At 40.7% G+C, this 110,811-nt stretch overlaps 3 protein-coding genes across 7 annotated transcripts; 2 read left to right on the top strand and 1 right to left on the bottom strand.

The window, feature by feature from the left end:
• Positions 1 to 5,659: 5,659 nt before the first annotated feature.
• zgc:113176 (uncharacterized protein LOC554708 homolog) lies at positions 5,660 to 13,157 on the top strand. Of its 3 annotated transcripts, XR_005210073.1 has the most exons (12): positions 5,660 to 5,818; positions 7,024 to 7,067; positions 7,198 to 7,217; positions 7,333 to 7,466; positions 7,572 to 7,698; positions 8,030 to 8,196; positions 9,342 to 9,495; positions 9,606 to 9,692; positions 9,946 to 10,116; positions 11,377 to 11,439; positions 11,796 to 11,975; positions 12,161 to 13,157. XR_005210073.1 is itself a non-coding variant. In XM_037793424.1 (11 exons), exons 3-11 carry the CDS (start codon positions 7,205 to 7,207, stop codon positions 11,915 to 11,917), a joined length of 1,035 nt encoding a protein of 344 aa, XP_037649352.1. In that variant the 5' UTR covers positions 5,660 to 5,818; positions 7,024 to 7,067; positions 7,198 to 7,204; the 3' UTR covers positions 11,918 to 13,157. The 3 variants fall into 3 exon arrangements, 2 of the variants coding, with proteins under 2 accessions (XP_037649352.1, XP_037649351.1); XM_037793424.1 differs by having other exon boundaries at positions 9,609 to 9,692; positions 11,796 to 13,157; XM_037793423.1 differs by having other exon boundaries at positions 11,796 to 13,157.
• Positions 13,158 to 21,335: 8,178 nt separating this feature from the next.
• Positions 21,336 to 103,245, top strand: LOC119501947 (alpha-1,6-mannosylglycoprotein 6-beta-N-acetylglucosaminyltransferase B-like). Of its 3 annotated transcripts, XM_037792723.1 has the most exons (20): positions 21,336 to 21,447; positions 31,264 to 31,388; positions 38,201 to 38,516; positions 39,906 to 40,018; positions 50,282 to 50,426; positions 56,113 to 56,222; positions 57,753 to 57,826; positions 59,901 to 60,068; positions 61,970 to 62,134; positions 67,232 to 67,401; positions 81,920 to 82,051; positions 85,074 to 85,207; positions 86,215 to 86,345; positions 89,097 to 89,102; positions 91,181 to 91,336; positions 91,506 to 91,652; positions 91,773 to 91,889; positions 95,033 to 95,107; positions 100,596 to 100,861; positions 102,311 to 102,509. In XM_037792723.1, the coding sequence occupies exons 3-20, from the start codon at positions 38,449 to 38,451 to the stop codon at positions 102,507 to 102,509; spliced, it is 2,376 nt and encodes a 791-aa protein (XP_037648651.1). In that variant the 5' UTR covers positions 21,336 to 21,447; positions 31,264 to 31,388; positions 38,201 to 38,448. The 3 variants fall into 3 exon arrangements, with proteins under 3 accessions (XP_037648651.1, XP_037648652.1, XP_037648653.1); XM_037792724.1 differs by lacking the exons at positions 21,336 to 21,447; positions 31,264 to 31,388 and having other exon boundaries at positions 38,449 to 38,516; positions 102,311 to 103,245; XM_037792725.1 differs by lacking the exons at positions 21,336 to 21,447; positions 31,264 to 31,388; positions 38,201 to 38,516; positions 39,906 to 40,018 and adding an exon at positions 47,186 to 47,445 and having other exon boundaries at positions 102,311 to 103,245.
• On the bottom strand, positions 24,256 to 27,272 carry LOC119501949. Its single transcript, XM_037792726.1, has 4 exons — positions 27,146 to 27,272; positions 26,959 to 27,052; positions 25,064 to 25,384; positions 24,256 to 24,976 (listed from the first exon to the last, which is right to left on the bottom strand). The coding sequence occupies exons 1-4, from the start codon at positions 27,146 to 27,148 to the stop codon at positions 24,600 to 24,602; spliced, it is 795 nt and encodes a 264-aa protein (XP_037648654.1). The 5' UTR covers positions 27,149 to 27,272; the 3' UTR covers positions 24,256 to 24,599.
• Positions 103,246 to 110,811: the final 7,566 nt, after the last annotated feature.

Here is a 110,811-nt window from a genome sequence, read left to right as displayed (position 1 = left end):
CAAACCTCCTCCCTCCTAAGTTTGGCTGACAAGTCCTTTGACATTGTCCTTTGGCTCTGGAACATCATGTCCTGGATAAGAGAGAGGTGTGGTCGGTTGTGGTGGTGGGGGCAGGAACAACAGCAGCTAACTGTTGTCATTACACCTCGCTGCAGGAGAAGGTGTTCTCTCCGTTTGACGAAGCATTAGGTGTTTGGAGTTAAAAGGCTGTGTGGGTGTGAAGTTCATTATTCTAAATGGAGATATTAACCTGCCATTTAACACATTTATCTAATGTGTTTGGCATGAATCATCATATACATCATACATTGAATCAGCAACAATCAAAAGAGCCCTATTTCTTTTTCAGGGTCGACAAATATGTGACAAGACATCTGTGTTTAATGATGATTGGAGAGTGTGCATCAGAGGTCTGCAGCGCTGATCGACCACTAGAGAAGCCAAGGGAGGTGGGAGAGACACACGTACAAACACATATCTAATCAGAGCATCCCATGGTGACGCTAAAAATCATTTTGGACTGGATGTTCGAGGACTTTGTTATTCAACCGTGAAGGAGGGGAGGGCAGCTGGTGTGAGAGAGGCGTCATAAAGCAGCAGGTATTTATTTTAGGATTTGAGTGAAATGTCAGGTAGGTATGATGTACAGCATCCTTTCTCACCTGCACTCTGTTTTTTTCCAATCACTGTACCTGTGATACCTCTAATTAAAGCTTCATTTGGAGCTGAATGTTCGGTTTTTGATACATTTACACGCTTAAAATTACCAAAAGTGTGTTTGGCACGCCACCAACACACTTGACTGCAATCTGCGCCACGGGGGCCAGATTCACAAAAATAGAGCCCTCGGAGAAGCTACCCACATCCTCAAACACCGGTGCAGACGTTACATGCCCCGCTGTGCTCATTACTTCGAGGTTAAGAGTTCCCAATCCGGCTTTCAGTTGTCGTCCAAAGCATCAGGGAGCAGTCTGCAGCGAACATCTTTTTAATTTGAAACAGTGGTTTGCTGGTTTCTATCCGCAGGCTCTGTGCTTGGTTTTTAGTTTCCTTGGTGAAAGGTGTATTAAACTTATAAAACAAGACAAGGTCGGCCTCTCTTCACCTCGCTGACGCCTCCGACGTCATTATCTTTATAAATAAATGTTAAGCAGAGCACTGCTATCGCTCCCCCAATGATTGGACATTATTATGTTTGCTATTAAATGTTAGAGATGCAGACCCACAGGCAGCAAATATAACTGAATATCATATCAGAGTGACTCCAAGGTGAAAATGTGCAATTATATTCATAGAGTTTTTTTTTCCTCTGGATAAATTCCTTGGAGCGTGAAATCAGAGTTGCTGCTACTTATATGTATTACTTGACCCAGTTTAATATTTCAAACTGTTACACAACATAGAAGTTTACGCAGAAACTTTTTGCCCTCTGGTTTTTCATATTGCTTACCAGTATGTACAGTATACAGTATGTGCTCACTGCAGAGACTGATTGTGGGGTTGTGTCAGGTGAAGTCTGCTACTGGTGGAGCTGTCGCTGCCTTCTTGTTTCCAAGTAACACTTTTACAGATGACAAAACGTCAAACTACACCTGTCCAGCATTCTCACATCGCACACGATCACGGTGACAGATTTACCTCTCTAAATTTGCAGTAGTTTTTTGTAACAACGGGTCAAACGGGCTTCTCATTTCTAGCCGACAGCCGTGGATTTTGTTGGCTGAAATTACGACTGTCGCTGGCAGATTTTGCTGTACTGTCGCTAAATTAATGCGGATGCTAAAAGTCTATAAATTGGTTGAAAACTGTCACCAGCTAAGTTTTGAATGCTTCCAGGATGATTTGTTTTAAAACAAGAACCCTGTTAAAGGAACTTGAAATATGCACATGATGGCTACATACAAACGAGATGAAGGTCGGCGGTTCGACCCGCCGTTCCTCCAGTCCACATGTCGAAAGTGTCCTGATAACCTGAAATTGCTCCTGAAGGCTGTGCCATCGGTGTGTGAATGACTATTTGGATTAGATTAGATTAGTTTTACCATTTAATGTTCGTACTTTTAAACAAAACGTTTCACTTTTACAATAGAAAAGGATTAGAGGATGAAGACTAATCAATGGCTATGGCGAACTTAATATGATTTAAGAAAAAGTTGCTAGTATGTAAACTTTCGCCAACCAAATAGAAAGCAGAGCAAACTGGAATATATTAGTCTAGCCACGTGGCTCATTAACAGAGGATGCGATAACTAAGGGAGCCCTAAGCTGCGTGGCATACCAAGCAGTTCTTTCTCTGCCTTTTCATTTGCCCCACCATTCAAACAATAATGTCAAATTTAATTAGTATGATAAAGTTTAATAGAATTAAAAACCTAATTTTCATTGTACACCAGACTGAAATTAAATTACGTCCAGAGGTCCAGACGCTAGTTAAATTGCATTTAGTCTTGCATGTAGTTTATAATGAGAGTAATTCTGTTGAATCCATATATTTAACCTTTCCTTTTCCCTTTCATCCCTGTTAGAGGACACGCATGAAACAGCGTGAACAGCAAATGAAATCAGCATTGAATTAGCATAAAATAAGCTGCTGGGAAGAAAGCTGGAGGAGATAAACGTCTGCTGCTGTGACATATAGATGACCTACTCCTGCGTGTTTGTGTTCAGAGCTTATCAGTTCCCTCACAAATGCTTCACATCCACACAGAGAGAGAGTTTTGTAAGTATTGCGCTAAATTTTGGCGAAGAAAAACTGTCATGGCAATTTACAAAGGGGTCCCTTGACCTCTGACCTCAAGATATGTGAATGTAAATGGGTTCTATGAGTACCCACGAGTCTCCCCTTTACAGACATGCCCACTTTATGATAATCACATGCAGTTTGGGGCAAGTCATAGTCAAGTCAGCACACTGACACACTGACAGCTGTTGTTGCCTGTTGAGCTGCAGTTTGCCATGTTATGATTTGAACATCATTTTTCATGCTAAATGCAGTACCTGTGAGGGTTTCTGGACAATATTTGTCATTGTTTTGTGTTTTTAATTGTTTTCCAATAATACATATATACATACAATTGCATAAATCAAGCATATTTGTCCACTCTAATAAGAGTATTAAATACTTGACACATCTCCCTTTAAGGTACATTTTAAACAGATAGTAATTCATTAATTAGCGAAAAATTAAATAATTTAATCAATTGACAGCCCTAATTTAAATTCAAAAGGTTGTCTGGACACTAGCACTACTTTGTATGTGTTTTAGGGGGACATGTGCAGGTATGTGTGTCCCAGCACATCCATAGGTTTGTTGAAAATGAAAAAAAAGGACAGTTGTGCATCGTGTAGGCAAACTTTATATTTGTGATTGTCATAGTTCTGTAGTGTCTGTACTGAGAGATGCACCTGTCCTCCTCTCTGAGCTTCTTTATCTAAAACACTGAACAGGAAAAACGTGGTGATGAACACAGCCAATCTATTATTTCAAGCATAAAGGTATGCTTGAAAATACAGGTTTGTCTACCAAAAATGTTGGACAGTGAGAAGGAAAAGATTTCTACTTTCTTACACGTGATAATGTATAAAGTCCCTGTACCAGTCGTAAGATCCTTCAGTCTGTGGTGATTCCCTTTCAGAAAGGGAGCTCAAACATTATTGTGCACCTGCTCTCCGATATTCATGAATTATTTTTAGAGGTGATGTCAAAACATCAGTCATACATTCAGATGCTCACTGTGTATAGTAGCCTATAGGTGTAGGTAGGCTATTTGATATGCGTGGTCTGAAGCATGCATCGAATATAGTCTCATAGGGAAGAACATCCCTGTAGGGCTGGTTTAATGCACATTCTTCTCGTCATGAATCCAGCTTCAGCCGTATGGATTCGTGAAGATTCTGACGGCGTTCCACAAGAAGACACACAAAGAACCACCTGCTCTGTTAGGAAAATCATCATAAGGGAAGATAATTGGGTTGGTAGTGTATTTAGGTCACCCTTTGTTAAAGACTGCATTGATCAGTTGGCTGCAACTCTTGAGGATGTAAAAAGCTGTATTAATGAGGCAAGGCCAGCTCTCTCAAAGTGACTCTCGCTATTTGTGTCATTTTCTCATAAATGTGTTGTTTACGTTGAGCGTACACAAATAGATTTTCGAGTGGGAGGTGAACAAGTAACCTTTCTTTTCTTGTGAGCGCAGACTAATACAAAGACTGTATTGTATGACCCACATGTTTTTTTCTTTACACCGGGGTCTAAACAGGCTTGGTTTGGTGCATCATGCTGCAGACCAACCAATGTCATTCAATCACCACAAACATTTTGTTGAACAAATTTACTGTGGTCACACAGAAGTTGTAGTGCTGACAGCTTGACAGTCCAAGGAGACGGTTGAGAATATGCACTTTTTGTAGCAATGTTTCAAATGGTATCACCAAACTGACTGAAATCTTGAAATATTGCAATTTGTTTTTTATTTTATTTTTTTTATTTCTGCTTGGCTAAGGTGGAAAATGGAAAAATGTGACGAAGTGCAATGCAAACAGATTTAGCAAATAAATGATGATGTACAGGATGACCACATTTCTGGCACATGGACAAGACAGACAACAATCGAGTGTGAGTGCTGAATGTGAATCAAGTTTTATTTGTTTAACGTTAACAATTTGAGGGTTGGAAGTAACAAAAATGAATTGATAAAGATGGAGGTGATGAAAATGCATGTGAATTGAAACCATAAAAATGGATGAATGTACGATGGGGAAAATGATGAATCATGGCTCTGACTCACAACACAACACTATCAAAAACCGAGTCTAAATAAAGTAAACATCTACAATAATAAATCAAACAATACCTCTTATTATTAGAAAAACAACAACTAAACACTAACAACAAATAAATAGCTCACACACAGCTCATTCTAAGGTAACGAAAACACAACGATTCTTATTTTCAGGTGATGATCACTAAAGAAAAACATGCTTATATATTCCATTTCTACCAATATTCCCCTACACACTGTTCCTCTAAATACTTTTAATTAAACCGTGCATATGTGTTATCAGCCAGTCTCTTAATTTGTACATTGTTTTGTAATGTTGGATGAGACATGTGTCATCTTTAATAGTCACTTATTATGTAACATTGCAGTAAAATACAACATACACGTTACTGCAGCAGTAACATTAATCCAAAAACATCACAGGCTTATGTAATAGTAAAACAATGCACAATGAGTACTTTTAGATTTCATACTTTAAGTAAATATTGCTGATAAATTAAAAAAGAGAGAGAGAGAGACTCACACTCTGCCTTTTATTTACTCCTCTACTTCATGTTTTCATTTTTTATATATATATATGTAAATATATATATATATATACAGACGTAGGCAAAGTTGTTGGTAACGTTCCGTTAAAGAGAGAAAAACCCACAATGGTCACTGAAATAACTTGAAACTGACAAAAGTAATAATAAATAAAAATTTACTGAAAATTAACTAATGAAAATCAGATATTGTTTTTGAATTGTGGTTCAACAGAATCATTTTAAAAAACAAACTAATGAAACTGGCCTAGAGAGAGAGAGAGAGAGAGAGAGAGAGAGAGAGAGAGAGAGAGAGAGAGCAGGTTAAAACAGCAGTGACGTGTTTCCGCCTGTGGGAGGCAGCAGTGAACTAAACTGTATCGAGTCTACCGGAAACAGGAAGAAGAAGAAGAAGAAGAAGTCGAAGTCCAAGAGGAATCACAACCAGACAGTGGTTATACACAGTCTGAGCTCACATTCAAACAAACCTGCTGGATAACGTGGTATTTTCAGGTAAGACGAGTTAATATGAGAGCATTTAAACTGTGATTATTTAGCCAATAAGCGGAAACAATACAGGAAGTAGTTTAAAGGTGAGCTGATGTATCCTCTGTCTGCTGAGACGAGTGTTGACATCATGGTTGACATGAGATGAACCGGTTTACATCTGCACAATGTGATGCTGTTATTGACCTGTTTGTTGTGAGGTTTTCAGTGTTGTTAGGTTAATGTTATAGCAAACATACTAGCTAATTGGTAAAGTAGTAATAACTACTAGTTAAGTAATATAACCATTAATTGCACCCTGAGTTTCCCTTTAAATTTCCCCATTAGCTTCAAAGTTAGCCTGTAAACATTAGCCTGCTTCTTCCACACTGACTGTAAGACAATGTGTATGTTGTGTATCTGCTCTGTGGAGCTGTGTGAAGTCCCCTCCTGCTTCAAAAGCTCCACTATCATCCTGGTCCCCAAGAAACCCTCAGAAACCCTCAGAGAGACTGGTGTTGACCCACCTGATGGACATCACAGGACCCCTGCTGGACCCCTTCTAGTTTGCCTACAGGGCAAACAGGTTGTTTAATAGATCTGAGTGTAATGAGGAACCATATAACAGGGTAGAAGAAGTTATATCAGGCTGCTCCTCTACTAGCACACCTGTCACCTGTGAGTGTAAGCTAGACGCATACAATGACATTTACAGTAATGCAAAACACTGATGAAAGAAATACCTCAGCATGTTTACCCATATGATATCAGGACAGTGGTGGCTCTGTTGGGTGAGCAATGATGTAGGCTAACATAAATGTTAGGGCTGTCAATCGATTAAAATATTTAATCATACATTTTTTATCTGTTCAAAATGTACCTGAAAGGGAGATTTGTCAAGTATTTAATACTCCTATCAACATGGGAGTGGACAAATATGCTGCTTTATCCAAATGTATGTATATATTTATTACTGGGAATAAATTAACAACACAAAACAATGATACATTTTGTCCAGAAACCCTCACAGGTACTGCATTTAGCATGAAGAATATGCTCAAATCATAAAAAACTGCAGCCCAACAGGCAACAACAGCTGTCAGTGTGTCAGTGTGCTGACTTGACTATGACTTGCCCCAAACTGCATGTGATTATCATAAAGTGGGCATGTCTGTAAAGGGGAGACTCGTGGGTACCCATAGAACCTGACTTTTTTTTTTCTCTCTTTAAAGCTCCAATCCTCGGTTGTGTCCCAGTCAGTCCCAGGACTTCTGTGGTAAGTTTGTTTTATTACTTACCATGCTCTATGTCTATGTTGAACAATTCAAAATTAGGTTTTGGACCAAGAGCGAGTGGGCCCTTTCTCAAACATGTCTTGTTCAAGTTTCTCTCTGTTTATGTTTCAGGTTGAAGATGGCACAGAAAGGTAAGCCTTACTGTTGTCAATCTAGAAGCATTAGGCCAGTGTGTATGAGAAAGATGGCACTGTTTTTGTTTATCACTGATTTATTCCTAACTAGCGTTTTCTTTGTTTGTTGTAGAGAGAAGAACAGAGATTGGTGAGGAGCAGCGGGAAATTTTGAAATCCTTTTTTAGGGAGGGAATGATGCGTGTTGGTTCACCTTTAATACCAAGTGCTGCATCAGCTACTGGTTTGGAAACATGCGTCATAGAGGTGAGGTTTACTTTAGTGCTGCGCTATCAATGTGAAATAAAGACATCCTGCTGTACTGCTGGTACAAATTGGTGAAAAACCATATCATTATTTTCTCTCTTTCAGAACTGGATTGGAAACTACAAAAGGTCCTTTAAAGCTTCTTGTGAGCCTCGGCGCTCAAAACTGAAACTGCACACACGAGAGCTGACGCCATACAATCTTTTTTGTAGAGACCTGCTCAGAAACAAAGGTGAGAGACAATATTTAATTGAAGCTTTTAATTGTTATACTTGTTGTTGTATAGTGACCCTGTTTACATTAGGAGTTCACAAGTGTCGTGGAACTGATTTTCAGGATAGTATTTGACATGTACTCCACACACTGAAGTTGCATTTATCAATGTAAGACTGCTGTGTGTGTTGAAAAGAATCATGTAAATGACTTGACACATTATGTTGTTGTTACAGAGAAATGTGTGAACCAGTGTATTAGACAGCTTGTCTCTGTATGAATGTACTTAATGAAGAGATGCATACGCTAAAGTGTTAAGTTTTCTGTGCATCTATGTGTTTTTTTCTCAGGCACAATGAACGATATTAAGGGCAGGTGGTCCACTTTAGGGGACGACGAGAAGCAGGAATACTATGAAGAGGCAGCAGCACTGAGGGCGCAAGGGCAGGCAGAGGACCTTAGCCCTGAGATGAGGGAGCTCAAAATTAAAAGGCATCTGAAGCAGCTGAAGTTAGAGGTTTGGAAAGAAGCTTAATTTGCTAGTCATGTGTGGTGTTATCATTATTAGGGATGTCACGAGTACTGATACTTGGCTGACGAGTCAATGCCAAAATTCGGAAAATGTGACAGTACTTGTTTTTTTCTGCAGTAACGCCGGTACCGTAGGTATTCTGTCAGGGCTCCAGACTTAACAGCGTCCCATCGTCTCGGGAACCATAGAAAATTTCTCTGATAATGCTACATTGTGAACAACAAATCCGTGTCGAAATCAACAGCAGGAGAGCTAGTTAACGTTAGCTGTTGCAAAGTCACGCTTGGCTAAATCACGGAGCTAACGGCTGAGGTGCAGTGGTTGCATTGAGTGACAGTATGATGCATTCAAGCTCTATTTCGTAAAAAAAAAAGTATTTGGCGAAGGTAAATTCTAATAAATTCTATACATGTAATCCTGTAAAATGTATAGGGATTGATAAAAAATTTAAAAAAGTAAAAAAGGAGTGTATGTTGCAGTGAATGTGATTTATTGTTGTGTTTTTGTTTTTTACCGTGATACCAAATTGGGTATCAAGAATCGTGGAATCTCACTGCTATTGGTATCGACTACTACATTTCTGGTATCGTGACATCCCTAATCATTATAGTATCAGATGTAAGCATGATTGACAGCAATTGTGATGTTAGCCGAACATCGTGATAGACAGTCGGAGAGTTTATATTTAGATTCTTTCAGAATTTGAAATGAATTCATCCCAAGATAAATATTCCAGCTGTTTTGTTAACACGTAGGGAATACTAAATTAAGCACGTAATCCAAATGTCTGTAATGAGCAGTTATTAAGATTGTGAAGGCAAGCACAAGAGGTGTTTAATCGCAACAACATCTACTCTACATGAAAGAATGTGCACAGTAAGACCACATGTAGTCTGTAGTAGACGGGTCCAGTGTTTACAAGGCTGTCAGCATTAAATATTCTCCCATTGAAGAGATCGTCAAAGGCTTATAGCACCCCTCTCAAACTAAATTCCTACTGATTGGGCCAGTCTGTTCAGATCAAATGATGCATTAGTAGTCAGATATGGCTATGAGTCCAATTACTAGTGGAGTATTAGACCCCACAGCTAACTATTTGCTATTTTTGTGGTCCTCTAAATATTGTGCAGGTGTCCAAGCTCGAGGCTTTGGGTGTGGAAACGGCCATTTTCTCGTTCGACCGCCAAAAGCACTGCTCGAAGGCGTACAAACTGAGCAGCAAAGGAGCCGCCGACTTCCTTGACACAACGGACGCGGCGAACAACTTTGCACTACATTTCAGAGGTGATTACTGGTGTTATGAAAAAATCCACACAAATGGACCATAATATTACAAGCATATATAATACAGTTTTATGAAGTGAATTATTGTTTTCTGTTTGTTACATTTGCAGCAGGCTCCTCAGCCTCAACAGCCAGTCCCAAAGATCAAGTCGATGTACTGGTTAAAAAAGTGCAGGAACTATTCAACCAAAAATATAGTAAGCATATTTTCTAACTTTTTTTTTAGGACGATGTTAAAAAATGACTTATATCTTGATAACTTAATATGCCTCCATGGATCAGTGGCATTATTTTTTTAATTAATAAATGATTTATCTAATGTCCCCATCAACCATAACATTATGTCATGTTTACAGACTGAACACTGGCTGTTGACAGGAGGGGGAAGAATTGTTAAACAGTGTCAAATGGTGTAACGTGTGCATGCATGTGTGTACCTCTGTGTTTCAGGGGAGGCTGGAGGTACTGGAAGGCTCCCCTACCAGTCCCTGTTGAATCAAAGCATGATCATAAACGCTGCTGGACTGCCCAATGGCCTTACCCTCAGGAAACCATCCTTTTATGGAAGGAAACAATTAGAAGCCATTTTAGAAGACGCAGAGCACATTTCATTTGAAATAAGTAAGTGACATTCACGGGCGTGGGAAGCATTGCAAATGTGGGTGGGACAGTCTAACGGGGGTCTAGGGGTCGTCCTCCGAAGTATATTTAACAGAGTAGATGTCATTTCCTGTACTCTGGTGCCTTTTAACAGGTGATTTGATTTCTTTATCTGGCTACACTAGCATGAGAAAAATGATGGGTACATTTTGTAATTTCCTCCAGAGGAAGTGGTTGGCCCCAGATCACATATTTGAAGGTATTAAAAAAAGCTAAAAGTAGCCTACAGAAATTGATTTAATAACTAATTCAGAGCCAACTCATTGTTTATTTAAACTTGAGGATGTCAATTGCAATTTCTGAATTTCTTTAATGGTGTCAAATCAATGAGTAAAGTAAAGAGGACAACGGTAGTCAAAGTACCCCTATGTAACACTATGCACAGGCGAATGAGGTATAAACAAACTATATTTATTTAATAGAATATTTTCTATAAAATAACGATTTTTAAGGTTGTAGCAGGTAGCTCAGTTTTAAAGCTAGCGTAGATAGATAGAAAGATACTGGTATCATATGAAACTAGAAAAACTTAAGGAACCCATTGGTACCAACCACACACCCAAACATGCGCTAAATTTTGGTGAAGAAAAACTGTCATGGCCATATTCAAACAGGTCGCTTAAACTCTGACCTCAAGATATGTGAATATAAATGGGTTCTATGGGTACCCACGAGTCTCCCCTTTACAGACATGCCCACTTTATGATAATCACATGCAGTTTGGGGGCAAGTCATAGTCAAGTCAGCACACTGACACACTGACAGCTGTTGTTGCCTGTTGGGTTTGAGTTTGCCATGTTAGGATTTGAGCATATTTTGTATGCTAAATGCAGTACCTGTGAGGGTTTCTGGACAATATTTGTCATTGTTTTGTGTTGTTAATTGATTTCCTATAATAAATATATACATATATTTGCATAAAGCAGCGTATTTGCCCACTCCCATGTTGATAAGAGTATTAAATACTTGAAAAATCTCCTTTTAAGGTACATTTTAAACCGATAAAAAATTTATTAATTAATCGCAATTAACTATGGACAATCATGCGATTAATCACGATTCAATATTGTAATCGATTGACAGCCTTAAAGCCTGTAGGCTATGGCTGCAGCTTTATTTCTCAAAATAGTCAAATAAAACCTATACACGGTATACATTATTATGATGCAAATGATATGACCAAATCTTCACATTTGTGTCATAATGTCTTCAAATCAACAGACACAGCAGTTGGCATCCAGACGGAGTCGGAGGAAGAGATGTTTGAGGCCATGTGTGGAGATGGTACAGTATTTCTTCTTGTCATTGTAATACATTTTGAATGCCAATCGCTACAACTTTTTTTTGGCATTGCTTAAGTAAAACTTCTGTTCTGCCATTGACATTTAACACCAAAAGAAAATTACAAATGATATCTAAGTGACATTAAACAGCTTTTATAAGCTTGGTATTCTGATCATTTTACACTTTGAATTGTCTGTTGAGATTTTAGATGCCAATAATGTGTCTATTTCTGATCATTTACTATAACCATATACATGCTGACACATATTACACATATTATGTATTACAAATTTGTAGTTAAGAATTTAAATGTGTGTTAATAAAGGTGTTATTGTGTTTTGTTTGATGTAATTTAGATGCACAGCAAATGAAAGAAGAGTCCTCAGAAACAGACAGTGATGTAGCCGTGGTGTGGCATGTGGTCCCGTCATCTAGCTGTGAGGAAACATCTACCAATCTTCTTTATCGGAAGTGGTGACGCCTAAACTGGAATATGGATTCTCCCACCAGGGCTCTGCAGAGGGTGTTAACCTACGGTATAAGCAGCTGTCACTGAAAAACATTACTGTTTCATATAGATCTGCCACTTAAAAGCCAAGATGATACTTGAAATGGTTCACTAAGACAATATTTTGCACACAACTGTCTAATCCCAGATGGTTCCATGAAGGTTTGCTTTCATTTGTGATCATGAATGATGTGGTACGATGTTTCCCTCTAGGTTGACTGCTTTGGCCTGCCGGATAGGCTGAATTACACGGAAATGTCGGTGTATAAAATCATGCTCAAGACATCTGGACTTTTCCATTCGATGTAGCATAATGCTCCCAGTGCAGCCATAAAAACGGCATCTTGGGTTTGAACATTTCACTCAATATGAGTGTTGTTATGATATAGCTTCAATGAAGCGTTGGAGAGCAGATGCAGAATATATTATGTAACATTGTCTTACAGTGTGAAAAAAAGAGTAATTTTTACTGGCTAATTTTGAAGCTAATGGGGAAATTTAAGGAGAAATGCGATTAATTGTTTTATTACTTAACTAGAAATGATTTAGTTTACCAATTAGCCACGACAAAAGCTAATATGACATCACTGAAAACCTCAAAGCAGACACTTAAAAACATGCTAATTAGTAATGCTAACTGCTTAGCTACAATATAAGCAAACGTTTTTGCAAGCTAGCACAAGATCAGCACAGAAAGCATGTAATAATATCTAGCAATTCTATATCTTTTTTGTTTTGTTTTCACTTCTTGACTGAATAATCACAGTTTAAATGCTCTCATTTTAAATTGTCTTCCCTGAAAATACCATAAAAATGGAGGCCAACAGCTGCAAATAAACATGGAGATGAGAGGATATCACTTCTGCGATCCAAATTATTGAGTCATCGACAACTTATGCAACACGCTACCTTAGTGAATGTTGAGTAATATATCACATGGGGACGTATACTGAGAATTACTTGAGGTGTTTTCCATCTTGAAGCACATTCTGCCTCGTGCAAGATAAACGTATCCTCTCATGTATTGTTCTGAAGGCCGTTGGTTTGTGCCTCTCAAGACCTGCTTCAAGGTTAACTCATTATTCAAGCACCGTAGATATAACTTCAGGCATGCAACAACCTTGGTGAAATCTACAACACTGACATTTTTTTTTCCTATCTTATATCTTTTTTTTATTGTATTTTTAAATAAAAACAAATTAATAATTAACTTCCACCATCACTATATTAGTGATTCATCTTTGAATGCTGTTGTTGTTGTTGTTCATGTGTGAAATATATAAATGAAACAATAATTTGTTAAATTATTTAACAAATTATTTATTACACATGTTGTGAAAGGTATAGTGTGTAGGATTTGGCGGCATCTAGTGGTGTGGTTGCAGATTGCAACCAACTAAAAAAAGACTTTTAAACGTGAGCCGCTGAGTGCAAAACTGTGATAACGCCGCTGGCCTCACTCACTCAGAGGCCATCCTTACTATAATAACACTACTTTAGGAGCAATGGAAGTCAGACGGCAGCTGGAGGTACCACCGTTTTGCACTTTTGGGCTCACATAACTGCAGTATCATAAGCTTGTTAGAGAATTACAGTGGCCTTCAGGTAACATCAAAATGTGAAAAGCCCTCACTTGAGCCAGTGGGTCACGTCTAGAAGGTAATTCCTAAGCTGCGAAACTCTTGTGAGATGGTTAAGGTTATGCACTGACCTTGAATAGTTAAGGTTAGGGTAGGTCGTCTTGAGAGAGTTTTCGCACGTTTTCGTGACTTGGGGGGGGGGGGGGCGATTACCTTCTAGACATGACCGAGCCAGTGCTTGGCTGTTGCTACTGTAGAAACGTGGCGGACTCCACAAAGAAGATCTGCTCCCTATGTAGATATGAAGGGGGCTCATTCTAAGATAACGAAAACACAATGATTCTTATTTTCAGGTGATAACATACTGATGAAAACATTAGACCAACATTGCACATTGGTCCTTTAAACCTGCAGCAGTAGAGTTTTTTTCAAGTTTTTTCGGACTTCCTCTTCACCAGTCAATGAGTTCAAGCTGAACTCTCGCCTGATTTCCCAGTGTAGGTCCTAATGTTAGTGGGCTGCCAGCTGTAGACTGCAAACATACACAGGGAAGCACACACACTCCATCTTAACTTTACACACACACACACACACAAACACACTGCACTCTGTCCCTGAGGCGGAAGTGTGAAAACTCTTGAGTGTCATGAACCTCATCAAGAAGGCACAGTTGGTGGGTTTCTGTGTTTGTGTTACACGGCACATGAAGCGAGGCTTTGTTTGACTGTGTAATGCAGCGAGATAATGGATAGTAATGTGATCAGCCATGTCTGTCTACCAACAGGACGACTGTGGACTCCAGCGGACTCAGCACACCTGTTTTTTCTCGGATAGTGTTGCTCTGGCTGAAGCAGCAGTTTCATCTTTATTTATAGAAATATTAAGTGCATTACGGCAGTTGCTGATATTTTAATTATATGCATCGTTATATGCAGGTTATATGGTTATATGTAGGTCTATTATAGTCCTACTCAACAAGCAGACAGGTGTTGTGAAATGCAACAACCTTCTTGCAATAACCAGTCATGACGTGCCCATGAAGCTGTTTTATTATTATTAATTATTAATTAATTGATTAATTAGTTTATTTATTTATTTATTATTAAACATTGTGAACAAACAGTCATTCATCAGGTTGTTGATATTTTAACACAGTTCCAGTGTGTAAAATGGTAAATGTCAATCAAATGAATATGAAAAGTAAATAAATGAAATTAAATATTAGAAATAAGGTACGTAAAAATGGTAAACAATCAAACATGTCAATATAGCTTAATAAGGGGTTACAGAAAATAATTCTTTAATATACAAGATTTTACATTAACTTTTTTTGTCGTCAGTAAGGTTTATGTATTTATGTACAAATTTAATTCAACTAAAAAAATATTAAAGTTTGGAAAGGACTTAGAAAGTCTTGCCTTATGTGTGTGAAATTTGCCAACTGCAAGTAAAGGATTTATCTTGTAACTAAAGACTTATTATTATTATTACATTCAAATTTAGTGATAATGTCTTTAAACGTAATTTTTATAGAACGTCCAGTCTTGTTATAAACAAACTTCTCTATATCCCTCCAAAACACAAATGAGATTGCCCATAAAGCCGTTTGATCAAAGTTTACACTTGAATAGTTTGATCCCTGATATGTTTAATAATTGTTATTTTGTTCTTATTTGTCTTCTGTATCCTTGAATATGAAGTTTCACCTCAGTAGACCTTGAGATGAAATAAAGATTACAATTATTTTCATGGATGTAGAATTCTCTGTTTAGGTCGTCATTAGTTGTTACCATGGCAACATAGCCTATACGCCTCAGTGGGTCTGTACCACAAATATAGATAATCAACATATGTTTACACTACGCTACATTCAGTTAGAAATACTGTACTGTACAATCACCATTCCACCCAACTTAATAAAAATACATCCAAACCAAACGTGAAAGAGAACAACTGCCAGTAAAACATGAAAAAATGAACACCCAAACTGCAAAGAACACCTCAAACAGCAGTATTTAGAAAGAATATCATAATTATACAATGGAAATATATTGCTTTACACATACTTTTTCAACTCTCCAATTATGCCTTATTATGGAAATACAATGTAAATGTTGCAAAGTAATAGAGTGATGTGCTTCAAGACAAACAAATCACTGCATGAGTTGTAGACATTTATCCTAATTTAGTGTTTAGCTATTAGAAGTCATCTTCTTTATTACTTTTGCCGGTATTGCTACATCTTCCACATTGCTGCAGACCTTGTACAGTAGGTTAAGTGTTGTGGATGTATGTACTGTACTGTATGCGGCGACGGTGCTCAGTATCCATAGATAGAATAATGACGGGGGATCAGAGCGACGAGGAGGAGCCTGAACAACCACAGTTACATAAAATAATTGGAAGGTTGTATAACTGTTCGATGTTTGATGTTACATGTTTTTGATGGTGCTCCTGCGGCAGAGCTCCACTTTCTCTGTCAATTAAAAACATTTAGTTATTGGAGGTCACATTTCGTCTTCCCACGTACACGTCTATCACTGTGACTCGCATAAAACAGTGCTTATAATGGTTGTTAAATTTATTCAGGTAGGAGCTGAGGTGAAATGATGGATTTCTTTTGTTGAAATGGGGATACATTAAAAGAGGCAGGTGCATTAACAAGCGCAACAGGGTTTGAAAAAAAAGTTTCGCCGTGTCAAACATTGACATTATTGAAACAGGCGGTTTTCACTGCAGACATTTTGACCCCTTCAGAGTGAAGGCTAAAAGACGTACTATAGAATACAGTAGACATATCTGACCAGAAACTTATTAAAGCAGCAGTGGGTAGAAATGGAGCAAATATGATTAAAAGTTATTAGTAAAGTTATTTCACGGTCACTATATCCTGACTGTAGTGCATGAGACAGGTAATCTGAAAAAAAATCATGTGCCTCTGTGTCCTCCGATGCTCCATCAGACAACGCAAAGCCAATTTTAGACATGACGCAATTACATACAAAGTCAATGGAAAGACGGGGGTGGATGCAAATTTTCCCATGTGATGTGAATTGCAAAAATAAAAAGGAAAATATTTGAACTTGAGCTAAAAAATTGTGCGTATACCAGGGCTTTATGAAGCTGTTTCATAAATAGGCTATACAGAGACAGGGGGAAATGACAGAAAGAGCTGTAATCTCACACTCCACCACACACGGACAGTGCATCCTTTGCTACCTTGCTTACCACTAATGCACAGTACTGTGTATCGGCAAGAATCTGGCGATATGATAAGTATCATGATACAGAGGTTACGATTCAAAGTATTGCGATACTGTAAGTAAACGGATATATTGCAATTTTTTAATCTAAATTTAGGAAAACTGTCATAGTATAAAGAACACACCGCCATATGCATAAAATCTGAGTAAAAAAAGTTCTTTATCCTATCCCATTAATACAGTGGGATCTGCATTTATCACAATCCCTGTAACATCCAACATCATAGCACTACTTTGAGAGTGCACATACACTGAGAGGGCACATATCGTTGCAAATGTAATAGTATAGAATGAGTTCATCTTTGCATGTAAACTACTGATAAAGAATTCATACAGTGTTTGTGAGAATCGATGCAGTATCACAATACATAATATCGCGATACTCGATATTTTCGATATTTTCTTACCCCCATAGCTGGTACATTGGCTATTTCAAATAAACACAAATGGTCCAATTAATAATAAAATTAATGTGAATAATGTGAGGCAAAAAAAAATGCTGCTTTCTGTCTGAACAACATTTCATGAAAGGCACTTTGTGTCGAATTCAGGCCAAGGCAATTACAATTATTCATTATGTTCAGTATTAGCAACAGATGTATTCCACCATTATGTACTATTATTTTGGAGCCCGTGTTTCTTCATCACGGCTAAATTTTACCACAAATGTCAAGAGGAGGTTTTTTGAAAATGTACATTTAAGAAATAGGACAGCATTACATACAGCTGATAAACTAAAGCAGACATCTGCAGCAAAGATACAGAACAGAACAGAACAGAAGTCACGTCTCCGCCTGTAAACCTGTCTGCCTTTTTCTTTCCACTTCACGTTGCATGGCTTAACCAGTCTGTTAAAGGTTAGAAGAAGAAGAAGAAAAAGAAGATCCAACTTTCCTGGAACATTATATTTACACATAGGTGACAGCTCCACTTAAGGACATGGAGAAGTGTGTTATTCTGAGAATCCATTTCCACTCAAGTGACAATAAGGGTATGAGGAGGAGGAGCTGTGAACTCATGTCTGGGTTCATCCAGTCCTGTGACCATTATCATATCATCAAATCTTACCATTAGCAACACGTGCACCATTGAGCAACCTGTATTGTACATGTAGAGAATATGTGGCCAACAGTACAAAGGATGTAATAACAGCTGAACAATTTGTTGCACATAAGTACAAATAGTAGCTTCTGAGGATCTGAGAGGTTTGTGATCATGGGTCCTCTCACCATTTGCACTGTAGAAAGACTCTCAAAACTAAATATATCCTATGTATGTTTTACTGTAGAAAACTTATATTCTTTCTTATTCTTTTTCTCCTCCTCATTAGGACATGATCTGACACGAGTCTACTTGTTATCCAGGATTTGCGTCATTGTGTTTGTCAAGTTCTGCATGGATGCCTATAAACAGGAGGAGTTTCACATGGCTGAATTGTTAGTCACGTACAGAAGGAAACTGGCCAGGTGTTTGAGTGTGCGTGGGAGTGTTCTTGTATCTATCTAAAGTTTGAATTGTTCAGCTGCACTCTGTTTCCTGAATGAAAGTTAGCAGACAGATGACACATGTCTTGTTCAACGTGTTCTCATACAATGGTTCATATGATTTCTTACGAAAAAGTTGTTCCTCATTTTTTATGCGTTTTCCTACGAATGTCCAGCAACACATGTTGTTTCCACTCATTGCATGCATTCTGTCTTTTCAAAATAAACTTCCGTGTTCACAGGAAACAACTTAGTTAGGTTTAAAAAAAGATCAACTTTGTTAGGTTTAGAAAAAGATCGACTTGGTTAGGTTTAGGTAACAAAACTACTTAGTTAGGTTTAGAAAAAGATCGTGGTTTATGTACGCAAGTTACGTGACAAATAACTCAAAGTTGACTTCTGGTTTCACATGAGACACAAACATCGGTCTCCCGGGCGAAAGTCCAGCGTTTTTTGACCCACCCATCCACCCGACCTTGTCCCGATGCGATGTTTGTTGCTTTGTTGAATTGATTTTGTGGGATATATATGAATTACAGTGCATTACTTTTTTGTAGGCATAATTACAAACGCTGTATGAGAACAGCCTGCGCAGTTTGTTTCTTTTTCCCTCCTCTTCTGCCACGTTCTCCCATCCCCAGGCCCCTTGTATTGCCGTTTTTCTCCCATCCAGCAGATGTCCTCTGACTTTCCCCTCCTTTCCTCATCACCTAACTGCCACACCCATCTACACACCTACACATTCAGTCCCGACAAAACGTAGCAAAACTTTTAAGGTACACTGGCTCTTCTCAATTATCGATTATCATCTCCTCGCTCCTCGCTCCTCCGGCTTGTGACCCACAAGTCAATCTCAGCGCTCCATCTTGAAGGATGTCCCAATCCCTAAAATGCATCTTGAGGAGCGAGACACACCAGTGTATCCTTTTGCAGAAGTCTTTTTGGCAGCCGTGACGTATAAGAGGCGTGACAATGGACAGATGATACAGCTGTGCCCATGGCGTCTCTGAGGCAAGGATGTCTCATTTTGTTAAATCTCTGTTGCCTCGCCTCCTCTCACCTCGTGTCTCTTCTATATGAGCTAATTCTTTTATTATGAGTATTAGGCCTTTCTAATATGGTGGGGTTTATATACACGTCGCTGCTGACACACCCACCGAACGAGAGAAAACGTATACCTCAAAGCCCGTTGTACAATGTTACACATGTTGTCCAGGCCCGGTGTTACATCGAAATCTGTGACCATCGAAATCTGTGACTGCAGAGAAGCCAGCGACATATGAGGTCACTGTTTCTGATGGCTGTCGTCAGGAAATGTGACCCCACTGTTACCTGTATGTCATAAATACGTGACAGAAAACACACAAAACTAAATTATTCATTTTTAAAAATTATTTCAATATTTTTACTTTAAAGATATATTCACAAATCTCTAAAAGAAAAGCGAAAGATAGGCACAGTGGGGTCACATTTTGTGACGGTAGCCGTCAGAAATGGTGACCTCATGTTGCTGGCTCCTCTGCGGTCACAGATTTCAATGGTCACAGATTTTGACGTAACACCGGAAACCGTAGCAAAACGGTGCACACTGTTTTCAGATTGAACGTATCCCTGCTTCCACCTCACTCATCTGCTCTACCTGGCCTTCCCCACCCTCCTCCTCATCACCTGCATCACCCACCTGCTTCCCATTCCCTCTCGTTAGATCCTGCTCTACTTATACCAGCCCAGTGTCTTTGTTCTGTGCCAGTTTGTCATGTTTCAGCGCGGTTACCCGTCTGCCTGTTTCCTTGCCTGCTGGACCCTTATTGAACTGCACCAGTCTGCCTGTTTTCCTTCCTCTCCTAACCATGACATGTCTACTCTTAAGATCAAGGTAATGAAATAAGAATCAAATAAAAGACATTATCTTGTCATTAGTTGACAGAATTGTTATTAATAATACTTCCCTAGTTCCACAAAGTGCTCCGTATGAAACCCCAAACCCTTTATGTTTTCCAGAAACTCAGTGCAGCCTGACCACTGAACTATGAAACACACGACAAAGCAAATGCAACAGCTAAATAATACCCAGACATGTACGTGTTTAAATTCCCTGTTTGACAAGGAATGGGATTGCTCCTCGAACCGGAGTGCCTTTCGAAGCCAAGCATATCTAATTGCTGGTCTTTCACCTCAATTTCCTGCACCGACAGAAGAAAATCAACAAATTAGAGAAAAATCAATATATTGTCTTTACGTAAGGCAGCTTCATTTCACCATGGCAACAGTGTTTTAATCTAGACGGGAGAACATCAGCTCAATCCTGTTGTCTCTGCAGACCCAAAGGTTGAGGTGCAGCGAAGCCTGGAAACAGCTTGAGGATGTTATGGAGAGATAATTTATTTAGATAATAGATGCATTGTTATGCTTCAGTTTGTGGATGAAAGTGTTTTGCAAACACACACACCTACACATGGCTCTTGTAATTAACATTATTTCTGACACACCAGGAGATGAACAAATTTCTCCACTTGAAAAAAAGACAAACTGTAATTTGCATATAAACTTCACTGATTAGATATATATATATTTTTTTATTATTTTACATAACAGTGGGTGAATGTTAACTGTTGCAATTAAGATATAGCCACAATTTTCTATACAAAACATTATGCTCACAACAACATATGACTATTGTTGCTGTTATGAAAGGCAAAGTACATACACATATATACACATATTTGGTTTCTCAACAAGAACGTGAATAAGCATATTTCCCAAAATGTCAAAGTATTCCTTTATGTGTTAATAATGGTACTCTTATATTAATTCATAAACTGTATGTGCATTTCCACATGTAGACATATATAGTATGTATTGTATGAGTCCCCTATTTACATACTAGGCCTGAATGATTTCAGGTTATGGATTTTGTGAGAGTACTGGCTCAAGCACTATTGATCTGACATAAATCCAATCTTGTTGTCGTTCTACTGGAGCACATAATTCAGTCTCTCCTTTGTGTTCTGTCCTTAGTAACTAATCTGCAGTGTGTATCTGCTCTCCACAGGGTCTCCTGAGGTCAGCTTATCTTTACTCGTGCTCCGGCAGCTTGCCTTACCAAATCAAAGCCCCACATGGTGATGGATGTCTTTTGTCTTTCTGACTCTGAGGAGCAGCAGCAGCAGCAGGTTAGGGAAGAGCATTCACCTCTACTGCACTGATGCATTCGGCTTTTACTTTCTTCAGTTTGAGCCTCGAAGTTAATCTGAAGTTTCTCTTAATGGCTTTGCTCGTGTTTGTGTAAGCGTCTCTACTGCAATGAATAGCACACGTGAGAGGAAGTAATTGCGCAACACAATACCTGGACATGTCCTCGCCTGCTCTCTCGGCTCACTTACTGTGGCAATCTTATCTCTGAGGTCTCTTTCTTCCTGCTGAATAATGTTTTGACACTCATGCAATGAGTGAATTTATGGTAGGCTGATATCAGTTTTACAAAAGAAGAAATTCATACCAATACATGCACAGAAAACACAGTTTGCTTTTCACCATCCAACGGAACAAAAACCTGGGTGTAGTTTGAAACTTGCACCAGCGAGCAGAGATATTTTCAACAAACACTGAGGCTGAAATACAGAAGCACATTCAACAGGCTGTGAAAGCTGTGTTCCCTTTTATTAGACCTTTGTTAAAAACCCAAACTACACCAAACACCAAACTTAAACAGAACCAAATTCTGTGGTGCAAAGCACAGAATTTACATCGATCAGCCGTAACATTAAGACCACTGACAGGTTGAAGTGAATAACATTGATTATCTTGTTACAATGGCAGCTGGCAGTGGGTGGGATATATTAGGCAGTAAGTGAACATTTTGAACTTTGACCTTTGTGTTGGAAGCAGAAAAAAAATGGGCAAGCGTAAGGATGTGAGCGATTTTAACAAGGGCCAAATTGTGATGGCTAGACGACTGGGTCAGAGCATCTCCAAAACTGCAGCTCTATACGTCTAAACTCGTATAACCTAACAACCTTTTCCACAGACAGTCACATCACAGATGAGCAAACACATTCGGTTGGAGCAGCACGCGTTCACCCATTTACAACCGAAGAAATTTAGCTTTGAGGAACACCCTGTACAAATCCTACAAAGAGAGGATGTACGATTTGAACAAGATGTAAAGGAAGAAAAGTTCCCTTTACATGGCATATTATCACAAAGTTTCCCTAGATGAAATTCATTACATTTCACACTTTTATGTCGCATAACTACAAAGCAGTTTTTAAAAAAAGATAAAATCCTCAGTACACAATATCCACTACATTTTGTCTAGACTTGGCAAGATTTGCATCATCAGTAGCTGTGTTTCAGATTAGTGTCTACACATCTTAAAATCATCACAATGAAAGGCATAGTTACCAGAGTAAAGCAGTTGTAAAAAAAAAAGAAGGAATTTCATAGCATATTTGGCCTTATGTGTCCCTAATCTATTCTTTGTAATTTTATTTTATTTTATTTTAATTACCCTTCAGGTAACTGTGTCGTTCACATGTATCATGTCTGCTTTACGGATCTTTTTAGACAAATTGTGCGCACATTTCCTCTCCTTTAGTGTTCATCATCAGCATTTACAATATACAAGAGGTGTGTAAAAGCAGAAAATCAACAGTCATTATTCTTACATGGAAAGACTGCCCCCTTCTGGCCATCAGGATGAAGTGAAGGTTTTAAAGAAGTAATTTCCTTACAACTACCAGTAAAACAAGACTGAGCAGGATATTTGCAAAAATGTGCACGACAGCAGTTTTCTCAAGAACTGTACATTGTTTACTCAGTCAAAGTCCTCGGGCACAGTCCTCTGTCATTTATGATAACAGTGAATGAGCATCATCTCCCTAATCAAGCAAGTTGGGACGTTTGTTTTTCAAGGATCTGTGCCATGTGCGTCAGATTTTCACTCAAACCAGACAGTAAATCGTCTGCCTCCCTCCTCTCCAGTTAAAGCAACACATTCTCATCCCGACTCGTCACATACTGACGCTTTGTCAGACCCCTCGGCATCACTTTTCGGTTGCACTTAACACGTGCTTAATGTTGGGAATTAAATATAAACACTTGCTTAGGTTTAGGCAACAAAACCACTATAGTTAGGTTTAGAAAAAAACAACATGGTTGGGCTCAAAATTACTACATTTTTACAGTGCAAATGTGACTTAAAGCTGCAGTAGGTAGAAATGGAGCAAATATGATTAAAAAAGTTATTTTTATAAAACTGTCACTATATCCCTGACAGTAATGCATGAGACAGGTCATCTGAAAAAATAATCATGATCATAAATAATCATGTGCCTCTGTGTCCTCCGGTGCTCCTAATGGCATCTGCAAGATTTCACAAGCCAGAGGAAAACAACCAATTAGAGCTGAGCTGGAGCCTTGGCGTCTCTGAGCAGCTGTCAATCACTCGCAAACTCCGATCAAACGGTCAAACTAGGCAGCGCTGATCAAATATGAATCAATATTCTGTTACTGTAATGCCTATTTCTCTCCTCAAATGTTTTCAGAAACATCTTGTAGTGTACTGTTTAGCTGTAAATGAGAAAGTTTGTGACCCGGCAGCCATGTTGAGATCAGTTGAGGAAATACCAAGCACCGCCCACCAGCCGGAGAACAGCCAATAGAAACGCTCAATAGGAACACTCTCACTGAAATGACCTGTGATTGGCCAAAGTCTGCCGTCACGAGCTAGATTTTCTAAAGTCTGAAAACAGAGCCATGAGGAGGTGCAGAAGTCAAGATATCTCTCAGAACACCTGAATTACAATATGCTGAAAGGTTATTATGACATTTTTGCCCAATGATGTCAAAAATGTTCTGCCTACTGCAGGTTTTAACGTTGTGAACGCGGGACACGAACGAACAGCTGATTGTAACGTGAAATTGCAACTTAACGAACGAGACATGAACAGCGGTCTCCTGGAGTAAAGCCTTGTGTTGTTGGACCCATCCACCTCCCCTCCCACCTTGTGTGTCTCTTTTGCTCTTTAAACTATGTCACCACAGCACTTTCCCTGAACATTTACTGGGTTTACATTGTAGTTAATTGAAAGCCTGGTGCGTCGGTATAGAACGCCGACGGCTATGAGAAAGCGTTGGTATTTGACGCCCTAGGGATGAGAATGGTTTTGGAGCAAAAAAAACAACCAACTCTTGTCTTTCCAAAGAAGAAAGTTGCCTGTAGGCTCTCAAATGCAAGAAATTAGATGTTGAAATCATCTCCTATTCATTTCTCCTTTTTTATCAACTTTTCTTTCAACACCTGAATTCTACCTTTTTGTTTCCTTTATATCATAAGTTTCACCATCATGATTTCCACCATGATACAGATCCACTGCAGTTTGACCATGCTTCCTGATGAGTCGTTCGCAGTGAGCTTTTGCTCAATGATAGGCAGTGGCAGGCTTATAGCGGCGAGCTCCTTCCCGGCAGAAGGTATCCACAATGAGCATGTGTACGGCGTTCTCAGGTTTCCTCTCTGTACATCTATTGTACTCGAGACATTGTACCGTCCATGATGGTCTTCCTCCTCCTGTGTGCTGGCAGTGTCGGTTAAGTTAACACTTCCCCGGAACCAGCGGACGGTGGCTCTGGGGTAAACTCCACTGAACCAGCACTCAGCACGAGACTCATTGATGAAGGAGTCAGAGCTTTCAAAGCAGTCTGTAAAGATCAAGGAGTTTTAGACAGATAATAGAAGACAGCAAGAATTATTATTTATTTTTTTTAAATAAATTAATTATAACTCACCTTGTACTGTAACAACAGTTTTGTTAGACTTTGCTCCTTGGGGGGAGCGTAGTTTGCAGAGGTACTCTCCCTGGTCGACGGGCATCACGTTGAAGAGAATCAGAGTGAATTTGTGGTGGGGAGGCTGGGCCGTGATTTCACACAGAACCTTAGAGTCAGGTTGGCCCTCTCTATGTTGACACACATTTTCATTTCTAGCCACCCAGAATAATGAATTATTGTCCAACTGGCCTGATGAGCTGGCAATACAAATCAGCATGATATTGTCTCCACACTGTGCAGCCACCTGGGGAATGGTCTGGAGCTTCACACCTTGACTGACTGAATTATCAGAGAGAGGGATGACAGAGTTAAAGAACATAACACAATCTGAAGAATGATTCCTGCAAATCTCTTTTAGTCACTATTATATTATCATTTGTCATTCCAATGTCAATTCTAACTCTTTTTTACAAGTAACTATATGGGGATCAGTAGAGAATCTAGGTTCAAGTTATTATAATTATTTTAGGGAATTATAATTATAAAATATATAATTTATAATTATTATTATAATTATTTTAGGGAATTATTTTTATTATTGTAGGGGAGACCGGGGGCAATTGTAACAAGGGGCAACTGTAACATCTCAAATTGCATCATTCAGAAACAAGACAGAATGTGCACCATGCATAATAATGAAACTCATTATGCACATGGTCTGTGTTGATCCCTGTCTAACCGTCAATGGACAAACTGTTGTCTCATACTTGACAATGTTTTTCTGCCAAGACTTTTTTTTGAGGTAGGAAAGTATTCAAATGTTCAATGGATATTAATTTGTTTTAACTGTATCTATATTCTTGGTAGTTTATTATGGGTCTTGGTATTTATTTGATGGTATTAACATGTCATCCCGGCACGTTGGGGTGGATGTAACATTTGACTAACACCTCTTCCTAACAGCGACCAACCAAACTCTGGCAAAATAGAGCGAGAAATAGTCCAGATATACAGTTTTACAAGCAATGCCACTCTCTGTTACACAGAGAGAGTGATATGATTAATTGTCAGTTATTGTCAGTGTCAATTTTGACTGATTAAAACAGGTTTGGAGGCGCACGAAAACTTGGCATAAATAGAGCCTGGGCGAGCAGTTTTCCAACAAGTGACACATGACTTAGCCTGTTCGCTGACGCACGGAGCATGTTAGGACATCTTCATTGGGAAAAACTGAAACAATGCGATGTCAGGAAAAGGTGTTTTAGTGTTTCAATCAATATTGTGACTCTAACATATAACACTGATGACCGTAAGCAAGTAGAACACAAATACACGTTACCTACGTAAAAAATGTTTCCAAATAGCTCAAGAGGTTTTTGAGTAATGACATCAAAACCAAGAATTAGTCTCCCCTAGTCTGTAGATATTCAGTATCGTTGATTTAGATTTGGGGCAGCTGTTAGACTACGGTCAGGTAAAATAGATTGAGGATCAGGATATCTTAAAGGAAGAAGACATTTTAGGAAACTCACTTAATCACCTTATGGCCAAAAGCTAGATAAGAAGATTGATACCACTCTCATGTATGTGTGCTAAATATGAAGCTAGAGCCAGCAGCCAATCAGCTGGCTGGAAAAGACTGGAAATTTCCAGAAACACAGTTTACCAGAAACACAAGAGAAACTGACTGAAAAATCAATGTTAGACTGTTAAAACTGGATGTCTCCTGTTTGCATTCTTCTCTTACAACTTGCTACAACTTGTCTTTTTCCTTAAATCCTAAAAAAACATTGCACAATGATGAGCATATATTCTGACTGTAAAACGCCCTGCATAAACTGTAAAGCTTTCAATCAGTTTACAGAAACCTGTTCAGATAATCACGTGTTTTCATGCACAAAACAAAGCCTCACCAGCAACGCTGACGGCTGTAGCGAACCAGATGATGGAAACCCAGCCAGAAACATGATGTGTCATCACATCAGAGGAGAAACTCATCTCTTTCATCTGTATTGAAATCAATATTTAGCACATTAGATCAAGCAGATAAAAGACAAACACAGACAGCTAACTGCTCGAAACAAGTTTGTGTATACTCACCATGCGCACACATACAGCTGAGAATTGTCTTTCATCCAGTGTAGACTGATATGCCGCTAAAGTTTAGGTCCACTTTATTTCATGTGTTGGAGCTCCTGTGGAAGAACGTTCACTGACTCAACCTCAGTATTTGAAGGGAAGCATCAAGTCACAGGGTGTTAGGGGGTTTTACTTGGGCAGGAGTAGGCATGCCCTGGAATGAATGACTGCAGAGTAAGAGTGAAACTGTAGTTCCCTGTCTGCGTCTCTAGATCCCTCATTACTTATTTTGATATTCACAGGACACCATCTTGGTTCTACTTTCCATTTGGCTGAGCATTTTATTTTATTATGTATAGCCCTAAAAGCTTGTAGAACATTTATTTGCACAAATATATATGTATTATTATTAAGGCAGTCAATCGATTCAAATATTTAATCGTGATTAATCATATGATTGTCTATAATTAATCACGATTAATTGCAAATTAATCACACAGTTTTTATCTGTTAAAAATGTACCTTAAAGGGAGATTTGTCAAGTATTTAATACTCTTATCAACATGGAAGTGGGCAAATATGCTTGCTTTATGCAAATGAATGTATATTTATTGGAAATATATTAACAACACAAAACAATGACAAATATTGTCCAGAAACACTCACAGGTACTGCATTTAACATAAAACATCAATCGTCAAATCACAACATGGCAAACTGCAGCCCAACAGGCAGCAACAGCTGTCAGTGTGTCAGTGTGCTGACTTGACTGTGACTTGCCCCAAACTGCATGTGATTATCATAAAGTGGGCATGTCTGTAATTCACATATCTTGAGGTCAGAAGTCAAGGGACCCCTTTGAAAATGTCCATGACAGTTTTTCCTCAGCAAAATTTAGCTTTGGAGCGTTATTTATGCTCCTTCATGGTTGGTACCAAATAATTCCTTAGGTTTTCTAGTTTCATATGATACCAGTATCTTCACTCTAGCTTTAAAAACTGAGCCCGCTACAACCTCCGGAAGATCAATTGCGTTAATGAGTTAAAGAAATTAGTGCCATTAAAACAATTTAGCTTTGTTTAATTCTTAGTTAGTAACTTAGATTTAACACGTTTTATTCCCTTTTACTCTTCACACATATTTATTCACCATGTAAACAAGTCTGCGTTCTTTTATATACAAAGCCCAGAGGCTATACTGTATGTGAATATATTTCAAAGGTTTTCCCGTGTCAGTGTTGCCGTTTTCCATCATAAATTGACCTTTGCCCCTGACAATGTGCCGTGTTGCACCATGATATAGTAGGAGTTTAATTTGGCAGTTTCCACTGGTGAAAAATAAGAACATGAAGGGTGATTTTTAAGGCTCTTTGAGCCATGGTCGATGATTCAACAAACACCAGAAAAAAATGTATTACATTTATGTAGATTTCTCCCTGAAGCTGTTTTTACAACTCTCCTACTTATTGACTTGACTTTGAATGTGCAGATGCTTAATTTGGGACTTTTGGACTACTATATTAGACATGCTTTTTAATCAATTAGAGCCTCTCTGACTCACACTAGAACACACGTCAAAGAAAGAGATATACTCTGGGCATCTGTTACAGACTACATGTAAAACTGAAGCAACTTTTAGCGTGGCCAGCTGTATAAGACAAGTACTGTTAAAGGGACTATTTGTAAGATTCAGAAATGCTGCTTAACAGTGACACCTGTGGCCTTGAAATCAACGAAAGTCAGCGTCAAGCTCGCGCTTGCTCGCTCTACATAGACATGAACGAGCATCGCTCAAAACAGTGAGGCGACAGACGTCAGCTAAAACCACAATATCACTCTATATTTTAGCTGCTTGGCAGTAATGTTAGCTGACCAGACGAAGGTCTCTCCATGAATCAATGCTGATCCTAGTGTTGGCTTTTCCTGCTCAGCGCAGGCTTCAGCAGCGGGGCTCCTCAACGAGTTACTTTGTTGCCTCCCGACCGCAGCCGGCAGCCGGAGACACCGGCACCCGGTCGGTAACGAGACGATAACGTAACTCGTTGAGGAGCCCCGTCACTTCACCAGACACGGAAAACCTCTGTTGGTCTGGAGGAGCTGCAGCAGTTATTTCTGCACAAACGTCCACTGTACATTCACTAGATATTCTCAGAGCTAAACTAACTCTTCTGCAGTGTGGAGTGAGCGCGCGTTCACGTCTAGAGGTGGAGCGAGACAGCGAGGACGCGCGCGCTGTCTGAGTGAAGGAGAGCAGGCAGCGGAGACGAGGCTCCGGCCACACGCGAGCGCGCATATGCGAACGCGCATGTGTGCCGACCCGCTACATTTATATGCTTAAAAAGTTACAAACAGTCCCTTTAATTTAAGCATGAGCTACATCTCTCTTAGTAACATTGTAAGCAGCCTTTTTGCACACCAGTTTATTTGTGTATGGTGGTTTGTGTAACACTTCTTCTCACACTGACTCACTCAAACCACTTATCTCTGGGAGGAAATTCCAAAAACGTGTGACTCACCTTGGGACAGTGCTGGGAAAACCTCAGTTTGACTTTTGGTGACCTTTGAGTTTGTTATAGATAAATACTTTACAACATCAAAAGTTCACCATTATCTAGGAATCTGCTATTGTTTGTTTTGCTGGGGACTGACTTTTTCTTCAGTAGCTGCATTTTGTTGAACTGTCGCAGCTTGGCCTGGCATGTGGCTGTAATGCCAAAAGCACAAACAGGTAAGGCTGCAATTAAATTAAAAATTATGGGCTGATGTCCAAAATCCTGCTGTTACACTAGCTACCCGTTTTTGTGTGTCCTGCTGACAGCAAATCAGTATTTGTGCCGTAAATATTTTATGTGTCTCTCTGTACATCACAGCAACGCTTGCACTCAAGATGTATTGGATTTCACATTACATTCATCCTCTATAAATACATTTTGAAACAACAGAGCGCTCCCACACACATTTTCCAGTGTTACAACAAAACTGTGAAAAAGAGCTGTACTGGGTGTGGACTTGTTATAAAGATAAAAGCAAGCAATCTGCTTGTATCAGCTTGAAGCCGGTGGCAAACACAATAGAAAAGATATCTGTCCAGACATCTCCAAATACCTCAGTGATGCTGTAAAAACAAGGCAAGCTTGAAATGACAAGTTACTCTTCCTCACTATGACATTTTCAACTTCTATTAGTGAGGAACCTTTTTAAAATCAAGTTTATATTAATAGAACTAATGCCCCGTTTACACCTGGTATTAAAATGTGATCTTTACCTGACATTATCTGGATGATCACAAGCTGGATAATAACATGTGATCCATGGGTCTTTGGATTCACACCTGGTATTAAAATGCATTTTCATAATCTCAATTATGCCCACATTGCAATTTAAGACCAGGTCTAATTGGGGTCTATATGCATAAGGATAAATATCAAACAGCATTGCATAAATCACATTACTATTATAACAAAATGTAACCATAGATCAATAACATAACCCCAATTTCCAACATGTCTACATGTGGATGATTAACACAGTTTCACATACAGTAAATGCATATTCTAACACACAATACAATAAATATCCCTCTATAGTTTGATATGATAAGCATGTGTAGCACTATATTATTTATTTTATACAATGGACACAGTGATATGGAACACCTCGTATTTTTACACAATGTGAAACCTCAAAGTACGATGTAAAGATTGCCATAAAGATGAGTCTATACCTCAATAAATTGTGAAGCAGTTCATAAGCAGCAGCATTTTGCAATTAAATTGAAATGAATTTAAACTGATTTAATTGTTCAGGTGTTGCCTTTATTCTGCAGATCCCCTGTTAATGTAAATGACTACATCGATTCTGATAGTGTGTGGTATGATTGCAATGTCTTTTTGGCAGCTGATTACCTGATAATACAATATATTTCCATACACAAGTATTAAGACGTTTGCAGTTAGAGGTAAGCACATATTCTGTCACATATCTTTATTAATACCCTGAGGGGAAAACATTTTTGGTAGGAGGAAAATTTGGCAAGAATAGGCAGATTAAATGTCAACAGGTTGGCTGCAGGTGGTAACATGATATAATCTTGAAACACACTGGCAAACAACAGCGAATAAGTTTTGTCTTTACATGCAGCAGGAATTGGAGATGAGGAGCAGCAGGTGAGCACCGTGACACAGAGGACGCCTGGTGGACAGGTGAGGGATGACCGAAAAAGAACAGCTGGAGTCACAAACAAAGACAGACAGAGATGAAAACAGGTAATGTGAAACACTTTTTTATTCTCAAGAAACTAAAACATATTAACCAGACTATATTTTTCAGAAATGTGTGTGAGTTAAAAGGTCAGGTTTGTTAGCGTTCAGTCAATCTGTTCCTCTCGGTGAAAGACAAGCAAAAGGAGGAGAACACAAATAGTTTGTAGTGGAGGGAGACGAGCGAGAAGACTGATCAGCTCTGAACCTCCTGGAAAAGTTTTCCTTGATGTGTCAGGATCCTGTCAGCACAAAAGAACCGATGAGCACTATTTCAGTCTGCAAAATGATCGCATTTCCTGTACAGCACAGCAGGAAGGCTGAACAAACACAGCTGCAGTCTTACAAACCTTCTATTTTTCAAAGTGCTTTTCATTTATTTGACTTCTTTTTAAAAAGCCCAGAGCTTCTGTATAGTTTTTTTACTTCACAAGATGCCTTTAAACTTGATTATGATATTGTATAAGACACCGTTTGCAGCACATTTCCTCATCTTATCTGTGAGTTTGAAGAGTTCAGGTGAGTGCAGTGACTTTGAAGGTTTATCTTCCTCACTCTTAACACTTTGGGACAGATGCTGCACACCCTAAGGCCTAATCTGATTGGATACGGCTCCAGCTTCTCTCATTACTTGCCACTTTGCTTCTGGTGACAATAACCTGCAAACAGAGATGTACTGCAGGGATGTACTGCGATGGCTGCCAATGCTGGAAAAGCATATATCCTCGATTAAGAATGTATTTACTTCTCCTCTAAATACTTTAAAGCGCTCCTTTTGATTAAAATCCTCAATTGCAATGTAGCTTATTAGTACAGCTACCAGATAAATATAGTACAAAGTGCAGTATTTCTGTCTGAATGTAAAGAGAGAAACTACAGGCTGTGAGTGTGACACCTGGCCAACAGTCAGACAAATCTCCCCTGAAACTCCAACTCGACTGGGATTTTCCAAAAGTCTCCAAAAAGAAATGTATCCAGATTTTCTGGGAAGTTTGCCTTTCACTCAACTGTCACACAACCATCTGTTTATATGCACAAAAAGTGAGCTCATACCTGTAGCCTATATCTATACGTCCCACATTTTGACAGATGCACATCTTTTCATGCAGTGTGGTGTGAAGATGACAAAGAAAATCTCTGAAACTCTGAAAGCTACTTGTGAGGTGCAGTGCTGCGGGTATAGTCCCAGGATACACAGACATCTATATAAGCTACACATAGATTATATTATAATCGATCTAAGTATAGCAGTATATATTTTATTGAATGGTTATGTTAGTGTGAAGGCCTCTGCAGAGGGAGAAGATATGGAGGAAGACTCCATTTAGACTTTAATGCATCTGAATCTTGATGGAGCTGTATAAATGAACATTTCAATACCAATATTAGAGCATCACAAGTGCTGTGCCATCACTCCCAGTTACATTAATGGCTGTTTCGGACATTTATGGAAGTGTAAAGCAGGTGATCTATCTGTGAGCTGTCAGATATCTGCTGAGAGCTCCTATGTGAGAAATAACTCGTTATGTATAGCTGGTGAATGCATCAGGCTGGAGAGAGGGAAATGATGAATTTAAATATGCTACTCCCTCACTGTAAGCAGGCCAGGCTACCACTCAACAAAGTCACAGAGTTTGCAGCCCTGGTTTCCCAATGGTGAAGCAAACTCCCCACCAGGCCCGGCTCTACAGCTCTTTTAGTGCCCTTGGCGAAATTTGGATTCCGACCCACAAAACTCTAACCCTAGCCCCGTAAAGCACAACACACATCAGACATCACAATGGTTTTAAGATTAATTAAGATTTTTATTTTCATGAATAGCTGTATGTTTTATAATATAAATAAACAACTGGTCCCTGATATTGTTGACTTAAAAGTGTTCAGTCAGTTTCACTACAATTTACACTTTGATTAACAAATAAGTGTGGCCGGGCAGATTAAAAAGTGTGAGGGAGTTACACGGGTGACTTTATTTATTTGTCCACCGGCGTTTAAAAAAAATATATATATATATATTATAATTATTATTTTGGTAACACTTCATTTTACAAGTCTGCAAATTTCACGGTAATTTGGTGTTAATTAGCAAGTAACCTATTTGAAATTTATTTGGAATTACTGCCAAATTACCCCAATATTTACCTCAAAATTGATCAAAAATGGCAAATAAAATACAATAAATTAAAAATAATTTAAAATAAAAATGCACTCCCATGATTCTTGCACTTCTGTCGTACCCACAAAGTTGAATGCACTTATCGTAAGTCACTTTGGATAAAAGGGTCAGCTAAATAAATGTAATGTAGGCTAAATAAAATCCTGTCCTTCCAAGTGTCCATGATGGTTGGAGTCAGTCAGTGTCAAAAGTCAGTGTGGCTCAGTGTGGGACTGACAGTCAGTAGCAGGTTTAAAATAATGGCACCAGCTGGTTTCTCTACCTGAAACATGTTGAATGATGTGTTTCGACAGCTGCTGAGAGGAGTGAAAGCCTACTGTAAAGTCCAAGCACTGTGTGCCCATATAAGCAGTCAGTTCGTTCACTTCTAGTCAGTTTAGCTTTCATTGTGTAATGTGTGGATGTATACGCATTTGCTCATCATTCAAAAATTCATCTCTGCTTAATGTAGACATTTTTGAAATGTAACATTGAATCACCTTGCTGCAGGTTTATGTTTCTAGAAATTAAACTAATACTAACCATCTGATTTGTTTGAGTGCATTTACTAAAATAAGATTAATTTCGCTCATGTTGCTGAGGGTACTAAATAAACAGGTAACAATACTGTTACATTTTATATGAACTAGCAGGTAAAGGTTAGAGTAGCCTACAAATACAATCTTTACCAAACCAATCTAATTAGCTAAAGAGTCACAGTTCAGTTGCTTTAAAAAATATCAACAACAAACATTATAACCTACAGTTTTATATAATCAACAATATCCAGTTCAATAAAATGAACACAGAACAACAGAATATCAACTCTGGCATAATATTGTTGGTAATGTTATTCCAAGGCATAACTGTTTTACTGTTTTCATTGTGGAGGTCCCCTATCCAGCCAAACAATATTGATATTTCCACCTGCTCTCTCTTTTAGTGCCATTTTCAGGTTTTTACACATATCCAGTTTTTTTCTGAAGCAAACTGAAAGTTTTTTTTTTCATTGACTCTGTCAGTCGAGTCCAGAGAAGGGCACTGGAGACAGGAAGATGTTTACTTCTTATTAAAATACTTCATGTTTGTCCTTCAGCTGCTTTGAGTGAAACTCAGTAAAGAAATAAATGTGGTGAACTGTCCTGCTTAGGATTCAGTCCATAATTTTCAACCCACATTCCTGGCTGACAAACAATAGTGAAAGATGCACTAAAGATACAGTATGACTGGGTTTATTACCTCCGCCAAGGAGGTTATTTTTTAGGGTTTGTTATCAGCAGGATTACAGAAAAACTATTGGCCCGATTTTTATGAAACTCGCCTCGGGTGTAGCATGGGCCAAGGAAGAAACCATTAAGTATTGGAGCAAATTGGCCTTGGTGTAGGTCTGTGCTCTCAGAGTGCCCTTCTAGTTTCTACTGTGATCAAAACTACGATACTGCTCAGTGCACTTGATTTTCCTCCCTTTTTGTAACACATAAGCCTGGATTTTCCACTTGCATTTCCCAGATGTATATTTCCATGTTAAATGCAAATACGGTGTTTAGTATAAAGGGAATGCTTTTAAGAGTTCTTTGTCCTTGGGCGTCTGCTTCTGTGAATCCTCAGTAAAGCAGAGGGAGTCCAAACCAAACAGTGGGAGGGAGAGAGAAACTGCAGTGGAAGGAGATACTCGAGAGAGAAGTAGACAGACTGAGACAAAGATAGAGAGACTCAGACAGAGAGTGTCAGTAAGATAACAAATATTGTGGATAATGCAGTGGTGAAGAGGTCAACATGAAGCAGGAGAAGTAGAAGAGTAAGAATAAGAACATAATAGACAAGCAGGATTACTCAGGACTGCAGGAATTCAAGAAAGGCAGAGGAAAGGAAATGAAAAAGAAGACATTAAAGAGAAAAGATAAAGTAAGAGACATATCCAGACAGGATGCTGCTGGTGGTAGTGTCCTTGGTTCAACGCTCCCCAGGTGGCATTATGATTAATCTTTTCATCGAAAGGGTGTGAGAGCTTATCTCAGATTCAATGAACACTGGCTTATCTCTGAGTGTTTTGCTCATTTGTGAAGCCAAAGCTGAATATTAATATAAGGGGAAAAAATTAGGAAAAGGATTGTCTGTCAGTTTGTATAGCACACACACACACACACACATACTCTTACTTACGTTTTTCTGTCACCCAGTCCAGTAATGAAACACTGCAGCCAGTCATTGTTTTGTGTCATTTTGCAGGAGGTGAATGTGATCTGACCAGTGGTGCATTTTAAATCTCAGCCCGGGCTTGTAATGCCAGAGGAGCCAGTCTCTCTCTGGGCTGCGGGCCAAGAGGCAATAGCGGCAACAGGCAGTGCCCAACATACTAAGAGTGAAAACAGTTTCCACGGCAACAGTGGATGCTGCCGCTTGCTGTCCATTAGGCCAACACTGGATGTGGCCTTGGACGACTTGTTGATGGTCACTCTTTCCTTGATGACTTTAAGATGGTACACAGGGTAGACTGAGGTCAAGTCACAATTTGTTTTTGTTATTTTTCATCCTTTATTCTGTCGCGATATCGATAGCGATACCTGGGCCGATACCGAGTACCAATCCGATACCAGTGTTTAATTAATAAGCTGTGTGCCTCGCTGTGTGGAAGTGACTGGGATCATTCTGTTATATGTAAGGCAAAATCGGGCTTGACTTAAACGTTGATTTCCTTTCCCTTGTAAAACAAAATGTAACAAATAAATACATAGATATACATTTAGTGAATTGTTATTTATTATTCGAATAATAATAATATTGTACACCAACAACATAGCAAAAAAATCTTCAAAATTACAATTCAAGTGTAAACCTTTTTAATGCAGCAACCAATTGGTCAAAACTGAAACAGAAATTCAAATTCCAGTCAATAATGTACAGTATATAATATATAAACTAGGGATGCACCGATACCGAATCGGATATTGGGTCGATACTGACTCAAATAGCTGGATCGGGTATCGTGACAATGGGGCCGATCTATTACATTTATTCTATGTTTATACATTATATACTGGAATTTGAATTCCTGTTTCAGTTTTGACCAATTGGTTGCTGCATTAAAAAGGTTTACACTTTAAATATAATTCCTGTTAATTTTTAAGATTTTTTTTTTTGCCATGTTGTTAGTGAACGATTTCTTATTTTAATAATAAATAACAATTCAGTGAATTTTTATATCTATGTATTTATTTGTTACTTTTGATTCACAAAGTTAGTAAAGCAATGTTTAAGTCAAGCCTGATGTTGCCTTAACACATAAAAGAACGGTCCCAGTAAATGAAGTTGAAAAACCAACGTTTTTATATTAGGAGGAAGGTCATTTTCTCCATGGCAGAATTCTCAAATATATCATAATACCTTCCACTCTAAAGACATCTATCTTGAAATAAATCTGCCAGTATTCGTCTGTACGTTTTACAATGTCATAAAAGCCATAACTAAAGATTAAAGAGGCGTTTCTGGTACTATATTACCTTTGAGATCAGCACAGAGCTGTGGGTGTATTCTGTGTTCAGGCCGCTGGGTGTCGCTGCTGAGCTGCAGTCGGAGCTGTCCATGGTGCTGAAATGTGTCCTGAAACCTTCAATGAAAACAATTTCTTTACAATATTACGTTTAAAAAATAGTGCTAAATATACTTTAGAGACTATTGCATGTTATTGATATAGATAAGGAGCTATATAATGATGTTTTTTCCCTAATTAATCTGCCATTGGATCAAATCAGTTCATGTCATGATGAGTTCACTGCCTGTTAGTATTATGTAGCATCATACACCCCTAACATTGATATCAATCCGACTTGTTTCCAATAGAATCATATTTTTACTTCCTTATACTTGACTAAGAAGCTTTTATTACTACACCTATTCCATCCATGGTGTGTTTTCTTTAAAGGTCCCATATTATAAGAAGTGAGATTTTCATGTTTTTTTTTATTATAAAGCAGGCTTAAGTCCTATATAAATACTGTGAAAGTATCGAAACACTCAATCCACAGGGAAATACACACAGCCCATATTCAGAAACTCTGCGTTTGAAACAAGCTGTGAGGATTTCTGCCCATTCGTGACGTCACGAATATACAATATTTAGACCCTTGACACAATTTTAAACATAAACATTTTAAATGTGTCCCAGTTTATTTCCTGGTTGCAGTGTTTGTGAATGTCATCAGCTGACAGGAAGTACACATGGACCCAAGCTGTTGCCTAGCAACGCAATTCTGTTGCAATTCCGTCAAAATGTGCTAAAACGGAGCGTTTCAGACAGAGGGGTAAATACAGACATATTCAGACAGACAGTATGAGGAAAATAAAAGTTTTTTTGAACATTACAGCATGTAGACATGTTCTAGTAGAAAAACACAAAATACAAGTATGAACCTGAAAATGAGCACGATATGGGACCTTTAAATAAACAGTAAATAAATCTATGGTTTTCCAGTATGAGTCGTTAGATGGCGCAGCGGCTGAGAGCCCCTCGCGCAAAGAGGAGCGAGTCAGTCAGTCAGTGCTCCATCCACCAACTCTACAGTCATGTGTTGTTGCACCCGGCGCCGCTTTATCTCCAACAGTGTTATGGATACCATCATAACTGATTAAAGGACAGTTTTTATTCATATTTATTCCTCTGCAGAGCCGGAAAGGAGGACTATATATCGACCCAGCAGCTGCTGCAGGATGCACCGGCGGAATCACCGCTGCTGAAGTTGTTCACACGCGCACACTGGACGGACAGGTGCTGCTTGGGAAGTTGTCTGCTTCGTCACGCACAACCCGTCAATCCTCCGGACTGTGGTTGAAAGTTATGGTTTTGACGCTGGTTGTCACGCAGGAGACTCGCACGATGCTGAGGAGAGCCGGCGCTTTCTACGTGTGTGGGAAATGATTGCAACCAGCAGCGACCTTTTCATTATGGTGAGGAGATGTCTTCTCACTTTCAAACCGTTCAGGTGAGCACATTTTCCTCTTCAATCTATTCACAGCTTGAACCCCTTTTTCTTTATTTACTGACATGTTAAATAATAACAGGCTGAGTTTATACATTGTGATGGTTGTTTTTGTTTTTTATTATGCATCATAAAAAAACGTATATGATGCAATTGAAAGGAATACCGAAAATCTGCAAAATGCATTTTATGTCTACTTGTTTTCTGCAGTATATATCAAGTTTTGCAAGTTCAGACCGTTCTCATTATTTATTTTTTGTCAACAATATTGTTATTGGAACCACTGGCATTAATTGGAACAACTTGATGCCCTGCTGTGCTGTAATTAACGTTTGCTTACACAGCTAAAACTCCCACCACCAGCAGCAGCAGCTGGAGAGGAGTGAAAGTGAAAGTGAAAGCAACTCAAGCAGATATAAACTCATTAAAACTTCCACGTTTGACCAAAGATAGTTTGTACACAAGCTCCAGGGCTCATTAGCACTAAGAAATTAGGAATCACCGTCCCATGGCAGTGTGTGAGGAGTCACACTCTCTCAGGCGTGAAGTTCCCTGATGTTTTACAGCTTTCTGAGTGAATACAGGGGTGTTACACATTATGCTGTCTGCACTGCCTGTGGCTCCAGACCTGATTTAACATGCAACTCCCATGCTGTACGGTTCAGTGGCTGGTCTTCACTGTAGAATCATACACTTGTGTTTCCCCACACAGCATGTAACGCTTCCCTGAACATCAAGTCCCAGTTTTTCATCATTACCTCCCATATTGGATAGTAATATGGCACTATCACTCACTCAGGCTCCAGCTGAGCGACTGCAGACTCTATGTTGTCAGTTTTTCTGCCCTATAAAAATTCAAAAAAAGCAAGCTGTGGTGTACAGAATGGAAGTGCGACAATCTGTCCTGCAGTTCTCCCCACTCTATAAAAAGGATTGTTTCCGAGCATTTTTCTCAGCACGACTCCTGGAGCAGTCTCGAGCTAATCGGCCCGAAAGCATTTGTTTTCAAAGCTTGAGAACTTGAGACGTGTTTGTTGTGCAGCCATTGGCCTGTAATTTAATGCTTTTATTTTGGGTGTTAGCTCACTGAGCACAGTGTGAGGCAGAAAACCCATCCGTGTAATGGTTCATTTGAGATGACACAGTCAAGCGAGTACACAATGCTTTTCTCTTGCTTGATATGAACTTTACAAAAATGGGTCCACGCTCCATGAAGCCTCAGTAAGGACTCAGAGTCTCAAAGAGGTCATGCTGACGTTGACCTCTCTCAGACACACATGCCTTTGTTTCTAATTTTTCTTTTTATACTTGTACTCTTTTTCTCATGAGCTCTAACCTTGTCATGCTCTCGTGTCACTTAATCACCCCGTTGACTCTGTCTATCTCCTGCAGGATCTTTGTGGTGGGGATCGGCTTCTTCAGCCTGTGCTTTCTAATGACCTCTCTCGGGGGCCAGTTCTCGGCCAAGAGGCCCGGAGATTCCCCCTTCACGGTGCGAGCCGAAGGTAAGCCCGCAGCTGCTCGGTCGTCCCTGACTACAACGGCCTGCCTGCGCTGGTAATGAACAGGCTGGGAGCACGCTGAGAGCTCCACGGAGCTTCCTTGATTGCTGCCAGGGGGGCTGACAGACCTGCTCACTTTGCTCATCATGAATGCGTCGGGGGGGTGCATGTCGCCCGGAGAGGCGCATGTCGCCCGGAGAGGCTCCATCTTTCTTTTTTTTACACCTGCTTTCATCTCTGCTCAGTGCCCACATGACCTTGTCCTGACCCACAATAATTCATTTTTAGTAGTAGTACGAGTAGCTGGAAGTTCTGTTGACCTTGTATGTATTCATGTAGTGCAGATACACTAAATCTTTCATGTAGAGGAAGTAGTTCACCAGTTGAATTACTCTTGTAAAGGTGCATTGAAGCAAAAATAAGATGTTGCAAACATGACTTACTCTGGCAGTGAAGATTTAAAGGTGAAATTTATAACACTAATAGAATTAACGGTATGTTTATAAGACAGTAGACAGTATTAGAGCTGTGGAATGGGATGTAATCATGGGACAGTGGTCATGTTTTGGTTATAAAAAAAAAAGGTCTCCTTGACAACCAGCTGATTTACAACTTCCTTTAGACAAATATATTCCTTAAAAAGTCCAAATGGTCACTCAAATGTTGCCAGCAACATTGGCCGTGCCTTTCGCAGAGATCAAACAAAACAGCCACGGCAGAAAAAAAAAAAATCCAAACCATTTCCGAGACACCATCCCTGAGAGAAAGTTTTTATCTTTCCCAGCACGTTGCCTCTGTTTGCGCTATGTGCCTCTGCATATAAACCACTACAGCGCTAGCCATTTGGGAGAGTCAGTGTTAGCTTTTGGACTTTTGTCTCTCACCTTTTTATCGCCACCTGGCACAATGTTGACACTGCGTGTCATCCTCTGTGGCGGATACCAGCTGGCACGGGAAGAGGCAATGCAAATGAGGCGAGAGTAATCATTTCATCCTTCTTGAATAATGCAGTCCATGTTCGGGGCCAATCAGTGAATGGCATGGCGCCCTGTGGTTTGCTTGTTGTGCAAGACGTAAAGTGTTGAAATCAATTTTGGCTGACTTAAATGATTGTTTTTCTGTTATTAAAACATTGGCTCGTAGTTGGAGCACTTCCTCGGGGAAAATCAGTGTAATTCTGAAAGAGTAGTAATGCAGGGGATGTGGTAGCGAGGTGCATCAGGTGTCATCACGGGAGACGACTCACCCATTTATGAAATAGTATATGCAGAGCTGGTTTGGGGAGAGAAAGAGAGAGTGGAGGGTGAGAGGGGTGGAAGACAGAAGAGCTGGCTGATTAATTAACCACTCTCAGGCTGTAGTCAAGGGAAGGCATTCGGCCTCTAGCTCATTAAACACTGCCTCGCCGCTAACCACGGATAGTCGAGCTATGTAAATTCTCCCCCTCTCTCTCTGTGTGTGTGTACGTGTGTTTGTGTACATGTGCATGTTTCGGGAATGAGGATTAGCGGCACGGAGTGTTAGCGCAATGAATGAGCTGGGATGAATTGTTCAGTGGAGCAGCAAACTTGATAATACTTAGAGTCTCTGCTGCCGGACGCTGTGAAGAGCTACAGGACATTTATGTACACAGCCATGTCGTCAGTCAACATAGAAAATGTGAAAATCTTATAAAAAGCAGTGGTGTGTTTTGAATCTGAGAGTGTAAACAAAATGGCCAGGCTGTGCCGAGAGAAGAGAACCCACCACCACCCTGTTTATTGCTCGTCTTGTGAATGGCAACGATTGCCTGAAGAGCAAAAGGTGTGAAGAAAAATATGTAATTATTGTCTTGCAACCTTCTGTTTCTCTCTCCTCTCCCTGCCCTCCCGCCTCCCTCTACCTCTTTCCTTTTATGTTTCTCTCCAGCTCAGTCTCTCTCACCTGTTTTTGTATTATTTTTGTCAAAAATCTTACCTAAGGTGCTCCAAGACTCTTATACCTGCTTTTCAGCTTTGCACACTCAAAAAACAAGCTCTATTTCCTTACAGATTTCTATGTATAAAATAGCGTTGCACTCCCGAGCCAGAGACACAGAATACCACAGAGTTGCATTTGGATACCAAGTTATATATCCAGTTTTAAAATGCATGCACTTCCCTCATCACTTCCTTTTGAAGGTACAGGAAGCTAATGATGTGGAGTAGAAATATGAGGGGGGACAGAGGGAAGGGATTTTTACCAGAGTGTGAAGCAGGAAAGTGGGAAGCGTTTGATCCTAGATATCTTAAAGGCTCCAGAGGTCTACTGTAGCTTTCTAATAAGCTCTTTGAAGACCACCTTCACAGTGTGTCCTTTTACCACAGGGGTCTTATTGCAGCTTTGCCACAAAGGGAGGAATAGGCCAAGGATGCTTTCAGGTTTTACCCCAGTCAGAGCAGGACTAAGTGGTTCAGATGTTAATGCGTTCTTTATTCCTACCTGCAAGCTCCATTACCTGAACTGTTTTTAGCTGCCGTCCTCGAAGTGAAAAATATGTTTTGCTGCAGGCAAACAGAGTGTGACATCTCTCAATGAAAGCAGATGTTTTCTTCTGTCTTTACCCCCCCCTGTATTTAAACCCTTGCATTTTCCCCCTTAAAGGGTGGGTCCATCTGCGGTATTTTCCATTTTTTTCAATTGTAAACGCCCACTCAGCCGTTAGCAAAAAGCAGTGAGGTTACCAAAATAACCTAATCGAAGCTATCGAACGGCTTCAGTTCCCCGTCGGAAAGGGCTGTCTGAGGGCGAGGTAACGTTGCTGTGGATGGGAGCAGCAGAAAAACATATTTTAGCCACCTAAAAAAGGCCAATCTAAAAAAAATCGATATCAGTTTAAATGTACTCTATATTTAGAATATTTTCACAGCTTTATCTTGCCGTCAGGCAGCCCTTTCCGACGGGGAACTGAAGCCTTTATATCTCTGTCTTCAAAGCCACCAGACTCCATTCACAAAAACAGAGACTTTCAGATCCGAGCTATCATGGTGTCCACACAGCGAGTACATTGCTTAGCTTCCGTCCCGGTGCTTTTTCAAACTGGGAGCATGCCGACCGCCATCAATGTAACGTTAATACACTGACTATAAGTATGTATATATACTGTAAATGTAGCAGCGTCATCACGCAGAAACCTACGTCAAGTCATGGCAAAAGTTTTTAGAAGGGCTTGCAAAAATAGAATTGATGCTAAAACATGTACTTCGACCTAATTTTGGATGTTCGGATTTGAATTCAAAAGGAACACCACTGTGAAGCTACAGAATGATATAAAAACCTAAGAAAAACCAGAAAAAAAACAATGGACCCGCCCTTGAATTATGCTGTATGCATATCGCCACAAAAATATGTTGAAATGGCTCTGGAAAGAATAATGAATATACATATTTGTGGCTGGACTATACTGAAACTCTGCCTTTTTCCACAAAGTTATAATCCATCACTGAGTCACGTATCCGAGCATCAGGTGTGGAAGGAGCGTCCTGTTCAGTATCCTGTTTGCCGCGATCCCTTCACAGACTCTGACAGAATTTTTTTTTTTATTTCATGGCTCAGCAATCCTCACTATGTGATGCATGAAAATGAGTCTCTCCAGACATTGCTCCTTGTAAGGGTGTGGCATTTTGCAGGTCTATCAAAGCTGTGAACGTCGGTGCTTCATTTGAATGAAAAATGGGATAAGTAACCTCCCTGAAATAGGAGCCCTTTCCTGCAGCGTGTGTAGATGTTATGAATAAAACAAACTGATCTTTTTTCTACTGATGCTAGTAGTTAAGAACTGGCAATGAATGTGCAGCCGACTTCCCACTCTGTGTTTGACAAAAAGAGAGGTGCGAATTAAAGATGACTGCTCATTGTTCACTCTTTCACAAGCTCTTGTCACCTGCTGGAAAGACCAGTGATTTTCTCTGGGATTGAGAGGCAGGTACGACAACAACAAGTTACTGATTGTTTCTGCCGAGATGGGCAGTTACTAAATTCAACCGCAAACATGTTTTCTGTGTCTCAGATGACTTTATTGTTTACAGCTTTGTGGCATCCTGCATCTTTCATCATTTGATCTACAACATGGTACCTTTTTTTTGCTCTTGGTGTTACAATAGACACATTTAGACAGAGATTATTCACACCACTGCTGCTTATTAGTCTTCTGTAGGATTGACTGTTGAGAAAAACAGTCGGTGTTGATTTAAATTTGCGCAGAAGTGTTGGTGTAGACCTCGTTTGATTAAATTGTCTCCTGGGGGAAGCAGTGGGAAATTAAGCACTACAGTTTTGATTGTTTCTGTAAATTAGCTGCTGCAGCGTTATTACCTTTATCATGAAGTGTGTGCACGCACGTGGACATGCAGTACACACATTTGCAAAGGGATTAATACACGTAGAGCCTAATTTAAAATGTGACAGCACCCTGTGCTCTATCATTGTATAATATTAGCTGAAGTATGCAGGTTGATTTCAGCTTCGTTTGGAGCGCATGTACTGTATTGTTGATCAGGCATTCAGTCGGCTATGCAGGGTGAGCTGCAAACTGGGTCAGGAAGTTCACTTCCAGAAGTTGGTTTAGGTAGCGTTTTCTATTCTTGTTGTTTCTTTTGCATTCATGCAAGAATTGTCTGCGTCAAAACAGGAAATCTGTTTATGCAAATGCTCATCATATTTTTATGGTTCTGCACAATCAGAGCATAAAAGAGAATAAAACCAAACTCCCGTCCTGGGAAATGATCGTATGCTGTGACATGCTGTGTGTTTCTGGGGTGAATTGAGGAGTGTGTGTTTTTGATAGGGTATATTAGACACTGAGCTCTGTGTGTGAGTCAGCCTCTCACCTTCTAAGTTGCCAGGTGTGTTTGTAAGGCTGCAATGTTTCTGCGTGAAGTTTAATAAAACAACACCACGCAACTAAACTCATTGGTCTATGTGTGCATACTGTGGGGACCGGGAGGTTCAAAGGAGATAACTAAGGAAAGATTCAGGATTTAATTAGCTACAGAGAAGCATGATTTAAAAAAAAAATAGTCAAGGTGGTTTCCACTTTTCCAGGCTGTCAGGTGCAATAAGAGGCCGGAGCTGCACAGAGGATAAGTGACGCAGGTTTTCTGCTCTAATGGCGTCTGGATATCAGTTTCCCCCTTGCCAAAAAGAGTAAAGAAACTCAATCTCAATCAGCCTTTTTTCTGTAATGGATATTTGAATTGGGAGTGAGAGGACATCCGTGCATGTGTGTGTGTGTGTGTAAGAGTGCAGATCAGGAGGGAATACATGAATTTATCCTGGTGACAGGTGAGATGATGGAGAGGTCTGACCCAGAGGCCCCTCACTGAGAAAACTAGCCAGCCAGCATGCATATCAGCAGGGATGACAGCACTTATTTATTTGGCTCTCAGTTATGCCAATGGGGAGGAGAAATCAAACATGGCACACAGCTGCAATCAATTGTTGATGAATAAATTATTAAATGTAGAGACACGGTCCATTTTATTGAGCTCATGTTAATGTTATATGAGATCTTATAAAGCTATGTATATTTTACTGGATTCTGTTGATGATGCCTCGGAAAAAAAAAAAAAAAAAAAAAAAAATGCCCCCCCTAACATTGTCTACAATTTTAGTTCATTTTAAACGTATCCTCATACAACGGTTCGTATGATATCTTACGAAAAGTTATTTCTCATTTTTTTTCCTACAAATTTCCAGCAACACGTGTCATTTTCCACTTGTCACATGCATACAGTCTTGTCAAAATATAATTCCGTCTTCACAGGAAACAACTTGGTTATGTTTAGGCAACAAAATTACTTGGTTAGGTTTAGGAAAAGATCATGGTTTGGGTTAAAATAACTACAGATGTGGCGAAAATCAACTTTGACTTCTGGTTTCACACGGGACACGAAAGGGGGTCTCCTGGGCGAAAGTCAGGTCTTTTTGACCCACCCATCCACCTCGACCTTCTGCCTTTGTTTGTCGCTCTTTATACTTCCTGGTTCACGATCACTTGGATTAAATATGCATTGATTCCGTGGGATATATACAGATTACAGTGCATTACTGTTGGTATAGCTATGAACGGTGTGTGAGAACAGCCTGTACTTTTGGTGTGGGAGCTTGTTGTTCCGGCAAAGTTCGTAACTTTCAGCACTTTTATTGCTTCTTTCATGCATCCATTATTTTTTTGTACGTTTGGCAGTTTTGCATACATGTGTGTGTGTGTGTGTGTGTGCCTAGGTGTATGATTTGTGTGTGGTTGCCAGGCAAGTGCTGTCGCATTGTCCTCATTTAAAGAAAAGTTACTCATACTCAGCAGCCAGTCAGGTATTTTAACTTAAAAGAGAATAAATCATTTTCTGCACCTTCCATTTAAGTGATGAGACACACTTTGTGCAGAGATCATCTGAATATCGGAGGCGCTGGTGGCAGAATTAGCCCAGTGTTGTGAGACGGTGTGTTCAGAGCCTCCCTCTGAGAACATGTCAAGCAGCGTCTTAAATCCTCACGCTGCATGAGGCCCGAGGTGGTGACATGCACTCACTGCCGCTCTCTCTTGTGAATATGATTTTGTTTGTGGCTCTCTATAAATCAATTGAATGTCACTATTGAAACATCTCCTCCAATGACAGACCTGCTGATTCTGACTGTGTTTGGGGGATTTTAATGAAATCTACAGAATCTGTTATGAAATATATTCAGTCTGTCATGTTGTTTTTATAGTGATCTGGGAATTCAGTTTAGAGAGGCCATATCTAAATGAACCATAGATGGATTGATCAATAAAAGCTCAGGCCCTTCTCACTGTTTGACTTGGACCTGTAACACTTCTATACAATCTCTCTGGGGAACTTTTGAACAAAATACTAATCTGTCAGTCATGTAAAATGCTTTAGCTGCAGTGGCTCAGTATAACGGGTTGGGGACTTAAAAGCGTGATTCGCAGACAGAACAGATAAGGTCGTTGATCAGAGCAGAATTTATAGACAAAAAGGCTCCAATCGTCAGCCTCTCTGTCCTCTCTCCCTCCAGCCACATTCCCACGTCCCCAAACCTGTTCATTGCCATTCTCTACCTGTCCACCAGATGCCCTCTGACTTTCCCTCCAGTCCCAGTCACCTGAACCTTCCCCGCCCACCTGTTCACCTGTTTCCACTTTCCCTCGTCAGCCCTGCAGCATTCAGCCCTTTTCCACTAATTTCCTGCCAGTTTGCTCTTGCCTTTGCCTTCCAGCCATCTTAACCTGAACTGTTAAAAAGAGGAATTGTCACTGCGCCATATCATGTCATCTGCATCATGTCATTAACACATGCACAGTAAAATCTGCCGAAACGCTCACTAGCTGGCGCACGATCACAGGACATGAAGATGATTGATTCGTTTCCCTGAGGCTTCCGCAGGGAGGATGTCAACAGAAGCCTTTATGGGTGAGAATTACAATTCTGCAATTATTGAAAATATCTTTAATAAAAGACCATAAACAAATGCTTTCTATTTGAAAAGGTTCTATTGTATATCGGCCGCTATCCAATCGAGCGTACCCAAAAACTCCTGAGCACCTGAGCACCAACCCTTTATCTCTAGCGCCGCCTGCTCTAACCCTCCAACATCACAGCTCCAGTTACACTGCACATGTGTCACACCCCACAGCTCAAGACAGTGTCCTAGCCTTTATTTAATAGCCTTGATTTCCCCTTGTTCCTGTACTTTGACCTATTGCCTGTTCCTGACCTGCTCACCAGTCTTGCTCTCAGGATTCGTTTGCCTGTTCGGACCGTTCAGACGCTCTCTCTGAAATGACCTGTGATTGGCCAAAGTCTCCCGTCACAGGGTAGATTTTTTAAAGCCTGAAAACAGAGCCATGGGGAAGTGCAGAAGTCTAGTTTCCCCTCAGAACACTTGAATTACAATATGCTGAAAGGTTATTATGGAATTTTTGCCCAATGACACGAAAACGTTCTGCCTATTGAAGCTTTAAAATAGTGTGTAAGGAACATTAGATCCTGCTTGTAGCCGTATTCAACATGAATTCACATTCTTCAGTCTAGTCAGCGGTCTTCTGTTGTGATTCTAGCAGCCTGTTAAAGTAGAAAAAAAATTCTGTGTGTCACTGCATGTAGCCAATGAGTCTCTCCAAGGGCAGCTGTTTATAGCTGGTTGGCCAGTGTTTTCGCAGTGCACACAGAAGGCTACAGTACAAATGGCGATCTAATTGGAATTTGTTCATAATATCGATTGGGCTGTGGCACTTCCGAAATTGAGTCGTTAAAGGAGATTAGCTAGCTGCTAAATCGGCCCTTTATTAACCAGCAGATGAGGAATGACACAGAGGAGGCTCTACATTAGCACACAGATACCATCAGCTCCCGCTTACACCACTGTCGGCGCGCCAGACTGTGCGTTGGAGAAAGAAAAAAAAACACATTAGCTGATGTTTCCCAAGAGGCAGCAGGAAGCAAGCGGAAAAAAGCAGCGTGATGAACAGTTGATTGCAAACATATATAAGGCTCAGTTCTAAAAAAGTAGTGTGTAGGAAGGGTGTTGGGTCTGGGTAATGGTGATTTACGAGCACAATGTGTGCGAGGAGCATTGCTGTGGAGAAATGTGAGTTCTTCCCACACTTTAGCCCAGAGGCTTTGTTTAGATTTAGTGCTGCGAGGACACTGGAGCTGATAGAGGATCCTTCTGAACTTAGCAAATAGTCTGAGTCCACAAAAATAAATGTACAGAAGAGTGGTGCAATAATTATTTTAGTGATTTCGGTACTCAAGTTTTGGTCTTGTAGTTGCATGCAACAGGTGTCAGGGAGTTGACAGAGTGTGTTTACATGGAAGATACAGTAATATATTACCCTGCAGTGCTTTACTGCTTCATAAATCTCATCCCCTTTTCCTATCCTGTGTCATTCTTCTTTTAAAATGTTTTGTTAAATTGCCGCAAATCTGAAACGGGAATTCATTTAGTCTGTCTGTGGAAAGGAAAAATTGTTGCCTAACTGCTGAATTATTCAAAGCGAGACGTGTTTAGACCAGTTTGAGTGAAGATATTCTAGAAAAAGAAAATATGTGCAGGCAATAAAGGGAAGAGATTTAGGAGGATATGTGGGCTCTGGATTGCAGCTTTTTTTTCGTAATTCTTGTTTCTGATGCCGAGTGCTTCTCTTCCTTTTTGAAAGCTCAACAACACACATAGACACAGAGACCAATAGAAGCGGGTGGTTTTTCCTCTTGGTCCTTATTTTATTTACTGGTGATGTAATACAATCTCTCCTCGGAGAAAGGTGACTTTCGCTTGGGCAGTGATAAATGAACTCTGACAGGAGAAGTGAGTCTGCACACATTGCAGTTTCTAAAGCCTAATGGGATTGATGAGGGAACGCGGAGAGGTGAGGCTTTATTTTCACCCAACAGCCTCCGAGAACAATATGAGGCTGTTGTTGGCGTTCAAACCGCAAATAATTCACTCCCCAAGTCCCGAGAGTGGCATTATTCATCTTGATTCTTTGGATTTTCTTCATCAAAAGCAACTTTTTTGCTGCTTAGAACTCTGCTTTTTCTTGAGCCCTTTGGTGAATTTGAAGTGTGTTAATAATTAGGCTCTGCATTGAGCGCAGGGCTTAAATGTGTTCAAAGAGAACGGTGCAGGATCAGGACCCATGACTCACAAGCGATGCGATGTGGAGACCTGCTTTGACCTTATTGTCTGTAACTGCAGGCTCATTAATTGACTAGGTGTTTGCTAACGGCATCATCCCGGTTTACCACCTGTCAGGTCGTTAATAATTTGAGCCGAGCAGGAAGACAAAAACCAATGCTGTCAGACTAATTTGCCTGTTCCTGTGTTTTGCTGGAAAGCTGGCTCCTGGCGAGCTGCTGCTTTAGTAACGAAGGACAAAACAAAGTAGAAACTAGACTGAAGTGATATTTTAAAATAAATGGATGGGTTTAAAAATGTGACCATGAGTGCACTAAATCATTTCAGAGAAGAAACATGTATTTATTTTAAAAATTGAACAGCAAGCAGTTTGTTTTGTTCCCGTGACCTTGTTTTCTACATTACAGAAAGCTAAAAGTGCTTATATAAAATATGACTTTACATAGAGACACACTGTAGCATGCCATAAAATGTAATCTTTCTTTTTTCTTATCACTTGCTTACGACTTTCTCCTTCCTTTTATTCTTTATCCTAACTCTCTCCTATCTCTATGATTTACTCGAGTAATATTTGTCTCACACTATCTATCCGTCTCTGGGTTTTTTCAGTGCTCGGTGGACACGAGTCTCGTGGGGTGCTGAGGAAAATCAGTGACATGCTGGAGGTCATCATGAAGAGGATGGATGCTCTGTCTAAACTGGGTAACACCACAGACACCCACAGGCTGGATGAGCTCAGCTCGGCCCTGGACAGGTACACCATCTTGTTTTCTAATGTGTTTCACGTTAGAAACAGCTGATATAAAATGCTATCATGAATGGGTAGGATTGACCCCAGTTCCCTGAAAGTTTCTGAGAAAGGAAGCACATTACCTGCACAATTATTAGGAAATTGCAGTAGACTGAAAGTACTGTGTTCTTCTCATTCTTTCGAGTAATGCCACTCACTATTTCAGCTCATCTCTGAAAAAGGATCCTTTTTCAAAAACTAGAGGAATGGAGTGAGGGTGGTGTGTATTTGAATGAAATGTCCTTCATGTCGGTGTGTTCCCTTAGGCCCCACTCGAGGGGGTCACTGAGTAAAATTCCTTCACCAAAATCATTGTGCGCGTTGCTTCAAAGTTCATTCTTGACCTTGAAAACCACCACAAGGTTCCATTTTGTAGCTGTTCAGGAGCTTTCGTTCAAATCACATATTACTTTGCCTGGTTGTATTACACTTAAAATGCTTAGAAAAATAAAAGTTTTAACATCTGCAATTCCATGACAAACTCCATCTGCCGAAGAGGATTGTGTGATATGATCGAAAGCTCGAGGACAGCTACTGAATTGACGTTTTAGTGAGGTTAATTCGTATACATTGTGTGTAGCTGTAAAATGACAAAGTTTGTGACCTGGCTGCCATGTTGAGAACAGTTGAGGAAATAACAAGCCCCGCCCATCAAACTTTCTCAATTTACATCTAAACAGTACACAACGAGATGTTTCTGAAAACATTTGAGGTGAGAAATAGACATTACAGTAACAGAATATTGATTCATATTTGATCAGCGCTGCCTAGTTTGACTGTATATTTTGGACTTCGCAAGTGATTAACAGCTGCCTATGTTGAATGAACAGCCAATAGGACGCTCTCTCTCTCTGAAATGACCTGTGATTGGCCAACGTCAAGATTTTTTAAAGCCTGAAAACAGAGCCATGAGGAGGTGTAGATGTATAGTTATCTCTTAGAACACTTGAATTACAATATGCTGAAAGGTTATTATGGCATTTTTGCCCAATGATGCCAAAAACATTCTGCCTACTGCAGGTTTAAGCATTCAGTATGCTCTACATGCTGAATAGTATGTATGTAGTCGATGAATTTCCAGGTGCTATGGCTTGTACAGATTTGATCCAGTTATTGTGACAGCCTGCCAAAAAGGACTCTCTATTAACTGCCCTAGGACATATCAATTTTGCTGAAGTTAAAAACACATCATTTCCAGTTTTGGAGGTGTTCACTGCAGTGTTTTCAGCGGTGATAGTAAGATGCTGTAATAGGAAAGAACAGCGGCTCAAAGCTGTCGAGGTTAAACTCGAGGTGGTCCGCAGAACATTCTCTCTACTTCTCCAGCTCAACCTGTGTGCAAAAGGTGAATTTCATCGGCAAAGTTATGTTAAGATAAAAACACGAAAGCTGAAGAAGGCCAAGTATGAGCCCTGGGGCATCCCAGTAGAGCAGGCGCACGTTGAGAAAAGAGCCTCGCGCTACGGAAACCCGGTGTTGAAGAAGAAGATATGTGTATGAACAAACCCCACTGCCAAATAAACTGCCATATACTGTATATATATAGGGAAGAGCAGGGGTCTTGCTGGACAAGTTTTGTGTGTGTGTGCCTTCTGCGGTTGCCGTGGCAACAGACCTTTCCTCATGCCCGCACCTGCTCAGGAGTTTGAGGAGAGGAAGCACCCTCCTGTTTTCTGCCTTTGCTGTTCGTTTCCCTCCTGGACATCACATCCCTCTTCCTCGCAGCCGGTGAAATATCGCTTCTGAAGTCAACTTCAATAGAGCCTGAGCTGCCTCTCACACAATAATGTAACCACCAATGTGATAATATATTAAAAGGTATTGAAATACTATTTAAAAATGTACAATATGTCTGGCCACTGTATAATTGATGCTGACCATAAATGATGAGCAATGACAGGAGAGATGCGACGCCTCACCTGGCCTGCTTTTCAAAAAGCCTGGGGGGAATATTTATTGTATTATGGCCAAAACGCTGCACACATTTGTATGTGTCTGCAGTTTTAGTTTACTCAGAATTTAATTTTCTCTACAAAAATGCCTCGTGGTTTAACTCTCAGTCATATAGTTTTTACAATCATTTAATTGGCCTCTCAGGGATTAACTGGAAAATGTTACAGTGACAAAGGCCGAATAGTTTTAAAACTGTCCTGGTGGTAACGGCGTATCTCATACTAATACTTCTCGGCTACCCTTTTACCTCATTCAGGTGATTAAAAAACTCTGCATGGCTCAAGGTCAGGGGTTGACCCTGGAGATTAGTGTGAGATCTTCAGGCAGGAGAAACTTTGCCCAGCTGGTATATCGTTAAAAAAGTAATTAGGTTGTCCTCTTGCTCTTCACCAGCTGATAGCCCCTCCTGGGTCAGAGTCCCTGCAGTGTATACGGGATGGTTCTGATCACAGATGTCTGTCTGCACAAGCGAAAGCTTCTGTGCCACTGCATAGTAATCATAACTGTGTGTGTGTGTGTGTTACTGTAATGTATGACGGTGTGTCTGTGTAATTGGCAATTAATTTATGCTGACCTGCTAGTTTAAAGTAAAGACGAGAGGGTTTGGCTACCACTTGCCTCCTGGGCACCACATGTAAAAAAAAAAATGAAATTGAGGTTTAGGATTATGTTAAGTTATGCATATAAGCACAGTTAGATCGCTGTCCTCTGGCACACTCGCAGAAATACACGCTGCCTCAATGAAATCACACTTTTACTGCTTGATCTCAGAACCACCGTTCCATTAGTTCTCGTGAGTTTCCACGTTCACAGCTCTTTAATGAGCAATGTAAATTCCAGAAATACTACTACGTAACAAGAGAGCTCATTAAAATAATTCATTTGTGTGTTTGTTGTCATGTAAAACAGGGCAATGATGCAGTCGTTCAATCTATGAATGTTGGTCGATCATAACGCAGGCAGCACACATCATTAAGGTCGCAGTTGGTAACTTTGAGCAAATGTGATAAAAAACGTATTGTTTATAAAACGGGCACTATATACTGACAGTAGTGCATGTGACCGATAATCTGTGAAAAACAGAATCATGTTCCTCTGCCTCCTCCTGTGCTCCTAATAGAGAGGCAAAGTCCCTCCCTTTCAGGTGGACCCCATGGGACCTTACTTTGGAAAAAATATGTATAGTAGTCAATGAGGAGAGACAAATATTTTTTTTTGATCCCATTGGAATTGCTCCATGAATCACACAGATGATGTTTGTCAATTTAAAAGATAATTTTGCAAGTCAAGAAAGTCACAGTACGTCGTGGGTTTGTCGTAGTATCATTAAGTTTTGTGTGAAACCGCTCTGTGAACTATATCTCTCGTCTCGCACAATATCTGTCACCAACACTTAGCTATGATCCACGCACAGATGAAACGTTATCTTACCTGATGTGTTTTATCAGCGACTCCTGGTCTTTTTAAAGGGACTATTTGTAACTTTCAGAAATGCTTCTTAACAGCGACACCTGTGGCCGTGAAATCAACGAAAGTCAGCGTCGGGCTCGCGCTTGCTCGCTCTCAATATACCTGAACGAGCATCGCTCAAAACAGTGAGGCGACACAAGTCAGCTAAAACCACAATATCACTCTATATTTCAGCTGCTTGGCAGTAATGTTAGCTGACCAGACGAAGGTCTCTCCATGAACATGATTTAGATCTGATCCTAGTGTTGGCTTTTCCTGCCTAAGTGCAGGCTGAGGCAGCGGGGCTCTGCAGCGTGTCTCTCTGCTCTCTCCGCCCGCAGCCGGAGAGAGCAGAGGAGACACCGGCACCCGGTCGGTAACGAGAAGACAACGTAAATCTCTGTAGAGCTCCGTCACTTCACAAGACACGGGAAACCTCTGTTGGTCTGGAGGAGCTGCAGCAGTTATTTCTGCACAAACGTCCCCTGTACATTCACTAGATATTCTCAGAGCTAAACTAACTCTTCTGCAGTGTGTAGTGAACGCGCGTTCACGTCTAGAGGTGGAGCGAGCTGAGCTGTCTGAGTGAAGGCGAGCAGGCAGAGGAGGAGGGTACAGCGGCTACACGCGAACGCGCATATGCGAGCGCGCATGTGTGACGACCCGCTACATTTATGCGCGTACAAAGTTACAAATAGTCCCTTTAACGGCCGGAAGAGCAAAAGTGTGTGAGTACATTCCAGTACGACACACACAGGCATCGTAACTTCAGAGAGAGAGACGTCACTTGCGCAACTTTTGGGTGTGTAGTCTTTCTAATGACGTATTTTCACAGTCTGATTCTTCAACAGTTTTACAACAAACTGAGACTTTCTTGACTTGCAAAATTATGTTTTAAATTGACAAACATCATATGTGTACATCATGGCGCAATTCAAACAGGATCAAAAAGAAAATTGTCTCCTGCCATTGACTGCCGTACATACTTTTTCCAAAATAAGGTCCCCTGGTGCTCCAGCAGAAGGAGCAGAACTTCACCTCTCTATGGCATTTGCGATATTTTATTGCGCCTGAACAAAAACAACCAATCAGAGCCGAGTAGTCTCTAACGCATCTGTCAATCACTGCTCACAAACTCTGATCAAACTGTCAAACTAGGCAGCGCTGATCAAATATGAATCAAGATTCTGTCACTGTAATGGCTATTTCTCTCCTCAAATATTTTCAGAATTGGTATTTTACTGTGCTGTTAAACAAGAACGTTTTATGACCCCGGCCACCATGTTGAAAACAGTCGAGCCAAAAACCAAGCACCGCTCTCCGGCCGCAGCAAACTTTTCTAATTTTTTTCAATAGGAATCGGATTTTATTCCTCAGAGATCTTGCTCAGGAATATTTAATAATGCATTGCATAAATCCATTAACCATTAATGGAGGTCGTTGCAGTGCATTCCTAAGGTGTTGCGGCAAATGCTAAAACATTTACCCACTTTTCTTTTGAAGTTCATTGTTACACAGAAAGATAACATTTGGTGAGATGATGTCTCTTCTCCTTTGGTGTTTGCAGCTTGTAGAGCAGATGGAGCAGATACTATACATCATGTATAGTATATGCATTCATATATATAACTCAGGCTCTGGGGTGAGATGAAACTTTAAGACTGAGCTCCTGGTCTGAACAAAGTTTCCTATAATTGGCTGTTCTCTGTTTCCTCATAGACACGTTACAGATTTCCCAAATCTCTTAGAACTATAACACTGTCTTGTCTTTATTCTCTCCGCGTTTCATCCCCTATATCTCCCCTCCATTGTAAATATTGCTTCCTGATTATTTTGCCAACAGCTTTCAGGCCACAGAGGTCAAGTGCAGTGAAACACATTTGCTAACAACCTAATTGTCTTCTGTTTTCATTTCCCCCCGGGGACTCGCTTTAATATGCCAAGCTACTTTTTTTTTTTTTATCTTAACAAATAAATTATCTGTCAGTGTTTTTAAAAGCCTTTTTTCGATTTCACGCCTCAAGTTCTAGACAATTAGCATTTCTTCCACTACTTCACGCTCACTGTGAAGGCTGGAAAAACAACAAATACAGCTGGATGGAAGGGAGCAATAAAATAAATATAGTGTGTCCTCTTTCTTTTGAAGGTGCCCTGATTGCAGTTTTGAAGAGAATTAAAAGTCATTACAAGTGTTGTCGCTGGAATAACTTGAGATATTCTCTTTGTCTTTTGTGACGTGCGTGATCAGGATTCAGCCTATCGGGCTGGTGGAGCGGATTCAGGCCATAGCCCAGAACATGTCTGACATGGCGGTGAGGGTGGAGCAGATCCTACAGCGCAGCATGGCCAGCAACAGAGGTACGATTTAAACAAAAAAACACACACATCCTGCCCACTCACACACCTGGAGAATACCAAATATAGCCATAACCCCTCAGATGAATCGCCCCTGTCCATTTCAAATCCATCCAATCTCGAGACACTTTTCCCCTCTGCCCACATAAGCCCGGCTGTCAAGCCTGGATCCAGCCCAACACTTGAATGCACAATTTATGTCCGACGATGCTGGTTGATCATATAGAACATGACAGACATTATTCACGGCACATTACCCGTTCAAATAGCAAGCCACTGTTTGTGTCAGGGGTGTACTTCACAGTACGGTGCTCCATTGTTGCTGCCATATCACAACCACACGACTACAGGATGTTTAAAATATGATGATGAATCACTGCCCAGTTAATGGGATCCAGGCGTGTCAGCTTTCTTTATTAGCCTTCACTCCCAATTTCTTTATTGGGCACAGAATAGAAATCGGACGGCCAACTTAATTCGCAATTCAATTCCACCCGTCTATTCGCTACGTTGCACTTTATGACTGAAAGCTATTCACCTCACTGTCTCATTAAAATGTATCAGATAATTTGCCTGTTGTCACACTGTCTGATATCATTTAAATAAAGCTGATGTGAACCTGGCTAAGTTTTGACAGCAGCAGGCAGCAGCACTTTTCATCGTGAGAGGTCTGCCGTTATCATGATAATCAGACAGAATGGCTGGCAATTATTTGTCTGTGATTGTGCTCTCCGACGCTTGGCAGGATGCTGGCGGAGGAGCTGCAACCGCTCCTTTAATTAGGCTCACTAGTGCCGGGCTTCGAGGAGAAGAAAGGAGGGGAAAAGGAAGGAGAGGATAGGAGAGGCAGGGAGAAAAAGGAACGAGTGAAAGCGGCGGAAAGAGACAGGAAAGATGGGATGGAAAAGGGGGAAAAAAGAGGGTTTGTGATTTTTATGAATCACACTAATGCAGTCTATCTATAGAAAAATCCAGCGAGTGGGATGGAACAGAGACTTGGCCATTCAGCAGGGGAGGCCAAGCTTTTACAGGAGCTTGTTAGCTGGCTCTACTCTCTAATTTATCTCTGTTCATCCCAAAGACTGCAGGGTATACACTGTGATGCAAAAGACAAACAGACTTAATGCCCAGGGGAAGCGCTGTAAAGACCTGTTTGATCAATATAAGCCCTGTTCAGTCTTGGGAAGTCCAACGCTAATGATAAGTCTGTCTATATAAATGGTTTGAAGCTGGGTGTTGAATTGCAAAATTAAACCTTACATAAAATCTGACAGAATTTCTAGATAATTGATCACAACAGATACTTTGATTTGATCAACCAAAGATGTAAAAACACCGTAGATATGTTGGATGTGCTTTGCAAGTTTTATAACCGTCCTCTATGTGTTTGACTTTCGTGTCTGTGTGGGGGAAAAAAACAACAACAATGCAGCTTTTGTGCTGATTTGTGTCGATGTCTAATGGGTGTTGTCTTTTTGTTGGCGCGCGTGTGTATAGGCTTTGATAAATACCCTACATTTTTCTTTTCTCCAGTCAGGGACGGAGCATTAGGACAATGTGAGGTTCCCAAAGATCCCCGTTATCCCGACTGCCCCAGCAAGATGGATGTAAGTCTTCACATTGAATCTCACTTAAGTCCAAACAATTTCACACAGAGAGCGAATTCCTCCCCACTGTCCTTCCTTGGGGACTCACCTTGGTGGTGGTGCAACATAAATTTAGTATAATAAGATAAGAGGATGTATAAAGGCGCCTTTGTGGAAAGCTGGGTTGTCTGAGTGACAAAGAAAAACAGGAAAAGAAAACAAAAGGTGGTTTTATAAACACGCTGCATACAGTATATGATTTACATCATACTTGCCAATACTCCGGATTTTCCCGGGAGACTCCCGTTCTTTATTCCCATCTCCCGGGTTCTTCCCAGGGTCACAATTCTCCCGTTTTTCCTCCTGATTTTCACACCCTTTTTCTCCATTCGTTATCTCAACTTGTTTCTGGCACTGTACAGTGTACATAAGCACTACTGTTTCCGCCTGGACGTCAATAGAGCTACACCAAATGTCGTATCCCGGCGGAAGAGAGCTGTTCGCGACCCAACATGATTTGATCTGTGCTCGCCGCACATCACAGCGTGCAGTGCCCAAAGTTGGGCTTTGCTTGACACAGTGAAAAGGCATCGTGGTGCGACGCAAGTCGTTAGAAATATTGGGTTTTAGAGCGCGGTGGTGCCGTTGTTGCGTTGTCTCTGAATGGGCTTTCAGTGAGTGAGAGACGGAGAGATAAATCAAGAGTACTGAGAGAAAGTAATAGTCAAGCAGGGGCAAAGAATTTATAAAAACTGATGAATATTACCTGGTTTATGTCAGAGATTCACACAAGTGCACGCCAGAGGGGTGAAGTTTCAGTTTTCTTTCCTGAGAATTATATTATTATTATTAAAAGAAGGCCTATTTAACATAAAAATGCTGCTGCAGTGTACTTCAATTCTCTAAAAGTCACCAGAATGCAGGAAACAAAGTCTCTGAAACTCATTTTTTTCTGTGGAGGACCTCCAAGTTTTGAAATCCTCCCTCTTTTTGAGGTCTCAGGTTTGGCAAGTTTGATATATATATATACATTGTAAGAATTACAGCCTATATCAGCAGTAACCACAGCAGAAAACTGCAGTGTGTACAATACAAGCATAAACGATACAGCATGTCCAAAGTGTGCTTCTTTCTGTTAACACGCGTGGAAATCGGTGAAGAAAGAAAAGCTCAGGATTTGAAGACGAAATGTGTGAAAAAATATGCACCTTCTGTTCAATATATAACCGTAGCTAAAACGTAGTATAGAAAAACAAACAAGGTGCACTGTTGTTTATTCTTAGTATCACAATTATCATGTTTATGCATGAAGTAGGTCTCCATAAATATATGCCAGTCAGTCCCACACCATGTGAATGCACTATACACATACAATATGTACAAATTAGAGACAGTTCTTGTTTGTGTGGGCGGTACAAGTCACCTGCTTTAGTATAACCTCAGAGTTTCAGGCGTCGTTGAACAGAAAACAACTTAAGTTACGTCAGCAAAACACAGAGGACGCTGTACCCTGGAGGGGGAGTAAGATGGATGCTCCATTAGCTCCGTACCACCTCATGAAAGCCACCCAGCCTAATAACAAAACCAGACGTTTTTAAGTACCCTGTCTGCTTCCTCTCCTTGGACGCTCTTTGCAGCCTACGGTGCGTGTCGGAAAATTAGTTGACCTGAACGCCGCAAACAAAATCTGCCCTCCCCCTCTAACGTCTTCATCCCGTTAGTTACCCTGCTGGACGACCTCGTCGCGCCGTTTTGCTGACTCCACCTGTGAGATGGGAAGCCATGAAAGCTCTGTCGATTATCTGGGGTACTTGACCACAGAGCATCAAAGGTTCATGTAGTCCGCTTAACCTAGATAGCGTCTTATTAATAAAGTTTTTTTTCTGTGCATGTACCTCACATTAAAATACCAGAGGCATCAAATTGAAGTTAAAATGTGAGAGTGAAGAATGACAGCAGAGAGTTTCAAAATGATGAGAGGACACAAGGGATGCATCTTAAACCAGCCTTTAGTCAAATGTAAGGATTTGCTAATACCTAAGTAGTGCCCTAAGAGTGTTGTTGAGAGACAACCGTTTGGGTTTTTGTCCTCCAGTGGATGCGCGCCCGTTGGACCTCGGACCCATGCTATGCCTTTTATGGCGTGGACGGCTCCGATTGCTCCTTCCTCGTCTACCTGAGCGAGGTGGAGTGGTTCTGCCCCCCGTTGGCCTGGAGGAACCAGACTGCTACACCCACCCTGAAGCCTCCGCCCAAGAAACAGGTAACACAACATTTCCATATCAAGTGTTTTAATTTCACAACACTGTTGGCTCAAGGGGGAAAAATAGGAACAGAGCAGAGACTTTAATCCAAGTTCTTTGAAAGCAGAAGCAGCCAGGAACACGATAGCCGGTTTCTCAAGTGGGAGGCCAACAAGGGAGCGTGTCCTCGTCTCTGCACGAGAGACTGCTTGTTTGTTTCACACCTGTTCAGAGTGAAGAGAAGGTCCTGGGGGAAAAGTATAAAACTCTCTTAAATGTTAGCCGGGAGTGAAAAGACCCAGCTGACGACGCATGTTAGTGTACACTCTTCACGTGCCAAGTTAGTCATAGTCAATAGAGAATTGAGAATGACAAAGAAAAATATAAACAGCACACTGCAAAAAGGCTCTCAAAAACAAGAAAAAGCAATACAATAGGGGGAAATATCACTTTAAATAAGCAAAATTATCAGCCAACAGATGAGGAAAATTTCACTTGCCAAGATTTTGTAAGACGAGTAAAAATATCTAGTCTCAAAGAATCCACAGACATCTTAAAACCAGTACAGCTTCACTAAAAACAAGTACCGTTTTCTAGATACAAAGAAAGATTTAAGATTGTTTTTCTCAATATGTATGAAAATGTGCTTGAATTTAGAAAAAGCTAGTGCTGTTGTCTTGAAATACAGCTATATATTTAGGAATTACATCTCAAAACCAGTGCAGCTACACTAAAAACAAGTACATTTGTCTAGATAGAAATAAAAGATTTAATATATTTTTTCCCAAACCTATTAATATCAGCAGTCATAGGTTTTTCCACATTGAGGTCTCTTTTAGACAAGCCAGCCAAATCACAATTTTCTGTCCCCACAGGATGCTAAACACCAAGGTGCTGTCGAAATCCTGCTATTGTAGATTTGGTAGCTTGACACTGACACCACAGAGTGCTTTTTACTTATTCCCCCAAGTTCAAGGAGAGCAGTTATTGCTTCATCTTTTGATCAATAGCTCCTGGGAGAATCTGAATAAGTGCACACCGTCTCTCACAGGCTGCTGCCTGTCACTCCCAGTTTTCATTGCTGTTTGCCTTTCTGCATCGTTTGGTTCTTATTTTCAGCATCAACAGATGATGCATTGTGCTGCTTTCCAATCACTCCTCCCGGTCTATCCCACCGTTCGCCCCTCCTCTCTCTTTCTCCCCAGAGTAATGTACAGCCGGCACGACGGGCCCTGATGTGAATTCATTCTGCAGTTCTACCTTCTGCTCTAATTGCCAGCCTGTATTCACTGAGACTAATCCCAAGGCTTCCCTTGGGTACGCTGCATTTTTTTGCTGTGCCGCACACAAAGTTGCTCTTGAGAGCAATAATTCACCTGCATTGTGAGAGTACAGTACGGCTCTGCATATTGATTTTGTCTTTGAGAGTGTGTGCGTTTTTGAGAGAGGCAGACAGTCTGCGTTTGTGCGCATCAGATTCCTCTTCAGTGTATCTCTAAGCCCTCTGTGCTCCCCCATGCAGTTACTCCATTGATTAATACTCGCATGCTGGTATTGCGCTGTGATGCAGTGATTATAGTGGGCAGAGGAGGGGATGTAAAATGAGAGCAGACTATTTATGAGGATGATCCAGGAATCCCTCAGGCAACCTGTCTGAGAAGCCTAGCCACAGGGCTCTGGCAGATAACAGGATATGACAGGCTCTGTGTGCTACATACAGTCTCCTCTAATAAAAAGAAAACGGCCTTATAACGACGTTTCTGGTATTCACATTTATAAATCTGAGCCTGTTCTTTTAGTATTTTCTGGAGTAGAACATCTGTACAAGGTCTTCATAAAAAAAAGGAAGCACTGGCTTATGAAAAGAAGTTCTCTACACTTCTGATCCTCTCCAGCTATTTTTATTGTTCCTGTCTTCCAGGCTGCTTTCCAGTCTGACATCGGGGCTCTGCTGGAGCAGGTGGGCACCGGGAAGGAGTCACTGAGCTTCATGAAGAGACGCATACGCAGGATGGCAGCACAGTGGGCCTCCGCCGCTCGACGGCTGGATGACAAGCTCCGCAACCACTGGAGAGAGCAGAAAAGGGTGAATATACGAGGCGCACACACACACACACACACACACACACACAAATACGCTTCTGCACACACTGGAGGATGAAAGTGTGGGATGAGAGAACAAGTCAGTGTTGTGGTTTCATCTTTTCAAAGCGTTGTGGTCGCAAACAGACTGCAGATGACGAGCCAGTAAAAAAAAAAAAAAGTGCTTTTCTCACTTTCAACTGATTTTTTTTTTCTGCAAGTCTGGAAACATATTCCTCAACTCCAAATTTAGGCATGAAAGAGAGAAAAAAAAACTCTTAGTACAGGATGTTTTGGATCAAACATCAGAAAGCCAGACAGTCCTTCAATGGCCACATGCTAGGCTGCTAAGTTACCAGAACAGCAGCGAGTTTGTTGGACTAACATGCTCGTTTATCTTCAGCTACACGGTGTGAACGTTGAGTTACAGACATACAGTAAGTAGATAATGATGCAGAGTAACTCCTAGCAGGCATTGATTGGCTATAGTGCTCTTTCACCACTGACATTTATTACAAGGACATTTCCACAAAGTGTCAAAGAGCGCTGCCTGCTGGAACAGACGTCTGATGAAATGACATTAGACCCCTCCTGGCGTATATATTAAAACCTTTACAAGACACTATAACTTGTAAGGACTTAACCCTGAAAAGTGTTGGAAATATCCAGTAAATGTTTCAGAACTTCCCACACTCGTTGATCCAAACTGCTACACTTTCATCCCTCAATTGCCGAGTTATTTTTGCGTTTTGGCGGCTCTTTGATATGTTGATGACACATGATGATTTGTCTGGTTTTGAAATGAAATGCTGCCAGTGGGGTGCCGGCAGTCTTCGTTTGCTTTGAGCTTCTCAGTGTTTTTCTGGTCCAGAATATACTGGTAAAAATAACCCCGCTGTTAAACTCTCAACCAATCAATCAGTCTACTTGGTTTCAGACCCACAGAGATTATAAGAAATGAAATAACTCCACCATAATGTGTGCAGCTTTTTTGTCTACCTTATCCACTCTACACTTACATTTATATACAACATAAGGTTCCTCACCGCTGCCTGACATGTGGGAGCATTTACGCTGACGGACATATGACTAACACTGTAAAATAGTGTATAGTGTGGGTATAGAAATAGTGTTGCACACACCACAACATCCTCATTGCAAAACTATTTTTACACCCACATTATAGGTGAGCAGTGAATGAGAGCATACAGTAATTTGAAAGATAGAGACCTTCACATCTGTTGAACACATGTGAAAAGTACTGTACGTATTAACTAGAGAATATACAGTAATCCTGTTCATGATATATAAAGTATCTTATCTTATCCTATCTTATCTTATCTTATCTTATCATCCTGTATATGTTTTCATCCTGTATGACAAATAAATCTAAATCAAATCATTAAAGGGACACTCCAGCCGTTTTACACATTAAGTTCAGTTCAAGGAGCACTAACCAACCTATGAAAACACTTGTATAATGTCTTCTGTGGCTGTGGAGGAGCTTTCTAAGGTCTGAAAGTATCACCCCAATGATGTCACAGTGATGTCATCGGGGTTATCTCGGCATGTGCTTGAGACTTCACATTTTAACAGTTTGCCGGCTTTACTAACTGGAGATGTGGGGTTTGAAAGAAGTGGGCAATTACAAGGCAGTGAAAGTCCAAAGGGAGACTATCCAGTTGCATCATGGGAAGTGTAGGATCCAGTGTTTTGGGAGCTTGACCCATACTAGGGACTAAAAGTCAGGATATCTCAGCCTCTTTTGGTTCGATTCAGACTTTGTCTGTCAGAGTTAGAGTGGGTTCTATGGGTACCCACGAGTCTCCCCTTTACAGACATGCCCACTTTATGATAATCACATGCAGTTTGGGGCAAGTCAGCACACTGACACACTGACAGCTGTTGTTACCTGTTGGGCTGCAGTTTGCCATGTTATGATTTGAGCATATGTTTTATGCTAAATGCAGTACTTGTGAGGGTTTCTGGACAATATCTGTCATTGTTTTGTGTTGTTAATGGATTTCCAATAATAAATATGTACATATATTTGCATAAAGCAGCATATTTGCCCACCTCCATGATGATAATTAAGATTATTAAATACATGATAAATCTCCCTTTAGGGTACATTTGGAACAGATAAAACATGTGCGATTAATTTGCGATTAATCGCAATTAACTATGGACAATCATGCGATTAATCGCCATTAAATATTTTAATCGATTGACCGCCCTAATTTTGACTATTCTTTTTTTTTAACTGTCACTTGTGAGTGTCCTAATATTAGTTAAATTATGACCAAGCTATTTGACCGCATAAAGTTAATTTTCTCCCCTCTTTACATCTTACACCATACTGTCGTCGTTTTGTTCTTTTTACCGTTAAATCTGATGTCAAAGTCAGCACCCTAGTAGGAACATACTGTATACTCAACTCCTGCTGACAAACAGCACTGCATGTAGGAAATATAGAGTAACCTGATAATTTCAATATGTATAAAAGGATTCATTATATACAGTAAACATTCTAAAATAGGCCCCTTTGTATTTCCTGTTGTAATGTTTGTTAATACAGTAGCTGACAGGAAGTAAACTTGGACCAAAGCTGTTGCCTTAGCAACAGAATAGCAATGAATAGGTATATAAAACCAAAAACATAACGTTACCTGGGGCGTTTCATGTCTCTTTTGCCTGAGGCCCTGTTCATCTGTGACTCGTTTACGGAGTATCATATTAATAAAGCACAGTGTTTATTATGTGTAGGTTTGCTTCTCATCGTGAAGAGACTGAGGACTGTATAGTAGATCTCAGTTTCACAAAACCGTTTCACTCAGAACATATAGACAGCTCTCCACAAAAAAACCCTCTGTAGCTGAAAAGCGGCTTGATACTCCAAAAGCTTAAATGAAACACGAGGAATGAAAGACTTTAATTTGTAGTGTTTTGCTTTTTGTAAACCAGTTGACGGTTTCCTGGCGTTCTGCCGTGTGTGTGCGTGTGTGAGGTTTTTCATCAGTTTCTTTCATCGGCCAGTTTTCAGTTGGATAAATCAAAGCCTGTTCTGTTAATAACTCTTCCAAAATGCCTTCTTTGGTGTGTTTGACAGTAATAGCTGCTGTCCATTAACCAGACGCTGAAGGCTTGGCTTCCATCGCTGAAACAGAAACACAGAATTAGAAAGATTTGAGGAAAAGAGAGATGTTATATGGAGCGTGTTAGCCAGACTAACATGTTTTTTTCTGCTTCCTGATGTGTCTTGCTGTCCTTAGTGTGCACTGCGCTTTAAGCATTAACAACCAGCTCCTACTTTACCCTCTAATACTCTTGGTATCCATGTGATGTTTGAGTCGTGAATCATCAGTGGCGTGTTGGTTAATTTGATCAGGTTGGAAGCACAATGATTTGAACATGATGATGAGTGACCAAACAAACAGTTTGCAGGCTAAGTGGCTGCTCACTTCATTAAACAGCATTTACAGTAAACATACCTGCAAATGTCACTACGGTCCATTTAGATGCTGGTGCCGTCCTCACTCTTCAGCACCACTCCTAACAACAAACTATCTGCCAGTAAAGTTTGTTTACTTTGTCTCCGGTTCTCCTGCCAGTATGGGAGAAAAATTTTAACAGGAGTGAGACTCTGTTCGAGGGGAAAACAGACTTTGACACAAGACTTTCTCTCAGCCTGCCAGCTGTTGTCAATCAAACCCCTAACACTTTTGTCACTGAGAGCAAAGGGGGCATTTCTATATTTCCCCAAAGACCTTTTTTTTCTTCCTTCCAATAATAAAAAACATTTGCCAATAATAATTAAAAATAACTTTATTTTGACTGCAAAAAAAACAACTAAATGTGATTTCATTTGGACTTCAAACCATCAGGAGTCTTTTCACAGTATTCAACAGGAAAATATTTGAGCCCTGTTTATTTTCTATTTATTCCCTTCCTGTCCTCCACCAAACGGGATATTTTTTTGCCCGACCACATTTGGCATGGTTGTTCAGGCGGTGAGTTTTACATCTGACATGTGTCATACATGTGTACAGCGCTGCAGACTAAACAGCTTTGCGGCTCACACGGGGGAAATCCTTTGTGTCAGCAGTGTAGGAGATGAAATATTGGATTGGATTGGAATTGGTAGCAGAACTGAATAAAAATGGTATTGAACCATATCTAGTTATAAGATTTAAGTCTGAAAAGCACCCATTTGAAAACCAATTTATCCTAGTCAGATACGTACTGGACCACCAGTGAAATCTAGATGCTAATTTAACTTGACGGCCCTCAACACCTCGTTAACATCTTTTTAAACCAGGCCTTGTTGATATGAAATGAATCTGCAGCTCTATTCAGAAATTGATTTTGGGGGATGGTTCAGATGTCTTTTCTGTTTGCCAATTGGAAGACTAAGGACAGCCTGACGACTGGTATGTCTGTCCAAACAGGTGTCGGAAGGGGTTCATGTTGATATCTACAGTAAATGGTGTGTGAGTGAATTCACTCTCACACCTCTAAACAAACAGCTGAATAAATGTGCGGTCTAGTGGATGAATAAAATGGTATTTTTTCAAAAAAAATTAATTGAGAAAAAAAAAAAAAATTCTGCCATCTGTTGAAAAAAAACTAATTTCATTACATAATTAACAGCCTGGAAATTCCATCCTTCCACATCGGCAATTAAACCGCTTGTGTATCGTTTTGCATATCAATTAGCCCTCAGCGGGTCAATTTTCATTTCAACTACGTGCACAGTTGATTGCATGTCTTAGGAGTTGCATTGGTGTGACTACGCTGTCACTCTGCTTTCATTGGATACTCAATTATATTTAAAATTTGCCACCACAGATCCATGCCAAATATCTGAATTTATTCCTCTGAAGCGTTTGTGAAAATTGCTCTCACAAAAATCTCAATTATTCACCACGCAGGAATGGAGATTGTCTGAATATAAAAATAAAAAAATGATCTAAATAATGGCTTGTTCTCTACAATAACAGCGCTGAAATGGTTTTGACACATCGCATGAGCACAACACTATGCCGTAGTGCTCTGCACTCTTCTCTTGCCTTGACTTTTCTCCTTTTCATTCTACATTCAGATTCTAGTTCATGTGGGCTTTCTGACGGAGGAGTCTGGGGATGTCTTCAGTCCCAAAGTGCTGAAGGGGGGTCCTCTGGGCGAGATGGTGCAATGGGCCGACATCCTCACAGCCCTCCACGTGCTGGGACACGACCTCAAGGTCTCGGTTTCTCTCAAGGAGCTGCACGGGTACGTTTAGATTTATTCCTCTCTGATCATGTTGTTTTCTCATGTTTTTTTCAAGCTGTAGGCTTCAGTCGATGTGCAATATTCAGCTTTTTGTGGTCATGTTTCTCCCATCCATATTTAATGTGAAATTCTGTGGGGGCATCAGCGCAGGAATCATCTGTTGTTTTAATGTTTTATTCTTATTATTCTTATTCGGTGAATGGAAACGCTTTTGATTTGTCCGTTCTGCACGCTCTGCGAGGGATCATCAAGCCCCGACCGCCGCACCGTTGTTGCCCACACACTGTTTTTCCGATCACCTTTGGCCACACACAGATAAGCTATCTCTCCTTCCTGCAGAGTGCCGTTTCAGCCTGAGGGCTTGACAGCATCTCTACAGTTTGTGCACCTCCTTCCTGCCGCAGCTCACCAGAGCTACGGAGCGATAACAGCCTTGTCGCTTGCCATCACAAACACAAAGTGCTTATACCAGTGGACACACACACATACATATTTACGCAACGTGCCTTCCAGTCAGACAGACGAGGTGGTTTCATCTAAAAATATAAGGCTATTGATTTGGAACTGGCGAGGTGCAATAAGAGGCAGCCGGGTTCCAGTCCTGTCTCGGACATTTTCCGGTGATCTTTCAGAACTGCTTCACGCTGGCTGGTCAGGAAAATGACTGTGTACAAGACGGGATTTGCTGTCAATTCTTCTCTGCCAGTGGGTGATGTGAAGCTGAAGCAGACAGGCTGATGATAATGTGCTCTTGTTATTGAGCACTGTATCCATTGCTGTAGAGAAGAGGTGAGGGCATTGATGAGTTAGAGCTGCCCTTTGATCGCGAACGTGTGAAGAAAAGCTGCCTTGATAAGAATAGACTAGGGAGATCAGTGAGGTGGGGAGGATGCCGCAGTGGGAATGCTTCTGCCGGCCGTGCTATTATTTACCCCACTAATTGGTGTCGTGGTGAATCACTGCAGTCTGTCTCTACCGGGAATACCATCAGGGAATGTTTAAAAAAAATTGCAGAAGACTCACAAAGAAGCATCGGTCATGGTCAGGGCTAATACTTTCCGACAGATGAATATAGTCTATAGCGTGTGCGTGCAGAGAGAGAGACTTTATTGAGTGATTTTACTAGTATGTGTATATTTATATAAGTATGCCGTGGCGTTCCATTAGGGCTGATATTGGTCTCTATTCATCAGGAAATTAAATGTTCAGCCTTAGAGAAAAATATAATGGAAAGCTGAAATTGAAGGCAAGTGGATTTATTATCAGGCTCAGACCACATTCCCTCTCCCCACCAAACGCAACCCAGTGTACGTATCCCACTCTGTTTTTTATGGCCATCTTGAATCGGCCAGTTAATGGCAGATGCTGAACATCCACAAATCCCCTCGCTGTGACTATTAATGAATAGAAAAAGGGGGGAACATTTTCTCTCCATCCCTTACTCTCCCACACGCTATCAAATTGACAGATCGTTATGTGGGTTGTGCTCCCACAGATTCCCTCAGGCTTTTATCTATTTACATTTCCTGCTCTTCACTTTCCCACCCAGGCCTTTCGGAGAGGAGCTTAATACCACTGAACGGCCTGCTGTGGTTCTGAACGCGGACGGGGTTGTTGATATGTTTAGCGTTTTTCGCCGACAGACAGATTAGCCACAACGGGAGCTCGGTTACAGTGGGAGTCAAGCTGTTGGCTTGCATCACATAATTGAGTCTAATTGGCAACCTTCATGCTCTCTGGTGGCTTCACTGAGTAGTCACTTTGGCTCGGCGTCTTTCCTTTGCTGTCCTGCTCAGACAAATCAGTTTTGCTCACACGTCCCTCCTTCAGCCGGAGTCTTTCCTCTACAAGATCCTGCTGATGCTCCGCTGAGCTGCCGTCTCTAAACAAAGACGTTTGAGTCTTTCTCACACACTGCAAAATGTTCTCAAGGGATGAACTGATCACATCCTTCCGGGAGTAGTTGGGATTGTTCAGTTAATGTAATTATTATGCAGCTGATTTTTTTTTTTTTTTTACATCAGCCTGTTGCTACTTAAATGATGGCTACGTTCACACTGCACGCGTGCAGTGGCCCAAATCTTTTGCACATATCTGACTCAGATCAGTTTTTTTCATAATCGTGTGAACAGCACAAATCACACAGCCCGGTCACACAAAAAGATGTTTGAATGACACGATAATGTGCAAGGCAAAAGCGTGTAATAAGAACGCCTTTCTTGCTTTAGGTGTGTCATTTTCACGCCATGTAGTCTGTATTGACTGCAATGTCATGTAGAATAATAAAGGGGAGAAAGACCACAAATGGCTTAAAGCTGAAGGAGGCGAGATTGGAGCAAATATGATTTTAAAAAAGTATTTTTTTATAAAATGGTCGCTATATTCTGACAATAGTACATGAAATAGGTAACCTGAAAAAAAAATCATGTGCCTCTGTGACCTCTGGTGCTCCTAACGGCATCTGCAAGATTTCACATACCGGAGGAAAACATGCGGTAAGAGTAGATCTGAGGTCTGCTGTCCATCTGTCGTCTATGAGAGCCGGCTGTCAAACACTCGCGAACTCCGATCAAACGGTCAAACTAGGCAGCGCTGATCAAATATGAATCAATATTATGTTACGTTAATGCCTATTTACAGATCTAATGTTTTGCAGTGTGACCTCAGTCTGAACAGTCATATCGACATTCATACAACTTTTACGTCAGTCTAGATCAACATTTGTCGAAATTCTGCACTGTGAAACCATTCATGTCATGATCCCGCCACTTCTGAGTGATCCACACACACCTCCACACAGAAGTAGCAGCCATTGCCCTCTTTCTCCTTATCCCCGTCCTTGTTATCATGCAATGTTATTGCTCATCATCTTATAAATGAAACCATGAAAAAGCTGGCTTCAGTGGCCTCCATGTTTACTTCCATACAACAATGTGCTACGTGTGACGTCTTTGTTATTGTATTTTGCGCATGCGGGTCAGTTCATAATTGTGACCAGTTCACACTGGAATCTGATAGTGGCCACATTTAAAAAATAATGCGAACAGCCAAACAAAAAAATCGGATCTGAACAATAAATCAGAATTGAGCTGAGGCTTGCAGTGTGAGCGTAGCAGATGACAATTATAAACCTATTTTATATTACCTTTCTCAAACGTGTGTTTTACAAAGAAGACAGGTAAATTCAAACATAGCAGATGGCATAGCTGTCCAGAAACAGTGATAGGTGTCTTCTTGCTGAATGATGACCTAACTCCCCCGTTGATGCTGGTAATGCAACTCTATTTTGGTGGCAATGATGGTCACTCTCTCCACACTGATGTCAACAACTTTTGGATGGACAGGTGTTTTGGTTTAACCAGTGACCGTGTTAATTGATGACTTTCAGCCCATTGCGATATAAGTATGTATTTAAAATTGATTGCAGGCTTTTATGAGCACATATATACAGTATGTTCTGTCAGTGTTTTCAACAACTGCCGTCACTATGAGCAACCACGATGCATTTGGCTGAAAGTCACCAGTTAAAGCTGAAGTAGGCGAGATTGGAGCAAATATGATTAAAAAAGTTATTTTTGTAAAACGGTTGCTATATCGTGACAGTAGTGCATGAAACACGTAACCTAAAAAAAAAAAAATGCCTCTGTGTCCTCCGGTGCTCCTAACGGCATCTGCAAGATTTCACAGACTGGAGGAAAACAAGCAGTAAGAGCTGATCTGAGGTCTGCTTTCTATGAGAGCCGGCTGATAATATGCTGAAAGGTTATTATGGAATTTTTGCACAATGATGCCAAAAATATACTGCCTACTGCCACTTTAACACGGTCTCTCATTAAACCAAAACACCGGCGATATCTATGCCTGCAAGCTATTAAATGTGTTGACTACCACTGGACCGTGATCACAATCAGGAATGCTCATGTTTGTAGCACCCATTTTAAAACTGAGTCTGTTCATGGTATCTTACGTTGTGTACATGACCAAACATAACGTAGTGTAAGCATCTAGTGACTTGTATGCTTGTAATTTCTCACCGGTGTAACGTTACACGCTAGGTTTCTCCACTAAATACATGTATGTGGCAACTAAATAGTGGGCCACTTGCTAATGTCTTCTGCTCACTCACTAATAGCACACAAATCTGGAAAGTCATTTTGTTAAATGGTAAATGGCCTTGTATTTATATAGCGCCTTTATAGTCTTCCGACCACTCAAAGAGCTTTACGCTTTATGTCAGCATTCATCCATTCACACACACATTCGTACACTGTACACTGATGGCAGAGGCTGCCATGCAAGGTGACAACCTGCCCATCAGGATCTAATCTAACACATTTACACACCGATGGCACAGCCTTCAGTAGCAAATTGAGTACATATATATATCTGTATCTTGCCCAAGGCCACTTGGACATGTGGACTGGAGGAGCCGAGATAGAACCACTGACCTTCCGATTGGTGGACAACCTCTGAGCCACAGCCGCCCACAAGTGTTTAGGTTGCTTTTGCGATCTTTGGTGTTTAATGCCCTTGCATAGCTTGACAAGCTATTGCTATCGCTGTACTTTTGTTGCCAAACTGCGTGCGCACACTTCATCATTGTTTGCAAGCTGTAAAAGGGTCTACAGTATATGTTGAAACATACACATTTCAAGATGCAACCACTTTCCATAAATATCATTTTGATATTATTGTATTGCATCATTCATCCTCTGTGTAAGTCTTAGATAAAAGCGTTATCCATAAAAAAGAGAAATGGTAGCAGCGCAGACATTGAGATGTGAGTTTGAAACTTGTTGACAGGAAGTTCAGTCACGAAGAGAAGAAGAAAGATCGGTGTAAACGGAGAGCGGTAGTAATTGAAGAAGAGAAGAAGTACAGTCCTGGGTTCACTGTAATTGAGGTGGCGATTGAAGCGGCCGTGACATCACTTCTGTCAGTAACACCGGCACTTGTCGCACCCTGAGGGGAGGGCCCTACGGCAGTTTGCAACGCGGCAAAGACAGCTGTCACTTCCGCCTGGGGGGATCTCATCTGCTCCCAGAGCGACACGGGTAATTAGCCGGCGACAGAGCATGGTGCCTCAACACCTGAAGAGCCGTGGATGAGGGGGTGAGGACGGAGTGAGAAAACAGAGGGAGAGAATAAGGAGGGCAGAGGTAGCTGCAGCTTGTCAGCTTTAGCAAGTTCTGTCAGCAGAGTGGAGAAGTAATGTAACGCACACACGCTGCCACCAAGTAGTGTTGTGATCCAGAGACAGATCCACAACAAGAGATGGTTTAACATGCAGGATGTGAGTGCTGTTGTGTGAGATATTTTGCAGATGGCGGTGCTAAATCAATTATGTCTAGTAGGCTTCACTTGACAGAGCACATTAACAGTCACCAGGTAATTTCACCTTGTTTCTCCCTGCAAACATTGTGTGATCAGTAACCCGAAATAATTCAGCAAGTGTCATATCGGGGGTCAATTGTGTCTGTAATCCAGCAGCCTGAACAGTGGGAGTAATGACAGGTCTGTGCAGGGCTTTGTGAAGTGTAAAAAAAAAAAAAAAACTTGAAATCAAAGCTGTCTTTTTTTCCTCGAAGCTCCAACAAAGAGCCTTATTATGCTGCCAGTCTCAGGTTGAGCCTTTCCATAAGTGCTGATGCTCTCTCACCCTGCAGCCTTCTGATTGATGTGCCTTTGTTTCTATGCTTTAAGATGAAACGCAAAAACAGCAACATTGATAAAAAAAAATAGCCAGCGTAGGCCATAAGTGAGATAACGGATTCAGCACAGTGTATGGTGACTAAATGAGGTTAACAGTACAGTGCCTGTGTGATATTCCTTAATTTAGATTACTAATTTAAGTGCCTAAATTACAACTGTGGTCAGTGTTTCCAGATATATGTTCCTTAAGGCTCAGTGTTTTTGTTTTTTTTGCAGATTCTCACAGAACAATAGAGGATTTTTGTTTTAATGACCAGAAAAAGTTTAAAGCAATTTTCCCACAGATTCCCTACGCACCCAAAATTGTTATATTTTCTGCAGCATAAGGACTTTGTTTACTGCAGTTTAAGAGAATTAGGTCCTCTTGTGATGTTGACAGCTTAGAAAGTGCTTGCAAAATAAAAACTGAAGAGAAAAATGGGGAGAAAAAACACAAATGAGCTGACAATTTTGCACTTCAGTCCCTCTTAGTAAGTAAAAAAACAACACAAAAGCAGTTTGAAAATCTGAATTCACCGCAGATGTTTTGTATTATTGATGTTCTTTTCCTCATCAATGCAGATATTTATAGTTTTTCCTTTTCAACCTGCTAACCATCCGACAGACGCTATTCGGTCTTTCAGAGGTTGTTGTTGGCTGAGTTTTAAGGCTAGAGTGAAGATACTGATACTGGTGTCATATGAAACTAGAAAACCTAAGGAATCTATTGATACCAACCAGGTCATGCTAGCTTATCGCGAAGTAGGCTAAATAAGGTCCCTTGACCTCTGACCTCAAGATATGTGAATGTATATGGGCTCTATGGGTACCCACGAGTCTCCCCTTTACAGACATGCCCACTTTATGATAATCACATGCAGTTTTTTGCATGTAGTACAAATGTGTGTTTTTCGCCTATTCTATAATTGTGTGTTTGAATATTTCTGCATACTGGGGTCCCTAAACAGTCTTGGAATTACATAACTTGGGTGTAACTGTAAAGCTGAGACTCTTGTGGATCCAATGAGCCCAACTGTATTAATATGTGATGATGTAAATCCCCATATTAGCCATTTTATTTTAGTGAGACCATTTTTTGAAACGTGACCTCACTGCATAAAATGACCTGTGGTGACCTCTAGGATAATCACAGCCTCGTGAAACTTTACAGCCACAAACTAAAGACCTAGAGCATTCAGAGGATGGATGGCTTTCCTAGCTGGATTGACAATAAGGGGGTTTCTGAGCCAGAACAGAAGTGCGCGCAATCCAATCGCTAAACAATGCAATTCTTGCAGAAATCTCCAAAAGTTAAAAGTTTTTGATACCAAATCACATCATGGCTTTTTCTATGGTGTTCGTCAAGGTCTTGGTGTCTTAATGTGGTATTTTGGAGGGATTTTTTATCATTTTTATCAAATTCTCAAGTAGGAAAACATGTTCAATTTAGCACCAAATCTATGTAACAAATGGTATCAACCCAAAAATTGCTGCAACCCTTCTATAATGTTCTAAGCCCATATACAGAATGAACTAATACATGTTTACTTCTGATTTATGAATAGAACAACTTGTCACATAGTGCTGAGCTGCTTCTCAAATTAATCTTCAGGTTCCCAGCTTTCAGATGATGTACACCCCTTCTATGTGACATCTACTGTTGATCTAACCCTCTCAAAAAAGTGGGCGGAACGGTAAGTAGTTAATAAAAGCGGAAAATAATGAGCCGTAATTATACATTAACACAGCTGTTCGACATAAAGTGTTGCTTGTGCGCTGTCATAGCGACCATTTTCGCGAGCTGAATTTGAGCCAGATACCGCACATCAAAGTGGCACATCAGCTGTATCTGATCACAACAGCGTCAACATCTGAGCTTTTCCTCTCCTCCTGTTATCCTGCAGTCTCAAGTGGTCGATTAGCATGCCAGACTCTGTTCTCTCTGGCAGGCCGGCTTCACACACACACACACAGTGGCACATCAGCTCCGCTCTCTGCCCACGTCATTCCCGTCAAACTGCGAGCCCTCCCTCCAGCCGGCCCTCGGTAAACCCCTTACCCCCAGCCTCAACCCCTCACATGTACCTGTAAATCTGCCTTAGCCAATTCCCCTCACTGTTGGACGTGTGCACCCTGCAATGTAGTGCAACTATGGAGTCTCCAACACTGTCTCTATCCCTTTTCCCCCAAACTGGTGAGTTGCCATGGTGCCAGTGGCCAGCTGTGAAACAGAGAAATTGTGCCCGGTGGTGGTTGTCAAGTGGTGTCAGGAAATGTATGCAAGTCTTGCACCTTTGTTCTCCTTTTTTGCAGCCTTTCTCTTTTGCAATCCTTCTCTCATAACTTATTTCTCCTCTCTGGAGTCTGAGCAGATCACTAAAACACAACAAAGATCTTTTTTTATCTAGATAGATCTTTATCCGTTGCCAACTCCAGTGTCGTTCAAAACCTGTTAAAAACACATTTAGAAAAAACATATTCCTTCATCACGATGGACACGGGCCAGTGTGATTAATTCTGAAACAACACTCTGTGATTGTATTTTTAATATTTGAAGAGCAGCTCTAGTCTCGTCGGCATCACTGAGTATGCTCATGGACGCGTTTATGCTGCTGAGAGCCATAAACTATATTTGTCATGTTCATCACAGTAAAGCAAAATGTCACCATTATGCAACGGTGTGGCTCTTTTATGTGTTTTTAATAGTTTTTCGATGACAATGGTACTGTAAATCATGGAGGCATAAGCTGTGTCAGGTTTTGGCTACGCAGACGGAGCTTGTTAGAGGGACACATTCATTGTTGGTTGTGGTCTTTTCATGGGATTTGTTGATAATGATAAAAAGATTAAATAACGCCAGCCCTTATCCTTTAATCTTGTGTGTGCGCGCATCTGTGAAGGAGATAAAGAGAGAACGAGAGATAGAGTCGCTGTTGCCTGCGTGTGTATGCGTACTGTATAGTTGTGTGTGCTTATGTGTGTGTTACAGTATGTGTGTACTCCCATTTCCACACTCCTGGCTCCTTAATGCACTTTAATCCCTTTACTCTTCCCTTAAAGTTTGCCCGGATTTGCATATATCCAATTAAACCTCTGAACAGCAGCAGCTTCAGTGGATCTGTGAGGAGCGGAGTCACGTACAGTCACTGTAATACATCTGCTCTCGCATTAAACTATGAGAGGCCATATAGAGGGCATAATTTAAACTTAAACTCACACACACACACACACCATTGAAACGAACATATTTGATACTGCATAGACACACTACTGGCAAGTGAAACCGCACGTGTGACTGAAAAAATACACAATCCCACATACATTTGAATGTATCACAAAATCTTGAAATCTTCAGTATGATGTGTGAAAGTCAATTTCAGTGTCTTAAGCCATGCCAGCGGCGTGACTTTGTGGATGGCAATGTCAGTCAGTCGATCCACCACTTTGGTCCAGACTGTAATGTCTCAACAAACATTGGATGGATCGCTATGTAATTTGGTACCAGGCGGCTACCTCCGGGTCTGAAAAGTGAAGCCAATGAGGAAGTGCTTTAAACTTGCATTCTTTCTAACAGCCAGCAGGGAGCGACTCCTCTGGTTACAAAAAAAAGTCAGATTGTATAGAAGTCTATTAGTAAATGAGCCTACTTCTCACTTGATTTATTACCTCAGTAAACATTGTAAACATGAGTTTATGGTCTCAATCTCTAGTTTCAAGTCTTCTTCAATACAGCATGATGTTCATTTAGTAAATGATGGTCCCATTTAGAGTCAAATAGACCATAAAGCAGGGTATGCTTTAGGGCGTGGCTACCTTGTGATTGACAGGTCGCTACCACGGCGTTGTCCGCTCTAGGTTTTCGTCTTAGAACTTTAACCCTTTCACAGTGTGTTTTCTGTTCATGAAAGTGATTTAAATTTTTGGTCACCTAAAAATGTTGCGTTCATTTGTACTTAGCTCCACCCTCTCGTGTCACTTCTGGTTGCAAAAAATCAACATGGCTACGGCCAAAATGCCGAACTCGAATTACGTCCACTTGTTATATACAGTCTATATTTGGTACATACATTCATGTCTCCCTCATAGTGAATTGTAAACACTGATCCCTTAACTTTTGGTTTAGTCTCATCATCATTTTAAAATTTCAATTTGCCTAATGCTTTGGTTTATGACAAAATACCTGAAAAACTGGTGACATTCCCATCATCCTCGGCTGTACTTTGTGTTTAATTCTAGCAATTGTCAGCATGCTATCACAATAAAGTAAGATGGTGAACATGGTAAACCTGCTTAACATCAACATGTTAGCATTCTCATTGTAAGAAAGTGTCAAAAGTAAAGTACAAAATGGAATTTGACTTTAAATTGTCTTGATCCTTTCTCCCTTCTGTAAAGCAAAGTAATCTATATTTTATGGCCGTACTGAGGTGAGACCCTGGCAGCTGGACTGCATTATATCCACCTGGCTGCATACTGCACACAATATAGACGACAGAAATACAGCTCCACTGAAGAGCACTTTTGTTTGTGTAAGCACTGAATCGCCTGGGTGTATACCTTTTGACGGATGAAACCGCAGCCTAAAGCACCGTCGGCTGACACACTCTTGCTCATTATCCCGTCTGCTGTAGGGGAACCGGCCGCCATGCCATGTTTCCACAAGGCTGCAGTGCTGACTGAATATGTTCACTGTCCAAAGAAGGATCGATAGACTCTTATTTTGCAGGTATTTGTGTCTGTGGACGCTGAGTTGTGCAGGATGTGTTTTTGAGCCAGGTAGCGAGAGAAAGGGGGAGTATAAGGTCATAGGTCTACGACTACCACTGCAAAAACTTTCATGAAGTAGATGCAGTTTGGCAAAACTAAAAGCTTTCGTATTTTCCAGCAAACAGTGACTGAAGACGGTCTTTCATCACTGCTTCCTGTGCAAGTTTGATCATCTCTGTCCTTCACAGGGATGCTTTCATTGCTATTGGTTTGCTTCTCTTTGAAATATGAGGCTTAAACAGAAGCCTTGACGGTGCTCTTTTTTATATAAACTCCTTTGATCATAGCAAGTTTACATTTTGTAATTCTTAGATATTTAAAGGTGCTGTATACAATATCCAGAGCATTAATATAGCAGCAAACAACTATTTGCTATGTAAAGATATAGAGGAGTAATGTCTACCTGAGCAGAGAATGAAGTCTCTCTCCCTCTGTGTGTGTTGTAATCAAAGCTTCTCCTCGCTTTGTTGACATCGCTGGGCCGCCCACACATGCCTTTTAGTGCATGTTTGTGCCCCAATGGCTAGCTCACGGCCGCTGATCTGCACTGCGCTCACACGGTGGTTACAGCTGATAACGCAGTCCCGTCCAACGGTGCCTCCCCCCCACCACCCACCCCCAGGTTAAAACTGTTAGCTGTATGTATGTGCATATTGCGAGGGCGGAAACCATGAGATGGCAGCGTCATCACGGTAAACAGCAACAGTGGCGATATGAATGGAGTATAGAATTTCAACATTTGCAATATAAATAAGCATGCTGTCAACTTCTGAATCTATTTTTTGTTAACAATAAACACTTATAAGACAGGGAAACAGTGACATACCTTTCTGTTTATAGTTTATGCAAGTGCTGTCCACTGGAACGGAGCAATCCACTAGAACGGAGAGATCCGTGACAGGATTTGGACAGCAGCTAGTTTGTAGTTTCCACAGTGAGGAACAGCCCACCAGTAAGGCATCTAAGACTATTCCCATCCACACTCTACTTGGTCAACAAAAGTCTAGTACTGTATTTATGGAATTAGCTATAGCTAACAATATTTTACTATCTTAACTAGCTGGCTACCAAATTATAATATCCGTACCTGTTTTTGCTAAAATTCTATACTCTGCCACTGGCAGGCAGTTACTGTTTACTGTGAAGACGCTGCCACCTCGTTGTTTTCCGACGTGCCCTTGCAATATGTGCGTACATGGGCAGGTCACAGTATTGTTTATGCCTCCGCACCGCCGATAGCCATGGCCAGAGGCATTATGTTTTCATGTTGTCCATCCGTCCATCTGTCCTATTCTCGTGAACGTGATATCTCAGGACTGCTTCAGGGAATTTCTTAAAATTTGGCACAAACGTCCACCCGGAATCAAGGATAAACTGACTAGATTTTGATGGTCAAAGGTCACTGTGACCTCAAAAAACACATTTTTGGCTATAATTCAAGAATTCATATGGTAATTATGACAATTTCCCCAAAATGTCTAATAGGATTAAATGATGTAGTGGTGACATTCTGGACAGACTTGGATGTAAACTGCAACTGGTTGGCGGAGGCATACAACCGCGAGGCGGTAACTCTAGATCCATCATGTTATATAGCTTCCAGAACAATATAAATGTTTTAAAAATGTCTGTTGTTCCCCTTTAATAGCTCCTCCATTAACTTGTAAAAAGTAGAAATGTCAACAACTCCTCAGTGCTGCATATGGTGTCCTCACAAGTATAGTATAACAAGTATGTGTTTTTTGTGTGTAGTGGTCCCACAGAACTGTTTTTATATGTCTTATTTATATATTATTATTTATATAATATTATATTTATGTCTTATTTATAAAAATGTTTTACAAACTGCATCATGTCACATTGAATTCACATCCAGTAGTACAGCAGAGTATGTTACAGATCTGCACACTTACTCTTCTTCTGCTGTACAGTTTTTGTACTGTGGCGTGGCTCCTAAGAACCGCTGATGTTTGACAAAGCAACACTTTCTCTTGTAATGAAAACAGGCACACTTGATTGCGTTTTTCTCAAACAAAGCACTACCCTGATCCCAACTGAAAGCAGAGTGCTCTGAAGCTGCGCTGTACTTTGTCATAGCAGACAACAAATTTATATCTCCTGTCTTTCCTGGTTTTTGTAACTGCTCTCGACTGGTTTTTATGTATGCCTTATTTCTTCAGGCAGCAGATGCTTTATCGAGACTGATCAAGCCCGTCTGGCTCACTGCACGGAACAGAAAAGAAACAAGGGCAAATTATATCTGAGTGAACGCGGGGGTGATTTCAGACTTCAGATTTCAGCCAAAGCTCTCTATCCTATCACTCACATGCTTACAGTGATAATGCTAGCCTGATGATGTTAAGCAGGTGTATTGTTTACCATGTTCACCGTGTTAGTTTAGTGTCTGCTAACATTTGCTAATTGGCACTAAATACAAAGTAAAGCTGAGGCTGATGGGAATGCCATTAGTTTAGCAGGTATTTGGTTATAAACCAAAGTATTGGACAAACTGAAATTTTCACCTGATGGTGGCGCAAGATGAAGAGTCCGAGGATGAAAGTTATTAAAGTTCATTCTCTGGGGGAACATGAATGTGTGCAACAAATTTAACAGCAATCCATCCAACAGTTGTTGAGATATTTCAATGAATATGGAAGTTTTTATTGGACTTTATTAGTAGTAATCCACAGTAGACAATCTACAAATGTGTACCATGATCCACAAATATTTTACTATCCACAAACACGTATTTTTGAATTTGTGTTGTATTAAGTCACATCCACAGAAATATAGGGCGATTTCAACTTACTCTGTAAACACACATACTAATTACATATAAAAATGTTATAGGTTTACATGTAAATTGATATATACGCATTTGTGCATCCATTTGTACCGGTGGAATTTTTTATTTTTCTTAACTTTGCTTTATTTATGACATGCTTTATTTTGAAAACTATAACATTTTTATGTGGAATCAAAATAGGTGTTTACAGAGTAAAATATGCGTGTTTGCAAATCGCCCTGTATTTTTGTGGACTTTACACAACACAATTTAAAAAATACATGTTTGTGGATAGTGAAATATTTGTGGATCATGGTACACATTACATTTTGTGGATTGTCTTCTGTGTATTACAACAATACAAGTCCAATAAAAACTTACATCAATAAAAAGCAAAAATGTCAACCTCATGTTGGAGGGAAAAGTCAGAGGATTACCAAAGTCAGCAGGATTGATCCTCTGGTGACCATGCCTGTATTTCATGGCAATCAAACATTTGCTGAGATAGTTCAGTCTGCACCGGAGTGTTGAATCGGCTAACCATGAAAGAGAGAAGAAAAGCAAAGAAAAGGCTCTATTGTGGCCCTCTTGAAGACAGCATTTATGCAGTAAGTGCTTGGATGGCATCGTGACAAAGGCGGAATTCAGCACAAATAATGCTTGAAAGCAACCATCCCTCTGTATCTGTCAAAGACGTGTGGTTAAACGAACGTGCTGCATGTCTCAGATAATACGTGTTTCCGCACGTGAGTCGTAACAAGTACAAGTGTGCAGACAAATTGGGGCGACTCCCCGTTGCGAGACGTCGCTGCCTGGTAGCGTTGAATTCTGTATTGTTCGGTTGAATGGCTCAGCCGTCTCGCTGAGAACATTGATATGCTCCAAGACGCAACTGGGCTCTTTCATTATTCCTGTCTTCAGCTATGTTTCTCTTCTGACCAAACTCAAGTCATACAAGCACCCATATATCTTCAGAGAGATGGGAGAAATTGCACAGTACAGCTGTAAAATGTCAATCATCTGATCGGTGGTATTTTAGTTGATTTGTACTTTTTTTTTATAGTCCTTTTATGGGGAATGATCCGTCATTACTGTTTCAATGGTTATTCAATTTCTCTCAGGGAGCGACAGTTACCTTTTCTCTTTCTTTCTTTTTTTCCCTTTAGTTTTGTGTGTTTCATCTCTTCTGTGGGATCACAGTGTTTGTTGTTGTATGCCACTGTGCACACTGTTTGGCTCAGTTTGACGCTAAAATCACATCTGCCCTGTCCGCAGGTTTTTGGGGGTCCCTCCAGGGAGAGGAAGCTGCCCTCTGACGGGACCTCTGCCCTTTGACCTCATCTACACCGACTACCACGGCTTGCAGCAGATGAAGCAGCACATGGGTCTGTCGCTGAGGAAGCACAAGTCAGTCTCTCTCTGTTCATATTTCTGTCTTGCCATTTCCGTTTGTTTCCCGAGCTCTAAGTGCAGTGTTTGTTTGTTGCATCCGTTTTTTGTTACCAGTAATTGCCTTTCTGATGAAATACTTAACTATTGGCTTATTGACTGGCTGGTGTTACAGGCTGGTAGCCACTAGGTGGGTTACTTCACTGTGCATCAGCAAAATTCTCCCTTTGGTTCGTTGCGGGGGGGAGATCCAATTTGGCCTCTTTACACAGTGATCAATCAACCAGGTGCAGGCTTCTATCCTCTTCTTTATATGCATCGCATGGGAAAGTTGGAGTAGGTCGTCTGCAGCTCATGTATTTGTAAAATGCGAAAGCAAACACAATTCAGAGTTGTTTCAGGCTCTTTTCTTTTTCTGTAAATTCAGTTTTTTGTTCTTTCCTTCCAGCTGGACAGCACTGGAGCAGTCAGTGTGAAAGCAAATCCTCTTGTTTTATCCAAACAAACAAACCCAAACAACTTTTAATGCAACTCTGGGGACAAAAAAAATATTGACGAAAAAGAGTAAAAGAGTAAAAGAAAAGAAGTTATAGCAGTGTGAAAATAATAATAATCATGTTGGGTGTAATGTTGTTTTGTTTTTATTCCACATTTTACTGCGAATGCGTAAGAGGAGAAGGGCGCTGCATTCATTAAACAACACATTTCATAATAATTCTTTTGATTTCTCTAAGACAAGGTCCTGTCAGGGCAACGGTGAAAACCTCCCTTGTTTCCAATCAGTCCAAGGTCAGCTGATCGACCAACGCTCCTCAGCTGTCACAGAGTGAAAGACCAATACTTTAATTTCCTCCCCTGCCCTGACACTGATTAGAGAAGCAAGGCATTGATAAATCTCAGATTGGATTACATCAATTGATTTTTGACTTCCCAGTGTGAATATTCACTGCCAATGAAGTGCTGATGTGATTTTTCTTCTTCTCTTGTTGTAAACTAAACACATAATGTCTCCTCTGTTCCACCCTGTTAAAGTTTGATGTGGGAGGACATTAACACAACATCTTCTAAGATGTTAGTCGAAGGAGTGTAATTTATTCCCTGTTGAAGAGTTGCTTTCATATTATCAGAGAGAATTTTAAGCATTTTCTAGTTTATCCAAAGAGACTCACTCACAGGAAGAGAGTTTAGCATCTCCTTAAAACGTACTTCAGAGAACAACACTGGTCCAAGTGTTTGACTCAAATTCATCTCAGACTTGTCCAGGTTGTGTCATGATGTGTTCCAGCAGAGGGCCCCGTGGTGGCTGTGAAACAAGGCTGTGATTTAAGCTTCCGACGTCTCACCTAGAGGCCCGTGTAAGCTCAGCTCAGTGAGGGGGGGGACTGGCAGGAGACATGGATATCCATCACCGCTGACAGCTTTACAAACCGGGACTCTGACAACAAGACAGCTATAGAGCTGAGATTAACTCTCATGGCTCAAAATGAGAAAGTGATTTTACATGGCTGTCATGTTGTTGACAGATTCTGCATACTGTATATGTAACCGGACATCGCCAGACCAAATCGCAAATACGACTTGGAACCTTGCAGTTCATTTTCGATTTCCACGGAGCGTTATCAACATGTGATGTAACGCTGAGTGACCAGTGACCAGGTCCGCCTGGTGTAAGATGGCCAATCAGAGCACATTATTACGAGCCAATCACAACTCGGGACTTGGCGCAAAGCGGGTGGGAAAAAATAATGCCTTAGCAGACTATAGCGTGCAAAGATGAGTTGGTATATTAAACTTTTGCTAAATCCTGTTGGAAGTACAGCAAACACATCTTTCTTCTCAAGAAAAGCTTTAAAGGACCAGTATGTAACATTTTGGGGGATCTATTAGGATCTATTAGTTCTCCTACATGCTTGACACACGGGAGAAGATTCAGTTGGTTGCAATCTGCAACCTCACTGCTAGATGCCGCCAAATCCTACACACTGTAGCTTTAAATGCAGTTGATTGTTCATTTAGTAAAAATATACCGTCCAGTTCTTTCAATGCTGACACGATAGCAGCTTCAACATAAAGTTCCATAATCAGCTGCAGCCATCTTGGTTGTTTTCGAAAATGCCTCAACAATGCTCCTCTTTACGCTCTTAATCACTAATCACCGTATTAGATAAACGGTTGTGATTGGCCTGTCACGGCTCAGGCTGCTGGAAATCTGTCCAAAACGGAGGAGGACCAGACCAGTAGGCTACCTCCGGGTCTGAGAAGTGAAGCCAATGCTGAAGTGCCTTAAACCTGCATTCTTTCTAACAGCCAGCAGGGGGCGACTCCTCTGGTTGCAAAAAGAAGTCTGATTGTATAGAAGTCTATGAGAAAATGAGCCTACTTCTCACTTGATTTATTACCTCAGTAAACATTGTAAACATGAGTTTATGGTCTCAATCACTAGTTTCAAGTCTTCTTCAATACAGCGTGATGTTCATTAGTAAATTATGATCTCATTGAGAGTCAAATAGACCATAAAGCAGGGGATGCTTTAGGGCGTGGCTACCTTGTGATTGACAGGTCGCTACCACAGCACTGTCCGGTCTGGCAGTTGTCTGCGTTTTCATCTTAGAACTTTGTAGCACTTTGGTCGCCTAAAAATGTCTTACTCAGCGTTCAGTTGTACTTTGCTCCACCTTCTCGTGTCACTTCTGGTTGCAAAATCAAGATGGCGACAGCCAAAAACCAAGATGGTGACAGCCAACTTGAAGCTTCAAAACGGCAGTCCACAAACCAATGGGTGACGTCACTGTGACTATGTCCACTTCTTATATGCAGTCTATGGACCAGACGCATCTGCCAGAGCAAATAAAACATGAGCTCGCAGATTCGTCTTGTTCTCAGGGAAGCATATATAATGTGCTCCATTAGGTGAAATAAACCAAACTAGGTAGAATTATTTTTCACTTTTGTTGCTCAATCAGGTGGAGACTGTATTATTTGAAATCAACAGACAACTTTGATCTAATTTTAGTGCTGTCTATTTTTTACTTCGTCCCAGGTGCCACATCAGAGTGATTGACACCTTCGGCACTGAGCCTGCGTACAACCACGAGGAGTACGCCACTCTGCACGGCTACAGGACCAACTGGGGCTACTGGAACCTTCACGGCCAGCAGTACATGACCATGTTCCGTATGTGGGCTTTAATTTCTTTAACACAGATTTTCAATTTGCTTATACTGAGGTCGTACATCTGCTTATGGGAAATGGTCTGCATAAGCACTCACAGATCATATCAAAGACATGAAGTGTTTTGATTTCTGTTTATGTTATTGAGAGTGCGAGGAGATTGTGCGGGTTTATACAATCGTCAGACCGTAACAGACGAGGCTTTGGTCCACAAACGGGTCAGAGAAATGTTCAGAGCAGCTGTGCCCAAACAGATGCCTAAAGCCACCTGCTGTGAGACCAAGCAGCACCAGTCAAACACACACAGAAATGTACAAAAACACGAGCTTTCACGGCGCATTTGGTGAAATTGGTGACAGAAGAAACTTCAGCTGTTTGTGTAGTCTCCGATTAATTCAGCAACAATCAGCAGCCCCTGCTGTTTCCACAATACTGGCTGTTATCACAAAGCCAGGCACTGTGAAAGATGTCAGCTTTTCATCTCGGGTTTGAAAATTGACTGAAAATACGGTTTCTTTCTCCTTCCCACTTGACATCTCCCTGCTGGAGTAGATTTCCTTTGTGTGCGCCACCATTCATAGCGTTGTTTTGTGCCCTGAAAGTTTTAAGCCGTGGCACATTAAAGCTGCAATCCAAAAGTCTTTGATGGTAAAAACTATAGAAAAGATGATGGAGAAGAGTGTCGCTTTTGGAAAGTTGTTTCACCTCATTGTTGGTATGCAATGAAAGTCAGCCAGACAATTGATGTGAATGCAAATACACTTTATTGTTTAACCGATGAAGTTAGCAGTGGCATCGTTTTACCACACTGATTCATTCTCATAATAAAACCATATGAATTTCAGCTTTACAGAATCCCCTCCGCTCTTCTTTTGTTCTGTATTCTCTACATACGCAGCAGTGAGTGTGGATCTCCACAGCAGGTCCTTTAGTTCAATCACTTTTTTTTGTGAGACATGAAATTGGACTTGTAACGTTGTGTTGCCAATTGCTTTGTTTGTCCTTGGCAGCCCACACTCCAGATAACTCTTTTATGGGTTTTGTGGCGGAGGAGCTGAATGAGACGGAGAGGCTGAACATTCAGCGGAACAAGGTTAACAATATGGCTGTTGTGTACGGTAAAGAAGCCAGCATGTGGAAGGTCAGTATTGCAATAATAACCCCTGCAAAAATAAATTTAGCACGTTTTTTATTGCTTGTTTCTAATTTGTGAGAGGAGACAGTTCAGTTTCAAAGCTACCGACTGAATCTACCATATAATGCTTTTGTGTTATTTGGTAACTTTAAAACTAATTAAAATTGATACTTTTGGTTCGTTTTCTATTTAGTTTGATTCAGTTTCACAGTGCACAAATCAATGCAGACCAAATTTAAAAAAAAAAATATTTGCTGAGGGACGCATACGAAGGAGCGATTTTATCTTTTTCATCTCTAGAGCTGCCACTTCTATACAAGGACTGACTGATAGTCTTTACACGTTGACTCGGCAATGATCTACTGTACACATGAATCCCTTCTCCTCCAGTTTATCTCGAGTGACTTTATAAATGTCACTATTTTCGTGGACCTTATTTAGCATATTGTGTATGTTCTCTACGGCCCAGATGTCAAGTAAACATCGGACTTCTGCAGAAGTCCAGGTCAGTCCTCTCCTGCTCATGTTAACCTGTCGTTTACCTGTGTCCAACTCAACAAATGCCCGCACTGGCAGCCTGCGTTTTGGTTCGCTTGGAAACGGTTGTTTTGGACCGCACCAGAATACGATTACTGCGTTCAAAACTGCCCAAAAGAACCGCACCAGAGTTTGATTTGAACGGTCTAACGGTTGGCTTGTGAAAGCGCTCAAAGACACACAGAGCGCGCTACATGATTCTGTTAAGTGTGATGCCATTAGGGCTGGGTATCATTTAAAACGATTGCGATACCAGTACCAATACTAGAACACTTATCGTGATACCGATACCTATAGAGTACTTTATTTGATACCTTTTTTTTCTTTCTACCTCATTCGATACCTTTTTGTTCTACTTCCTTTGATACCTTTCATGTGAATGGAAGCATTCAGTTGCGTAAAATGCCACCACCACCGCATATATTTTCATCAGGCACCACAGGCGTGTCGTACTTCCGAACATTTTGGTGGTATCTCGGCATGCTGAACTGCCAACTCCGTCAAATAACCCACGCTCGACTTCACCACACCACACACTGTATGGGTTGTAGCTGTGTCACACGTCGCGTTAAATGGAAGAACGCTTGCGGTGATTGGCTGCGAACAAAACCATATATATTTTTGAGCTCGGTACAAAATGGATAGAATGCAGGTATCGTTTGACTGGAGAAGTTTCAATACTACTTGGTACTGGGTTATTTTGATTGATACCCAACCCTAGATGCCATCTTGTGTAACTATGGGTTCGCACAGGCAAATAAGTATGGATCTGTTATAGAGGAGCAACAGGACATTTCACAACTCTTATGAGATGCTTCCTACTACCTCTTGGATCATTTCACGTGACTCTAATGAGTCGCTGTCGGAGAGAAAAGAGAGCAGAAAGCTCAGCTGGTACCCATGTATCTATATTGTGGAAAATGAGTATTGAAACCGTTTCAAATATTCAGTATCGATATGTATCAATACTTTGATATTTTGGACAACACTCGCATGTATCATATTGTAAAATTCCTTACAAGGGAAAGGTACATGAGATGAATTTGAGTCAAAAAGGTGCTCCCTCTTGGAGTCATAACATGGACAAATCTGAACTCACACACTTTATACACATATTTTTAGATTTTGTGTGAATTACACCTCCAGAGGATGCCATTAATCGATTTCCATCATGAATACACATCTATAAATCCACTTGGAAATCATAGAAAAAAAGACGCTCCGTAAAACTCCAGAACTTACCCGTGAAGTAGTCCAGTGATAGTTGTCTCCACATCTATGGGTATATTGCAAACAGGAACTGCTAATAGCTAATTCGGCATACTTCTAAATTTGCCAGTTTGCCAAAATGTAAACAAATGCTAAAAGCACCCCCCCCCCCCCCCCCCTCCCCTCCCCCCCCCCCCCCCCTCCCCAAAAGCTTCGCACTTGTCTCGATTTTGTCTGAGGGCGCCCACAGTGTCAGAATTTGAAAACCACTGTTTCAGGGAAGTCATTATACCCCTACACATGACATTTGACTCAAACAAAGACAGATTTAATGCATATGTTCTAATTGTTGCATTCATGGGGTTCTTTAAAACTGATTAAATCCTGATAAATATAAAGTTTGGAAAACATCTCTTTCCTTAGCAAACCTTCACAATGTGCACTGTGAAACACCCACTACATGTTCCATTTCCTCCAAACAAGTTTCTCCACCAGGAATCTGGCCTGAAGTGCGATAGTAGAGGAACAATCATTTTTGTTTAGAGTAAATTTTCCCTTCGAGCTACTGGCAAGGTTTTTTCGTTCTTACTGTAACTTTGAAGTGTGCTGCAGCCTCCCACAAGGTTTGGTTCACTTCACTGACTGCAGCTTTGTTCCTACACCGACATAACATTCACTATTTCTCAGAACAACTCGAGCTGCAGTGTAACATTTGTGCAACCGACAGATGTGCGATGTAAAAGCCGGTAGTGTCGGGGTCTCTCCAGACAATGAATCCCCCCTCGTTGGGAGCAGTCGCTTCCTCCAACCTTTTGAGGTCCACATGAGAGATTTGGGACCTGTAAAGGTCCTGTGAGAGGAAAAATGACTAATACTTCATGTCGTATTCTCTCTTTTCCTCTACACCTGCCCCTCTCTCTACTCCACTTCCCTCCTCTTCATACTTCTGTTCTCACACTGTTCTATTCTGTATTCATCATCCCATGATGCATCATTGATGGATCCACGCAGCTGCAAGTAAGTCCACCTGCTTTTCACTGGCATTATCGATTCAATGAATACCAAAAAAAAAGACTTCTGCTTCACTTTTCGTTGCCTAAAAAATCTATTCCACTCCAGTTGTGTTGGTATGGATTTTTAACTTTTGAATGTCAGTTCAGTAAACAGACATTTTAAAAATATCAGATTTGTTTAGTGACTTCAAATATGTGAAATATCTCCCAACATCTAGATCTATTACTAAAATGTGAACAGCTTCTGTAATGTAACACAGAGGAGCACCATAAAATACAAAAATAATAATTTAGATAACTTAATGAATGAAGTTGAGAAGGTTTGTCCTACTTTGTTTTTCACGAAAGAAATGGATCACAGTTGTAATTCATTGTAACTCACATAAATCAAAAATTTAGATTTTCAAGAAATTTTGGGAGGAATATCACTTTAAGTAGAAGAAAGTGTGATTTCACCTCCATGATGCTCGAAGACATTAAAACGGCCCAAGATGAAAAACGAGGAATAACATTCAGATGACATTTATAAATGATTTATGCCTTGAAGACATAGCATTAGTGAATAATTCATAACAATCCCCCAGAAACACTTTTTTTTTTTTTTTTTTTAGGTAAACTAATTCAGTTTTACGTCAGTGAAATGATTCAAGCAAATTGTCTCCGCAGGGCAACACAGAAGATATACATTAATTTAAGTCTTTCATAACTTCAGAGCTACTGGATAGTTACCAGATAGTTACCAAAATGATGATGTCAGTGCTAACAAGAGCAGACTCAGCTCATTAGATCTGCTTGCCTCATTTCCATTAGCCAATATGTTTGCTCAGGCTGGGATGATACTCTTGCCCTCCCCAACACCTCTGGGTTTTTCTCCTCTGCCCTTTCAGGAGTGGATGTGTGTAATACTGATGAATCTATTCAATTAATTTAACTGGTCATGGCGATGTCAGTGCTGCAGAGGAAAGTGTGGAAACTTCAGTATGTAAAATAACTATAGTAAAACAAGAAAAAGCATATAAGCATAACTTGCATCAAATATTCTGTCTGTGCAGTCCAACTAGACGGTTAGCTTAATGCAATGCAACGCTTTAACTTTGAACTAAATCACCATGGCAAATGCTACTTCAAAGATGGCTCACACATTATATATGTCTGCTCTTTGATATGTCAGTTTTCAAAGCAACATAAGACAAATAACAGCTCTCTCAAAGTTGCCAAATAATCTTTCCAAACTGCAGGTCAAATTATCATTTGAGACGTTGAGGGAAACCAGTTGGGCAACCTCCGGGTCTGTGAAGTGAAGCCAACGCTGAAGTACCTTAAACTTGCATTCTTTCTAATAGCCAGCAGGGGGCGACTCCTCTGGTTGCAAAAAGAAGTCTGATTGTATAGAAGTCTCTGAGAAAATGAGCCTACTTCTCACTTGATTTATTACCTCAGTAAACATGAGTTTATGGTCTCAATCGCTAGTTTCAAGTCTTCTTCAATACAGCATGATGTTCATTTAGTAAATTAGTGTCCCATTTAGAGTCAAATAGACCATAAAGCAGGGGATGCTTTAGGGCGTGGCTACCTTGTGATTTACAGGTCGCTCCCACAGCGTTATCTGGTCTGGGAGTTGTCTGTGTTTTCGTCCTACAACTTTAACTCTGTCACAGTGTTTTCAGTTCATTAAAGTTAATCGTAACCTTTTTGGTCGCTAAAAAATGTCTTATTCAGCATTCGGTTGTACTTAAATCCACCCTCTGGTGTCACTTCTGGTTGCAAAAAACCAAGATGGCGACGGCCAAAAACGAAGATAGCGTCGTAAAAAAAGCTAAACTCAAGGCTTTGAAACGGTAGTCCATAAAACCAATGGGTGACGTCACGGTGACTGCGTCAACTTCTTATACACAGTCTATGAGGGTAACAACTATATGCCACACAAAGTGAGCAGTCAAAGGCTAAAACTAACCAACAGGGATCTGGTCACTGAAAAAAATAGTCCCACATTGTGTAGCAGTGTTTGCGATGATAAAGCAGTCACTGTACAGTGTCTCTTTTTAGGTGTTTAACTCACTTTGTGCCTGTTATGTCTCAAAGGGAAAGGAGAAGTTCCTGGCCATTCTGCACCGCTACATGGAGATCCACGGGACGGTGTACTATGAGACGCAGCGTCCCCCGGAGGTGCCCGCCTTCGTCAAGAACCACGGTCTGCTGCCTCAGCAGGAGCTGCAGCAACTCCTCAGAAAGGCCAAGGTGGGAACATCACTGAGGCTTTCTAGAGCTTAGAAAATGTTCAGCGTATACAAATTCTGGCTCATAATGAAATGCTTAGTTTTACTTTTTATGCTGAGTGTTGACCTGGATATGAGCAGCTCAGTGTATAGACTCACGATCTTCTCCTCCTTTCTATTTTCCTGTCAAGCTGTTCATCGGGTTTGGCTTCCCCTATGAAGGTCCCGCCCCTTTGGAGGCCATAGCCAATGGCTGCATCTTCCTACAGCCCAAGTTTAATCCGCCTCACAGCTCTCTCAATCATGACTTCTTCAGAGGGAAGCCCACCTCCAGGAAGGTAGATTCACCCGTCTTTATCTTGGCCATCTCTGCACCTATAATAGCAAATAAATATGCATAGAGTATACAGACTTCAATTGTTGTTTTATTGTGACTATATCCCATTTATCGTCCTCAGGTGTCCTCTCAGCATCCGTATGCAGAGCAGTATATTGGCAGGCCGCATGTCATCACTATCGACTACAATAACTCTGAAGAGTTCGATGCGACCATCCGTGAGATCATGAGGATCAATGTATGTTAAGTTATTGGTGCTTACCATCCAAACTCAGCTCTACTCATTCAACAACATAATGGCCTTCTAATATTGTAGTACCACAGCACACTTTACACTGCTGCATGATGATAATAATCATAGTAGTGTGCTCTTGCACGTTTTATAGTCTGCTTTGACCCACTTTAAAGCCCTCAGCCTTTAATGGAGCTCTTAATCATGGCCTCCTGCATTACAGCAAAATGCTTAGCTGGCTCCCTCTTCGCTCTCCGCGCTGCTAATTGCTTGAGATATTGAGCGGCTCAGTAGGTAAACTGCGCCCCACACACCTGGGTTTACATGGCAACCTTCCAGAGGCCAGCCCCACAGGCCGTAAGTATTGTCCGTAGCAGATCATATTAATCAATCACGCTGCGCTCAATCTGTCGCCAGAACAACACTGAGTCGCAGCCAAAGCCCCTCGCGGTGCCAAGATGCATGTGTGCCTCTACCTGCCAGGTGTGTTAAATAGACCTTGTGTTTCCTGCTGATAGAGGCAAAATGAAGTACCAGTTGTTGCGCTGGTAAGTGCTTAAAAAGTGAATCCTGGGGGAAGGAAAAACAAGGCTAATCACAAAGGCTGACTGGGCAAGTTTAATCTAAGATTTGAAAGACTAAATGAAAGTAAGGGCAGCTTCATTTCCCATGATCTTGACTCAAATACCTGATATGTACATATGTATTTGATCTACACACAGTTGAAAAAAAATGCACATCATTTGTCATTGTGGTTGATTGATAAATTATCACTAGTAAAGATAAAATACTATTAAATACTAGAGCATAAAAAAGTGTGACATTTTGGGAGAGACCCTTGTTTGCTTTTTTTTACTGAGAGTAAGATGAGAAGATTGATTGATACACCTCATACGTACGCAACCGCTAGCCTGGCTCTGTGCATCCGCCTACAGGGCTGAAAACACCGAGACACATGAACCATTGTTTTCCTATTGTAGGGAGTGCCTGGCCTGCACTCTTTTTTAGACGTGCATAAAACTTTATCCTCAACTTTTCAGCACCAGGCGCGGAGTCGCACCGCTCGTCAATGTCCCAGCGCTCATCAATGTCCCACTTGGCTACTGTGTAGGCTACTGTCTTTGAGAGAGAGAGAGACCACATTTTCCCGTTAATCACATTTGATCACCCGGCAAGCACACAGCCCCGCTCCACAGGCGCACCGCTGTTTCGCACGACACGCCTTGCCAAGGCGTTTTCGAAGCAGCCGCACCTGTAGCGACGTGTCTCGGTGTGATCAGCCCCTTACCAGCACCTTTAAAAATCACTAATTAACACATTATATAGTATGTTGGACAGTATGGTAACTTCCTGCCTCCGCTGGTTGCCTGGCAACTGGTCACTTCGGTTACACTTTGGTGTTTGCACTAATTAAACAAAGAAGATATAACGTGTTAATTAGTGAGCTTTAGAGGTGCTGGTATAGGCAGATTTTGTTACCTTCAGACAGAGCCAGGCTAGCTGTTTCCCTCTGTTTCCAGTCTTTGTGCTAAGCTAAGCTAATGGACTGCTGGCTGTAGCTTCATATTTACTGCACAAACATGAGAAAGGTGTCGATTTTCCTCATCTAACTCTTGGTAAAACAGCAAATAAGTACATTTCCCAAAATGATGAACCATTCCTTTAACTTCTTTAGTATTTGGATAATAGGAGTTCAGCATATGTAATGCAATATTTAAGTTTAATGAGATACATCGTTACAGTATATATATATATATATTCAAAGTTCCGCTTCTTAACTTAACACATTTATAAGATAAGGTTTGTTCGTAGTTGCTACTGCTCATGTTGTTGATGTTAGATATAGCTTCTTCTCTCAGCGAGCTCAAGAGCTGCCTGCTGGTCTGACACACTGTTGCCTCAGATTTTAATGGCACCATGGCAACAGTGCATGATGGAAATGAGGAAACAGGCAGCGGATAAAGAAGCACTAAAAAAATGTTTGAGACACCTGCTCGGTCTTACCCACCAGCTGAGTTTGTGTCCCTTTTTTCTGGACATGGCTGCTCCCAGCATAACTCACCTCAGGAGCGTAGAAGACGTTTCATTTTATCGTCACCGATGATGGCATGAAATAATGAATGTTGCTCACGTATTTTTGTGGCCAAGCAATGCAATCAGTTTAGGTATATGAATTGCACAGTCATTTTACAAATGTTTTCCGTTGCTGAATTCAAATCACCCTCTATGAAGCATTTTTCTCCCTCTCTCTCTCAGATTCTATTATATAAAGATGCCCGAAAGGCAAATTGCATTGCGGAATATCTGATGAAGTGCCAGATACATTTCATTAAACTCAGATGAAATAAAGTAATAAGAGAGTGCTAAAAGCAACACAATACTAAAAGGAACCATTTATCAATTTGAAAAGCCTGAGTGCTTTAGTGGCCTGATAGTAAACAATGAGATCTCACTTTAGCTGCATTCATTGCACATTTCACATTCTGCACCGAGGATCCTGACAGAATGTGTCCCGGTATATTTCAAAATTATTGATATCATCAAAATAGAATAGGTTTCGAAATGCAGCTATTACAGTAATATAAACCTCCCTGTAGTCTTTTTTCTACACCACCGTCAAAAGTGTGTCCTCCCGTTGGCGTGTTCTTTACGACACTGTGAGCATAAAGCACTAGAAAGAAAAGGAAAAGCTATTGATCAGTGTTTCTGTGAATTTGAATCCACTTCCTGTCGTCAAAGAGTCACACAATGAGTGACAGGCCTTAACAGCGACACTGATAACTGCACCCAAAGGACCCAAAAATGCACAAAAACATCAGCCCCCTCAGCACTGGATGACCTGTGGTCCGCTGTCACTTTAATCCGTTGTTTGACGTATTGATGTAGTCGTCACTAAAAATAATGAAATCAATTTTCAAAGCTGTCACCTGTGATGTATTAGGTCATTGATTTTAATGTGTGGCTTGTGGCATGATATAAGCCTCTCACAATTACGCTAATGAATATGTCAGCTTTGATTAACTATCAGATGCTCTGTTCCTGTAATTACAGTGGCTCGGTTCTGGGGACGCATGCACACACACACACACACACACACATACACTCTTCCCCCACTGTTTCTTCATCTGTGTGCACATCTGGGTTTGCAGGTGGAGCCCTTCCTGCCCTACGAGTACACCTGTGAGGGGATGCTTGAAAGAGTTCACGCCTACGTCCAGAATCAGGTGGGTCTCAGATCTCAGCCGAATCAGCAGGCATGCTGGGTAAGATCAAAATTATGTAATAGAAGTTATTTGTAGGTGCATGTGTTGCCTCCCAGCAGATCAGGTTGGTTGCAGTTTATTGGTGTGAACAGAACATAGAAATAGAAACCGGGCGAATTGTTCAGCTACTTGTGTCTGACTCAACTACTGTAGCTGTTGCATGTGGTAACACCCTCGAGTAACCTGTGTTTATAATAGACTAGCGCAGTGCAGTAAATGTCACTGAAACTATTTCAGCTTAGTTAATAAATAATTAGGGCTGTCAAAGTTAACGCGTTAATGCAAATTCGTTTCAACGGCACTAATTTCTTTAACGCATTCATGAAACTTGCGATTTTTAGGATTGTAGCGGGCTCAGTTTTAAAGCTAGAGTGAAGATACTGGCATCATATGAAACTAGAAGACCTAATGAATCCATTGGTACCAACAATGCCATACTAGCTTGTCATGAAGGAGGCTAAGTAACGCTCCAAACTTAGGCTACATTTTGGCGAGGAAAAACTGGCATGGCCATTTTCAAAGGAGTCCCTTGACCTCTGACTTCCAGATATGTGAATGAAAATATGTTCCATGGGTACCCACGAGTCTCCCCTTTACAGACATGCCCACTTTATGATAATCACATGCAGTTTGGGGCAAGTCAGAGTCAAGTCAGCACACTGACACACTGACAGCTGTTGCTGCCTGTTGGGCTGCAGTTTGCCATGTTATGATTTGAGCATATTGTTTTATGCTAAATACAGTACCTGTGAGGGTTTCTGGACAATATCTGTCATTGTTTTGTGTTGTTAATTGATTTCCAATAATAAATATATACATACATTTGCATAAAGCAATTATATTTACTCACTCCCATGTTGATAAGAGTACATGACAAATCATGTGATTAATGTGCGATTAATCATGATTAACTATGGACAATCATGTGATTAATCATGATTAACTATGGACAATCATGTGATTAATCATGATTAAATATTTGAATCGATTGACAGCCCTATAAATAATAATAATATTTTACTCTAGTTCAAATTATAATTACGCTATAACTTAAAACAGTATTGTGCAGTTTACAAACACAGTCACATCAGTAGTGCAGATAAGTTACTAAGCCACAGCTTTGCAGTGGTTTCAGTGCATTTCTAAAATTTGAACGGGCCTGAAAATAAACTGTAGGCTATCAATGCCTAATGTAACAATAAATTGTAAAATATTGTTATGTATGAAAAGACACAAATTGTACACCGGTCTACTTAATTAGTAGTAAATTATGAAAACAGCATTTGTATAGGAATGATTCTATCACAAGCTTTTTGATCCATATAAGTGGTCTCCACTGTATTTTGGTTGGTTAGTGTCAACTAGTGTTACTGTAGTAGTTAGCACAGTTAGTACTAGTTAGTTAGTTAGTTAGTTAGACATATCAGCCTCTGCAGAACTTTGGCCATTCTTTTTAAATTATTAATCTGTGATTCCCCCAATTTTAGGGAAGTGCAATATTAAATCCCCTTTACGGTATCATGTGGAGTTTTCCGCTAAACAAACAAAAGTTTCTGTTTACATTCAGCGTTTCTCACCACGACACATTGTTGTGTTCCCTTGAGGTCTGGCAGACGTGTTGAATGCCTTTTTATCTCCTTTGTGCCCTGCAGTTCGTTTTTTTTTTTTCTTGCACCTGAGTATCTTTGCCTGGATGTGCTCTTTCTTCCTCATTAAACATTTGCAAAGCCTGGTTCGTCTTAAAAGTTTGAAACCTGCATTGCTTTCATCCATATTTACTAGTCAGTGGAATGGCTGGAACACATATCGCCTCACATAAGAACAAACAAAACAGGGACCCACACATAGAAACATTGCTCCATACTGTAGGCTTAATAGTGGCCAAAAACTCCACAGGGATCCCTTTAAAGTATATGTTGCATTTGTTACAACAAATATAAGCAAACACATGAAACAAATGTAGATAGCTGACCACAATAGCTACAAATGGAAGCTGTGATTTAGACGCTGTCATATTCTGTCATATACAGTACATACATATCTGTCATATTTTAGCAAAAATACAGGTGTTTGTAATGTACTGTGCTGAGCATATGTACGCATGTGGAGACACACATTAAACCAGGCTGTTCTCATACACCGTTCATAGCTATACCTACGAAAAGTAATGCACTGTAATTTGTATATAACCTACATAATAATAATAATACGTAACTTCCGTAGTTATTTTAACCCAAACCACAATCTTTTCCTAAACCTAACTAAGTAGTTTGGTTGCCTAAACCTAATCAAGTTGTTTCCTGTGAAGACGGAAGTTTATTTTGAAAAGACTGTATGCACATAACGAGCGGAAATTGACACATGTTGCTAAACATTCGTGGGAAAAGGCACGAAAAATGAGGAATAACTTTTCATAAGATATCATACAAACCGTTGTATGAGGAGACGTAGATTATATATAGGAGTGGCATGAGGAGATTCTTTGGCTTGCGTACTTTTCTTCAGCTGACACAGGGTCACTCAAACTTAACATTGAGTATTCATTTATATAATTTGTGACTGATTGATCTGCAGTTTTAGCACAGATTATTTAACCCTTAGAAAAAACAATTAATTGTCTCAAATTACTGAAACAGCTGTTCTAGCCCAGATGTACTGGCTTTGCTTCCTTAGACTCTTTCTAGTGTGGACCAGACACTTCATGTGGAACCGGGTGAACACATGTGTCACTCCTGACTCTCCTGGCCTTCTCCTCAAATCAATTTTCAGTTTCTCCATTTCAATAACATGTCTTGATGGTAGTCAATACAATACAAGGGTAGAATATGAATGGGGGAAGGAAGTAATGACATTTAAGCACCATGGACCTGTGCTCATGAGGTCAGTCTTGATTGTGAGTCTCCTCAGCTTCTTTGTTGACAGGAGAGGGGAATTAATTGGCTGTGGCATGTCGGATCCTTGTTCTTGAGCCAATCCATTTATTTTCTCAAGTGTTTGTGATTCATTTTTAGTCGTTTATCATTTGTCATCTCTTGGAACAGATGCACACACCGCACCTGCTTAAATGTGCGGTGGTGTTTGATTTGATTTCAGCCTGTGTTGGGAGGAATTTAAACAAAGGTTTTCACAAGTTCCAAGAAATGTTGGATGGATTAAATGACTGATGATAATAGCTTTAAGAACTGAAACGGCAACTGTATTTTTACAACTGCACAAGGTCTCCTCTCATTAAAGCATTCATATGTCCATTATATTAAACTATTTTATTTAAGAAGTTCCCTTTCTGGGATTTCTTCGCCACAGTATTTATTCCCCCGGCTACACTTCCTGGGTCAGATATTAAATTCTTTGCAGGCGGCAGCTCCAAGCGTAATAGACTAACGCGGTGACTAATATTTCTTAATGATGGTCCTCGAGGAAGGTGATGAAAGACAAAAGTAATGCTCATACATAAATATGGACTTATTATCCTATCTTTTACGCACATCAAAATGAGAATTCATCAATAATTAAGATATGATGTTATTGTTCATTTTACTGAAATCCAGGGTGAGTACTCAGACAGAAGTACAACCAAAAATAAAATACACACACACACACACGCATACACACACACACACACACACACACAGACACACATTTCTGTACGGTCTATTTACAGATGTTGTCCTCTGGTTCATCCATCATGTTGTGATAGTTGGTATAGTGTCTGACAGTGGCAGGTTAAAGAAATGTGTTAGCCTCTGCTCTGACACCATCTCTTCCCAGGCTTTCACACACACGCATACGCATACTCAATGTGCTGTGACTGACTGAGACTGTGACCGTCCTCCTGGCATGTACATTGTCAGCCTCCCAACAGACTCTCCTCCCTCTCTTTTCTTCCACTCTTCTTAACCTTCTCTTCCACCATTTCCAACTTTTCCAATTTTATTTCTAACTTCTCAAGACACATACAACTCCTCGTTTTTTTTTCTACCGTCTGACTGACTGTCGCCCTCGTTATCTCCCACAATGACTTCCTCTCACCTCCAGCCACTGGCAGAGCTCCAGTCCCACTCTGACCCTTATACAACCCAGTCTTATGGCAGCTCAGTCTCTTCCCCGGTAAACATTTCACACTTCTACCTGTCCTATTAGCATTTGTTTTTGTTGTGTCCCTATAACTGGGGAGAGAGCATTCAACTGAAAAATCACTTGATCGACATTTCTCATTTGGTGGAGGTCAAACACACATTTAGAGAGGAAAGAGACAGAGATGTTTGTGTAAAACAATTAGCGAGGACGATTTGTCGTGACGGGCTGTGGGTGTGTCATCCATTGGCATGTAGTATTACAGAATGACAATGACCAGCTGTCTCTCACAGCAGGAGATTGATCCATCTAGACAAACATACATCTGAGATACGTGATTGGATGAACATGAAACCTGCCGATGATGTCACCATTCCCTAGTATATGACAGATCGACATTAAATGGTGGCTCCAGTGAAATGGGATAAATGCTAATAGCCGATGTAAAAGCTTGATTTATTATTATAGTGGGTGTAGCAGGGTCCTACTGACCCATATCTATGAGGATGATAACCACTGATAAGGCACATTTAATAACCTGATAGCAGTCTAGTCGGCTGGACTCATAGTGTTATCAAAAATACATCATTATAAAGTTGCTATAATCACATACAGTATACATGTATATGCCTGGGTTAATGATTACCAGAGAAAATAAAACTAAGAATTCTGGGAATTTTCTCACAAGCTCCAAATACAAAACCAAATACATGCACACATAGAAATAAACTGGATGAATAAAAAAAAACAGTATCATTACAAATAGTAGCATCTCCACACACCCCTGCTATCCATATCTGCCTCTTAACCTTGCCCCTTTCCATGCCTCGTTACATTCTTGATGAGCTGTACTGTATGAATGTGTGTTAGTGTGTGTGTGTCACAGATGTTGTCTGTGTTTAGGAGTGGAAATGCAGCAGAGATGGAGAGATTGGAAGCATAGTTATTGCCTGCGGGCGCTGGGAGCCTGTTTTAATAAAGGGGTCTGGAGGCCAGTGGGACATGTCAGAGAAATGTTATTACCTAGGTCTTATGAATAGTCCCAGCTGGAGGGGGAATCTAATCAGGGCTCTCACCAGAGCCTAATTCTGCCTCCAAACCATCATTTGTTATTGGGTGGCATAACTGTATTCATATCATTTCCTGGAAGATTGACGAGGACTTGTCAGCTCTGATAATCACCTTTTGTATCGTAACGGTTCTTTTATTATTTCCTCCATCAGCTGTCCAGACGCATGTGTTGCAGAGCTGAATGTGTAATTTGTCGCTGCTCTGTAGTGGAGTGTTGAGTTTATTTTAGCTGACGGGTCAAAGTGTTTGCAATATAACAGTGAACATATTACTGATCTGGGTCACTTTATCTTTGCACCTGCAGGACTTTTGTTCCCCTGAAGCTCCGTTTCCTCCGGTAAACTCGTCTTGGCTGAGCGGCCCCGCCAGTCCTTTCATCCTCCTGGCCAACTCCAGCATCCTAACCTGGGCCTCCAACGCCAGCTCCTACACATCCTGGCCACCGCTCAGCGCGCTGCGCCTTCTAGCTTCACTGGAGGGCCAGTCGTGTGTGACGGCGTGCCAGAGTGCAGGACTCATCTGCGAACCTGCCTTGTATCGCTTCATCAACATTAAGGAGGCCTTCAGCGCGTAAGATGACGGATGATTTGTTAATTCACTACGCACAATTTGGCACCGTTTTTAACTTTTCATTTGCTCCTATCTATGCATATGGAAAATTAACACTGCATTGAATTTTAATTAATCAGTATGTATCGGAGTAAAAAATATATTTTTAGACAAATAGTTGCTTTAAATGACCTTTGGATGTACATTTGCATGTCAACTTTATACTCATGATTTTGATATACATTGACCCTTTTCCAATACAAAATGAAACTCACCATTGTGACGCGCAAGCGTTCCCAGGCACCTATTTTTCTGGGCGCAACGGCTGCACCCCGAGAAGAACACAATTCAACTTTTGGAATGCTGCAGCGTGCACTGCATGCCATGTGACGAGGAACAACCAATCACAGCCGGCAGATAATCTTTCTTCTTTCTCCTGTAAATCTTAGTCTATGGTAAATATGGAGGAGAAGTTAATCATTTTAGGGCAGGGCTACCCAGATCTTTATGATCTGTCCCACGGACTATTTTACCTAAGGGATTTATGGTGCTGGAAATCCATTTATCTTTGTTTTGACTTTGTTTAGTTTAGTCAGTGAGGCTTTTACTGCTATATTACCGCAACTTCATTATCGTCATCGCAGCACAAAGGTTTTGGCTGCTTAGTGCATCAGTAGTGCAGCCACCGAAGCACCTTGGCATGGCTGGCGTTTTCTACGCATTTTTAGATGCGGCATGTGTAAGGGCTCCTAAAGGTGCTGTATGCGAGATTGGGAGCATTTCTATTGCCTCCGCACGGCTGCAGCCACAACATGGCGACGGCTGAGCCGGTGGCTCGTAGCTGACGGTGCGAACAGCGCTAACAGTGAAAACAACAGCAGCAGTGCTGACAGAGCTAAGTTAGTCAGTGGGGCACGCTCACATGCACAAACATGCACTTAAAGCATGTGCGGTCCGCCCGGCGATGTCAACAAAACGTGGCTCTGATTACAACATACACTGCAGGAGAGCGACTTCATTCTCTGCTCAGGTAGACATTACTCCTCTATATCTTTACATAACAAATAGTTGTTTGCTACTATAATAATGCTCAGGATATCGTATAGAGAACTTTTAAACTGTGTTCTTGCCCAGTGCACCATCCATACTATTGACTACGTCTTGATTAATTTGAACTTCTCAAAATGCTCATTCTGCAAAACAATAAATTGGACTAACTAAGTTTCCCTCTCCACAGAGTCACGGCTCATTTGCACTTCAAAATGATGCAGCAGCACAAACTACAGAAGAAGACACTTGCTCACCCTTTCCCTGTCATATCTCCCTTCATTCCTTGAGGCTCGAGATGCAGCCCTGTCACATTAATATGAATTATATTAGTGTGATTTATTAGTGGAATAATAATGTATAACCTTTAAGTTGCATCCTAATCTGTGCCCTCCTCCTTACCTCCCCTGTGTCTGTTTCCAGGCTGGACCTCCAGTGTGACGGGGTGGAGTCCGAGACGAACCACCTCTTCCCTGCCTTCTCAGCAGAGCACGCCGAATGTGGCCTGCAGCAGGATCCGCTGCTGTTCAGCTGTGCCGGCTCCAGTGCCAAATACCAGCGCCTTTGCCCCTGCAGAGACTATCGTAACGGGCAGGTGGCGCTGTGCAGAGACTGCCTATGACCAGAGGAGGATCTGTGGATGGAGACTCTTTTCTAACCGAAGAAAGGAGAGTCTACGGTGAAATGCTGTATTACATAAACTCTACTCCTTTACCTCTGAACAAGGACTGGCTGCCAAAATTGTAAGACGGTTTTACCTCTCAGGGAACTGCATGATTGTACTTTGAATGTGGTGGGTTTGAAGCCTCAGTTTAAAGGTTTACATGGCTGCATTAGGACCACAGTCTTTACAAAGGTCACAATGAAACGTGTCATTTGATGGATCAGTTAGATTAGTAAAGAAATCATGAGCAATCAAAAGGAAAGCTTTGATAAAAAAAAGAAATAATATTGCAAATGCTTGAACTTCACAAGTGTGTTTACTCCGTGTTGTGTGAATACCTACAGTATCATAGTGGAGTTTGGATATTTGTACTAGATGCACCCAAAGCCATTTACACCATGTTGAGATGTACTATTTTACATGTCCTGTAATGAATATATTTGTACATAAGTGTTGTTTTAATAAAATACAGGGAGAAAAAACAGTTTGGGCATGGGTGGAAATTATTATAATGAATAATTAATTTGCTTTTAGATTGTAAAATTCTTTCTAAGTTATAAGATATCATCAATCTTTTATGGACAATTTCACAAAGCAAAGTGTGGGTAAATATCCTAATTACTTCCTTCAGATTGTGATTTATGTGCAGTGCTGGCTCAGACTCATTTGTTTATAAAGCAGTCTTCGGATACAAGGTGACAATTCTTCAGCATCGTTTTTACTCCAGCCCTTATAGAAATTAATATTGTGTTGTCTTTTGTACATAAACATATACTTTCTTTAATAGCAGAAGCAACTGTGAGAATTACAGAGGCAAACATCAACCTTCTATACAGAGATGAGCTGCAGCATCACTGTACAGTAACTGATGTCTGGAAGCAGCTGATAAAATACTACATTACTGTTGGCAGGCAGATAGGGCCACAAGGTTTAAAGTATAGGTTCACATTTTATCAAATATATCTGAAAGGATGGTGAAAGGTGTTTTCGTCTTCACGGCCTTCCGCACAGAACGCGATTTGCGCTGCGTTCGCTTGGTGGGTTCAGTGCACATCACATCCGTTGATGCGCAGCGAAAAGCCATTGGAAATAATGAGCACAGTGGTACCATTTCACAGTGTGCTTTAACTTCATGAAAGTTATTGGTCACCTAAAAATGTCTTATAGAGAGCTACAGGAATGAGTACTAAAACTGGAAATGCCGGTTCCCTCATCTGGAAGTCAATGGGTTTTTTTGAATGGGTTTTTAGTTAGATGCCTGAAATAAGGTCTGTGGTTAAAACAAATTTAAGAGATTTTAACGTTTTGTTCTACGATATAAAATACATCAATAAGTACCCCACTCGTGATTTTTAAAGCTTTTATATGTCTTTAAAAAGGCGGTTGCTAACAAGTGGCTAATTGAGACTACGAAACACCATCACGCCGACTCATCCACCTTTATAGCCTAACATTAGCTTTTTACTTCTGGCGATTGCATTCACACTTCAAAAATCATAAAAGTGGTGTTCATTTGTGAAGATTATCTTGCTGAACAAAACGTGTAGATATCATAAACGTGTGTTTGCCACAGAGCTTATTTTCTGCAATAATCCAAAAGCCAATGGAAAAATCCCATTGGCTTTTTGTGGATGGAACCAGGGTGATGTTAACTCCCTGATTGGCTACTTGGCTCCACCCTCTCAAGGTCACTTCAGCTTCCAAAAAAACAAGATGGCGACGGCCAAAAACCAAGATGACAACGGCCAAAATCTCAAATTCAAGACTTCAAAACGGTAGTCCACAGACCAATGGGTGACTTCACGGTGACTACGTCCACTTCTTATATACAGTCTATGATTGAAACAGTTTTTGGTTGCTGTTATTGTTCCTCTTTGTACTGAATATGAAGAGATTCCTTCCTACTGTAACACAATTCAGCTGTAATTGATGCCCAACATGACCTCATTCTGTGCAAATGAATTCTAAACTTGTGCTGAAGCTAATATGAGACTTTAGCAGTTGAAGTCAAACAAATGAGAGAGACATCTTCCAGTTCTTGTCTTTTCAGTACATTTCCCCAGACTGTGTTTTCTCGCTGAGCTGCTGCTGCAGAAGAACAGTAACAAATACCTGTGTGATTTATCTACCTCAGACTGCTGAAGCCTCATATCAGCCTTTAGAATTCATTTCGGCACCGTGTAGGACTGTGGATTTTGTTCCCCGTCTCTTACAGTGGAGCTGTGCTAGAAAGAAATCTCTTCACAGTATGAAGAGGAGGGATGATCACAGCGACCGAGAAACTGTGTCAGTGCACAAATGGGAATGTGAGTATTGTATTAAGATAGACTTGGAAAAATGGGACCCATATCCTTTAAGGACTAGGCTGGTAAAAAAGATGAATATCACCTGAGGCCTACAGGAAACTGCAGCAGAGTTTAATGACTGAGGACTGTTGGATTTAGTCCTGTAGATTTAGCACAATAGGACTCATTTCAAACTTCACAGCATGGCGTCCAGTTATCGTGGGTCACATAGTGAAAGGCACTTTGAACACCACCAAAAATGTTTGCCTGCTTGAGGCGAAAACGATATATAATGAGAAAATGTTGGAAACATTTTCTTTTTCAGTCAGTTAAAGGCTGTAAATTCCTGCTGCCCCCAAACAGGTAAAGTTTAATGTTGCTCCAAGTCGCCCACTCACAACATACAGTCATTATTTTCTGAATTTCAATTTATCCACGTGTTTCGGCTTCTTCACACAGTATGAAATATGGTCAACATTAGCAAACAGGACAGTAATATCTCCCCCAAATGATTTAATTCTCAAAAAGGAGTCATGTTACAGATTTATATGGCCAATATTTATTCAAGCAAACCTGTTCCAATCATCTGTATGACAGTAACATCTGTAGTTGATGAATGAAAATGTCATCGCAACATAGAGATACATTTTATGACATTTTATAAGCTTTTCCATTCTTCGGTTTTGTTTGTCTTGGCTCCATGAATGAAACCATTACGTGAAGTAGAACATTTTAACTCACCTTTACACATGGATATTATAATATATTATGCTCAGAAACGATGCAATGTCACTAAAGTCGTTATCGTGTGAGCCGCTGCTCCACTGGAGCTGAAACCCTCCACTAAGATAAGAGGATTTTAATGAGACGTCCTCAAAAGACAGAGCTGGAAAATGCCTCTTTTCATTTAATGATGGTGCTAGTGTCTCTTTGACTGATAGTAAGGACCATTTCACAATATGCCCATTTCGCCTCCCCAATTCATAATCTCTGAACTAATATTGAACTTTCTCTCAGACACTAAAGGGAAAAAGAATATGAAATAATAAAAGAAATGTGTGTGGTAGCAGCAGTCAGGAAGCCTTTGAATCTTTTCACGGCTTTCATGGTGTGAATTCAGGTGCTGAACAAAATCTTTGTAAAGTTATAAAGAATATAAATAGCCTATATATAACTTCAGCGTTTTCTGAAATGGTATCTTTTTGAGTTAAACCTACAACGCAGCACCCAGAGTTAAATATTTTTCTATTCAGCTACACAGCGAGAAAAAAAAGCCCACCTCTATTTCTACCTTTCACCACTTAAAAAGTTTCATTAATTTCCTGGCGAGAAAGAGTTGCCACAGTAAGAAGCCATTGGATGCTGCAGAAACCACACAATGATGTTTTTTACATCCTGCAGATAAAATGTTTTGTCCTGACTACCTGTCGATTTCATCCTCAGACAGATACTTCGCACCCTGCTGTGGACCAGTCTGGGACTCTGCGTGCGTTGCCAGAGAGATCGGAAGCTCAGCGGTGACTATTTCAGGTAACACGGTGAAGTGCGACGGATGAGGCGTTTATCATGGAAGGAGAAGAAGCCTTTTATCTCTCTAGCTGTGGGAAATCTTTGCTGGCCAAAAGATAACAGTATTACACAAATAATCAGAAAGAGTCACAAGAAGAATAGAGGCCAGTATCTCCAGAGTCTGTCACCAGAGAGTCTACGTCTATGTGAGAGAAAGTCTACTTGGATGTTAAGTCAAGTCCTTAATACATTCACCTAAACCTAACCTATACCAAACTTAAAATATTTGTACCTGATATTACTTGTACAAGAAAGTGAGTTTCAAAACTGAAAAGTTTTCAGTGCCGGGAGCCATTGTTCTTTGTGGTAAATTCTGAAGTCTGAGATGTAAAAGAAGACTGACAGGGCAGAAAAACACAGCGGTTAGCCAAACTTTAAAGGAACAAACATTTCAATGGATCTATTGGCAGAAATGGAACGTAATATTAAAGGTACAGTGTGTAGGATTAGGCGGCATCTAGCGGTGTGGTTGCAAATTGCAACCAACTAAGTACCCCTCCGCTCATTCCTCCCTTTCCAAGACTGCGGTAACGTGAGCCGCCGAGTAACGTGAAAACATGAAAGGCTCTCTCTAGAGCCAGTGTTTGGTTTGTCCGTTCTGGGCTACTGTAGAAACATGGCGGACTCAGTGAAGAGGACCCTCTCCCTATGTAGGTATGAAGGGCTCCTTCTAAGCTAACAAAAACACAACGATTCTTAGTTTCAGGTGATTATACACGAATGAAAACATAGTTATGAATATTATATTCCATTTCTGTTAATAGATCCCCCGAAATGTTACACACTGTTCCATAAATAACTATGTTGCCTTTAGTGTATAATCACCTAAAACTAAGAATTGTTGTTACCTTAGAATGAGCCCTTCATATCTACATACGGAGTGGGTCCTCTTCATGGAGCCGGTCGCCATGTTTCTACAGTAGCCCAGAACGGACAAACCAAACACTGGTTCTAGATAGAGCCATTCGTATTTTTGCGTTTTTCGCGTCGGTCACCGTAGTTCTCCTACACACTTGGCACACGGGAGAAGTTTCACTCGGTTGCAAGCTGCAACTGCACCGCTAGATGCCGCCAGATCTTACACACTGTACCTTTAAATGAATTAGAAGAGAAAGCAATCTGTAAAATGATTAAACATCCCTCACAGATTAGACCAACTTGCACATGTACTTGAAGCTGTTGTGCGCAATCACAGCAACATGAAGCATGTCACGAGCACCTACTTTCAGTTTTACCTCCTTAAAAATTGATTCAGATTGTTCCACTTTGCTGCAACATTCTCCCAAGTTCCCCGAACTCAGCAATGAGCTCAATGTTAGCGTCACTGATAGAAACGATAAAGCAAGCTGCGGGTTGTGACAGAGTTAACACAAGCAGAATAATAACTATTCACACAATTACACAGCGTGGGCCCTGTCACATTCACACGCATGAATGATTTGTATATACTGTATGTAATGTTTTGTATAACTAGCATGCGTTGGCTGTTTCAGTGCTGCAACAGAACAACTCTCACGGCGCCGTGAAGGTGTGTTTTCTTCACGGTGGCCGTGACACAGTATGATTCATGGCATGGCAGGCCACCTTTACTAAAGAGAGAGGTCACGCAGGCCAGGATTAATCACTTTTTCTCCACGCACAGCAGCAGCAGGCATCTTCATCCCTCCTCACACTCACCTCTTCACCAGTGCCCTCTCTGCTCCCCTATACTTTCTTTTCTACTTTCTCTATCTATCCAAGTTCTTCTTTCTTCTCTCTCTCTTTAAATCCTCACCTCATCTCCATGACCAATTACCCAGCCGTTACATGAATGCCGTGTATTTGATACTCCTTTCTTATCAATTCTCTCTTGAGCTCGCTCGTGTCTCTTCGGCTCTTTAGTATGTGTGACAGAGTGGAGACTATAGATGCCCTGCCACCGCTGCCTCCCACAAAGATAAATGCATCACACATAATGACTCTGTGCCCTGCTCTTTATATGTTTGTGTGTGAGTGTGTGTGTGTGCACACTGTATGCGGATGCCTTTCTCCATAATAATAGGTGTCTGAAAAACTGACACGTAATGGAGTGCGCCTGTTATAACTAAAGAACTGCAGAGTGGAAGAAATATTAGTCAATCTGAGAGACCGTTTTAATATAAACTGTGATGCACAAGGTCAGTGATGTGTGGATAGGTTTTACAGATATATGTTGTAGTTTGATTACATGTAGTGAGAGCAGTTTAACAATAAAGCTCTGCAGTCTTATACAGATCTATGATAGCTCAGAAATTACGGGAAGAAACTGATCATCTGTCTCTTTCCGCCACCTTAATTTTTTCACTCCTCCTCAGCTTCTTCATCACGTTTGAACGTAAAGTTCAACAGCTGTTAAAAAACAACCGATTGCTCTTGTTCCCATGCCACTTTATTCCACGAAAACACTTGATTGTAATTGCGTTCTCGCTCATTATGCAGATTAATTGGCTGGTTTTGAAAATGTAATTTGTTGCACCTCTTCTTTTGTGCTCTCTGCTTTTCCCCACGTTTGGCTGTGATCAATATTGCGTTTGCACTTAACAACATGAATAAGTGAAACGGAAACATGCTTAAGGTCTGTGTGCCTGTTCTTTGCAGGATTGGAAAGCACCTGAAGTAACAGTACTGCTCACCACTAAAGAGAGCTCTGCTGCTGTGTGATAAGGCTCTCCTGTCTACCACAGTCTGCTTCATTTCAACTGAACCACAGGCGTCTCAGGTAGGTGTGAGGGGGCAGCGCAAACAGAGTGAATATATCGAATCAGAATCACAAAGGTCCGTGTTGATTTTTCAGCTTTATATCGTCTGAGCCGAACCAATATACACACACACAAACATAGCACACTATACTTGACGCACTATCTGCTGCAACTCCCCCAGATGCTGTTAAAAGCTGTTTCAGGTTAAAGTTTGCTAGAAATCCCATCATTAATGTAATCTCTGTCGCGAGAGGCATAATTATTTAAACACTATGGAGGTTTTATCTGACAAAATTGTCCAAAACAATGTGAAATGGGTCACTCGTAGTGGGCAATATCTAGGTCTGAAAAGTAAAGCCAATGCTGAAGTGCCTTAAACTTGCATTCTTTCTAACAGCCAGCAGGGGGCGACTCCTCTGGTTGCTAAAACAAGTCTGATTATATAGAAGTCTATGAGAAAATGAGCCTACTTCTCACTTGATTTATTACCTCAGTAAACATTGTGAACATGAGTTTATGGTCTCATTCGCTAGTTTTAAGTCTTCTTCAATACAGCATGATGTTCATTTAGTAAATTATGGTCCCATTTAGAGTCAAATAGACCATAAAGCAGGGTATGCTTAAGGGCGTGGCTACCTTGTGATTGACAGGTCGCTATCACAGCGTTGTCCCATCTGGGTGTTGTCCGTGTTTTCGTCTTACAACTTTAACCCTTTCACAGTGTGTTTTCAGATCATGAAATTTAATCGTAACATTTTTGGTCGCCTAACAATGTCTTATTCAGCGTTCGATTGTACTCCACCCTCTTTATCACTTCTGGTTGCAAAAAAACAAGACGGCAACGGCCAAAATGTCGAACTCAAGGCTTCAAAATCGTAGTCCACAAACCAATGGGTGACCATCCCGGTGAATACGTCCACTTCTTATATATACAGTCTATGGTAGTGCTGAACCTACGAAGAATTATCACCTTATTCTGCAGCCTTTCTCCTCGGCTATATTACAGAGCTTTAGCTAGTTTCAACTCATCGTTTAGCTGTCAGCTCTCAACTTTACTGTTTAGGTTCACTCTATCAGCTCTCATAATGTTGGTTTTTGCCCACAGCAGGCAGCTGTTTTCAGGGAAAAAAAACTTTAAAAACTCTCTTTACACTACCTGCTTAGCACCAAACAACAGACAAACAAAGGTAGCGACTAGTTGATGAAAATAGTGGGGCATTTAATAGCTAAAGAGCCAAATATTTCCCTCAGGAGTTGGTAGAGACCAAAAACAGAGCTAAAAGAGAGTGAATATTGGCCAGAAACACGACTCCAAATGAATGATCATCACTCTGTAACTGCTCGATGTGTAAATAAGCAATTTAAAAGCCGATGATGTAGAGTATCAATGTTGTGTTCACAACTTGTTTCCACTTCCAAGTGGCCAAAAAAAAAAAAAACAGTTATTGCTGGTTTAAAGAAATAATTTTACATTTTAGAGAAACATGCTTATTTGCTTTCTTATGGAGAGTTAGATGAGGAGATTGACTCACTCTGTTGTCTATTTGTTAAATATAAGGCTATAGAGCCAGCAGCCAGTTGGTTGTTTGTGTGCAGGATTAGTTTTTGGCTAGGTGCAGTGACTTTGGTTTTTGTTCAGATTAAACAAAGAAGATATAATGTGATCATTAGTGAGCTTTCAAGGTGCTA

Source organism: Sebastes umbrosus, chromosome 14 (genome assembly GCF_015220745.1).
Source record: "Sebastes umbrosus isolate fSebUmb1 chromosome 14, fSebUmb1.pri, whole genome shotgun sequence".
In the NCBI taxonomy this organism is placed as follows: domain Eukaryota; kingdom Metazoa; phylum Chordata; class Actinopteri; order Perciformes; family Sebastidae; genus Sebastes; species Sebastes umbrosus.
Note: the sequence above shows the minus strand (reverse complement) of the source record. Positions and strands in the feature narration are given on the sequence as shown.

Coding starts and splice junctions, on each gene's coding strand:
- zgc:113176 (XM_037793423.1), top strand. Junction 7,699..8,029: donor AGACCTGCTCAGAAACAAAG/GTGAGAGACAAT, acceptor TTTTTTTCTCAG/GCACAATGAACGATATTAAG. Junction 8,197..9,341: donor TGAAGCAGCTGAAGTTAGAG/GTTTGGAAAGAA, acceptor AATATTGTGCAG/GTGTCCAAGCTCGAGGCTTT.
- LOC119501949 (XM_037792726.1), bottom strand. Junction 25,385..26,958: donor TACAGCCGTCAGCGTTGCTG/GTGAGGCTTTGT, acceptor CTGATAATTCAG/TCAGTCAAGGTGTGAAGCTC. Junction 24,977..25,063: donor AACTGTTGTTACAGTACAAG/GTGAGTTATAAT, acceptor TGATCTTTACAG/ACTGCTTTGAAAGCTCTGAC.
- LOC119501947 (XM_037792724.1), top strand. CDS start 38,449: ATGATTGCAACCAGCAGCGACCTTTTCATTATGGTGAGGAGATGTCTT. Junction 38,517..39,905: donor CTCACTTTCAAACCGTTCAG/GTGAGCACATTT, acceptor TATCTCCTGCAG/GATCTTTGTGGTGGGGATCG. Junction 56,223..57,752: donor CAGCATGGCCAGCAACAGAG/GTACGATTTAAA, acceptor TCTTTTCTCCAG/TCAGGGACGGAGCATTAGGA.